The 139426-nt window shown below is 34.4% G+C and overlaps 17 protein-coding genes, 1 non-coding gene and 2 pseudogenes across 26 annotated transcripts; 13 read left to right on the top strand and 7 right to left on the bottom strand.

Annotated features, from left to right (window-relative positions):
* Positions 1 to 313: 313 nt before the first annotated feature.
* TRNAV-AAC lies at positions 314 to 387 on the bottom strand. The gene has a single exon. It is a non-coding gene; the product is annotated as a tRNA-Val (tRNA).
* Positions 388 to 2737: 2350 nt separating this feature from the next.
* On the top strand, positions 2738 to 19411 carry LOC116136752 (annotated as a pseudogene).
* A 7750-nt stretch (positions 19412 to 27161) lies between these two features.
* On the top strand, positions 27162 to 29981 carry LOC116136767 (glutaredoxin-C5, chloroplastic-like). Its single transcript, XM_031422435.1, has 5 exons — positions 27162 to 27519; positions 27634 to 27707; positions 28146 to 28220; positions 29296 to 29322; positions 29709 to 29981. Exons 1-5 carry the CDS (start codon positions 27239 to 27241, stop codon positions 29780 to 29782), a joined length of 531 nt encoding a protein of 176 aa, XP_031278295.1. The 5' UTR covers positions 27162 to 27238; the 3' UTR covers positions 29783 to 29981.
* A 253-nt stretch (positions 29982 to 30234) lies between these two features.
* Positions 30235 to 31295, bottom strand: LOC116136766 (probable glutathione S-transferase). Its single transcript, XM_031422434.1, has 2 exons — positions 30890 to 31295; positions 30235 to 30746 (listed from the first exon to the last, which is right to left on the bottom strand). Exons 1-2 carry the CDS (start codon positions 31196 to 31198, stop codon positions 30387 to 30389), a joined length of 669 nt encoding a protein of 222 aa, XP_031278294.1. The 5' UTR covers positions 31199 to 31295; the 3' UTR covers positions 30235 to 30386.
* Positions 31296 to 31630: 335 nt separating this feature from the next.
* LOC116136743 (glutathione transferase GST 23-like) lies at positions 31631 to 32755 on the bottom strand. The gene is made up of 2 exons (XM_031422404.1): positions 32192 to 32755; positions 31631 to 32081 (listed from the first exon to the last, which is right to left on the bottom strand). The coding sequence occupies exons 1-2, from the start codon at positions 32498 to 32500 to the stop codon at positions 31722 to 31724; spliced, it is 669 nt and encodes a 222-aa protein (XP_031278264.1). The 5' UTR covers positions 32501 to 32755; the 3' UTR covers positions 31631 to 31721.
* Positions 32756 to 32911: 156 nt separating this feature from the next.
* Positions 32912 to 35854, top strand: LOC116136774 (protein LOW PSII ACCUMULATION 1, chloroplastic). 2 transcript variants are annotated; one of them, XM_031422447.1, is made up of 5 exons: positions 32912 to 33216; positions 33365 to 33517; positions 34482 to 35054; positions 35127 to 35177; positions 35497 to 35854. In XM_031422447.1, exons 1-5 carry the CDS (start codon positions 33179 to 33181, stop codon positions 35636 to 35638), a joined length of 957 nt encoding a protein of 318 aa, XP_031278307.1. In that variant the 5' UTR covers positions 32912 to 33178; the 3' UTR covers positions 35639 to 35854. The 2 variants fall into 2 exon arrangements, with proteins under 2 accessions (XP_031278307.1, XP_031278306.1); XM_031422446.1 differs by lacking the exon at positions 32912 to 33216 and having other exon boundaries at positions 33223 to 33517.
* A 1889-nt stretch (positions 35855 to 37743) lies between these two features.
* Positions 37744 to 38914, bottom strand: LOC116136778 (photosystem I reaction center subunit IV B, chloroplastic). Its single transcript, XM_031422452.1, has 3 exons — positions 38528 to 38914; positions 38061 to 38126; positions 37744 to 37973 (listed from the first exon to the last, which is right to left on the bottom strand). The coding sequence occupies exons 1-3, from the start codon at positions 38783 to 38785 to the stop codon at positions 37869 to 37871; spliced, it is 429 nt and encodes a 142-aa protein (XP_031278312.1). The 5' UTR covers positions 38786 to 38914; the 3' UTR covers positions 37744 to 37868.
* Positions 38915 to 42083: 3169 nt separating this feature from the next.
* On the top strand, positions 42084 to 45478 carry LOC116136782. Its single transcript, XM_031422456.1, has 6 exons — positions 42084 to 42199; positions 42336 to 42569; positions 43342 to 43437; positions 43659 to 43764; positions 44159 to 44216; positions 44316 to 45478. The coding sequence occupies exons 1-6, from the start codon at positions 42094 to 42096 to the stop codon at positions 45456 to 45458; spliced, it is 1743 nt and encodes a 580-aa protein (XP_031278316.1). The 5' UTR covers positions 42084 to 42093; the 3' UTR covers positions 45459 to 45478.
* Positions 45479 to 49736: 4258 nt separating this feature from the next.
* LOC116136759 lies at positions 49737 to 55439 on the top strand. Of its 2 annotated transcripts, none has more exons than XM_031422425.1 (6): positions 49737 to 49927; positions 50718 to 50876; positions 51534 to 51607; positions 51758 to 53635; positions 54344 to 54494; positions 54585 to 55439. In XM_031422425.1, exons 1-6 carry the CDS (start codon positions 49900 to 49902, stop codon positions 55277 to 55279), a joined length of 2985 nt encoding a protein of 994 aa, XP_031278285.1. In that variant the 5' UTR covers positions 49737 to 49899; the 3' UTR covers positions 55280 to 55439. The 2 variants fall into 2 exon arrangements, with proteins under 2 accessions (XP_031278285.1, XP_031278286.1); XM_031422426.1 differs by having other exon boundaries at positions 49738 to 49880.
* Positions 55440 to 58176: 2737 nt separating this feature from the next.
* Positions 58177 to 61884, bottom strand: LOC116136821 (tetraspanin-18-like). The gene is made up of 6 exons (XM_031422494.1): positions 61465 to 61884; positions 60930 to 61029; positions 60266 to 60346; positions 60065 to 60169; positions 59246 to 59431; positions 58177 to 58620 (listed from the first exon to the last, which is right to left on the bottom strand). Exons 1-6 carry the CDS (start codon positions 61758 to 61760, stop codon positions 58552 to 58554), a joined length of 837 nt encoding a protein of 278 aa, XP_031278354.1. The 5' UTR covers positions 61761 to 61884; the 3' UTR covers positions 58177 to 58551.
* Positions 61885 to 64856: 2972 nt separating this feature from the next.
* On the top strand, positions 64857 to 66425 carry LOC116136822 (GDSL esterase/lipase At4g28780-like). Its single transcript, XM_031422495.1, has 5 exons — positions 64857 to 65079; positions 65159 to 65286; positions 65482 to 65724; positions 65820 to 66078; positions 66196 to 66425. Exons 1-5 carry the CDS (start codon positions 64857 to 64859, stop codon positions 66423 to 66425), a joined length of 1083 nt encoding a protein of 360 aa, XP_031278355.1.
* Positions 66426 to 68508: 2083 nt separating this feature from the next.
* LOC116136783 lies at positions 68509 to 69994 on the top strand (annotated as a pseudogene).
* A 4062-nt stretch (positions 69995 to 74056) lies between these two features.
* LOC116136823 (GDSL esterase/lipase At4g28780-like) lies at positions 74057 to 75625 on the top strand. The gene is made up of 5 exons (XM_031422496.1): positions 74057 to 74279; positions 74359 to 74486; positions 74682 to 74924; positions 75020 to 75278; positions 75396 to 75625. The coding sequence occupies exons 1-5, from the start codon at positions 74057 to 74059 to the stop codon at positions 75623 to 75625; spliced, it is 1083 nt and encodes a 360-aa protein (XP_031278356.1).
* A 4131-nt stretch (positions 75626 to 79756) lies between these two features.
* On the top strand, positions 79757 to 85955 carry LOC116136779 (NACHT, LRR and PYD domains-containing protein 14). Of its 2 annotated transcripts, XM_031422453.1 has the most exons (17): positions 79757 to 79775; positions 79948 to 80024; positions 80112 to 80214; positions 80376 to 80444; positions 80577 to 80693; positions 80783 to 80856; positions 81308 to 81410; positions 81739 to 81781; positions 82131 to 82193; positions 82503 to 82732; positions 83673 to 83793; positions 83872 to 83972; positions 84210 to 84323; positions 84400 to 84570; positions 84664 to 84807; positions 84891 to 85036; positions 85390 to 85955. In XM_031422453.1, the coding sequence occupies exons 2-17, from the start codon at positions 79958 to 79960 to the stop codon at positions 85539 to 85541; spliced, it is 1818 nt and encodes a 605-aa protein (XP_031278313.1). In that variant the 5' UTR covers positions 79757 to 79775; positions 79948 to 79957; the 3' UTR covers positions 85542 to 85955. The 2 variants fall into 2 exon arrangements, with proteins under 2 accessions (XP_031278313.1, XP_031278314.1); XM_031422454.1 differs by lacking the exon at positions 79757 to 79775 and having other exon boundaries at positions 79986 to 80024; positions 80577 to 80697.
* A 2233-nt stretch (positions 85956 to 88188) lies between these two features.
* Positions 88189 to 100754, top strand: LOC116136751 (CLIP-associated protein). Of its 2 annotated transcripts, XM_031422415.1 has the most exons (22): positions 88189 to 88438; positions 90334 to 90698; positions 92797 to 92952; positions 93048 to 93110; positions 93648 to 93716; positions 93955 to 94120; positions 94811 to 94969; positions 95186 to 95283; positions 95488 to 95562; positions 95644 to 95712; positions 95810 to 95895; positions 95970 to 96087; positions 96300 to 96398; positions 96484 to 96841; positions 97014 to 98752; positions 98872 to 98973; positions 99074 to 99178; positions 99263 to 99337; positions 99414 to 99482; positions 99669 to 99737; positions 99966 to 100067; positions 100317 to 100754. In XM_031422415.1, exons 2-22 carry the CDS (start codon positions 90366 to 90368, stop codon positions 100473 to 100475), a joined length of 4269 nt encoding a protein of 1422 aa, XP_031278275.1. In that variant the 5' UTR covers positions 88189 to 88438; positions 90334 to 90365; the 3' UTR covers positions 100476 to 100754. The 2 variants fall into 2 exon arrangements, with proteins under 2 accessions (XP_031278275.1, XP_031278274.1); XM_031422414.1 differs by lacking the exons at positions 88189 to 88438; positions 90334 to 90698; positions 92797 to 92952; ... (1 more) ...; positions 93648 to 93716; positions 93955 to 94120 and adding an exon at positions 94529 to 94548.
* Positions 100755 to 102544: 1790 nt separating this feature from the next.
* On the top strand, positions 102545 to 103455 carry LOC116136784 (two-component response regulator 24-like). The gene is made up of 2 exons (XM_031422457.1): positions 102545 to 102568; positions 103003 to 103455. The coding sequence occupies exons 1-2, from the start codon at positions 102545 to 102547 to the stop codon at positions 103453 to 103455; spliced, it is 477 nt and encodes a 158-aa protein (XP_031278317.1).
* A 667-nt stretch (positions 103456 to 104122) lies between these two features.
* Positions 104123 to 108599, top strand: LOC116136753 (chaperonin CPN60-2, mitochondrial-like). The gene is made up of 18 exons (XM_031422416.1): positions 104123 to 104248; positions 104381 to 104405; positions 104498 to 104629; positions 104830 to 104989; positions 105212 to 105387; positions 105496 to 105591; positions 105960 to 106064; positions 106201 to 106287; positions 106365 to 106454; positions 106546 to 106626; positions 106715 to 106783; positions 106910 to 106987; positions 107085 to 107180; positions 107297 to 107396; positions 107480 to 107583; positions 107940 to 108045; positions 108154 to 108232; positions 108305 to 108599. The coding sequence occupies exons 1-18, from the start codon at positions 104211 to 104213 to the stop codon at positions 108420 to 108422; spliced, it is 1740 nt and encodes a 579-aa protein (XP_031278276.1). The 5' UTR covers positions 104123 to 104210; the 3' UTR covers positions 108423 to 108599.
* A 3475-nt stretch (positions 108600 to 112074) lies between these two features.
* LOC116136756 (transcription factor PIF1) lies at positions 112075 to 121182 on the top strand. Of its 5 annotated transcripts, none has more exons than XM_031422421.1 (9): positions 114458 to 114736; positions 114834 to 114925; positions 115036 to 115840; positions 117533 to 117631; positions 117730 to 117798; positions 117921 to 117986; positions 119559 to 119957; positions 120321 to 120399; positions 120857 to 121182. In XM_031422421.1, the coding sequence occupies exons 2-9, from the start codon at positions 114834 to 114836 to the stop codon at positions 120862 to 120864; spliced, it is 1617 nt and encodes a 538-aa protein (XP_031278281.1). In that variant the 5' UTR covers positions 114458 to 114736; the 3' UTR covers positions 120865 to 121182. The 5 variants fall into 5 exon arrangements, with proteins under 5 accessions (XP_031278279.1, XP_031278280.1, XP_031278281.1 ...); XM_031422422.1 differs by having other exon boundaries at positions 117730 to 117795; XM_031422423.1 differs by having other exon boundaries at positions 114898 to 114925.
* Positions 121183 to 121905: 723 nt separating this feature from the next.
* On the bottom strand, positions 121906 to 124392 carry LOC116136817 (zinc finger HIT domain-containing protein 3). The gene is made up of 7 exons (XM_031422490.1): positions 124307 to 124392; positions 124086 to 124191; positions 123951 to 123982; positions 123682 to 123723; positions 122887 to 122973; positions 122494 to 122791; positions 121906 to 122349 (listed from the first exon to the last, which is right to left on the bottom strand). The coding sequence occupies exons 2-6, from the start codon at positions 124163 to 124165 to the stop codon at positions 122628 to 122630; spliced, it is 405 nt and encodes a 134-aa protein (XP_031278350.1). The 5' UTR covers positions 124166 to 124191; positions 124307 to 124392; the 3' UTR covers positions 121906 to 122349; positions 122494 to 122627.
* A 471-nt stretch (positions 124393 to 124863) lies between these two features.
* On the bottom strand, positions 124864 to 128142 carry LOC116136775 (26S proteasome regulatory subunit 4 homolog A). Its single transcript, XM_031422448.1, has 6 exons — positions 127582 to 128142; positions 127245 to 127490; positions 125918 to 126087; positions 125618 to 125834; positions 125350 to 125490; positions 124864 to 125085 (listed from the first exon to the last, which is right to left on the bottom strand). Exons 1-6 carry the CDS (start codon positions 128062 to 128064, stop codon positions 125002 to 125004), a joined length of 1341 nt encoding a protein of 446 aa, XP_031278308.1. The 5' UTR covers positions 128065 to 128142; the 3' UTR covers positions 124864 to 125001.
* Between the last annotated feature and the right edge of the window lie 11284 nt (positions 128143 to 139426).

Genomic DNA, 139426 nt, shown 5'->3' on the forward strand with positions numbered 1-139426 from the left:
ATGAGCTGCACATCACTATTCTCTTAAATATTATCCTTTTGTTTGACCAACTTACTGAATAATAGGGCTTGGAATCTCTGATGCCTTGCACATGGTTAGACTTGGAGCCATAAATAAAACACTCAAGCAAAATTACAGTTAAAATCTTTTCTGTAAAGCATAATTGCAAACTTTAAAACAGTTTAGCAGACCTTGCTTGAAAACCAATAAAGATTTATGTGAGAATGAGCTCTTCAAAGAGTTTAATTAGGTAAAACAACTAACTAAACCTGTGGCTCTGATCTGAAGACTAGCATTGCCAAAAAGCTAAAATTGGCGTCGCCCGGACTCGAACCGGAGACCTTCAGTGTGTTAGACTGACGTGATAACCAACTACACCACGACACCTGACATAACTTTCAAACGAAGTAGTTTAGTTGAAGAGCTCAGCCAGAGAGTGACCTACCGAGGAAAATTTATCTTACTAAAGGTTCACAGAACTAATATTAATGGATTTGTCCGTGTGTAAATGTGCACCACATGCACCTCCTATCACTATCTAAAGCAATTAGGTACTGGCAGTTCGGTATCTTTATTAAAGATGCAACTTGCAATGGATAAAAGTACGGATGAGCTACTTCTTTTACAAAGCTTATGACAGAACTTCTAAACTCCTTTCATCCACGAATATTGTTTTATAAGCCCAACTGTCCAACATCAGAATTTTGTTTTTAGTGAAAGTCTTATTCCAAGTTCCCTATCTCCATACTCATCTCAGAGATTATACTATTACAGGTGGCTAGAGCAGCAACAAAATGCTTTTAGAAATATGAAATGACAATCAGATGAAATTTTTGTGGAGAAACTTTAAAAATGCGATAAAATTTGGTAGTGTGGTTCATCTTGTCAATGATGTGACAAAATATGGAATAGCAAATTCAGAACCATTATAGAAACAGAGAAAGAAGAGGAATATAGAAAATATTTATAAGATGAGATTTAATAAAGGGTTATATGAAAGTAGATAAATTAAATATAGTGTATAAAAATTGGAATAAATACTAATTGGTTTCATAGACATGACATGGTTCAACTCGAATACAATTTCCCAAAAGATAGTGCAAATGGCATAGTGGATATCGTAGACTCCCAACTCCCAAGAACTTTGTTCAACTTTCTTAAAGCTTTTTTAAGGCTTCCAAATTAAACCTCAGCTTACTAATAGGAGAATTTTGAAAAGCCGGTCTAAGAAAGACGGTCCACAAAGGAGTTGCAGTCAGTTTAACCAAGTGCCCTATGGCCTATGGGGCCTTGTTTTACTCTCGGAGCCTAGAAAATAGCTTGCATTAGTGCCCATGCTACTGACTCATAACATACAAGAAGACTTTGAAATTCAAGGGCTCATCTATATAATATATATCTATATATTCGCTAAGCAAATGGCCCTTCTTTATCTGTCATAGTTTTCCGCAAAACTTGACTTCATCTGACCATCGCGATATATATATCCTCTTCTCGTTGTGCTTATATATATGTTTCATTGTCTTCTCACTGAAAAGGGGTATAATAACACACGGAATGGCCACCATTTTCTCTAGCCACAACACTATAACAAGGGCCCATTTTTCTTCAGCTTACTCAAGGCATAATCTAGTATTTGATATTCTTCACATGCCTATGTCAACTAGATATTGCGAGGGTGGACCTGAATAAAATATTTTTGCTTAGAATGTTCAATCCTTGATTGATTGATCAACTTCCAGATAATTCAGCATTGAAGTGCTGGGGACTCAAATGAACAGGCAGCAGTTATTTTGAAACTACTGAACTCATAGAACCACATAAGCAATAAAAAGTCCGTTTGGTTTGTTATTTTGAATAGGATTTTAGAAATAATATTGGATAGTTGAGTAAGATTATTATTACGAAAATATGATTTGAATAAAATGTGTTTGGTTGCGTAGTTTAACCTTGTTATTTGTGTTGAATATTTGATTAATATATTTTTTTATAAATGATTTATTAATATAATATTTTGGCTCCAGTAACAACATAAGTGAACATCATATTAAAGTCGGTTAATATGACTAAAATTCAATTTTAATGATAGGACTGTATTGGAGCCATTGATGACACACATGTATACGCTTTGGTTCCATAAGAATTTGGCGATAGATATCGGAATCACAAAGGAACGTTGTCACAAAATGTAATGGTTGTATGCAACTTTAGGGTGATTGTTCACTTATGTCGTTATTGGATGGGAAGGATTTGCGCATGATTCAAGAGTTTTAAATTCAATTCTTGATGATCCTAATTCTGGATTCCCACATCCTCCACCAGGTGTAAATATTTTCTTGATGTATTATAGCGTATTTGCTCCACTGTTGAGGCCCTAAATTTTCAAATAACATGTGTGATTTTATTATAGGGAAATACTATTTGGTTGACGCGGGTTATCCAAATAGAGAGGGGTTCCTCGCCCCTCATAGGCGAGTGACTTACCATATTTTGGATCACTACCGTAACCGAAGGGGGCCACAAGAGTTGTTTAATTACAGACATGCTTCACTCTGCAATATTGTCAAGAGAACCTTTGGTGTTTTAAAAAGACAGTCCCGTATTCTGAATGGAATGAACAATTACTCGTTGGACAAACAAGGGAAGATTGTTATGGCATGTTGTGTACTTCATAATTTTATCAGAATGTACAATAAGGAAGACCCTATCTTCGAACGATATACTAAAAATACGAGTAATGAGCAAGTATATTGTGATCGCCAAAACGGGGCAGAAGATGGCAGAAATGGAGAAGGACCGAGTCAACTGCAGCAAGGTATTATAAACAACATGACGACTGTACATGATAACATAACGACTGAACTGTGGGCAACACATATGATCATGTCGTAGTTGTTAATGGAGTATACATGTAACAACGATTCTAAGGGTTGATAATTAATACCTTTGTTATATATGTATTAATATGGTGTTTTTAAATAGTTGGATTAGTACTTGAAATTAATATAGGGTTTTTTTTTTAATATTTATTGGTTACAAAATTACTAATAAAATGTTTAATATTATTAAAATATTATATTAATAAATCATTTATAAAAAAATATATCAATCAAATATTAAATACAAATAACAAGGTCAAAATATTCAACCAAACATATTTTATTCAAATCTTATTCTCGTAATAATAACCCTACTCAACTACCAAATATTATTTCAAAAATTCTATTCAAAATAACAAATCAAACGGACCTAGTTGTCATTAAGACACTATGATCTTTCCCAGTTAAAACCAGCCCATTATTTATCTTCTGCATTCAATCCCACTGTTGTTTGCAGAAAGTTTCCAATGACTCCTGGCATAAGAACACATTGTTTCTTCATATCCACTAATCCTGATTCCACAAAATGTCTCCAAATTATCACTGTAGTTAGTATTCAAGGTGAGTCATTTTCTTATCATTCCAGAACCTTTATAAGGTCACTGTGATTCTTATTCCTGACCCTGACTTGAATATCAAATATCCATTACGCGGAAACATAATACAGATGGACATACCATAAAACAACAATCACAACTGAACTCCCTCAACCCAGCCATGATCTCTAACTGACATGCCAAGTTGTCAGAGCCCACCCAAAGTCCTTTCATATCAGGGTAGGAAACTACTGGCAATATAAGAGATATAACAGTTCACATGTTAGATTTGACAGGGCAGGAACTGACTTTATGGTGTGGGACGTGATCAGGGATGCATGAGAAAAAGGAAAAAGAAGAATAAAGGAAGCCCCTTGGGCCCTAGCGCAGTGTTGAGGGACGGAGCACAAAGTGCGAACTAGGCACACTTAAAGATACATCCTATTCTCTATCAGTATGAGTTTATTTTATGGAATCCATACATATATTTGATACTTGCCTTTTCATCCTGTATCAATTATTGATATTATGTAGTAGATTTCAAAATCACAAGAAACTAAAAAAAGTTTTCCTTGTTATCCAAGGAAAAAAAAAATCTATAGCATTGAAATTATTTGAAGTGATTTTGTAAAACATTTAATTTTCTTTTTCCAAAAAAATAAAAAGTTACTATTCAAATGTTTCTTTTTGTTAAAAAAAATTATCTGAAAGTGGTTCTAAAGTTTCTTTAGCAATTTTTGGTTATTTCAACCAAATATAGAACTACAAATAACTATGAAATATACTTTATGCTGTTTAAATGAGTTTTCAGATGGTGTTCAAATATTCTCAAACAAAGCTTCAAATATTCTCAAACACAGCATCAATTCAAAAAGAATTTGTAAAACTACGAAAACAATTGGAAATAAAAGTAGGTTGAAGATAAAATTTCAGCGTAAATAACACCAAATAATTGAATTGAAGAAAGTAAACAATAATGTTGAATTAAGCAGTGACGGAGCCAAGATTTACTTCGAGTGGGGGCAACTTAAAATAATAAAAAATTAAAATATAAATAACTTATTAAAAAAAGGTGAAAATTAATTCATAGAATATTAAAACTAATGCATATATACAGTATATGGTAAGTTATATTTTGCTGGTGTAGTCATATAATAAATGAATATGGAGAGAAAAAGATTGAAGTTAGAAATTTATTTGGAACTTGAGAAAGAAACAAAAAAAAAAAAAAAAAACTGAAATAATGTAGATACAAAAAATCTACCGTCATGAAAATATGGTCTGATCCCGTGAGGTTAAGGTCACTGATAAAAAAAAAAAAAAAAAAAAAAAAAAAAAAAGAAGTTAAACAATGAAATGAAATGTTTATTCGAAGGGGGTTAAAGAAATATATAAAAGAATAACAAATGGGTCTTAATGTCAACGCACAAAACATAGGGGAATTTGAGAATTTTTCTCTATCCAGTTGCCCCCGCTGGACTCTATGTCGCTCCGTCCCTGGATTTAAGAATCACAAATTACATGTATAAATTGATCATTCTATGAACGCGAAAGAGTGTATCAACCCGTCTACTAAGAATCCTTGAGGATGATTATCCGATAATTATGTATACTCATCCAAAGATTCAAAACACGTTACTAATACAAACCAATAAATAGAATCAGAATCTAACAATTCAATCAATCGAATTATCATATATAATCACCATAACATCAAATTAAATAATAGCGAAGATTGAATAACGTAAACTGGCGCACCTCAATTCGCAAAGGCGGATCACAACTGTGCGATCAAATCAATTGTATGTTTGGCCTCTTTTCATGCTTTATTTCTCTGCTTCGCGATTAAACTGCAATGGTTGTTGCCTTGATTGCTCACCTGGAATAATTACTGTTTGTAAAACCTGTATGAATAAAAAAGAAATTTTGTAAAAAAAAAAAAAATTAAAATAAAGATTAAGTTTGAAAAGTAATTAGAATAGAGAGAAATGGACAATTACCAGTAAATCAAATGTTCATCGGCAACGAAATAAACATGATTAACTAAACGGATTCTTCTTCATCCATAGCTAGATTTTGCTAATGATATTGTAAACTTCCATTATCTATGTAAAAAAAGAGCTAAGACTTAACGTTTTGATCAGCGGAGATATTTTAAATTTTGAAGCTGCTTCAGCGTACGCCAAAACCTATGCTTTTAACTTTGGCGGGAAACTTGCTCCACAAGTCAAATCAAAAATCGAAAAGAGGGTCGGGTTAATCTGGATCGGATAACTATTTGGGCTATTTCAGTAAACCGCTTTATCTAGGGAGAACCAGGCCCAATACCAGAAGGTTGGTAAGGTATTCACATGTAACTAAGGTATTGATATTCGAACATCCTTTAATTTTATTTATTTTTAAGAAGAAAAATAAAATAAAACAATTATGAGTCAAAAAATGATAACCAGTTATTATTATTAAAATTTCAAGCTTAAAGAACAAAACTTTAAATTCATTATAATTATAAACACAATAAATGGGTTCATAAAAACATCAATATAAACACGAAAGCATGATCCTACATGCTGATTCATAAAACAAATACTCCCTCCGTTTCTTTATAATTGTTGTTTTGAGGGGCTGTTTGGATCGAGAGTAAATAAGATATCGGAGGTAATATTCATTTATTTTACAAGATTATTGCGTTTGATTTGCAAGTAATAAAATATTACAATAATCTTTTATTGTAAATAGTGTTTACTGTTGATAATATGGAGGATAATCTTATTACCTTGTTAGGGAGTGTTATTAAAACATTACCGGGGTAATATGATTTTTCTTCTTATTTTACCCTTAATTAAAAATCATTTCTGACACAATTGTCCTCAAATGTCTACCAAATAACAATTAGTCTATCCCCATACATTTGAAAAATTAGCTAAAATAACCCAACCATAAAAAAGTTTAAAAGTTAACAAAATACCCCTAGTATCCCAAAACCACCATCGACCGTGACTCACCACCGCCGGCGTCAGTTGTTGTAATGGTGCACGACCGATGAGATCTGATCGGTCGTGCACCGGTAAGGCCTTTTCCGGTCATGGATCACAAATCCATAGTCGGAAACGGCCAGATCTGTGGCATGGCCATATCTTTGGTCATGAAATACGATAGATCTAGCCGTTTTTCTGCCATGGATTTGTGATCCATGGCCATTTCCAGCTTTGCCAGCGCACAACTGGTCATATACAGCCCAGTCATGTGCCATTCCGTCGACTGCTGGCAGTGGTGATTGGTTGCCGGCAATGGCTTAGGGTGGGTGGGGGTGATTTTGCTATAAATTAAAGTTTTAAATGTAGGGGGTTAAAAAAATGATTCAAAAAATAATAATAAAAAATACTATTATATTAATATTTTAAAAGGAGGGCAATTTAGTAATCTATATAACATACTCACTCATTTATCCTCCTAACCAAACATATTATTCACCAATTTATTCGAACCAACCATACACATTTTCTAAACATTCTCAGTAATCTTCAAGGTGATTTTTCTTTCCGTTAATATAATATACCCCTATAACAAAACATTAGATGATCCAAACACCTCTTGAGAGTATTAACTTTTTCCAAAATAAATGAAGCTGTCTTTTCTCTTTTAATGTTTCTCTGACCCACATCTCCTTTCTCTAGTCTTCCCCTCATCTCCTCTCTCCACTTTTTTCTATGGCCCACATCTCGTCTCTCCCTCTTTCTTGATCTCTTCCCCTCGTCTCCTCTCTTCCACATTTTCTATCGCCCATATCTCTTTTCTCTACTCTGCCCCTCATCTCCTCTCTCCACTTTTTCCTATGGCTCACATCTCCTCTCTCTCTTTCTCTATCTCTTCTCATATCTCCTCTCTTCCACAATTTCTAAAACCAACGTCTCCTTTCTCTCGTTCTCTATTCCGCCCCTCATTTTCTTTTCCTTGTTGCCTAATGCGTTGGACTGTACGCATACGAATTGAAAAAAATTAAGCCACCTCAGATGTAGTGTTTTTCTTCAATTGTCCATTGACAATTCACTTCAACAGAGATTCAAAAATAGCTTGTCTTTGTTCATTTATGAGGTTTTTTCGGCTCACATGCATATTAACTTCCTCAGTTATGTCATCAACTTCATTTGTAGCTTCTAATGTTGGAAGAACATTCAAATCAATTTCCCCAAGCACACCTTTACTATTACATTGTTTGTCTATGGTGAGTGACGAGCATAAAATGAGAGATGGAAGTCAGTAAAAAGAGATGGTCATGGTGAGTGACGAACAAAATAAAAGAAATGGAAGTGAGTGACGAACAAAATAAAAGAAATGGAAGTGAGTCAATAGGAGAGAGAAAATGACAATATGTACATATTAAATTACTTCAATATTTTACACATGTGTGCAGTGGGAAAAACAAAAATTTCCCACCTACAATATCAAAGGGAAAAGTCATTTTGATTAATTATTTAAATATTCATACATTTTGTTTATTTTAGGGTACATTTTGTTTATTTTAGGATAATTATTCATTTATTCCCCATGATTTTTTTTTTTAATTTACAAGAATATATAAAATCTTTACATTATATATATATATCCTAACATTTACATATTTTCAAACAAATTGAAATTGAATAATTATTGCGATTGGACAATAGAGTAAGACTAGATGAGTTCATAGAATCATATTCTATTACCATAAAATATAAACTATAGAATCTACTTAAATAAAAGTTAATTATGTTTGAAAAACATGTCAATTTGAGAGATTAATTGTTTAATTGTAACAAATCAATTTTATATTTATATTCTATTTTAGATTCTTTAATTGTTTTCTTTAACCCGATTTTTTATTAATATTTTCTTCCAATTAATTGAGAGGGTTATATAATATTATTAGTTAATTATAAATGTTTTAATATTAATCAATCTCTTCCAAAAAATAAATAAATTTTGACTTGTAATTTCATACATTTAAGAATTAAGAGTTCTAATTTCTATGTAACACCAAAGTTAGTCTTATAATAGACTCGTTCATTTATTTGATTATGTTCATAGTTGAACATTTAATTTATAGATAATTAAATTAAAATGTATAGTGACATAATATATTTTATTTATGTTTGAGAATAAATTAATATGATTTTTTAAAGGATATAATTCATTAATTCATTATAATAGAGATCATCAACATAATGAATTGCAATTGCAAATTCAAAAATATATTTTAGTATTGGAACTTATTAATGCTCAATAATGCTTAATGTTTCACAATTGTTAATAATAAATAATAACAATACTTCACATAATGAAAATATTATTCTATTATTGAAGGTTTCATTAGTGACTGATTTTATAGTATTCAAAAAATATATCAAAAATTAATTATTTTACGATTTTTTTTTTAAATTACACAATTATGGTGATTCTATTTGACAATAATAATAAGGAAATTCAATCACATAACATAACTTATACAAACACGAACACATCTTATAGCAAGTAAATAAGTTACTTAATCTGTCAATAAGAGAGAGGGGGAGATATTACTGAGAATATTTTGAATATTAATCTTTACTCAAATGTATTAAGTATCCTTATAAAACATAATAAATTTAATCTTTATTCAAAAGTCAAAATTTATTCGCTTTATGCCTTAAAGTTACTTTTATTCCATAAATTAAAATATACGATAATAAATTTAAGATAACAATTACAAAATTTGATTGGTGGCTTAAATCATGGGATAATCATTTTAGACAAAATTTATTGTCTTATACAAATTTTATAAAACTTATAATTAATTTATTTATTTATAGGGCAAGGCAAGGTCGAGGTGAGCTACGCCTAACCCCATCCTCGCCCCGTCCCCAGGTTTGGGGAATATCTTACTCCCTATCCTCGAAACATTTGGATAATCCCCGACCCGTTTGAAGCACGGTGGGATGGGGCCTCAGCGAGTCGAGTAAAAGCCCATCTCTAATAGAAATAAACAAAAAATACAGTATAAGAGCATCTCCAAATGACTCTTTATATAATCCAAACTCTTTATTATAAAGAGTTAATCCATAAAAACAAGAGTCCAACTGACTCTTTATCTTTAAAATATAAATTAGAAAGTGAGTTTGACTCTCCACATTTAGAGAGTCAAATTTCACTCTCTATCCTAATTTTAATTAATAAACTACAAGTTCCTATGCATTTTATTTATTAATTCTTTCTCCCATTAAGTCTCTTTCTTAAAAATAAAGAACATCTTCATTAAATTTAAAGAGTATTGGATTTGAATAAAAATTGTGTTCTTTATATTTTAAAATTAATGAAGATGCTCTTTATTTACATGAAAGATGCTCTATTATAAAGAGTTAATCCATAAAAATAGGAGTCCAACATACTACTTATTCTTTAAATATAAATTAAAGAGTGAGTTTGACTTTCCACATCTAAAGAGTCAAATTTCACTTTCTATCCTAATTTTAATTAATAAATTATAAATTTCTATGCATTTTATTTATTAATTATCTCTCCTATTAAATCTCTTTCTTGAAAATAAAGGGCATTTTCATTAAATTTAAAGATTGCATTGGATTTGAATAAAATTTTTTTTTTTATATTTAAAAATTAATGAACATACTCTTTATTTATATAAAAAATGCTCTTTAAAATATAGAGCACCATTGGAGATACTCTAAGAAGGAGACTCCCCTTCCTCTACTTCTTTTCCACACATCCATTCTACTTTACCTCTTGATTCATGTAATTTAGATACCTTTATGACATGCAAGTAATAATATATCAAAATTAACTTTAGAATGGTGACTTCGAAACCTACATGTTAAACTAACAAAAAAGAAAAGGGAAAACATTAAGTTGGACTCTACAGATGTACAATAATAAATTTAAGTTAACAATTACAAAATTTGATTGGTGACTTAAATCATGGGATAATCATTTTACACAAAATCTATTATCTCATACAAATTTTATAAAACTTATAATTAATTAATTAATTTACGGGGTGGGGCAGGTTCGAGGCGAGGCTATGCCTAACCTCATCCCCACCCTGTCCTTGGGTTCGGGGAATATCTTACTCTCCATCCCCGACCTGTTCGGGGGAGGGCGAGGTGGGGCCTCAACGAGTCGGGTAAAAGGCTCATCTCTAATAGAAAGAAAAAAAATACAGCCTAAGAGAGGGAACTCCCCTTCCTCTACTTCTTTTCCATGCATATATTCTACTTCACCTCTTCGTTCACGTAATCTAGATACCTCTATGAAATGCAAGTAATAATATATCATAATTAAGTTTAGAGTGATGACTTTCAAACCTACATGAAGGAAAACATTAAGTCGAACTCTACAAATATCCCTAATTGAAAGTTCAAGGCAAGTTGAAACTAAAGTTTTTTAGAATTTTGTAATGACTTGATTTATGAAATTACATATTATAAAAGTTCTCTTGGTTGTTGGCTCAAACTGTATTAAACTATAAATCGTGAGTTGTCAAATCTTTGATCCTAACAAAGAAAATGTTAATCGGTCATTTTTTTTGGAACTTATAATACTTTCTATTGCAAAGTATTATCTATAATAAAACCAACATTTTATAGGAAGGATAAGAAAGAAGTCACCTGCAATATCCTTACAGTAGCAAGCATGTCCAACAATGTATTTCTCTTAAAGTAAGGCAAACTAAAAGGCTTTAAGATCACTACTGCCTCCTGCGAACAATGTGAATACAAGATTCAGTCATGTTAATTATTAAAGTCGAACAATTACAAACTTTGATTTGTGACTTAAATCATGGGATGATCATTTTACACAAAATCTATTATTTTATAAAACTTATAATTAATTAATTAATTTATGGAGTGGGACAGGTGCGATGCGGGGCCCCAGGTTCGAGGAATATCCTACTCCTCATCCCTGAGACCTTCGAGGAATCCCCGACCTGTTTGAGGCGGGTCGGGCAAAAGGCTCATCTATAATAGAAAGAAAAAAAAAATACAGCCTAAGAGAGGGGACTCCTCTTCCTCTACTTCTTTTCCATGCAATCCATTCTACTTCACCTCTTCGTTCACGTAATCTAGATACCTCTGTGAAATGCAAGTAATAATAGATCAGAATTAAGTTTAGATTGGTGACTTCCAAACTAACAAAAAGGGAAAGGGAAAACATTAATTTGGACTCTACAAATATCCCTAATCGAAAGTTCAAGGCAAGTTGAAACTAATTTTTTTTAGAATTTTGTAATGGCTTGATATATGAAATTACATATTATAAAAGTTCTATTGGCTATTGGCTCAACTGCATTAAACTATGAATCATAAGTTGTCAAATCTTTGATCCTAACAGAGAAAATGTTAATCGGTCATTTTGTTTAGAACTTGAAAAGAACTTATAATATTTTCTATTACAAAGTATTATCTATAATGAAACCAACACTCTATAGGAGGAATAAGAAAAAAGTCACCTATAATATCCCAACAACAGCAAGTATGTCCAGCATTGTCTTTCTCTAAAAGTAAGGCAAACTAAAAAGTTTTAAGATCACTGTCGCCTCCTGCGAACAATGTGAATACAAGATTCAGTTATGTTAATTATTAAAGGCAAAAAATTTCAAAATTTGATTTGTGACTTAAATCATAGGATTATCATTTTATACAAAAACTATTATCTTAGACAAATTTTATAAAACCTATAATTAATTAATTTTGGGGCAGATGCGGTGCGGGTGCAAGGCTGGGTTGGGGCGGGTGCAAGGCTGGGTCCGGACAGGTGTAGTGCGAGTTTAAGGCAAGGTCAAGGCAAGGCTACACCTAACCCCCATCCGCAGGTGCGGGGAATATCATACTTCCCATCCCCGAGACCTTCGGGGAATCCTTGACCCATTCGGGGTGAGGTGGGGCATTGGTGGGTCAGGTAAAGGCCTAAAAGGCTCATCTCTAATAGAAAGAAAAAAAATACAACCTAAGAGAGGATACTCCTTTTCCTCTACTTCTTTTCCATGCATCCATTCTACTTCACCTCTTGGTTCACGTAATCTAGATACCTCTTTGAAATGCAAGTAATAATATATCAGAATTAAGTTTAGAGCAGTGACTTCTAAACCTACATGCTAAACTAACAAAAAGGAAAAGGGAAAACATTAAGTTGGACTCTACAAATATCCCTAATTGAAAGTTCAAGGCAAGTTGAAACTAAATTTTTTTAGAATATTGTAATGAGTTGATATATGAAATTACATATGATATAATTTTTCTTGGATGTTGGCTCAACTGTATTAAACTATAAATTATAAGTTGTCAAATCTTTGATCCTAACAGAGAAAATGTTAATCGATCATTTTGTTTAGAAATTAAAAAGAACTTATAATACTTTCTATTGCAAAGTATTATCTATAATAAAACCAACACTCTATAGGAGAGATAAGAAAGAAGTCACCTGCAATATCCCAACAGCAGCAAGCATGTCCTACAATGTCTTTCTCTTAAAGTAAGACAAACTAAAAGGCTTTAAGATCACTGTCGTCTCTTGTGAACAATGTGAATACAAGATTCAGTCATGTTAATTATTAAAGCTAAAGACAATATCATAAATAGGCACTTAGAAAATGCAAAATGAACGGCTAAGCTTAGACTTTAACAGTTTCATGTAACTTAATTCTTTTGGCGGCTGTCACATCTAAAAAAAAAATAATCTTATTTAATAATAATTAATTTCTACTTATCATTAACATTTTCCAATTGGGATACCATCTAACAATTAATGTCATAGCCTGTTAGGGAGCTATGTTGATATGAAAAAAGTTGTATTATAGTGCAATAACCTTTGTTCTAAAGCTCTCATCCCAATATGTGTACTTTAAACCTTCAAGTTTTCCTGTTTTAAAGAGCTTGTCAATAAAATGCTTCACTTTTATTTGCATAACCTCATCAAATAAAAATAATTTAATGAGATATGGACTAAATGACTAACCAAATAAAAATAATTTAATGAGATTAGGGACTAAAGAAAAGATTATAGTAACAGCTCATGTGATAAAAACTCATATCAAAAGCATTCTGATGGTCTATAGAAAGGATATCCAATAACAAAACCTTTCAAATCAAATTATGAGATCTACATAAATAAAGATTATAAGTTGACTTGATAAGTTATCTACCATAATCAAATTTACAACCTAATCGATATAAACACCATAAACACAAGATCCACCTCAACCAAAGGCCTAACATAATAATTCAATACACAATCATTAACCCCTACAAATTCGATTCCAAGGGTATCATTCAAAAAATTAGAGACAAAACCCAATCAACGATCTTCACTAAATACCACACTAAACTAATTGGTTAAAATAAAAGAAGTAAGAATATAAAGTAATGGGAAAACTTTACCAGACATTGAAATTCACCAGCAATCAAATCAATTCATTTCTTCCTTAAAACATTGAACGTTGACAAATAACCCAAATCATAAAGTCACAAACACAAACGCAATATCAACAAGAACATAAAATAAAAGTAACAAATTTCTACATATTAATACTCACATAAACAAAAATTAAATTACACCACTAAATTATGTAGACTTACACCATAAAGGTGACACAAACTTATTATTTGAATATGAAATAGTCAACCCAACGTATTTTGTACCCACATCCAAACCAAGCAATCGACCTCGTTCTGAAACGTTTCTCTTGAGGATATCATGGAACAAGTTCAAGGGTCTCACATAATATTAGAATAGGTGCACTAGAGCCAACATTTTAGCTCTTATAAACTCATTTTATAAATGAATAAAAGACATCGCTTATTCATGAGCATATATACTAGAGCATCTATTTACTGCATGTAAAGAAAATAGTATATGTCCTTAGAAAGATTAAAACCAGTGATGAGGAAATTAAGTATTATAAATCTTAATCGTGAGAACCCTATGAGTACAAATGGTGGCCCTTCTAAATCCATCTGTAGTCATAGTATAAATTTGACCAATGACACTGATTATACGGAGAGACTATCATCGCGTTGAACAACCATATCGAAAGGTAGTGACAGATCTCACATGTCAAGGTTGTGGGCATCAACCTGGTGCAACGCATGGGTGCTTGCTTATGCAAGTACATTGGATTGATCCATCAAAGGATTCCATACAAGATGGTGAACCCAATGTCTATGGAATATATCCTTTTACGGATGGTGGTGCATGTGGTCCTTCGACTTGAGATCGCTAGAGCGTCGTGTGTAAATATCAATGTGATTTGACACCAACCTAATGTCGTCTCTCTTAGGGATTACTAGAATGCTGGTGTTTGATTACATTGAAAAGTACACTATAGTTATGGTGGATTAACAAAGGATTCATCACTCCTAGTTACATGAGATCTTATCTTGGCGAGATATTTGGTTAAGAACTACGACTTCAAATCCATGGCCATGGTGGAATCGAGTTGCTGTTCGAATCCAATTTTATAGTCCTAAACCAAATATAGAACATATCAAGGTAGATGCTTTGAAGTAGACACTATTTTTGTACCTCAAACCTAGTGGTGGATTTAATTAATGATGAGTGGGGACCACAAACCCCACTCAAACTTTAAAAAATTTCAGATTTTATAGATATTTATATTTATTTGCATTTTGCCCCTATATAACTTTGACATTTTGCCCCCTATAGAAGTTTGACATTTTGGGAAAAGAACAAATTTTGTTTTTGATTTTTGAACTCTTATCAGTTACTAGAACAACAACGCAAGCCAAGAACCTCTCTTCCCTCTTTCTCTTATGGTGCAGGTGCTCTAAAGACTAAACTCTCAAGTCTCTCTCACCGAACTCTCCTTCCAAGTCTCAACCAACACTACTTTTCATCAATTTATCAAAAGGTAATGTCCCTAGTCCTAAATCCCTAATTTTCTCTATTCAATTGATGTTTTACAATTTTAGAACTTTTGTTATTGCATTCTTCCAAAAAAATTAAGTATTATATATTTAGAATTTGATATTTGAAGTATAACTAAACATGAATCCTGCTCCTAATGGCCAACCAGAGTCGTTGAAGGGGCCCTTACTATTTAGCCAATGCGGCAATGCCCAGACGTCCCCATGCCTACTCGTGAATTTTGAGAGACAAGGGCGTTCTTGTAAACCTATTAGCAACCCACACTAGGTGACACCAGCCATCAGAAGTCTCTCTGTAAACTGCAGTACCTTTCCCCTGTTGGTTCTCCCTTATAGTAATAATCGTAAGAAGCAATTGTCCCAGTAAGAGACTAAGAGTAGTGTCAAAGAATCCAAGCCTGAATTTCCCATATGTAATATTCTAATTGAATGATTTTAAGAGATAATGTTATCCATAAATCAAATTGAATGATTTAGTGATAATATCTTATGTTCACGAGATGACAAGAATTATGTGGTTGTTTATAATTAGGTTGTTTTGTTTTAATTATTGTTTAGGTTTAGTAAAAAAATTGCACAATATATATATATATATATATATATATATAGATATTATATAAGATATAACCTATCTTTTTGCTGTATCAAATAAATTATAAGTTTTATGGTTTGTGGTCCCTTGATGTTTGTTTGTGGTTTGTGGTGCCTTGATGTTTTCTTTATTGCTTCTCTAATGTTTGTAAGGCCATCACATGTTTATTGTTAAACAAAGTACAAACCAGTTTCAAATATTTTTTTCTTGTTGCAAGGAGATCTTTGTCTATTCTTGAAAAGAAAATGAGCATTGAAACAATCCACATCTGTAAGAATACTTGATACATATATCAGAATATTGGCACAAATAAATACAAACATGATCCAGGGACCACAAAGCACAAAAATGGCAAAACAAAGGACAAAAATGGCAAAAGGCTATTGACTTGTATTAAATAAAGTACATAAGACTTTTTCAAAACCTCAATTCTCTCTCTTGCCTTCTCCTTGAACTCAATGCAGTGCAATTGAAAGTTATACCAAAAGATGCAACAATGGTAACAGGTTTATGTTACAAAAACTTATTATCAACATAAACAACAAAACCTTATTACAAAAGCTTACTAAAACTTATTTTTAACATAAACAACTAATTGTTCCTAGAACTTATTATAAAAACTTATTATTAACATAAACACACACACACACACAAAAAAAACCCTTATTACAAAAACTTAAAAGATGCATATTTAAGATTTCTAATCAAGCACAATGAAAAAAAGGACAAAAAAATATTAGTTCTTTGTTGACAATATCAAAAACTTTTTAAACTTTATAAACATAAACAACTAATTATTTATTGTTTGTAAAGATTAGCTTGAGAAATCATTGTTTATGTATCTTTTCTTTCATCCTCATTAAATTACTTGACTAAATCAAATTTTATAAAAAGAGTTGACTTCTTTTTTTCTATAAATATGCATGATTCATGTTAAATGAGTCTAAAATGAATTCAAACCCACAAAATATCATATTCTTATTGTCTTTCCATTACTATGTATGTAAATCACTATGGGTTACCATGTATGTCTTATTGTCTTTCCATTCCTATGTATGTAAATACTATAGGTTATTATTCTTGTACAATTTCTTATTGTTTTATTTGTTTAAAACTTCTTATTAGGTATGCAATATGGATAAATTTCTCAAAAGAAAATCAGCAATAGACCAGTAAAGCCAATGATAAAGAAAATGATCCATTAAAAGAAAGTCATGTAGAACTAGAAGCCATCTTGAAAGATCTTCTATCTGATCCAGTTCTAAGACCTAAAATCAATCATTATCATCCTAATTATAGGGATGCAATTCGAAAATTTTACTTGCAAAAGAGTTGTGGCCAGCCTCGAAATCATGCATTTCCACTGACAAAATTTGGAAAAGGATTTTGTCAATTTAATCCTGCTTTGTTTGATGTGTATGGCGATTGGCTTGAGTATAGTGTAACCAAAGATGCTGCATTCTGTTTGTATTATTATCTTTTTAGCCTTGCCATTATAAGTCAAGCTGGTAGTGACGCTTTCGTTAGTGAGGGGTTTTGTAATTGGAAGAAACCATAACGCTTTCAAATTCATGTTGACCAGCCAAATAGTGCTCATAACCAAGCATAACAAAGTTGTGTGAATTTAATGGATCAGAAGCAACATATCGAACTGGCTCTATCTAAGCAATCAGATCAAGTTAGGAATGAATATCGAACTCGCTTGACGGCATCCATTGTTTACATTAGATTTCTTTTGCATCAAGGGTTGACATTTCGTGGTCATGATGAAACTGAAGACTCGAAGAACCAAGGTAATTTTCTTGGACTTCTTTATTTTCTAGCTCAACATAATGAACATTTTAAGAGTTTTGTTTTGAAGAATGCACCTAAGAATCTTAAATTGATAGCACCAGTGATTCAGAAAGATATTGTGAATGCTGCAGAAAATGAAGCCATAGAAGCTATCATTAGTGATCTTGGAGATGACATATTTTCAGTTTTGATTGATGAGTCTCGAGATGTGTCAATTAAAGAACAAATGGCTATTGCCATACGTTATGTAGATAAAAAGGGTCATGTACTTGAGCGATTTCTTGGCATTGTACAAGCTAGTGACACAACTGCAGTATCACTTAAGATGGCTCTTGAGTCAGTATTTTGTAAGCATGGATTGAGTTCGTCAAGATTACGTGGACAAGCTTATGACGGGGCAAGCAATATGCAAGGAGAATTTAATGGTTTGAAAAGTTTGATTTTGAGGGAGAATGAATATGCTTATTATGTTCACTTTTTGCTCACTAACTTCAGTTGATACTAGTAGCTGTTGCAAAAAATCACATTTCTGTTGCTTCGTTTTTCAGCTTGGTTACTAATTTGATAAATGTTGTTGGAGGTTCATGCAAGCGTCGAGACATGCTTCGGGAGAGCCAAGTTAATAAACTTGTTGAAGCACTAGAAATTGGTGAAGTTAGCAAGGGACGAGGTTTGAATCAAGAGACAAGTCTAAAACGAGCTGGTGATACACGTTGGGGCTCGTATTATTATATATTGATCAACTTAATCCTTTTGTTATCCTCTGTGGGCAATGTGCTTGAGGTTATTGAAGGAGGTGGTTTAAATCTTGAACAAAGGGGTGAGGCATGTAATCTATTAGATTTAATATATTCCTTTGATTTTGCATTTAACTTAAATATGATGAAAATTATATTGGCAATTACTAATGAGTTGTCACAAGCATTGCAGAGAAGAGATCAAGACATTGTAAATGCTATGGCCCTAGTCAAAGTTTCCAAACAACGGTTACAATTGTTGAGAGATGAAGGATGAGAATCTTTGTTGAGTGAAGTTTCTTCATTTTGCCAAAAATATGATATTGTCATTTTGAATATGGATGATATGTTTGCAATTCGAGGGTAGTCACGACGGAGAGTTGAGCACATGACAAATTTGCATCACTATCGAGTTGAATTGTTTTATACTGTGATAGATATGCAACTTCAAGAACTTAACACTAGTTTCACTGATGTTAGTACTGAGCTACTTCTTTGTATGGCATGTTTAGATCCAAGTAATTCATTCTCTGCTTTTGACAAGCATAAGTTGATCCGTTTTGCCCAGTTTTATCCATCTGATTTTTCTGCATTTGAGTTAATGATACTTGAGAACTAGATTGAGACTTATGTTATTGACATGCGTTCTTCTGATGAATTTGCTAAGTTACAAGGAATTGGCGATTTGGCTAAGAATTTAGTTTAGTTTAAAAAAGACATTTTGTATCCATTGGTGTATAAGTTTGTGAAACTTGCATTGGTTTTACCAGTTGCGACTGCGATCGTTGAAAGGGCTTTTTCTGTAATAAATCTTGTGAAAAGTCTGTTACGCAATCGAATGAGAGATCAATGGATGAATGATTGTTTGGTCACCTATATTGAGAAAGATGTATTTGATACAATTGACGATGAGATGATTATCCAACGTTTTCAGAATATGAAAACTCGTCGAGGGCAATTGTAGAAAAATTGTGTTTTTCGAAGATATGTATTTGTATTTTGCAACTTTTTGTTGAAGCTCATCCTAATGAAAAAAAAAGTATGGTTATGATTGGTTTAAATTTTATATTTTTTGTTTATTTTTTGCCCCCATTGAGTGAAATTCTTGGATCCGCCACTGCTCAAACCTTGATGAAATATAAGATGATGAAATGGATTGGAAGAATTTTAGCAAAATTGGAATTATATTAATTTTAATTAATGTGGAGGATATATATTTAATTTAATTTAATATGTATTAAAACCCATATATTAAATATGATAAATATATATGGATTTAAATAAATAGTAATATTTATTTAATTAGAATATGTATTTATATAGGAATTAAATAAACAAGGATATTTTTTAATTAAGATTTATATTTAATGAGAATATCTTTAAGAGATATTCTAATCCCTTATATTAAGGATTGTAATCCAATTCAAATATATATATATATGGATAATGGATTAAATAAATAGTAATATTTATTTAATTAAGATTTATATTTAATGAGAATATCTTTAAGAGATATTCTAATCCCTTATATTAAGGATTGCAATCCAATTCAAATAGAAATTAAAGGATTGTAATCCCATCCAAATAACAATTATGGATTTACAATCGGATTCTTATTTGGGACTGCGGGTCATTGGGTTTTGATTTGAAGAGGCATTCTCATAAGTTGTTTTTGCAAAATTGAATAGCAAAAATAATTCTCCCAAAACCCTAGCTGCCGTCAACCCTAGAGAGAAATTCTCTCTCCAAATTCGGCCACCTCCCTTAAGCCCTTTGATTGGTCTAGCAATCAATCTTAGGGTGATCCCGAGCCTACTTTCATGTGGATACCATCGAGCTCGATCCTACGTTGGGTCGACAGTGATAACTTGGAGAGATCCAGAGAATGAGCTGCCAATAAAGGTATAAAAATACTAATCTTGTATGGTTTAATCAATGCATATATTGTGGATTGATTTATCAAGTCATGATCTTGGGTAAGGGGATCGTGCCATGGCAAGAAAAAATTTTGTTATTCCGCGCTTGCCACAACATGATTCCTAGTTCCTAGTTACTACACATACTTCATCTAAGATTTAACTCATCAAGTCAGTATTCAATTAAGCATTTTAAGCAAATAAACATAAACGATGTTATATACTTTAATTTTTTTTTGGGCAAATCGTAATTTTATAAAGAATGAAATGAATTCACCTAAGGGGGTAAACCACCCAACACCCCGACCTTTGAGACACAGCCAAGGATCAAGGGAAAGCAAAAGAACCAAGTAAGCAAGTTGGCTCGAACACCCTGTCACCAAAAAAAGAAAAAAAAAACGAATAAAGCAAAACAAGGATGTAGAATCCTTTACAAATCAGCCCAAATTAGGAGCAAAAATGCCCAGCAAAAAGAACCCAAAAGCCTAATCCCAAAATTCACCAACAACCCAATAACAGAACGTGCAATAGCTACAGACCCCAGCAGGACACTAGGGCCCAAACCAAAGGAAAAAACACAAACAAGCAGTTGCCAAATCAACAGTAGCAGGATAACACGCCAACTGCATAAACAAAACCCAAGCAAAACACCCACAACAACAACTGCCCATCTCCTAGTCCGCCAACTAAGGTCCCAAACCAAGCCAAGACCGATTAAACTAATAACATTTACACGATGAAAAGGACTAGTACAAACAAAAGAACACAAAGGGTATAACTAGAATCACTCAATCAAACAAGTAACACAATTCCAACCTTGAAAATATGTTGAAAGTAATACAAGAATGAGACTTTAGAAATTCATAGCAAAAAACACAAAAGGGTAATATGCTTCACTCGAATATAGGGCTTTATAAAAGCTACAATCAAAGACAAATAAAATTCACCTTAATTCTGAGATGAGAACCAAAACTTCAAGATTGTCCCCTTCAAAAACTCCAGATTTCTTGATAATACATAATATAAACATAAACATATGTTTGATTGCTGGGAAAATATGGAAAGAAAATATATGATCAAATCACATAAACAACAATCTCAATATAAAAATGGTGTCATTCCATCAGTCTCTATGAATTATACTTCCAAGCTTTATCATCAAGAAGGCAAAAATAAAAAATAAAAAATATACCAATATATAAAAAAAAAAAAAACACATGATAGAATTTATAATTAATGGATCGAAAGTATAAAGTAAAAGGATTGTGTCTGGAGCAAATTATTTTATCAAATTCTATCCATAGCAATCTTGTTTAAAAATTAAGAAATCATACTGTGCATGATAAGATTTCCAGATGATTTTTTTCCATTGTTACAAATTTCATTTTCTTTCTTTAAAATGTTTTCTCAACAACCAAACACAAATTAATGTAATTGTCTTGACTAGATGAAATTCCATACAACTCCAAAGAAAAGAGAAATAGCCAGAAGACTTCCTAGTGTTGAGCCCTCATGTGTTTTGATATGCCAAAATAATCAAAAGTTTGGTTGGAATCTAACAAAATGCAAAGGTATGACTTAAATCATATAACCCAAACAAATATGCATATTTCCTCTTCATGGACTGCCCATTCAATCCAATCGAACGCCCGTTCCTCCTTTGATAAAATTCCTAGAAAGTCATTAAAAATGGAGCGACATCATTCCTCATGCCTGTTCACGGCTCTGCCAAGTCTTTGCTACAAGTGATTAAGTCGTTCCACACTGAACGACCAAATTAAAGGCCCGTTTCAAGCATATCTGAAGACTTAAGTAAAAAGGTTGAAACACGCGTTTGGAGAAAGAACAACTAGAAAGAACGACCCCGTCCATTAAGCCCGTTCCACATGGAACGACATCGTTCATGCTTCTAGAATCTTGACTCAAGTTTTTTATCAGAGAATGAATGTCCGTTCCACGTGGTAGAGTGCCTGTTCAGTCAAAATCAAGATTTAGAGTTAGAAGTTGTGAGCTCAAATCAAGTTTTAGAATTCAAGTGTCAGTCTTGAACAACCTCGACGAACACCCTTCAAGAAATATTGAAGATCGTTCCATGAAGGAATGACATTGTTTCAGGAAGTCATTCATGGTTCTGGACATTTTTGGACCTTGAAGAACCAAAGTTGAACGACCGTTCCAGATAAGGGACACTCGTTTGCATTAGGGGAGCGTCACATTCAATAAAGGAAACGACCATTCCAAGATCTTGAAGTCAACGAAAAAAGTGTCTTTTGGTATTAAGAACGATCGTTCTCAATGATAGGTAGGGTCGGGGCTACGCCTGACCCCATTCCTACCCTGTACCCAAGTTCGAGGAATATCCTATTCTCCATCCCCGACTCATTCGGGGTAAGACCTTGACAGGTCAAGTAAAATACCCATCTCTAGAATTAGAAAAATAACCATCTTACTTTCAAATTTATTTCAATAACATCATATTTTTCAACCTTCATATCATCTATATCTCTAACCACCTAGCCATTGACACTACCACCCAGTCTTTGTTGCTAGTTTTCTCACCCAAACTTATGGAAATCATCACCGTAAGCCCAATTCTTTTGCCCCCTAGCCTGATCGACCAATATCTTGGTTGGATTTGGCCAGTTTTTCCACGAATTTCCACGATCGCGCAATCCACAACTCAAGCCCGATTTGGGTTGTTCCCATCGCTGTGGCCTTCCCTGACCCCACCATCGACATCCCCACCCTCCATCGACCAAAATCCCTAAGGTTCCCACTTGTCCCCTCCCATCGGTCGCCAGCTGCCATTACATTAGGGTTTTAGATTTGTTAGCCAAATTCCAGTTGATTCCATCAGCCAAAACTCCCCCCAACACCACCCTTGGCACCACTGACGCCTCTTCTTCAAAACTCCCATAACCCCACGTCCTGGCACCTCGTCGATCTGTGTCCGCAACAGCACTGCTTGTCGTTGCATTTGGTTGTTTTTCTTAGTTGTGTTGGCTTCGATTTGACTGAATTTTGGTTTGATTTGGATTTTTGAATGATTGGCTTCGATCGCACCTCGTGTTGTCGCGGCTAATCACGCAATTGAGGAGTTACGGGAGCCAACCAGGCCGCGGTGGCCAACGACTGTGAAAGAGTTTTTGTGTTTTGAATGTGGGTTTGTTTGGGTTTAGAAATGACCATTTTATCCTTTGACCATTACGTAAAATAACTTTCTGTTATTTAAGCGTGGGAACCTAGAATATATGAAACCAGGGATGAAAACTAGCCATTTCGCTAATCTTTGGGTAGGAATATATCATTTGCTCTTCTTAAAACATGTAATTTATAATTACATTTAGAATATGCTATTAATTAAGTACACTGCTTACCGTTTATGAGGTATGTTACATGACTGATGACTCTTTGTCTTACAATCGAAGATTCTTAATTTTACTTTTATTTTTTAAAACCATCTAACAAACTAGTGTAGACTATTACTGACATTATGGTCATCACATTCAAAATTAACTTTAACGAAGGTGTACATTGATGTTGATACAAAACTAACTTATATAATATACACCATCTAAAATCACTCCTCCATTTGAAAGAGAAGTGAAAACAGGGGGTTTTTGTTTTAAGAGCTTCCACCTTCCAGTTTGCCGTCAGAGTTTAATGAATACAATTACCAGAGTGAGCTTATAAGGTTACGTTTCTGTAAAGTATATAGTCTAGGGGTGAGCGGTTCCGGGTATCCTGTATTTTCCGAGGGAACCAGAACCGGAGCCGCACAGTGCAAGTTCCCCAAAAAAAGGAACCAGAACTGGAACCGCACAGTGCAGGTTCTTAAATTCAAGGAACCGGAACCTAAAATGCAGGTTCCGGTTCCTTTCCCCGGTACCCTGTAAAAAATCAATCACCCCCCTATTAGTTTCAAAAATGACAAAAATACCTTACAAGTTTACAAATACACCCCTAACAAATTTTGATTACTCATTCATTTGTGTCCAATGTAACTCATAACCTGTAATCTCTAGGCAACACTTGGATTCAATCAATTCATCACAATTCACATAAAATTCGTTAATCAAAACCAAAACACAAACAATTATTCATCTGTAATTAATTAAATTTCTAATCATTTAATTAATATACTAATGTTTATAATAGAATGTTATAATTGATTAAGTAATCATACTATAAATATATAAGGTAATGTTATAATTAATTAATTTTTTAATCAGTTAATTAAGTAATGTAATAATGTAGTAAATTACTAATGTTTATAATGTAATGTTATAAATTTATAACTAATTATGTAATCATTTAACTATGTAATGCTATAATTAATTAAGTGATCATAATATAATATAATTTAATAATGTTATAATTTAATTAAGTAATTATTTAACTATAATGTAATGCTTAATTAATTAAATTTCTGATCATTTAATTAAGTAATAATTATTTATAATGTAATATTACAATTAATGTTTATAATATAATATCATAATCAATTAAATAATCATCTAATTATGTAATGTTATAACTAATTATGTAATCATACTATAAATCTTTAATATAATATTATAAATTTATAATTAATTTATTTATAATAGTATGTTATAATTAATTAAATGATCATTTAATTATAATGTAATGTTACAATGAATTAAGTAATCGTACTATAAATTTATAATGTAATGTTATAATTAATTAAATTTCTAATCATTTAATTAAGTATTGTGCTAATGTTTATGTAGTAAATTAGTAATTACTAATGTTTATAATATAATGTTATAATCAATTAAGTAATTATTTAATTATGTAATGTTATAATTAATTATGTGATTATAATGTAATGTTATAGTGAATTAAATAATCAGACTATAGATCTTTAATGTAATATTATAATTAATTAAATTTTTAATCATTTAATTAAGTAATGTAATAATGTAGTAAATTATTAATGTTTATAATGTAATGTTATAAATTTATAACTAATTAAGTAATCATTTAACTATGTAATACTATAATTAATTAAGTGATCATAATATAATGTAATGTAATAATTTAATAATTTAATTAAGTAATTATTTAACTATAATGTAATGTTTAATTAATTAAATTTCTAATCATTTGTTTGTAATGTAATGTTATAATTAATGTTTATAATATAATGTCATAATCAATTAAATAATCATCTAATTATGTAAAGTTATAATTAATTATGTAATCATACTATAATGAATTAAGTAATCATACTATAAATCTTTAATATAATATTATAATTAATTTGTTTATAATAGAATGTTATAATTAATTAAGTATTCATTTAATTATAATGTAATGTTACAATTAATTACGTAATCATACTATAAATTTATAATACAATGTTGTAATTAATTAAATTTCTAATCATTTAATTAAGTATTGTACTAATGTCTTAATGTTTATGTAGTAAATTAGTAATTACTAATATTTATAATATAATGTCATAATCAATTAAGTAATCATTTAATTATATAATATTATAATTAATTATGTAATCATACTATAATGTAATGTTATAGTGAATTAAGTAATCATACTATAAATTTTTAATGTAATATTATAATTAATTAATTTTTTAATCATTCAATTAAGTTTGTACTAATATTTATAATGAAATGTTATAATTGATTAAGTAATTATAATATAAATCTATGATGTAATGCTATAATTAATTAAATTTTTAATTATTTAATTAAGTAATATATTAAATGTTATAACTTATAAGTCAATTAATTAAGAAGTAGTCAATTAGTATAATGCTATAATTAATTATACTATAAATCAATTAAGTAATGTTATAAAATTATAATTAATTAAGTAATCATTTAATTATAATGTAATATTATAATTGATTAAGTATGATATTTAACTAGTAATTAAATTTATTAATGTTTATCAATTTATCATATATAATTAATTAATTGCTAATTTACTATAGATATACTTAGAACTTGATAATTGATAATTGAAGTAAATAATTAAATATATTATTATTCAATCAAATATACTATTTTATTCGAAAATAATTCTTTTAATAACATTAAAACACTTTTAATTGGATCATAATTCTAATTATTCACTTAATTAATCAAAACTTTAATATTAATATATTATAATATATTAAAGTTTTTAATATGGTGTAATTTATATATAATAAGTATAACTGTATATTTATTTAATTAGGTTATTCTAAAAATTTAACTTTTTTCTATTTTAAATTTTTTTATATGTAAAATAATAGAAACCCTTCATTATTCATATTTTCACTGCAGTTCAGGTTCAAAACAGGTTCCAAAAATCAGTTCTTTTTTCAGGTTCCGGTTCTGGTTCCTCCACACATAAGAATCGGAACCGAAACTGCACAGTGTCGATTCCAATAAAATGGAATCGGAACCTACCCGCACAGTGCCGGTTTCGGGTAAGTTTCAGTTCCGGTTCTGGTTCTACCCTCAGGTTCTGATTCTATCCGCTACCCGTGCTCACCCCTAGACTATATACTATATACCTTTCGGTTGCTGCATCCGAGGACAATCTCCATAACTTCCTTTTCTTTTTCTTTTTTTTTTTCTTTTTTTTGGGGGGAATAATTCAAATTATCAAACGCCTGGAGCTTGTCTAGAAAATGAGTTTGGTTCAGATAGCAGTTAAGATGAGGCCCAACATTTAATTTGCAATCTTGTATGTTCATAGAAATGACAACAAACGGTCAAAACCCAAGCAAATAAAATAGAAGTCCATAAACATAAAAGCCAATAAAAATGCTCCAAGAAAGTTGTAGAAAATAAACTATCATACCACAATAGTCTCAACCAAAGCAAAAAGAAAAGAAAGGCATGGCAATCACATCTAATCTCGCCAAATTCAATTCTCTGCATCTAAATCGTTCGCGCACTTTCTCTTCTACTTCTCTATCTTATATCTCCACGCACAATCCTGCTCTTGTGAACGCCAACAAGCAGTGTTCAATAACAAACCTGAGCATCAATGGCAGAAGAAACAACAGGTCCGTCTCGATTCAAGCCATGGCTTCTTCGTTCGGCTCTAGGCTTGAGGAGACTGTGAAAAAGACTGTCAATGAGAACCCAGTTGTTGTTTACTCTAAATCTTGGTGCTCGTGAGTTTCGATTTTCATCCATCTCAATTCCTACTTTTTTTTTTTTTTAATATTTTGTATGTGATTTGATAAAGATGTATTTGAAATGGGTTATTGGTAATTCTTGTTTTAAAGGTACTCAACTGAGGTGAAAACTTTGTTCAAGAGACTTGGCGTGGATCCATTGGTCATTGAATTGGACGAAATGGGTATGACTAAAGAATAATTATCAATTTGTTTTCAGTGCATTCTTTTTTGTTTATATTTTTTAAGCTGAATCAATAGTTACATGTCTCGAATTACCCACCTTTATGTTTCCAAATCCGGTAGTTGGTGCTGGTCTCACGGCAACGGCTCGTCCTTGATGTTAATTCATGTCATCTGATGCGCACCCAGTTGTTTTAGAGTGACAATCGTGATTTGCACTCAATTTCACATAGATTATCAAATTCTGAAACTATAACAAGAAAAACCATATTGCAGCTTATGAAAACCCTTTTTCCATTTGGCTGGATGGTGGAATCTTAATTAATTTCAATATTTTTTGTGTGTGTGTGTGTGTATATATATACTTCATTAGGTGGAAAATTAGCAGTTGCTCATCAGAATGTATCGCACGGTGTTCTTAAGACCTTTCTCTGTTTCAGGTCCCCAAGGCCCTCAAGTGCAGAAGGTACTGGAAAGGCTAACTGGACAGCATACTGTCCCAAATGTTTTCATTGGTACGTACTGCTTTTGGAATGTTCAACATTTTCGAGATGTATTTGAAACATAACTGCTTGAAACATGGGATACTATTATCATAACAAAGTTTTATATTCATTTGTTCTTTGATATGTATATATGTGACTAATTTAGTGCATAATTTCTTATAAGACATTTTGATGTTCATGATCATCAAATAGGCATGCATATATTAGAGAAAAAATTGAACAAACCACAATTGAATCTGTTGTTATAGATCAGTGATGCCTAATTTTCTTTACTATTCCATTGCCAATGTTCTAAACTGGATTTTTGGTTAGAGATTAGAAGCTTTCTGCTGTCTTTCTCTAAGCCTAAAAGTGGACTAGCAATGATTCTGAAAGTTTTTGAATGAGGGCGAGGTTCCTTTATACCTCTATCCTTATAAATCTAATCCCTAAAGTATATGCAAAACTTTGGCATACATGTAACTTAAAGCCAATAATGCTTTCTACTTTTGAAAAAGTCTTATATTATCAAGTCTCGAGTAATCATTGATTGGAACATGCTTGTTGGCTGGATTTAAGCTAGACGGTTGTTCTTGGCAACAGTGTAGACAAAAGGACATGGAAGTTCATAGAAATTTACAAATCATTGTTTTTGGTTAAGTATTGACTTCAAAATGAAAATGAAGCAGAAGATAGTGACTCTGCCTTAGAGTTGGTAGTGAGGTTGATACAAGTCAAGTGGATCGGTATGTTTCTCCAATTGTGTATGCAGTTTTGTGATTGTACTAGAGTTTAAGTAATGATCTATAAAGCAGTAAACATGATAGTTGAGCCTCTACTAATAATTGAAATGAACATCCAAACGGTGTAAGCTTTGGTTCAGAAGATTGTACTTTTGTGTTGTTCAATTAGAGGATCATTTTAGAAGCTGACTACTTTAAGTCGCAGCAACTACTTGAAGCAAACATATAATCATTATTATATTGGAAGCACACTGAAATTATGCTATATTTTTTATTTTATTTTATTTATTTATATTTCTATGTACTGATCTCCAGTTTTTTATCTGAGTATTGCTCAAACTCTTTGTTCTATTCCATTGCAGGGGGCAAACACATTGGTGGTTGTACAGGTACCTTTTACATGCAATTTTCTCCTTTTGTATTACTATCCTTCAGAAGAAAATTTTCCACATTTTGAGTTTGTTTTCTGTGCACAACTTTGTTTACCCAATCGATGCTCTGATACTATCAGATGCATTAGTTATTTATTGAGGTGGTTTCTATATGACCACATAAAGACTTACCTCCTATAGTCATTACTGTTCTCTTATTAGGAAAACTTATGATCTTTAGTTGAATTTATTGAATTTTATTGAAGCCCCAATCATTTAAATCTAACACCAAATATAAAAATTTTGTTCCACTAATCGCTTAATCTCTTTAATGTAGGCAATGGTAGTTATAAATGTTTAAGACTCCGATTTGATTATTAGTATTTCCTCTTGTTCTGGTGCAGATACTGTAAAGTTGTATCGAAAAGGAGAACTTGAACCTTTGCTGTCAGGCGCTACTAAGAATACAGAGAGCTAGCTGTCTTGGCAGTTGATTACTTGGAGAATTTCACTCTCTCCGGCAAACTTGTATTTCTTGAGAAGATCTGCTATCTTTCTGTCTGTAGGAGTCTTTTTTCACCTCATTAACATAAATACTACTTTAGCAATTGTCTTAATGTATTTTCTTCAATTGAACTGTATATGAATGTATATGAACTTATGAAAGTTTGTTGTCAGCTCATTGCATTTACCTAATTTACTCGATAAAAAACCCTACAATCTAGCAGTAGATGAAGGGTTTGCAATGTTGAAGAGATGCAACCCAATTCATTATTTACTTTTCCACTTTATAATGCTTCATCATCGGGAATATGTCATAGAAGACTAATATGAATATAAATCATGTAAGTGCTCGTGAAAACGCCGAAGGATGGGCTTTGTACTGGAAACTTATTACTGAAACTATCCTCACGCCATTGTTAAATAATATAATGCGTCGGAAAGTTAGGAAGGAATTAGTTATCTACATTAAGCAATCCCAATTTAAGTAAATCAGATATTTCAATTAGAAAAACTCCTAGAAGGAGAGCATAGTTGACTTCTAAGACGAAGAAGAAACACAACCTCCAGGCAGTAAAAATCTATGATGTTGCTGATGCAATAAACATATTCCTTAGACGTTTGGAGTAGGTCAGCAATTCATTATGATCTGGAAGGTTCTCTTTAATCTCCGGAACTTGCTTGAAATTCTCAATCCATGCCTGTAACTGAGGGAAGCAATCTGGTTCCAGAAGTTTAACTCCAACCACCTCTTCCATGGCTTCCAGCCACCCAGCGAACCATCCAAATGCTATATCAGTCAATCCAATTTTCTCACCTCCAAAAAACTTCTTGTCTCCAAGGCCTTGCTCTTCCAAGATTTTCAACAATTCCTTGGCTTCTTTTGTTGCCTTCTCTTGCTCCTCACCAACAGCGTGAAAGTATGCGAAAAAAGCCGGAGTCTAGCCATTCAATACAATTAAAGACGAGAAAAAAAATTCTGAGATGTTAAACCCAAGGATCTTAACATTTGTGCCATCAGGTTTCTTACTTAACACTAGAAAAGAAAAGTGTTTTAATAAATTAAAGATTGAGATATGATTACCTTGTCTTCGCCAAACTTAGTCCAGAACCGAGCCTGAGCCTTCTCATAAGGATCATTTGGAAGCAAGGGATTCTGTGGCCAGGTGTCTTCTATGTACTCAAGAATAACCATGGACTCTGCTATTGGTCTTCCATTATGAACAAGCACAGGGATCTGTTTATGAACTGGGTTGTATTGGAGAAGCAAATCACTTTTGTTATGAAGATTTTCTTCCACATATTCATATCTCACTCCCTTGAGCTTTAGAGCCCATATGACCCTGTAACAATATGAACTACTCCATGCTCCAAGTAGCTTCACCTCGTCCATGCTGCGAGAATTTTGATCCTTGTCCTTCTCATCCCTGATAATTCATTTATACAATGATTGAATGCGTTGGTCTTGCTTGAAATTGGTTTTTTTTTAAAGTCCATTTTGATTAAGATTATATTTATCAGTATTAAATTAATTTGTCTTCAAGAATTGCTTTGACTTTAATCTGATAATTCAAAAATGGATGGCTAATTCCACGGTTGGTGAGGAACAAATAATATTTTTAAAATGGACTGGACTTTCAACTTCACTGATTGATGCTTTATATTTATTCTGCATATTTTTTTAATTTTTGATAGTCACAACACTTGGCTTGAATATCAGCAAATTCTCTCAAACACTGAAACATCTTGTGAATTTAATTCCGTTATCGTTCTATTAAGTGGATTATTCGTTGGTCCAAAGAAACCAACTGATGATTTAAAAGAATACATAAAATAAATAATTAAATTATCAAGAAAAAGAGATTACAAAATATGAAAAATCATAAAATTGAATACACACAGATTAGTGATTTTTCTTATGCTAATTTTGATGCAACAATCATCTCCCTCTTCTGCTTGTAATATGCAAACATCTCGTCACAGTCAGGAAGGTTCTGTTTGATGACTGGGTGACCCCTGAAGTTCCCTACCCATGAATGTAAGCCAGGGAAGCTATCAGCATCTAATACTTTTACACCAACTACTTCTTCAATCACTCCAAATGATTTAGCAATCCATCCTAACACCAGGTCTGCCATTCCAATTTCATTGCCCCCAAAAAACTTCTTGTCACCAACGCCTTCTTCTAATACTTTCAGCTGTTCTCTTGCTTCTTTTATTGCCTTCTCTTGTTGCTCCTCTCCAACAGCTATAAAGAATCCTGCAAATATAGGACTCTGCATTGCAAGGAACATCTTAGGTTCTGAAAACATCAAATTATGACCAGTTTATTTCCTTAAAAAACAAATTCAACATAAAAATTGATGCATAATAATTAATTAATCACCTTTTCCTCAGAAAACTTCATCCAGAACCGTGCCATGGCCCTGTCATAAGGGTCTCTTGGGAGCAAAGGATTATGAGGCCATGTATCCTCAATGTACTCAAGAATTACGGTGGACTCGGCGATTGGTTTACCATCATGAATGAGCACCGGGACCTTCTTATGAACTGGGTTATACTTCAAAAGCATGTCACTCTTGTTGAGTAAATCTTGTTCTATATATTCATACTTGATGCACTTCAGTTCCAGAGCCCAAATTACCATGTAAACATATGGACTTGGCCAAGCTCCTAGTAGCTTCACTCGTTCCATGCTTCTTTTGTTTGAATTCAAGTTTTAGTCTCTCAACCCTGCATGTTCATTTATAAATATATATGATCGTTGATCGACCTCACGGATTATCTTAAATGGGATTCAAAATTTATATTTTTTGGCAAAGAGGAAGCATAGTTTGATTTTTTCTGACTTTTCAAAAAGTTTACTTTGATGGGCCAAGAACGCGCCTGCAAGATGCGAATATACATAGTATGAAGATTTCCTTTGATTTTGATGATGGCTATTGGATAGTGATGGTGATGGCTGCTTTTGCTAGCTGAACTTAGAAACTTTTGCAGCATACCACTTTTGACTATATCTATCAGCAGAAGATGGAACTTCATGTATATGATGACCCAAGTTCAAGCAGTTTCGTATAATTTGAAATTTTCAAATTTAAAAAAAAAAAAAAAAAAAAAGGGGGGGAACTCTGAAGATTACAGAGCTGCAACGCAGCAACCTGAACCTGTCTGTATTTTAATTCAGAAGAGCTCACGCATCTGCCTTAAATCTTGTTCATTGGATTAGTATTGCAGCGTTATGGATATGAGCGTGGGCCAGGATTTTAATCAACTTTCTTAGTCTGGGCTTTTTATATTTGCAAGGGACAGGCCCGATAACCCTTGGGTTTGGACTTTGGAGGTTTCAAGCAACCATCACCAGCGTGGCAATTTCATGATCACAACACCTGTAACTGCTGTCTCCACCACCAGGTAAGAAGCCTAACGGAAAGCCATGCAAATTTAACATTCTCTACTGACGAAACTCTTCAAAGTCTCCTATGGCTTCTGTGGCACAATTTTCCTACATTCTTGGACTCCCTAACCTTACTCATAACTACTTCAACAACAATAATTGCAGGTTTTGCTGCCAAATTCTGAGCAATTATGGAAGAAGTTCAAACCCCTCTACCAGTTTATCATTTCGCTCTGTGAAGGCCTCAAAGAAATTGCCATTCTCTTCTACAATCACCTGCTCAGCTACTAATGGGTCCTCCCAAGACTCTGAAATTAGGTACTTTCTCTCTCAGTACTTTTTTAACTTCAGCCTTTGGCTGATTGTCTTGTGTTGATTTGTTACATTCTGAAAAGAAAAATTGTAGATTTGATAAAAAGAAGAATACTAGTTCCAATTAGTTTTTTTTAGTGGTAGTAGTAAAAGTGAGCGTTTAAGTGAAGTACCAGTTTGCGATCTTAGTTTGATCATCAAGACGAATGCAAGATTGAATAATATGTTGTTTTTAGATAGAATTGATGCATCTGATTGAAGATTTTAAAACCCTGATTTTTGGAGTGTGAAATGTGATTTCAGGTAGTTATTGAGAAATAGCAATTTTTTTGGGGAAGTCGAAAGGAGTGTTAAAATTGCATTTTACTTTTCTGTTGTCAATGTTTGAATTCAAATAATAATCTAAAACCTGCTAGCAATGCTTTATATCTGTAAGGTGAGCTTCAGTATGATTCCTTGATATTTGAATTTATTATTCTGTCTGCTGCTAACTGGAATATGAACTGACAAGAAGTAAAATCAGCCTCTGCTTCTTTTAGAAAAAAAGGGATTCTATAGCTGTCTTTTTTAGACTACAAGAGATAAGATCATGTAGACCATGTATAAAGTTATCATGGCAATCTAGTGTTTGTAGCTATAGCAATAAGAACAAGTTGGTTGTGACATAATGTTAACAGATATTTGTGACAAGAAAAGTTATCTGGCAATCTTGTGTTAGTCGCAATAGCCCGTTTATGTCATGAAACGATGGATCATATATTCAATAACATCATGCAGTGTAACACTTACATGCAACTTGTGTTGCGATTCACACTATTTCTTTTAACAAAATGCTTCTAAAATACAAAATTAGGTTGATTTTATTTCCAGCTGCTTCTCTGACATGTTTTCTTTCTATCAATTTCTTGTGCTGTCAGGGTCTGTTTAACAAGTGAGGCTTCCTTGTTTCATAACTTTATTTGTTCTTCAGTTCTGCAGCCAAGATAAGGAGTGAAGTTCTCTCTCCCTTTCGGTCTGTTCGGATGTTCTTTTATCTTGCTTTTATTGCAAGTGGTGCTCTGGGAGGATTAATAGCCACCACACAGTTAATTGCTGCATTAACAAATTCAGCAAGAGCAGCTGAAGTCCCTGAGATTGCGAAAGGTCTTGGAATAGATGTCGGAGCAGTTTCCCTATTTGCATTTCTTTATTCCAGGGAGAACAATGCTAGGAATTTACAACTGGCTAAGCTTACAAGAGAAGAAAGTCTGTCAAAACTGAAGCTCCGTGTGGACGAAAACAGGATTATCTCTGTGAACACTTTACGAGGGATTGCTCGTCTGGTAATCTGTGCAGGCCCTGCATCCTTCATTACAGAGGCTTTCAAACTTAGCGAACCTTTCACACAGAGCCTTTTGGACCGTGGGGTGCTTGTGGTCTCTTTTGCCACGGATGGGAACCTTCCAAATTTTGAGTTTGAAGAAAGTGAGGAGATGAAAAATATTACCAGCAAAAGGAAGAAACTCTGGCAATTGACTCCTGTTTATGTTTCTGAATGGTCCAAGTAAGAGACTACATTCAGAACGTTGATCTAGTCTGTTTCAAGTTCTCTCTCTAACATGTTATGCTTAAACAGGTGGTTAGATGCACAAAAGAAATTGGCTGGTGTCTCCCCTGAGTCTCCTGTGTAAGTGGTCTTCCATGTTAAATACCATAATCTGATCTGTGGATTATCCTTTTAATATACATCCAAAGACAAACATATCTTGCATTAGCATGTACCATGCATATGGGGGCTTTTAAAAATTTGGTTTCTATCTAGGTATTAGTAATCAGACTTCATATCTTAAATCTGTACATCAGTGGACAACTTAGCACATTGTACATCATACAGTTGGCTTCAAAATCTGGTGTAAATTTTGAGCATTGTGCATTTCTTCAAGGAAGTTATCATAAAATTGCTGCTTGTAAAGAACCTTATCATCTAATGTGTGTTAATTCTGCAGGTATTTATCTCTACGCTTGGATGGCCGTGTCCGTGGTAGTGGAGTTGGCTACCCTCCTTGGAATGCTTTTGTAGCACAATTACCCCCAATAAAAGGAATGTGGACAGGCCTTCTTGATGGCATGGACGGAAGAGTTCTTTAAATCAAATGTGTTCAGTTATTACAGCTCTCCCCCTTATTCAATGGAGATTCATGTTGTGTTAGTCATTGGTAAGTTTTGTATAATCTTACTTTATTTATCTTTTTTCTTTTAACTTGCTGCCAATGACACTTTGTATCAACATTGAGGTCCCATGTGCTAAGAAATAGCACAATTCAGTTACTAATATAAAAGTTATTGTGATATTTGTCATTTTGATCTTGGAGATACCTACATTTTGGTGTTAGAAAGAGATGGTGTAAATTTTATCTTCCAAAGTTTTCAGACAGTCTCACCAAAAAAATAGAAACTTTGGCACAGAAAATTGAATCATTAGGATCTATGCCATTTTATTTCATAAAAACAAATAGTTTTGCACATTTTATTCGCAATTTTGGGAGCTTGGTTTTGGTAATAGATTTGGTTCCTCCTCTCAGCAGTTATGTACAGAACTAGCAAGGCTCAAACTTTGGTTAGAATATTTAAAGCACTGATTAGTGTGCTAAGTGTAGTATTGGTTCAAAGGAAGTTTCACTCTTATATAATGTAACGACAGTATCTTGATTTCAATGAAATTAATATCCTGGAAGGAGGTATGGAATGTGATTAATTGCTTAAAATATGCAAGAGAGGGAGTGTGTTACTTGGGATAATTTGTACCTAAAGCTCTGTCGCTGTTTCAATGTATTACCATATATTTCTTTATAGACAGTGCTTCAGTGTAATTTCTACCTGAAGTTCTGAAGATGTTTAAATGTACTACCATACAATATCGCTTTATAGACTTAGTAGAAGCTCCTATATCTATTCATGAATTTTCTTTAGATAGACTGTCCAACTGTTTTCTCAGATGTTATTTCTCATTTCTTGATTCATCAAAGAAAGATGGAAGTGAGTTACTTAGGATCAAAACCACTTTCAGATAGTCTTAAATGCAATCTTGCTTGTTTATAGTCTTTGATAAANGATATTTGTCATTTTGATCTTGGAGATACCTACATTTTGGTGTTAGAAAGAGATGGTGTAAATTTTGTCTTCCAAAGTTTTCAGACAGTCTCACCAAAAAAATAGAAACTTTGGCACAGAAAATTGAATCATTAGGATCTATGCCATTTTATTTCATAAAAACAAATAGTTTTGCACATTTTATTCGCAATTTTGGGAGCTTGGTTTTGGTAATAGATTTGGTTCCTCCTCTCAGCAGTTCTGTACAGAACTAGCAAGGCTCAAACTTTGGTTAGAATATTTAAAGCACTGATTAGTGTGCTAAGTGTAGTATTGGTTCGAAGGAAATTTCACTCTTATATAATGTAACGACAGTATCTTGATTTCAATGAAATTAATATCCTGGAAGGAGGTATGGAATGTGATTAATTGCTTAAAATATGCAAGAGAGGGAGTGTGTTACTTGGGATAATTTGTACCTAAAGCTCTGTCGCTGTTTCAATGTATTACCATATATTTCTTTATAGACAGTGCTTCAGTGTAATTTCTACCTGAAGTTCTGAAGATGTTTAAATGTACTACCATACAATATCACTTTATAGACTTGGTAGAAGCTCCTATATCCATTCATGAATTTTCTTTAGATATACTGTCCAACTGTTTTCTCAGATGTTATTTCTCATTTCTTGATTCATCAAAGATAGATGGAAGTGAGTTACTTAGGATCAAAACCACTTTCAGATAGTCTTAAATGCAATCTTGCTTGTTTATAGTCTTTGATTCAGATAAAAGCAGAAACACTTTTCAAAAACAGAAAACCACTTCACGTTGATTCTTAAGAAAATAATTGATATTAACAAAAAAGGAAAAAAAAACAAAATGTATTGCAGACACTTTTGGCAAAAAGTATTTTTGCTTGACAAATTCCCTAGAAACACTCTTTTAACTTGCTTCAGGTGTTATGGCTGAAAATCGTTTTACTTTAAGGCACTTCGCCCAAAACACTTGTAAATGCCTTCTCAGTATGGCGTGATCAAAAGAAATTGAAAACTTCTTGCTGATCTCGCTTGATGATGGATATGATAGTGATGTATTGATGTAACGATGGATTTAGAATGATTGTCATAATGGTGTATGTTGTGGACATGTTTTTGTTCAGATACTAGCATAAACATGATTAGATGAAGAAGACAAGAAGAATTCACTGGGAGAATATAATATACACACACAAAAGCTTAAGCTAGGAGGGGAATAATGTGAAAATCAAAATTACACAGCTATTATTAACTCATTTAACTTCTTCGATCTCATCCAATGCGTAGTTGTTTGTGGATACATTTGCATAATTGACCTTGTTGAATCGAACCACAACTGGGTAACGACTCTTGGGATCCTGCACAAAATACAGGCAGGCTTTAGAAACCCATACAATGAATGGAATGCTTGAGTTGAGAAAGAGAAACATAAAGAGAAATCTGACCTGGTCAACAGCCACAACAGACCCAATTCCATTGTACCAGTAAGACTCCCTCCTCAGAATCTTCACCTGTTGATTGAAATGTTTAATAACAATTAGATTGCTGTACCAGGTCCATATATGAACAGAAACTGTAACATTTTCAAACCTATTCTTCGTTAATTGTATGGCTTGAAAGCTGAAACTGAAGTACTATCAATTATACTTCTATAATCACCTATACATAAAAGCTAGTTTCTACGTGCTATTGTTGTGCTTACAATCAACTTCTCAAGATTGTTGTACGTCATCTCTAGCATTATTAATCTACACTGTAATTTTTAACTTATTATCATGATCTGTACACTTCTACTATCAAAAGAGTAACACAAAAATCATAAAGCCAAATCATTCATATAGGAATCCTTGTAAAGCCAAGAGGGTGTAGACTAGTTTCCAGGCATGTGTAGTTTGCGATAGTTGTGACTCACCTTAGTGCCTCTCTTGGGTCCAATTGGAGGTGGCTTGGGCTTCGGAGCTTCACCCTGAGCGGGGGCAGCGGTGGTGGTTGGCGGGGCAGCTCCCTCTTCAGCCGCTCTTACGACAAGCCTTGAACTGTTGTTGTTGGTGGTGGTGTTCTTTGAAGGGAAAAACACCATACTACTCCTAGAAGCTGAGTTTGCATTGGTGGAAACACTGTGTGTCAGCAAAAACCCAGAAGCAGCTGAAGCCATGTTGCAGCTAGCCATAGTATTACTATGCCTCTGTGTCTCTGAGTATGTGCGTTTAATTGATGAAGAATTGCAGAAAGTAGAAGAATAAGGTATGGACAATAACAAAGTTTGAGAGGCTTGAAATTAACTAAAATTTTGTGTGTTTTGGAGGGGAGAATTATCTGATCTTTGAAAGTGGAATAAATCGTTTCCTCCACTAGGGTGTTGCCACCTCTGCACCATATCCTTTTTGTTTGGGTAATGTGATTACAAGTCACTCTACTCTAGATTTGCGAAGTGGGCTCACTTAGTATATTGTACACGATCCACATTCAGAATCTATTAGCAGTTAACCCTCCTCTTTTATGGGCAAATGAAAATCTCTGTCAACTCCGGGTAAAAATAATTTCCCAATTATATATGTGATCATCCATTTTAAAAAAATTAATGTCATTTTTCAAGGATGCGTTGAACTTTGGAGTATCAATTGTATCAGTAATCAAATGATCATGAATAACCGTCCATAAACTATCTTCACTCAATTTATTATCATTGTTGTCTTGTCCATACAACATCTATTTAGTGTTTTTTTTTTTTTTTTTTGGGTAGGGTTATGTAAAATGAAATTGCTTCTTTGTCTAATATAAATTTAATAGAGCAAAGTAAGAGACATATTTTCACCCGAGGTTAAGCGAAATCCCAAGTTGACTCCCTGATTATATTTATTCTAATTTTCACCCTTAAAGTAAGGTTGTTTTCTTTATTTTAACAGATTAACAATTTTTCATTGTAGTGCAGCACACATTAGCATGCCAAAATGTGTCGACGCTTCTTTGGCAGAAGAATAGAAGATGAGTTCATGTTAGCAAAAAGCAGCTCATGTTAGCAGTGCTCAAGCCGGTTGTTTTTTGCTTTTTTCCACCGACTCCGAAGTCTAAAATCACTTCTGAGATAACCGTTGAACTCCTCACAACCTCTTCTATAAATTTCATACATTCACTTGCCGACCTCACTTACTGTTTCTGACCACCTCCAACAGTCAGTCAATCACTAATGATGTTAATTTAGGGTGAAAATCTGGAATAAATACAACTAAGGGTATTAACTAGGGATTTCACAAAACCTTGGGTGGGAATATGTTGTTCACTCAATTTAATATAAACAAAGATGAAGAATGAAAAGCAATATAAATATGAAAACGGAAGTAAATTAAGAAAAAAATCAAATATGGGCTTCAGTTAGGGCACCACTTTTTTTGTTGGCCCGGTAGGGTTAGAGGCCTTAGGGCTTTGAGAGTAGCCACAGGAAATCCAGACTACGCTTTTATAAGCCCAGATTTGAGTAATATGCCCACTCAGGCACTCACCCCGGACCCTCTGTCACGCGTGGCATTTTGGCGCCTAAATATCACCCACTCGATAGCGTCTCTTAGACTCTTACTGTTTCTCAACTCCAGAAAACCAAAATCCAACTGCATAAAATTCAAACAATGAAAAGAAAAAATTCCCGAACTAACCCTAAAGATTCACCACCGATTCGAACCTCATTTACCGCCGAAATCCGGAGCTCCGAGAAACAATTCAGTTCTGCAAAAGGTTTCACTTATACTTCTCTCGCATCTTTTTGAATTCTTTATATTGAAATTCATTCGCCAGATTCTTTTTTTGCACTCTGAGAAGTGAATTTGATTGATCATCTTGGTTATGGCTTTAAATTTGGTGTTTTATGCAGCTGGTGAGCCTAAAACTTCGGAGTACGCATTTTTTAAAAAATTAAAGACAAATGCAGGCCACAGATCGCATTCTCGTGCATTGGATAAGGAGGAAATGGGATCGAAATTGTTGAGTTTAAGTGACCACTCTAATGCGGAGTGGGGTGGCGCGATCAAGAATAACTTCAATGACTTCAGATTGCCAGTTGAAGACGTACCATGTCTTAATCCAGGCTTATTCCTCTCACCTGTTGGTACACATTCAGCGCTTGGAATTAAAATTTCAAATTTTGTGTTTAATTTTCTTTAAGTTACTCGATTTTCTCATGTATTGCACATATTGCTCTACGATAGCATATGAAAGATTGCCAAACCCGTGCTTCCCCTTATTTTACTTTTCTTTTCATATTTATTTCATAGGAGTCTCTTGACACCAAGTGTCCTAAAAGAAACAGAAACGGAATCTACCTGCATGTTATGTATAATGAGATATAAGATTTTGGCACCCATTCTTGTTTCTAATAAACAAGTTAAATGTGCTATTTTGCCGGTCTGCATGATGCATTCTCTTGTTCATAGGATTGGCTACTCTATTATAATGTTGCGGCACATAGAAGATATATGTATAAATGGANTCAGTAATCAAATGATCATGAATAACCGTCGACAAACTATCTTCACTCAATTTATTATCATTGTTCTCTTGTCCATACAACATCTATTTAGTGTTTTTTTTTTTTTTTTTTGGGTAGGGTTATGTAAAATGAAATTGCTTCTTTGTCTAATATAAATTTAATAGAGCAAAGTAATCGACATATTTTCACCCGAGGTTAAGCGAAATCCTAAGTTGACCCCTTGATTATATTTATTCTAAATTCACACCCTTAAAATAACATTGTTTTCTTTATTTTAACAGATTAACAATTTTTCATTGTAGTGCAGCACACATTAGCATGCCAAAATGTGTCGACGCTTCTTTGGCAGAAGAATAGAAGATGAGTTCATGTTAGCAAAAAGCAGCTCATGTTAGCAGTGCTCAAGCCGGTTGTTTTTTGCTTTTTTCCACCGACTCCGAAGTCTAAAATCACTTCTGAGATAACCGTTGAACTCCTCACAACCTCTTCTATAAATTTCATACATTCACTTGCCGACCTCACTTACTGTTTCTGACCACCTCCAACAGTCAGTCAATCACTAATGATGTTAATTTAGGGTGAAAATCTGGAATAAATACAACTAAGGGTATTAACTTGGGATTTCACAAAACCTTGGGTGGGAATATGTTGTTCACTCAATTTAATATAAACAAAGATGAAGAATGAAAAGCAATATAAGCATGAAAACGGAAGTAAATTAAGAAAAAAATCAAATATGGGCTTCAGTTAGGGCACCACTTTTTTTGTTGGCCCGGTAGGGTTAGAGGCCTTAGGGCTTTGAGAGTAGCCACAGGAAATCCAGACTACGCTTTTATAAGCCCAGATTTGAGTAATATGCCCACTCAGGCACTCACCCCGGACCCTCTGTCACGCGTGGCATTTTGGCGCCTAAATATCACCCACTCGATAGCGTCTCTTAGACTCTTACTGTTTCTCAACTCCAGAAAACCAAAATCCAACTGCATAAAATTCAAACAATGAAAAGAAAAAATTCCCGAACTAACCCTAAAGATTCACCACCGATTCGAACCTCATTTACCGCCGAAATCCGGAGCTCCGAGAAACAATTCAGTTCTGCAAAAGGTTTCACTTATACTTCTCTCGCATCTTTTTGAATTCTTTATATTGAAATTCATTCGCCAGATTCTTTTTTTGCACTCTGAGAAGTGAATTTGATTGATCATCTTGGTTATGGCTTTAAATTTGGTGTTTTATGCAGCTGGTGAGCCTAAAACTTCGGAGTACGCATTTTTTAAAAAATTAAAGACAAATGCAGGCCACAGATCGCATTCTCGTGCATTGGATAAGGAGGAAATGGGATCGAAATTGTTGAGTTTAAGTGACCACTCTAATGCGGAGTGGGGTGGCGCGATCAAGAATAACTTCAATGACTTCAGATTGCCAGTTGAAGACGTACCATGTCTTAATCCAGGCTTATTCCTCTCACCTGTTGGTACACATTCAGCGCTTGGAATTAAAATTTCAAATTTTGTGTTTAATTTTCTTTAAGTTACTCGATTTTCTCATGTATTGCACATATTGCTCTACGATAGCATATGAAAGATTGCCAAACCCGTGCTTCCCCTTATTTTACTTTTCTTTTCATATTTATTTCATAGGAGTCTCTTGATACCAAGGGTCCTAAAAGAAACAGAAACGGAATCTACCTGCATTTTATGTATAATGAGATATAAGATTTTGGCAACCATTCTTGTTTTTAATAAACAAGTTAAATGTGCTATTTTGCCAGTCTGAATGATGCATTCTCTTGTTCATAGCATTGGCTACTCTATTATAATGTTGCGGCACATAGAAGATATATGTATAAATGGAATATTCCGAGAACTTATTTACTGATGAACTAATTGGTGTTCTCAAGCCCTTCCCAGAATTCTGCTAAATATTAATAATCAGTCCACTTTTGCCATGTTGTTAATTCAGTTAATAAGCTCCGTTTATAGATTACATTTACATTACATATTACATATTACCCTATATCCTCATCAGTATAATGATTGTTTGCTTCATGAAGTTGAATATTTGGTTGTTTATGTTGTGTTGTAAAATGATGAAAACATTAATTATTTGCATTTCACTATTTAAATTATTTTAAATCCATTTAGGTAATGTTTCCAATTTAAGCTGAAACTCTGTCATCCAGATATGAAGGCTAAACTTCAAATTTTTGTTCCTGCAAGTAATTCTCCATTTGTCTTTTTTGTTAGTTAAGGTTCATGTGAAGAGAGCTGCTACAGATTTTGGGGATATATGCAGTACAAGGAAAAGCATGGAGGAATATAGCATAGCTGGGAGACCTCAGGGTACTTTTCGGTTTATGGAATATCAGCCATTCTTTTTTTCTCTCATTCTGGAAGCCAATTAGCCAAGTAGACGGAAGAAAATAAAAATAAAAAATCTGAATGCTACTTATAAGACACTGTAGTAACAGGAAAAACCGTTTCTGAATTTCTTTTGATGCCCCATTTTCCTATTCATCAAACTGAGAATGTTAAAGCATTGTATTGTGATATCAACTTTCCAGGAATTCGGAATCAGCAAGAAGATCTCTTTTCCAGAAAGAGACAGAAGCTACATCAGTGGGTTACAGATACTTCGTTTCCTGAAATCAGAGAACTCTGTTCAAAAGGGTTAGGCACACTATTGTTGATAAGTTTTCTTGTAGTNAGCCAAGTAGACGGAAGAAAATAAAAATAAAAAATCTGAATGCTACTTATAAGACACTGTAGTAACAGGAAAAACCGTTTCTGAATTTCTTTTGATGCCCCATTTTCCTATTCATCAAACTGAGAATGTTAAAGCATTGTATTGTGATACATGGTCATGTGATATCAACTTTCCAGGAATTCGGAATCAGCAAGAAGATCTCTTTTCCAGAAAGAGACAGAAGCTACATCAGTGGGTTACAGATACTTCGTTTCCTGAAATCAGAGAACTCTGTTCAAAAGGGTTAGGCACACTATTGTTGATAAGTTTTCTTGTGGTTTTTGCATTATATCGTGGACTTCATGAAATTTTTCTCAGGTATGATTTTGTTTCTGTGCTCCTCAGTCGGCTGTTCCCACAGATCAATGAAGAATATGTATATGCTCCCTTTAATATCCTTTTCTGTTTTTAAATAGAATTCTTTTTTTTTTTGTTTTAACCTTGAATTACATAGCAAATTTAATTTCTCCTCCAGAGTTTCAAGATTCCAGAGTCTGTGCAAGGGGAGAGCAATACTTTACTTTCTTGGCCTCATTCAAATATTCACTTAGAGAAGCCTCATTACATGTCCACAAGAAACATTACAGACATTGAATGTGACCCATGCTTGCAAGATGGAATGTTAACTTGTTGGATGGACAGATCGAGAGACACAGCTCTTACAAATTCTGATTCTAGAACCTGTCATGGTCACAACACGCTTCTTGATTACAATCTAAGGGAAACTAGCCATGAATTGGGAGGAATAAGAAATACAATTCCGTGGATCGATGGCAGTTCTGCTTTTAGTTCTCCTTCCAAAAATGATGGATATCTTCCTCCTATTTGTGTCAAAGAGCTGGATGATTTCCAGTATTTAGATGGTTCGTTGTTTGGAAGAGAGAAACACCCTCTGCTGCTTGGATGGGATTTCCCAAACGTGACAAAAGAAAGATGTTCTGCGGTTAATTCCAAAAATACAGAGTTGGTCACTTATTCAACAGCTTCAACTCCATGGGGTAAAAATCATGACCGGAATCTGGATGAAGGATATGAGTTACTTGATGCTAGTGAGCTTTGTGTGTCCTCCGTAATTTGCAAGTATCCTCCAAACTTTTATGCATTACCACATTCCTCTTCAACCAGCTATGGCAAACATGAGTTTGGAAGTAAATTTTTAGAGGATCACGAGGAAGATACAGCGGAAGATTTGAACCGTTATTCTTTGGCATTATCACACGCGCCAAACAACCTTTGTGTAGCTGAAGATTTCAATCATTACACCACATACAAAGGTAGCAGGACCCCCCTTTCTCCTCGAAATCATCACTGGTTTCCAAGGGAGGTTTCCATTGAGAGGCATCGGGATCCTGGTACAGAAGCTCACCTGTCCTCTGAAGTTGATTTTTGTTTAGGAAGGAATTGCTTATCGATCAAAGGTTCCTCAAATATGCATTATTCGTCCATTGATGCTGCTGTTCAGGGTCACCAAAAGGAAAGCATATTTTCACACTTCCTCGATGAGGACAAGTACGAGAATTTCCTGGAATTTAATAGTTTGAGTCACATGGGAGTGCTTAATCATATTAGGAAAAATATAGTTGACATATGTGACTGGTCATCTTTCTTTTTCAGATGACCCTGGACAAACAAAAAGCATCCCATTTGCCCCTTGATAAATCAAGCTGGGATGAAACCTAAGGAGATATATGTCTTGAAGATATTGAGGTTAAATACATGTGATGCTTCCATTTGCTTCATTTAAAAGTTGAAATGCCGTGTTTTGCAAATAAAACAATGCCCTTCCACTCTTGTTATAAGCTGTCATGAGTAGCTAGAATTTTCAATGCGATAATAAAAATGGGGAATTCTTTGGTGAACAGAATGTTATTTCTTGCCATTGTTATATAGCCCTTCATCTAATGCCTCATTTATGGTTGTTTCATAATCTTCAACTACCTATAGGATCGTACTCAGACTTCCACTGGGCTACTCCTTGTCCTTGCAACGTTGTGGTCCACTTCGCCAATCATGGTCGTGCATCAAAACTAAAGTTGAAAACCTTGTTCACTTTTCTTAACGAATCTTATTCCCCATTATCCGTTTCACTATTAATACCCTTTTTTAAAGGGTATGATGACATAATATTGGTTTGGTTGTTGCTGTAATTGCACTTAGGCGACAGAGCATGTGCATGTTGACGTTCGGAGTCCGGTATTTTTAATTTCTCCATGGTACAACAAAATGTTCGCTTTCCCTTGAGTCCAATCGCTACTTGACACCCCATCAATTGTTACAATGTTTTCGTTACTACCAAAACGCCATAAATTAGTCTTTACTAATAAAATTGGTTGGTTTTCTTGGTTTACGCATAAGCTTCATTTTAGTAAATTTTAACTTGTATATTAAATAATTAAACTCAAATTCATTTGCTACATAAATAAATTATTTTATGCATTGTTTACTCGCTTAAGATTTGACATTTTCGTGTTCAGTTAACTTCATTTATAATTTTTTCCAACTCTAAACATAAATATACATATTTAAATTCAAAGAATACAAGAACTATTTTTAAATTATCTTTAATTGAAATCAATGATAAAACAAAACTATCAATCACGTCTAGCAGTCAAATCTAATATATTTAAATTTTGTCATTTTGGTAGAACATAAAGTAAGAAATTGAATTATGTTGTGGGGATTATTAGTGCGCAGCAACAAGTTCATCCCGTGACCATGAAAATAAAATTACTTTCACTTTTACTTGTGATGATAAGATGCATTCTGTCCCTTTTAATTTTTTTTGAAATAATATTAAAATTTTGTTACTTTCTTACGAATATGATGTAACCCAATATTCTATATGATAAATTAATATTTAGAGCATAAAAAAGGTGACACCATTAAAGTCGTTTTCATGTGCATGTGCTCTCTAGATGGTCCTTTTGACAAAAGATGAAAGATTTGTTGGATGGTTGAGCTGCCCCATCAAGATTTTTTGCTTCAATTAAACTTAACAAGTCATAGGGTATTACCATTTACCACTATCTTAACGTCAATTCATTTGATAGGGACTTTTAGCTATCTCAACATGAACACTTCCATCCTGTTTTTTAGTATATTGAATACGATTCATATAAAATATACTTTTACACTATACAATTACACATACCAAACATGACCTAAAATTATTAAATGATATAAAATAATAGGAAATCAAAGTTGGCCCTCGCTTTCTTCTCTCCACTTCAATTCCTAACTTTGACTTTCTGGCAAGTTCAAAGATATAATTTCTATAATTAGAAGGGAATATGTAAATAAAGAGTAATGTTATAGTTATTGAAAAACATATATTGAATTCATACACCGACATATATGATATTATCTTTATTTTTTATAAAATAAAAATCATAATTAATCGATGATCATAATGGTGTTACGTTTGTTGGTGAGTGAATTTGGTATATAGTTTTGGTAACTATATCATTTTTCGTAAATAAAGGAGAGGACTATTTGGTTGGGATTTTGGGAAAAACTGAACAAAGATTGGCGTCACTTGCCCATATTCTGCTACGATAATGGGCTACAACATCTGTTGTTTATGGTCAAAGTGGTTCGTTGTAGGCCCTTTCTATCTTTCATTAGTGCCAAAATATCGTAGCTTGAGTTATATGGTCACTATCACTAACTTAACAATATCATTAGGGTCAGCTTAATAGACCACCATTGTACGTGTTTGATTCTCCTGATCTTCTAAATTAATTTGGAACATACCTTATATTTATTTTCTTCTGATTTTAAGGGCCAAATATGGTTTGTTTTGCGCCATTATGATACTAGTAATACTTCACCGTCAAAGCCGCGTTGGTTGAGTGAGAGTCCAGCCAGCCACAGAAAGGGACGAAACTTCTAGTTATAATTATATTACTTAATTAGTGAACCAAACCCTCACTTTCTGACTAAACCAATTGCCTAATCACGACCTAATCTCTCAATTTATTAATACTAATTAATTGACAGTACCATCACGCTTTGTCGTTTTATTAAACCCCTTTTTATAGTATTATTTTCTTGTCAATAATCATTTACTTTTTTCTTTTCTGTTAGAGACGTGAACCGGAGCCCTTTTGTCTTAAGCCTAAAACATCTAAACAAAACGATAGAAAGAAGAGAATCTGCTCATATTGATAAAAGAAAAATCGCAAGTACAAGAGCTATCGTGTATTTAATAATTGTTTGGTCTATCCACAGCCACAAGGCAAGGTGTTATTAATAAAAATATAAATTAAAAAAAATTATAAATTGTTGCATGATGGGTAGTTGTGGTTGTGGACGTTTGATCGGCGCCTGAAAAATAAATTACAAGTTTCGCTTATTTATTATTAGTATTTGGGTTGGTGGTATAATTTAAAGAAAATTAATAAAGTTAGAGAAATTTTTGATTTCGTGCATAAATGTGATGTTATTTTATAATGGAATAAAAGAATGAATGACTTTTTCTCTTGTCACCATTAAACAATTGACTTTGGTTTTACTTTCTATAATCAATTTCAATGATGTTCTCAATAATGTTAAGGTATATGTTCAAAATTCAAATTAAGTCTTTGATTTAATAATTCATCTCGTATACACTTTTTGCCAGTAATAAGTATTTTACATTATTTGAACACTTATTTTGACCTATAAAATAAAGTAAGAAGAATGTGTGCAACGTTTACTCGGGTAATTAAATTTGAATTCTAATGAAAAGTTGGGGAGATTTTTATTTTTTCTGTATCCTCAAAGTTGGAGACCTTTTAATTATTAAGTTTCAACAATGAATCAAGTAACATATGTAGCGTTACATATTCATATACTCAATATGTTCACTTTTTTGGAGATTTTTCCTTTATATAAAACATTAATTAATCATTGCACAAACTGTTTTGGTGATTAAACGTGTGACCTACCAAACGAGCCACTGGACTTAAAAATTATATTATTAAAAATAAAAAGCGGTTTATGATTGTGTAGTTATTGTAGTATAACTATTTTGTCAAGGGTAAAAAATGATTAATATTCATTAAAGCTTCTTTAATTTAAATTAGAGCAAACGACATATTCCCCACCCGAGGTTTAGCGTTATCATATGTTGATACATCTAGTTCCATTTATTTTAGATTCTCACCTTTAAAGTATGATCGTTTCTTTTATTAACAGATTCTCAACTTTTTACTGCAGCAAGACATGCATTAGCATTTTAAAGTATGTCAACGCTTTCTTTGGCCAAGAAGGGTTCATGTTAGCAAAAAAAAAGCTCATATTAGTAGTCTCAAAGCCGATAGTTTTGGCCTTTTTTCGGTCAATTCTAAAATCCAAAATCACTTTTCGAAATCATCGTTGTACTCCCCACAACCTCCTCTATGAAACCCATAAATTTACTTGCTGACTTCATTCACCGTTTTTTATCACTTTCAATAGTCACTAACGGTGTTAGTTTAAGCTTTTAAAAGTGAGAATTTAGAATAAATGCAACTAGAAGGTATTAATTTAGGATTTCGTTAAACCTCGTGTGGGAATAAGTTGTTTACTCTTTAAATTATTTAATTGAAATACTTTGACCAAACAAAGCATAGTCTGGCAATTGGTGTGTTACCGTTTTGGTAAAATTAAATTTAAGAAAACTTATAACTACTCTTACTGACTAAAACCATGCTTACTTAATACAACACATAATACCTAAATACAGGGATGAAATTGATATTTCTTTAAATGATTACTATAGATATTATTTTCCCTTTTTTATGTTATTATTAAATTATCCGATCCTTCTCTCTCCGTAATCCAAACTCATAAATGAAACACAATTAAACAAAATATTTTCAAGTCCGCACAGAGTCGGTGGGTGCAGAGCGGAAAGCTAAAGCCAAAACTCAACGTACACGCTCTCTCTCGCTCTCTCTTGTTGACACTTTACACGCAGATACGCTCTTCACATAGAGGCACCGATCTTCTCAACTGACGTCAGGTTCCGGCGAATATCCGGTCACATTTCACCGGAATGTCAGTTTACTGTCACTAGGTTGGCATCTCCCTCTGAAATGTTCCCTGCAACGGTGCCGTTTCAAAGTGTGCCATTTTTTAATAGTTCACTTCCACCTTTCTGCTGGTCTTTGTCGCTCTTCTGTGAACTGCAAATCGAATCTAATTCTCTTCTCTCTGTGGATTTGCTTTTTGTTCTAATGGCAGCTTTTTGGAAGCTGTTTCCTTTTCACAATTTCTTTTCAAGCATATTGTTTTTTTTTTTTTTTTTTTTTTTGGTGTTTTTTAATCTACAGCCATTTGATTTGCAATCTTGAAAAATGCGGCCGTTGATTAGTATCTGATACTGATTTACAAGCGGTTTTGTGAAATGTTGGTGATTTATTACTTTGATCAGAGTATAATTGATGTAATAAAGTAGAAGTGAGAGCTAGTTAAGAGTTTGTTCAGGCCAATAGTGACCACTTGATGTGATTTATCATCTGAGAATGTCACTAAATTTTCGTTCTCAGAAGTGTGAAGACGATATCTGTATAATATACTTTCATTCCTTTTTTCACTTGAATCAAGGCTTTTGTTGTCAATTGATTGGCTTCTTCTCTTCTTTGAACTACCAGCTCTTTCTTCTCTCTATAAATTGCTGCACCTTTTGTCACTTAGGATTTCACTTATTGTTTTAATTTTTTTTTTTTTGGTTTTAACACCTTTTGGTAAACTTGAAGCTTAGAGTTTTGGTAATTAAAGCGGTTTTTTTTTTTTTAATATTTATTTTTAACTGAAGCGGCCTGTTTTGGTCCCTTTCATTAGTTACTTCTGTTAAGATTATTTTCGTATGTTTGTTGCATTTGGTTTGATTTCTTGAGATTGTGTCTCGCAGGTGTCAAAATGAATGGGATTCAGAGTAGAAAAGCTCAGAATATAAATATAGATAAACAGTTCGCAGGTGCAGGATGCCTGGGACGAATGGTCAACCTTTTTGATTTGGGCACTGGCGTCCCTGGAAACAGGCTGCTCACTGATAAACCACATCACGATGGTGATTTCGTTTTCTATCTACTATATTTTCGTTTTTTCCCATAGTTGATTAGACTTTTATTGCCTTGAGAAAATGTCTGCCTCTGATGTTTTTTAAGCATTTGTTGCTTGATCCTACTTCATTTATCTGATGCTTTCTGGATCATGCATGAGAGTGATGGTTATTGTTTGGCTGTTTTTATGAATCGTTTTGTTTAACCCTTTTAGATTATGTATTATTTTCAGAATATGTTATATGCCATTTTCCAAATACAACTACTGAACTTTTAATTTTTTTATTTCTTTCTTTTTCACTTCTCTTGCACATGTCAGAGAACTTTTTAAATTACTTGAATTACATTAGAGAATTCAGCTTTCTTCTGATTGTTTTTCCTTCTTGCTTATAATTTTGGATCAAGCTTATATTACTTACGTTTTACGCACTGCCTCCTGATGCAGATAGTTAATTTGCTCTCTTTTTCTTTACCCACCTCTTTATAGCTTCTCCACCAGAGAGATTACAAAATTATATTTCCCATAAAAAATCTTGTCTTTTCGACAATTTTTATCCCGTTTGGTCATCATGGTTGTTATTTATCTCATGGTATAATTTGTTGTACATTCTTAAATTATTATATTGATCCAAGATGTTATTGACATGGAGGTGGTTGATTGGCAGGTGCTTCACTCTCAAGAAGTCGGTCGGATGTGGCTAGGATGTCACCTTTTGCAGATCAGATAGAGGATAAGCTGGTAAGTTTGAGGATTACTTCTTGGTAATTGTAATTATATGACTGTGAGAAAGCAGATTCCAAGCACAGCTTGTCTGTTTTGCTCACACTTGCATTATTATATAATATACTAAACTGTCCTGATCTGTGTTGCATTTCATTCGGTGTGCAGGTTGTCTCTGAGTTTAGGAGAACTTCATCAAACAAGAAAGCTAATGGTACACCCATGAAAACACTTATAGCCCAAGAAATGTCAAAAGAAGTAGTGTCTAAGCATAACCCGCCCAATGTGGTTGCCAAGTTGATGGGTCTCGATCCCCTTCCACAACATCAGCCTAGTTCAGCTGCTCAAAGAAGTCATTCAAAAGGTTATTCGCGACATTCTCCAAGTCATTCGGTGATACCATTGGAATGTTGGGAGCAAGATCATGGATTTCTAGACAATAGAGTGCCTAGTGAAGTTCATCGGTTTCAAGAACAGAATGATTGCAAGGATGTGTATGAAATCTGGCAGCAGTCTCAACAGGCAAGTTATTCGAGAGATAATTCAATGCAGAAGGGAAGGTATAATGAAACTATAAGTGAGAAAAAGATGGCTCTTGTTCGTCAAAAGTTCATGGAAGCGAAACGTCTAGCCACAGACGAAAAACTTCGCCAGTCCAAGGAGTTCCAGGACGCATTGGAAGTTTTAAGTTCCAATAAAGATTTATTCCTTAGGTTTCTTCAAGAACCAAATTCCTTATTCTCTCAGCATCTGTATGATTTGCAGTCAATTGCACCACCTCCTGAGACTAAAAGAATCACTGTTCTTAGACCGTCAAAGATGGTTGATAATGAAAAATTTACAGGATCAGGAAACTTGATTGATAAACAATCCAATAAGCCAGCCCAAGTGGTTCAAGCGACTGGATGGGAAAGCAATAGTCCTGGATACTCTCCACTTTATGCTAATCATAAAGTTAATGAACATCCTGCTCAATCTACAAGAATAGTGGTATTGAAGCCTAGCCCTGGGAAGACTCATGAAGTCAAGGCTGTAGTTTCCTTGCCTTCCTCACCCTCAAGAATATCACATGGTGAAGACTTGTATGAGGAACCTGAAGATGACGAGGTGCAAGAATCAAGAGAAGTGGCAGAGGAGATCACAAGGAAGATGCGTGAAACTCTGATGGGTCACCGAAGGGATGAGACTTTACTTTCTTCTGTGTTTTCCAATGGCTATGTCGGTGATGAGAGTTCATTTAACAAATCAGAAAATGAGTATGCAGCAGGACATATAAGTGATTCAGAAGCCATGTCACCAACTTCTAGGCATTCATGGGATTACATCAATAGGTTTGGTAGCCCATATTCTTCTTCCTCCTTCAGCCGTGCATCATGTTCTCCAGAGTCATCAGTATGCAGAGAGGCAAAGAAACGACTTTCTGAAAGATGGGCCATGATGGCGTTGAATGGGAACTCTCAGGAGCAGAGACATGTCCGGAGAAGCTCAAGTACATTGGGGGAGATGCTTGCTCTTTCTGATACAAAGAAGTCAGTGAGATCCGAGGAGGAGGTTATTAAGAATCAACAAGAACCGAGGGGCTCAACTTCATGCTTAACTAGTAATTTGAATAAAGAAGAAGGTATGTGTGAGTCTCCTAAAAATCTTATGAGATCAAAATCTGTTCCTGTATCTTCCGCAGTGTATGGTGCCAGGCTCAATGTTGAAGTGGCTGATCCTGAGGCTGGCCAAAAGCAAGTTCCTAAGGAACTGACAAAGACAAAGAGCGGAAAATCATTTCTAAAAGGGAGAGTTTCGAGCTTATTTTTCTCAAGGAATAAAAAATCTACTAAAGAAAAATCCGGTGCATCACAATCTGGAGAAGAATTTCAGTCTGTCACTGCTGAAGCACCAGGGTCAATTGGACATATTCCTGGAATGGTTAGCAATGATACATCTCAATGTGTTAACACTAATGGCCTTGGAGAGTGTTCTCCTGGTCTGCATCCATCAAGCAAAACTTCTTCTCCAGATTTAACTGACATGAGCAGCATAGCTTCTCGGGAGGTAGGCTTATTATCTTTCATTGTTTGTTCATAATTTCGTCTTATATGCTTGTAGTTGGTGATTACTTGTAACTTTCAGTTGTTAAGCATAGTAAGACAAGTTGGCTCCAATTGTTTTATTTTTATTGTTTGGTCAGCTTTTTATTTTAGCGGTATTGGCAGACATAGAAGTTGTGTGGTATTTTGACCATATAATACCATTGGTTCTTGTGAACAGCAACTTCTGTGCTTCCATCTGTTGCCTCCAACCATATGTTTATGATTTCATTCATACCGGATTGGGACACGCCTATGCATGTCTTTACCTTTTCCTCTTAAGCTGAAGATATGTGAAAGGGTGTGCTTTTCAAAGAAAAAGTAAACACAGAAATTTGGAATATGCTTTTCAATGGTGCAATACGTCTGTTATTGTTAAACTAACAATGTCAGATGTCATTGTTATATATGGAATAAGTTGCGTCAAATTTTATTTGTTGCGATAGTTGGCCTTTACAAGATGAAGCATTTTCATGATGAACCTATTAGGTCATGCTGCTTTGTGTTCAGCACAAAGTTCTTCAAATTGAATCAGCTATGGTTAAAATGAATGCATGCTTTTGGGTTGGCTGTGCACAATGACTTCATAAATGATTTTATCTGTAGTTGAATTTTGAACCCTTGGAATCTTGTGATTTGATTACTTATCAAGAAATGTCTTGTCATTTTGCAGGCGGTGTTGTCTGTATCCAAACCTTTGATGCGTGGGAACGTTAGTGAGAATCAGGACCAGCCAAGTCCAATCTCAGTTTTGGAGCCACCATTTGAAGAGGATGACAATACATTTCCTGAGTCTTCTGGTAATAGCAAGCCAGACCACCGAGGTATATTCCCAAAAAGTTTTACTGAAAGTTTCGTTTGTATCATTCTTGTATATCTTATCCCACTAACTTTTCTTTTGTTATTGGTAACAGGAACAGTGGTGCCTCTTAAGCCTAATTTAATTGACAAATCACCACCTATAGAATCAATTGCCCGGACCTTGTCATGGGATGATTCTTGTGCAGAGACGGCCACTCCCTATCCACTGAATCCGTCATCAGGCTCAGGGGCTGAGGAAGAGCAGGACTGGCTGTTCTTTGTACAAACCCTCTTATCAGCAGCTGGTCTGGATGGTGAGATGCAATCTGAAACATTTTTTGCCAGATGGCATTCGCCTGAAAGCCCATTGGACCCATCATTGAGAGACAAATATGCAAGCCTGAATGAGAAGGAGCCAGTGCACGAGGCAAAGCGAAGACAACGGAGATCAAACCGTAAGCTTGTATTTGACTGTGTGAATACAGCATTGGTTGAAATAACAGGTTATGGATCAGAGTCAGACAGGAGCAGTAGGGCTGTGTCGTGTAGTGGGGCTCAAAACACCCTGGTAGAGAGTGGATCACCCATGCTGGTGGACCATGTGTGGGGTTGGATGAAGGAGTGGTTTAGTGGTGAAGGTGGGGACGGCAACAGCCTGGTGGTAGAGAAGGTGGTGAGAAAGGAGGTTGTAGGGAAAGGGTGGGGTGAGCAAATGAGAATAGAAATAGATAATTTGGGAAAGGAGATTGAGTTGAATTTGTGGGAAGAGCTTGTGGATGAGGCTGTGGTAGATCTGACAGACAGGTAGTGTGTTATGAGGCTTTTCTTTTTGTCTATTTTTTTTGTAACTCTTTGTCTAAATGATGGGTGAATTCATGTATTTTATTTTCAACAATGATGGTCCTACTTCGCCTACTACTCCTACCTGCCATATTTGTTTAAATCAATCAGTATTTATTTAACATTATCATCAAACAGCATTTATCTAACATTATCATAAATTATCACGTTACATATAAATAGTTTAGTCATTGTTATTTTAGCATTGGTTGTAACTGCCCCCTTGATCAGAAATTGAGTGATTATGATTAATTGGTGCTTATGGTCCGTGTTTGTTCCAGTGGAAATGTCAGTTCTTAGTTGTTTATGTATTCCTACTGAAATGGGAGATGATGATGGGCTAATTATGTGTCAAACAATATCTTTTAAAACACAAAGTTCTGGGTTTTACATACTATTGATGAGAATTTTGGCTGTAAAGGGATGAGATGTTCTTATCTTTCTATATTCCTCGGTTCTATTTGATGCATGAATCGTGACTTGACCCCTTACACAACATTTGATAGAAGAGATTGGTTCGGCTTCACTTCAGTAAAAAAAAGAAGCTGCACTAACTTAATTAGGTGAATATACTTTTGTTTAATCTTTTTTTATTGAACCTATTATTTGTTTTCAGATGAAGCACTTTAATAGATATGGGGTCGAGGACAGCACGATTTCAATTTTTTTCAGATTTTTTTTAATTCAATAGGAAAAGAGGCTCCCTTATCTTCTTCCACTGGCTCCCCTCTTTCATAGCTTTCACGAGTTTTGAGGCACAGCTTTTATTATTCTCGTAATGTTATTGCCACTTTGCCAGGCCTCTATACTTAGTTACTGCGCAAGAATCTCACCCAAAATTATCAACACTTTAGCATCAAGGCGATTCAGATTGTAATCTCATTCTTTCTTTTCCCTAATAAAATAGAGTGGGCAGCTCTTTTGAGTAATGGAGTAACCATAATTGTTGATGGGGATAGTAAGACATGGATGGAAACAAAATATCTCACTTTTCGGATATGTGTGCCAATAGATTCCCTCAATTGACCGGCACCGGTCCCGTCCATATTCAGAATATTAGTTGTGATGTTATTGAACCCTAGCGACCGTGACACAACACATTATTTACATTGTAATTTATTATATATTTAGTGGCTTATATAGTGGTATAGTATGACTATCCATATAATCGGAGTGACGTATCTTGAAAATTGTCATGATGTTAAACAATTCCCTCTCTTCACACATGGCCTGCCATTGCTATAAGTAGAACATTTATGTCGTGGACAAGCTCTAAATTTAATAAATAATTCCATTTTGCAGTATTTCCTTAATTCTTTAGTTGTTTGACCCATACCACCTAATAAAAAGCATGATGGAGAGAGGACGTGGGAAATAAATTTAAAGAGCTAGGAGGAGCGTGTTGATAAAAGAAATCATTTTTCTAATCATCTTAACTAGATATGGATTCTCAAGACTTGAAAGAAAAAAAAAAAAACTCATGCCTTAAATGCTCATCAAATTTGCACAAGCTGATTGAATTTAAGTTTTGGATGGAGATGATTAATCCTACTTTATAGTTTATTCTTCTTTGGAAACTGTTTCGCCTTGTTTCCTCGTACAGAAATAATATAATTGTATTTATTAGGCAACTCTCTTCTAATTACAGAGCTCATTACATTACCCGTCTTGTATATATTATCCTTACTACGATTATAATTATATGATATATGTTAAAAATTTTTTATTTTCTCTTAGTTGAACTTCATAAACATAAATCAGATAAAAGTGAAATGAATGAGATCTCGTAACTTGTTCTAAAACGGTAATTTATACATATAATATTTTATACAACATGATATGATAAAATAATTAGGTGAAAATTATTTAATTTAAAAAAATCATCATTCATTTTTTTTATAATATTATATGAAAAATATTATACTTATAATATAGCTCTAAAAGCTTCAAACGAAACAGAATTAAGGCCCATTTTTAAGCGGGTGGTAAGGGTAAAGCAACTACCGCCACAAAAATTGCTATTGTAACTCTTACTCAAGGAGGTCAGGGATCTCGTGACTCATTTTATATATACAATTTTCTCCATAAGCTTATTAAATAATGTGAGTCTGGACTGGAATGCTCAGGTCCTAAAAATGAATGGACACATCCTTTCTTTCATAAATTAAGAAACAGATTCTTATTTTTTTGGTCCTCACTACTTTTGGAAATTTTATGAATTTCACCTTATGCAAATATTGATCTTTCAAAAATGAATATCATTAAATTATGCCCAAGTAAGAAATGTCATAAAACCTGACACAAGATCAATTTATGAAGAATAAATATTTAATTGATAGAACTTGTCTGTAAGTAATAATTTTATGCCCCAATGGCCTAATCGTGAGAAACCATAATTTGGTTCTATTTGTTGGAACAATGGCATACCCAATTTTCGATTCGATAACCCAATGCATAGAAGGAATTCCCTCGAGTTTTAACATCAATTATGGAAATGTTAGTTCCAAGAAGCAGAAAAGATACATTATATCTCACTCCATGGACATCTCAAGTGGATAAAAAAAAGATGGTACTGGTAGTAGGTGTCAGAAACTGAATCAACTCAAAAGGAGCTAGTTAACCTGAAAGCTCATGTGGAATTTATGGCTCTCCACTACAGTTAAGGACAACAATACATCTCGTGCTTGGCGATCTATATTGGTTCTATAAACTATTACTCACTGGATCCGTGAATTACTGAAAGATTAAATCTATATACCACACGTGATGGAGAATGGAGATCTCACTCCACTTAATCACTCATATAAGAACAATATTCGTTTTTGCAATATTGAATTTAACCGACAAAATCTACATAAATAAATATTACACAGAAGATTAAGATTTTACTTGAAGATTTGTTCGCAGAGATTACAGAAAAGTTGCAAATCAATTACCAAGGCATGCACTTCAGAGAAAAAAAAAAAATCCCTAATAACTCGTTTGGAAACACATCAGAACACCGATATTATACAATGGTAGTAGCTTTGCTTGTTTACAGAGTAACTTCACATTTGATCAGGATTTGCTCACTCAGTCAACACATTGAAAGCCTATATACATAACAACTTCTCAAGAAATAGAATACAGAAAAAACAAAAAATTAGGAGCAGGTTTATACTCCAGAACCATTACATGGCTTGCAAGGCATACTGCTCGGCTTTTCTACGCTCTGTGAGATGGAGAACTTTATATGATTCATTACTTGGATTTCATGCTTCCTGATGCGTTATTTACTAAAGAATATTTATCTCCACTGTTCAATCCATACTGCAGAAAAAATATATGGGAATTTTAGTATTTGTACGCAAGGATAAACATATAAAATCATACAAGCAAGAAAGAAAAAAAAAAAAAAAAAAAAGGAGGTCAAACCTAAGTTATGGAATGAAGATTAATTAAACAAAACATAAAGGCAAAACAATCCTCTCCTACAATAAAAATGAAATGAGAGAAGAGTGAAACAATAGTTGCAATAATTGATCACCAATCAGTTGTTTCATGGTCAGAACTGCACACATTGTTCTATTCAGAAGGTACTCATTGACAATTCCAACTAAGATTGTACTGCTGCCACAAAAAAATATCCTGATATATAGCAGATACCAACCATGTCACATAACCAAATGAACCGTGAGTGAGTCTTACTTTAGGAAGTCTCTTCACATGCTAAACTTATTTGTCAAGCTGAATTAGATAGTGCATGCTCCATTTGAAAGTTATACACATGCCAAAGAGAAAAAGGAAAGGGAAAAGAAGAGTTCCTATAACTAATCTATTAGCCTTTTTTTACCTTTTTGTCAGGACCTACTACTTTCACTTTTTACCTCAAAATGTTTAGAGCATATATTTTTTCAGTCAACCTATGAGAGACCAATAATTTTAAACAAGATACCTTTTCTCTTATCCGTGAGCTCCAGATGTCAGAGTGAGTTGAACCAGATGTTTGGTTTGATTGAGAATTCAGGAGCGGTTCCCAAGTTCTACCCCTTGCATTTTCATAATCATCCTCTTCATCAAAATTGGTTCTTTGAGTGGAAACCATGGCTCTAAGAACCATTGCTAGTAGTAGAGCAAGTGCCTAAAATACGACAAGGTATAAAAGGATATATTAGAGAGAACAATTTGTATATTGATGAACAAATATAGGCAGATATAGCAGTTAAATGATACATGATAGCACTGGTTGATGGTTATTCCTTTCATTAGAGAGTAAAAATGTGATCTTGTAATGGAAAATCTTCAAGGATAGACCTCTTCGTCAGAGTTTATAGGAATAACAAAAAAGAAGAACAGCAACAATTAAATTATATGACAAAAATAACAAGTTTTGGGATGATAAAAACCCTGCTAGTCCATATTACTTCAGTTTTTTTCTTAGTCTTGTTACTTCTTATAGGTCCATATAACTATAAACAGATCTTCAAGAGACATGAAGGATATCTTTTGTGTCCTACTGATAATAAGTGGCCAAAATGAACAAGCACTTCCTTGCAAGAGAGGATTTCTTGTTCTAGTGCCAGTTCTCAATACAGGCAATAAATGTTTCTCTATAAACGAAAATGACATTACTCACTTGAAAAGAAAAAAAAAAAAATAGAACCATCATAACCATAATCCAAAAATGAACAGATAAGATATTAATGAGCAACAATCCGCAAAATTGTTTTAGTATTCAAGTCCTTTTTTTCAAAGATCATAAACTACACAATACCTGAATTATGACCACTGTTATGCCAATCCATTTACATATACCAATATTATCTTCAATGAAAGAACGGATGCTATCAAGTTCTCCAGTTGGGTCAGATGGAAGATCCTGTCAAGGAATCATCAAACAATTAAACAGATGAGAAAACAGGATGAAAAATCAGTGAGCCAGGCATATGTTAACCACAATAGTAAAGAGAATCACCTTTTCCCAATGATGATCAATTGCAATAAATGCCACCAGAGCTGCTTCTAGTAGAATGAACATGGTTTTGAGTACAGCATACTGAGATTTCAAGAGGTTAAGGGAAATTCCAAACAGACCAGGATCAAATGGAGATGATAGATTCTAACCTTAGTTTGCTTTTTAGCAAGACAGATTATAATTTTTAATTTCAATTTGCCTGATCAAGTACAAAGCTACTAGTAAGAAAACTCGTAACTGTCAGATATCCCAAATCTCTAAACTATTCCACATGAACTCCAGAAGGAAAAGAAAATAAGGTTTTAAATCTTTATTTTTATTGTTTGGTTCTCATTAACGTAACTTGCTCACCAAAGCAATGGCTTGTGTTTGTCAACAAACTGCTAGTGTCTATTATTATTACGGGATTCTCATACATAAAGTTTCAATTCTCTATCTCATCTTCTTTACTACCACAGTAAAATATATAAACTTACATTTCCATTTTTTTTTTAAAATAAAAAAAAATAAAAAAATAAAAACACTCACAACATTTCCAAATTTTAAACAAAACCCAACCCGTTCTATAAGTTCACATCAAAGTTAATCTGAACAATCGCAGACTGATTTGTAAACCAGCTTAAGCTGAAATTAATATAGACAGCGCTACATTCAGGAAGGATACAAAACAAAGGCAACAGCCACTTATTGCTTCAGCTGCAATGCAACCAATCAAAGTAATGCAACACAACAAAATGCCCACTCCCATAAAAGAGTATATGAACCTGCCAAAAGAAACAAGCACCATGTCACAAAGACTCTAAATTCCAATAAGAAAGTTGAAATGCAACAGATGTATTCGAGCAAAGCTGCAGCATAATCTACAAGTCATAAGGTCCCTTGATCCTGCAACTCTAATGTTTTATTATTATTATAATAATAAAAACAAGGCAAAAAACTCCATCATCCACAAAATTATAATTAAATTGTTTGCTTAAAACCATTAGTGTTTGCTTAAACAATTTATGGGCCTGAATAGAACAAATTACAGAACTCCTTTAAAAAAAATTAAAGACAATATTCCACAATAATTAGTACTACAGCATCCGATCAGATTGTGACATAAAGTTACCATAAAAGTCATGATCACAGCATTAAATACAACAGAATTAAACCCAATTTAATTAAAACAAACCCACACTCAAAACTTAAAAGAGTACCAGGGAGCGGGCAGCTTGATTGCATTCAAACCAAACCCTAACTCGTCATCAAACCCGGAAACCATGAGATTGAAAGGAGTGGTGACCTGATGATGATCATCTAGAAAAATATAAAGAGAAGAAGAAATATCTGGAGAAGGAGCTGAAGGAGCAGGAGGATAAATGGGGACATGATGATTCCATTGATCAAGCATCCATAAAGAGTATATTATTATCGATACTCCTATGAATGCTTGAAGGTAATTTAGCAATTTCAGAATGAAAGCAAATGAAATATGACAACAATTTCGTTGCATTTCTGCGTTATTTTTTCAATCGAAACCCTAACCCTAAGCTTTCTCGATTTCTTTGTGAAAGTGGATCGAAAATTAAAATGATGTCGCTCTTTTCAGGATTTGGCTTTATCTGTTGGGTGATTCCATTTTTTTTTTTTTTTTTACTAAATCTTTTTTTATTTATACCTTTTGCGTGCGAGGAAAAAACTGTTTTTTTGAAAACGGATAATTTTTGTTGGAAGTTTATCCTATCGGTAATGCCACACTAACACTATTTTTTTACACCATTTTATAAACATCATGATGTAGCATATGCTACAACCATACAAATTCTATTATAATATTAAAAATTTAAAATAATTAAAAATTTGTGTGGTTGTGACATATGTCACATCATAATGTAATGAAAATTATGTAAAAGAGTGATGTAAGTGTAGCATTACTCTTATCCTATTCGTTTTGGATAATGTTATGGGTACTAATGGATTGTGCAAACTGATATACTAACTTAATGTATAATATGGATGTTATATACATAATATAAATATTATATATGATTTTAATAAAAATTAGTATATTGATTAGTAAAATCCGTTAGTACGTACAATATTATTCTTCGTTTTTATTGTTTACTGCCGGACCACTCGGATACTCTTTTGGATGGAGGAGGCCGATTCTCATATACCCACCTTAACTATCGTAAAACAACAATGCATACCCCAAATTCCTAAAACCATCAACGGTCCCCCAGTTTTCAATTTCGAATGTTAAATTTAAAAGTCAAAGGGCATTTTGGTCTTTTAACCCTCACAAATAAATTAAACCTTAAAAAATCTTTTTATCCCGTATATATAAGCTTTAATAAGTAACCAAACCCTAATCCTATATTCGTTTTTGGTAAGAAAAAACAACCAAAAAAATTTCCAAACCACACTAATCAACAGTCAACGAGCCTAAGCCATGTGGCTTCGCTACTGCAAAGCTAAGCCTAGATTTGGCCAGAGCTTCGCATCTGCGACAATGCAAGCAAGATCGGATTTTGGCTGTAACCACTTGGTTTTGCCAATGCAAGTTCAAGCCTAAGCCGTGCAACTTCTCTCTTCACACCGTTGGCCTTTGCCAACACTCTTATGTTCGATTTTGTTGAAATTTTTGTTATTTTTGTACTTGTTTTTGTTGTTTTTATCGTGAATTCTAAGATTATTTGTGAACATCTTATTACCCTTCTTAGTATGATAAAAGCATTTCTGTTGAATAGAAAGACATAACTGAATTTTTGTAAGATGCTGAGTTGATGAAGTTGTAAAGAAGGTTTTGTTCAATTTTTAGTCGGTTTATGGTTTAATAGGGTTGTATCAGTCATTTAACATATTTTCACAATATTTTATCTCAGAAACAAAATAATTTAGGGGCAATTTCATCTTTCCATTGTCTTTAGTTATGTCTGGCACCAAATTCATTAACAAAACACCAACGGTGGGTGGAAGGACGTTGGTGGCTTTTAGAACTTGAGGTATGAATTTAGTATCACGATGGTTAAGAGTGGGTATATGTAAATCGGCCTTGGTTTGTTGAAGTCAAGAGCGTGTGTGGGAGCCAGACAAAATTTACGTAGCAACAACAATTCTTGACTTTTCAAACAAGTATTTATTAGCTAGAATGACAAAATTTGAATGAGATATGAATGAATAAAAAGATTTTGTCCTCTTTATTAACTTGGCTTTCAATCTAGATAATCATCTTATTAACAAAACAAGAGCCCATTGAATTGATACAACTTTTAAAAAAAGAATATACAAAATGGATATCCCCTGTGCGTTTCATGATTTCATGGATCCTAAACAGTTTTAGTTGTAGTGGGTTAAGCTATCGAATAAAAACAAATGAAACTATTTGTGTAATATCTTTTTGAACTTTCAAGAAACGTACCTCCTTTCTGCTTTGAATCATTGAAGATGCAATTCATAATATAGTTTTTAAAATTTGTGACATTGATACAACTGCTTCACTGAACAAGAAATATATGAGAATTGCTAGTATTGAACTCGGCTCAACTGTGCCAGACTTGTGTTTTCGCTGTTGGCCCAGAACGAGCATGCGAGCTTAGGTCTGGCCCAACAATCTTCAAACAGCCCACTAACATTCTTGTTGAATAGCAGGGGAGTTTTGAATGAGAGAAGTAGTCTGCTATGAATTGCTTTTCAGCCACATGCGATGTTTAGTTTTAAGCAATTCATAGTTAGGTATGGCCTCTATTATGAACCCATATGCCAATATTGATTTTTTACCAACTCCATAGAACTGGTGTAATGCTCTATTGATTATAGTAATAAACTCATTATCAGTGAATCCTGGTGATTATATCAATGTTGACCTCATTACTAGTGTAATTAAGTGTGCTAATTAATACATATCTTAATCTGTCATTAAGCAAACAGCCCACCGGCCCCAGCCTAATATCAAAAGAGTAAAGGCCATAAATTGGCAGCATTGAAGGTCAAAGTGAATTAAAAAAAGATTTTTCCCAATGTGAATTAACCTCGTATCAACAAATTAACTTGAATATCTTGTCGCTGGTTAAAGCTTGCACCTCAAATCATGAAAGAGTTTTTATCAAGATTGCAAGCTTAATTACTTGGGTAAACTGGCCAGACAAAGAGAAATTAAAAGCTATTTCGGAAAATGTATGCGCAAAACTGATTGTGCATAAATCCTTTTAGTGCGCATAAACTCTGAGACAAAATTTTCTCTCGAAAAGGAAAACGTGAGCTGTAATCTATATTTGATATTTAATTGACTTCACAATAAATCCTTGAAATGATACTTCTTCACACCAAATATTAATCTTTCTTTGAATCATACGTCTCATCATGCATGCAAAGTTTCGACTGTAGGAACATTGTGTTTGTGTATATGCCAACAACTTCCAGTAACACTTCTCCAGGTAATTTATTATAATTAAATGTTTACATTAGAATTAGGTAAGCTACCCTTATAAAACCATATCAACTCTGACATTCAGAGTTACAATCTCAAGTTTTGTGATAAAAGAGAGATAGAAAGTGAGTGATTACTGCCCTTTCTTACACCATTTCAAGGGTTTTCCTCATTAACCTAATGATCACTGTTTTCGTCCTAGTAATTGTCATGGTGATAGTTGCCCCTCAAGCTGAGGCAGCTCGTGCTTTCTTTGTGTTTGGTGACTCGCTCGTTGACAGTGGCAATAATAACAACTTAGCCACCACTGCTCGTGCTGATTATCCACCTTATGGCATTGATTTTCCAACCCACACACCAACTGGCCGTTTCTCTAATGGCCTAAACCTCCCTGATGTTATCAGTGAGTTCATGTTTACCTCTATTTTTTTCTGTTACGATTAATGCGTTCCTACATTAACACATACAGTGTGCATACTAAGGTGAGTCGATCGGAATTGCAGCACCACTGCCATACTTGAGCCCTGAGCTCACTGGCCAAAAACTACTAACAGGTGCCAACTTTGCTTCAGCTGGAGTTGGAATTCTCAACGACACTGGACTTCAGTTTGTAAGCCACCCAACTTAAATTCAATTTGCCAAGATATATATCTCTGATTAACAATACGATTTTGAATCCATTTTCACTTTAAGGCTATAGGCTAGAAATGAACAAAATATTGTTCTTTGAATGACAATAATTAATGCAAACGAAAGTTTCTCTGTGTGGTACTGATGAGTGAAATATTAAAAATTCATTTTGCAGCTCAACATATTAAGAATCCATAGACAGTTAGAATTGTTTGGAGAGTACCAAGAAAGGCTAAGTGGGATAATTGGACAAGGACCGGCACAGGAGCTAGTGAGCGAAGCACTGGTTCTCACGACGCTGGGTGGCAATGACTTTGTTAATAACTATTTTTTGACACCTTTCGCTCCTAGAAGACGCCAATACACTCTCCCACAGTACTGCAGTTATCTCATCTACGAGTACAGGAAGTTCCTTTTGGTATATATAATTATATATATTCATCGTGAAATTTTTACATATGTAACATTGATGTGTAATGTATTTTTTAATTTTTTTTATATTTGATATTGCAGAGGCTGTATGGTTTAGGAGCACGCAGGGTGATCGTGACAGGGATTGGACAATTGGGTTGCGTTCCTGCTGAGCTGGCCTTGGCGGGTAGCGTGAAAGGAGAATGTGCGGGGGAGCCCCAACAAGCAAAGGCAATTTACAATCCTCTGCTTGTCCAAATGCTTCAAGAACTCAACACAAACGTCCTGGGCTCCAATATTTTCATTGCTTCTAATGCATTTGATATGAACATGGACATCATCAACGACCCAAAAAGATTTGGTTTGTTCCATCTAAGATCACTATTCACTAACATTATATATATATATATCAAATGAATATATATACTTTTAGCTATGAAAATGATGTGTGTGCATTTGTCTGTGATTGGTGATGCAGGTTTTAAGACTTCAAAGGTAGCATGCTGTGGGCAAGGACCTTACAATGGACTTGGAACGTGCAATTCTTTCTCTTTTCTTTGCGCAAACAGGAATACCCATGTATTTTGGGACGCTTTTCATCCAAGTGAACGTGCAGTCAGGCTCATTGTTAAACAGATGAAGACTGGCTCTACCAAATACATGATCCCAATGAACCTAAGCACCATTATGGCCCTGGATTCCACCTAATTGATAAATAATTAATGTTTACGCCTTTCAAACTACACGTACCCTCTATTTTCTTAAATATATATAATTAGTGTTTTGTCTTGTTGGTGCAATTTTGAAGTGTTAGAGAAGTATCCTGGGTATGAAATTGTGAGATTCTATACTGATTGGTATGTTGCTGTACTGAACTTTAGTTCTGTATTTAGTTTATCTCATTTCATCTTCCTATGTATTTTCGGTACTGAGTGACAATTCTATGGTGAATCATCCTACTTTCAAATATCCTTCAAAATTTTCCTCTGCTGTTCAATATTGCAATTTAAGTGAAAAGGAGAAAAGATGTAATATTATTATTATTATTATTGGGGTTATAATAATCAGTATAACATTTCAAATACTATTTCAATTTTAATACAATTAAATTGTAATATAAGAAAAATTAGATTTATTTATNTTCTTTTCATACAACTTCGTACAATTAAATTAATAACGCAACATGCACAATGTTGATGAAAAAACTTCAAATTATCATAAAAAGAAAATTTAGTTTAAAAAAATCTACGACTCTACTGTTAGCATTTGCATTATCTAAAGTTATACTTATTACTTTGTTAACCAAATCATATTCTTCTAAAACTTCAACAATTTTAAAATAAATTTGTTGACCACTATAATCTACATCCATTAATTTAAATCCTAATAAAGATTTATTTAATTTACATTCGTTTTTAAAATAATGACTAGTCACACAAATATAATATTGTTTAGTTTTACCACTCAAAATATCGGTTGTTAGAGCCACACAAACATAACAACTATATGTTTTATTTCTTAATTCTAATTTCATTTTGTTAAATAACTTTATTAAATTATTCCTAGTTGCAGTTTTGGAATAAGTTTTAAATTTTGGTAAAAATGAATTTTTAATAAACCTTTCAAAATATTTATCTTCAGCCATATTAATAGGTTGATCGGTTGCAACAATATATAAAGCTAATTGTTCCCTATATACATCAAAATTATAACGTCAAGTCTTACTAGTATTAGTTATTTGAGTTTGATTGCTTTGTCTATTTCCATGATGATTTATATGTTTATCTGGATGTCTTTTTAAAGTATTAGTACCATTATCTACATCAATTTTATAAATATTTTTACAATACTTACATCTTGCTTTCTTCACTTAAACTCAATTTTTTGTCTCGTAAAACTTTACGAAATGCATCCAAATGTTTGATGTGTGCCTATCGTTGGTTCCGATAACTGTAGTTGATGAATCCGTTTCCACTTCAGATGGAGTTGGACGAGGACGATGATTATGAGAACGACCTCTTGAACCATTGGGAGTTGTAGCAGCACAGGGAGGAAGGGGAGAAATATTATGAGGTGTACCAAATTATGAGAATGGGAAAACAAGACTGTTTGAATCAACTGCGTTTATGTTAGTAAATTCAGGGGGACTAGGATAATTTTCTTCATCATCGAAATTGATGATGGGATGGAAATATGTATCCATTCTAGTTGGAAGAAATTGATATAAAAGAATTAAAGAAAGAGAATTGAAATTTGGAAATATGAATTGAAAATTGTAAAAAGTAATAAAAATTAAAATAGAGCAAATTGACAACTAAGATTTGAGAGATTTACAAAGCAAGAATAGATAAAGCAATTGAAGAAAATGAGAGAATTTTGGATGTAAGAGAATATGAGAAATTTAGGCCCTATTTGTAGAGAAAAATGAGAAAATAACGATAACAATAAAGACCACTTCAATTACTATAAAACGGTTATATTTGAAAGGTAAAATGAGTTTTGGCAATTTTATTTTTTATTTTTTTGTCGCTAACCCGCTGGGTGGCGGGTTGGCCAACTCGATGGGCCAGACGATTTTTTATTTTTTAAATAACAATATGTCGGGCCGTTGGGTTGTCCGGGCCAGGCCTAGCCCGCCCTTAAGCCGGGTCAGGCCCTGGTCACGTCTAACCCGCCCATATTTTCCACCTCTACAGTCCATAACAAGTGTTTTCATTTTCTGGACTGTACTGAAAAGTCGAGCACGTTGTAGGGTGGGCATGCAGGGAGTGAATGCGTCATAGTTATTGTCATGGTGATAGTTGCCCCTCAAGCTGAGGCAGCTCGTGCTTTCTTTGTGTTTGGTGACTCGCTCGTTGACAGTGGCAATAATAACACTTAGCCAACTGCTCGTGCTGATTATCCACCTTATGGGATTGATTTTCCAACCCACAAACCAGGCCGTTTCTCTAATGGCCTAAACCCCTGATGTTATCAGTGAGTTCATGTTTACCTCTATTTTTTCTGTTACGATTAATGCGTTCACATTAACACATACAGTGTGATACTAGGTGAGTCGATCGGAATTGCAGCCACTGCCTACTTGAGCCTGAGCTCACTGGCCAAAAACTACTAACAGGGCAACTTTGCTTCAGTGGAGTGGAATTCTCAACGACACTGGACTTCAGTTTGTAAGCCACCCAACTTAAATTCAATTTGCAAGATATATATCTCTGATTAACAATACGATTTGAATCCATTTTCACTTTAAGGCTATAGGCTAGAATGAAACAAATATTGTTCTTTGAATGAAAATATAAGCAGAAGTTTCTCTGTGTGGTACTGATGAGTGAAATATTAAAAATTCATTTGCAGCTCAATATTAAGAATCCATAGACAGTTAGATTGTTTGGAGAGTACCAGAAAGGCTAAGTGGGATAATTGGACAAGGACCGGCACAGGAGCTAGTGAGCGAAGCATGGTTCTCAGACGCTGGGTGGCAATGACTTTGTTAATAACTATTTTTGACACACTTTCGCTCCTAGAAGACGCCAATACACTCTCCCACAGTACTGCAGTTATCTCATCTACGAGTACAGGAAGTTCCTTTGGTATATATAATTATATATATCATCGTGAAATTTTACATATGTAACATTGATGTGTAATGTATTTTTAATTTTTTATATTTGATATTGCAGAGGCTGTATGGTTTAGGAGCACGCAGGGTGATCGTGACAGGGTTGGACAATTGGGTTGCGTTCCTGCTGAGCTGGCCTTGGCGGGTAGCGTGAAAGGAGAATGTGCGGGGGAGCCCCAAAAAGCAAAGGCAATTTACAATCCTCGCTGTCCAAATGCTTCAAGAACTCAACACAAACGTCCTGGGCTCAATATTTTCATTGCTTCTAATGCATTTGATATGAACATGGACATCATCAACGACCCAAAAGATTTGGTTGTTCCATCTAAGATCACTATTCACTAACATATATATATATATCAAATGAATATATATACTTTTAGCTATGAAAATGATGTGTGGCATTTGTCTGTGATTGGTGATGCAGGTTTTAAGACTTCAAAGGTAGCATGCTGTGGGCAAGGACCTTACAATGGACTTGGAACGTGCAATTCTTTCTCTTTTCTTTGCGCAAACAGGAATACCCATGTTTTGGGACGCTTTTCATCCAAGTGAGCGTGCAGTCAGGCTCATTGTTAAACAGATGATGACTGGCTCTACCAAATACATGAACCCAATGAACCTAAGCACCATGTGGCCCTGGATTCCACCTAATTGATAAATAATTAATGTTTACGCCTTTCAAATACACGTACCTCTATTTTCTTAAATATATATAATATAGTGTTTTGTCTTGTTGGTGCAATTTTGAAGTGTTAGAGAAGTATCCTGGGTATGAAATTGTGAGATTCTATACTGATTGGTATGTTGCTGTACTGAACTTTAGTTCTTATTAGTTTATCTCATTTCATCTTCTATGTATTTTCGGTACTGAGTGACAATTCTATGGTGAATCATCCTACTTTCAAATATCCTCAAAATTTTCCCTGCTGTTCAATATTGCAATTTAAGTGAAAAGGAGAAAGATGTAATATTGTATTATTATTATGGGGTTATAATAATCAGTATAACATTTCAAATACTATTTCAATTTTATACAATTAAATTGTAATAAGAAAAATTAGATTATTATTTATCAAAAAAAAAAAAAAATAGAATACACAATATTGTTAAAAAACCAGAAAACCCATTGGGAAAAAACTTGGTAAGGAAAAAATAGCATAATTGACAGTTATTTATAAATTACAAAATTAAATTTACAAAACAACTAATTGAGGGTTGGTAGGACTCTCTCATTGTATTATCTAAATTACAAAATTGAAATGATTCTATTAAAGTATCGTCGACAACCTCATATTGATATGATGCGCGATCATTCCTATTCTCGAAGACATGTGAGACTTCAATCAATTTTGGTGAAAGTTTAGTCCTCTTTCATTTAAAATTCTTTCACTTGCAGTAAATATTTGTTCGGATGGGACGGTAAAGACAGGAACAGAAAAAACATCCAGGGCAAGTCTTAAAGTGCCGAAAAAATTTTTCTGGTTTTTAATAATTAAGACATCAAAGTTGGCTCTTTCTTGTAGATCTGCTGGTAGCAAGTCAGGGGTTCCAAATATTATGTGAAGTTTATACTTTGCAGCTGCATGGAGGAGATTATATTCTTGTTGATGCTTCTGAAGAGGAGGTTGTGCTTCGGGTTCAGGTTTTCTTCCACTTATCAATTGCACTCAAAAGTCGAAGTCTACATTGTGTCTTTTTGTGTGGTTCTTCCTGGGTATTGCGCATCTTTGTAGTTCTCACCTACTTTCATATTCAAATATACCTCTCCAAGACACTCTCTTATCTGTCTAGTTGATTAGTATATGTCTTCTTGTAAATTTCACTTAACATGTCTAAACTTGTTCTAAACCGCTAATAATTGATTACAGTTAAACAATAAGAAAATGAATGTTTCCAATATTTTTTAAATTTAAATTCCATTCTTCTATTGGTCCGTAAAATTTCATTGTTTCTGTTTCGAGAAAATAAATTTGAAATTTCAAAATTGTATATTTTTATGGGCTAGTAGGATAGACACACCAAAAGTTTTAAATGGTAACATAAAAAGTTTTAAGAAAATAATAATTTTTTTAGCTAATGCAATCATCTCTACCAAAAAATGAAGACCCCTCTATTTGTTATAAATAAAAATTAAATTTGATAAGGTAAACATGATCAAGAATTAAATAATACTATTATACTAACTAGCATGTCTAATGCAAAAGTTATGAAGAAAATTTAAGTTTTACAAGCATCTTTAAGTATAATTTTTTTACAAGACTAGGAGGAGGCCGATTCTCATATACCCACCTTAACTATCGTAAAACAACAATGCATACCCCAAATTCCTAAAACCATCAACGGTCCCCCAGTTTTCAATTTCGAACGTTAAATTTAAAAGTCAAAGGGCGTTTTGGTCTTTTAACCCTCACAACTAAATTAAACCTTAAAAAATCTTTTTATCCCATATATATAAGCTTTAATAAGTAACCAAACCCTAATCTTATATTCGTTTTTAGTAAGAAAAAACAACAAAAAAAATTTCCAAGCCACACTAATCAACAATCAACGAGCCTAACCCATGTGGCTTCGCTACTGCAAAGCTAAGCCTAGATCTGGCCAGAGCTTCGCATCTGCGACAATGCAAGCAAGATCGGATTTTGGCTGTAACCACTTGGTTTTGCCAATGCAAGTTCAAGCCTAAGCCGTGCAACTTCTCTCTTCACACCGTTGGCCTTTGCCAACACTCTTATGTTCGATTTTGTTGAAATTTTTGTTATTTTTGTACTTGTTTTTGTTGTTTTTATCGTGAATTCTAAGAGTATTTGTGAACATCTTATTACCCTTCTTAGTATGGTAAAAGCATTTCTGTTGAATAGAAAGACATAACTGAATTTTTGTAAGATGCTGAGTTGATGAAGTTGTAAAGAAGGTTTTGTTCAATTTTTAGTCGGTTTATGGTTTAATAGGGTTGTATCAGTCATTTAACATATTTTCACAATATTTTATCTCAGAAACAAAATAATTTAGGGGCAATTTCATCTTTCCATTGTCTTTAGTTATGTCTGGCACCAAATTCATTAACAAAACACCAACGGTGGGTGGAAGGACGTTGGTGGCTTTTAGAACTTGAGGTATGAATTTAGTATCACGATGGTTAAGAGTGGGTATATGTAAATCGGCCTTGGTTTGTTGAAGTCAAGAGCGTGTGTGGGAGCCAGACAAAATTTACGTAGCAACAACAATTCTTGACTTTTCAAACAAGTATTTATTAGCTAGAATGACAAAATTTGAATGAGATATGAATGAATAAAAAGATTTTGTCCTCTTTATTAACTTGGCTTTCAATCTAGATAATCATCTTATTAACAAAACAAGAGCCCATTGAATTGATACAACTTTTAAAAAAAGAATATACAAAATGGATATCCCCTGTGCGTTTCATGATTTCATGGATCCTAAACAGTTTTAGTTGTAGTGGGTTAAGCTATCGAATAAAAACAAATGAAACTATTTGTGTAATATCTTTTTGAACTTTCAAGAAACGTACCTCCTTTCTGCTTTGAATCACTGAAGATGCAATTCATAATATAGTTTTTAAAATTTGTGACATTGATACAACTGCTTCACTGAACAAGAAATATATGAGAATTGCTAGTATTGAACTCGGCTCAACTGTGCCAGACTTGTGTTTTCGCTGTTGGCCCAGAACGAGCATGCGAGCTTAGGTCTGGCCCAACAATCTTCAAACAGCCCACTAACATTCTTGTTGAATAGCAGGGGAGTTTTGAATGAGAGAAGTAGTCTGCTATGAATTGCTTTTCAGCCACATGCGATGTTTAGTTTTAAGCAATTCATAATTAGGTATGGCCCCTATAATGAACACATATGCCAATATTAATTATGTACCAACTCCATAGAACTGGTGTAATGCTCTATTGATTATAGTAATAAACTCATTATCAGTGAATCCTGGTGATTATATCAATGTTGACCTCATTACTAGTGTAATTAAGTGTGCTAATTAATACATATCTTAATCTGTCATTAAGCAAACAGCCCACCGGCCCCAGCCTAATATCAAAAGAGTAAAGGCCATAAATTGGCAGCATTGAAGGTCAAAGTGAATTAAAAAAAGATTTTTCCCAATGTGAATTAACCTCGTATCAACAAATTAACTTGAATATCTTGTCGCTGGTTAAAGCTTGCACCTCAAATCATGAAAGAGTTTTTATCAAGATTGCAAGCTTAATTACTTGGGTAAACTGGCCAGAAAAAGAGAAATTAAAAGCTATTTTGGAAAATGTATGCGCAAAACTGATTGTGCATAAATCCTTTTAGTGCGCATAAACTCTGAGACAAAATTTTCTCTCGAAAAGGAAAACGTGAGCTGTAATCTATATTTGATATTTAATTGACTTCACAATAAATCCTTCAAATGACACTTCTTCACACCAAATATTAATCTTTCTTTGAATCATACGTCTCATCATGCATGCAAAGTTTCGACTGTAGGAACATTGTGTTTGTGTATATGCCAACAACTTCCAGTAACACTTCTCCAGGTAATTTATTATAATTAAATGTTTACATTAGAATTAGGTAAGCTACCCTTATAAAACCATATCAACTCTGACATTCAGAGTTACAATCTCAAGTTTTGTGATAAAAGAGAGATAGAAAGTGAGTGATTACTGCCCTTTCTTACACCATTTCAAGGGTTTTCCTCATTAACCTAATGATCACTGTTTTCGTCCTAGTAATTGTCATGGTGATAGTTGCCCCTCAAGCTGAGGCAGCTCGTGCTTTCTTTGTGTTTGGTGACTCGCTCGTTGACAGTGGCAATAATAACCACTTAGCCACCACTGCTCGTGCTGATTATCCACCTTATGGCATTGATTTTCCAACCCACACACCAACTGGCCGTTTCTCTAATGGCCTAAACCTCCCTGATGTTATCAGTGAGTTCATGTTTACCTCTATTTTTTTCTGTTACGATTAATGCGTTCCTACATTAACACATACAGTGTGCATACTCAGGTGAGTCGATCGGAATTGCAGCGCCACTGCCATACTTGAGCCCTGAGCTCACTGGCCAAAAACTACTAACAGGTGCCAACTTTGCTTCAGCTGGAGTTGGAATTCTCAACGACACTGGACTTCAGTTTGTAAGCCACCCAACTTAAATTCAATTTGCCAAGATATATATCTCTGATTAACAATACGATTTTGAATCCATTTTCACTTTAAGGCTATAGGCTAGAAATGAACAAAATATTGTTCTTTGAATGACAATAATTAATGCAAACGAAAGTTTCTCTGTGTGGTACTGATGAGTGAAATATTAAAAATTCATTTTGCAGCTCAACATATTAAGAATCCATAGACAGTTAGAATTGTTTGGAGAGTACCAAGAAAGGCTAAGTGGGATAATTGGACAAGGACCGGCACAGGAGCTAGTGAGCGAAGCACTGGTTCTCACGACGCTGGGTGGCAATGACTTTGTTAATAACTATTTTTTGACACCTTTCGCTCCTAGAAGACGCCAATACACTCTCCCACAGTACTGCAGTTATCTCATCTACGAGTACAGGAAGTTCCTTTTGGTATATATAATTATATATATTCATCGTGAAATTTTTACATATGTAACATTGATGTGTAATGTATTTTTTAATTTTTTTTATATTTGATATTGCAGAGGCTGTATGGTTTAGGAGCACGCAGGGTGATCGTGACAGGGATTGGACAATTGGGTTGCGTTCCTGCTGAGCTGGCCTTGGCGGGTAGCGTGAAAGGAGAATGTGCGGGGGAGCCCCAACAAGCAAAGGCAATTTACAATCCTCTGCTTGTCCAAATGCTTCAAGAACTCAACACAAACGTCCTGGGCTCCAATATTTTCATTGCTTCTAATGCATTTGATATGAACATGGACATCATCAACGACCCAAAAAGATTTGGTTTGTTCCATCTAAGATCACTATTCACTAACATTATATATATATATATCAAATGAATATATATACTTTTAGCTATGAAAATGATGTGTGTGCATTTGTCTGTGATTGGTGATGCAGGTTTTAAGACTTCAAAGGTAGCATGCTGTGGGCAAGGACCTTACAATGGACTTGGAACGTGCAATTCTTTCTCTTTTCTTTGCGCAAACAGGAATACCCATGTGTTTTGGGACGCTTTTCATCCAAGTGAGCGTGCAGTCAGGCTCATTGTTAAACAGATGATGACTGGCTCTACCAAATACATGAACCCAATGAACCTAAGCACCATTGTGGCCCTGGATTCCACCTAATTGATAAATAATTAATGTTTACGCCTTTCAATCTACACGTACCATCTATTTTCTTAAATATATATAATTAGTGTTTTGTCTTGTTGGTGCAATTTTGAAGTGTTAGAGAAGTATCCTGGGTATGAAATTGTGAGATTCTATACTGATTGGTATGTTGCTGTACTGAACTTTAGTTCTATATTTAGTTTATCTCATTTCATCTTCCTATGTATTTTCGGTACTGAGTGACAATTCTATGGTGAATCATCCTACTTTCAAATATCCTTCAAAATTTTCCCCTGCTGTTCAATATTGCAATTTAAGTGAAAAGGAGAAAAGATGTAATATTAGTATTATTATTATTGGGGTTATAATAATCAGTATAACATTTCAAATACTATTTCAATTTTAATACAATTAAATTGTAATATAAGAAAAATTAGATTTATTTATTTATCAAAAAATAAAATAAGAGAAAAACCCAATTGAGACAAAAACTTGGTAAGGAAAAAATAGTGCAATAATTGACAGTTAATTTATAAATTACAAAATTACAATTTACAAAACAACTAATATAAGGGTTGGTTAGGACTCTCTCATCTGTATTATCTAAATTACAAAATTGAAATGATTCTATTAAAGTATCGTCGACAACTTCATATTGATCCTAATGACGCGATCATTCTTATTCTCGAAGACATGTGAGGACTTCAATCAATTTTGGTGAAAGTTTAGTCCTCGTTTCATTTAAAATTCTTTCACTTGCAGTAAATATTTGTTCGGATGGGACGGTAGAGACAGGAACAGAAAAAACATCCAGGGCAAGTCTTGATAGTGCCGAAAAAATACATTTTCTGGTTTTCTAATAATTTAAGACATCAAAGTTGGCTCTTTCTTGTAGATCTGCTGGTAGCAAGTCAGGGGTTCACAAATATTAGTGAAGTTTATTACTTTGCAGCTACATGGAGGAGATTATATTCGTTGTTGATGCTTCTGAAGAGGAGGTTGTGCTTCGGGTTCAGGTTTTCTTCCACTTATCAATTGCACTTCAAAAGTCGAAGTCTACATTTGTGTCTTCTGCTGGTTCTTCCTTGGGTATTGCGCATCTTCGTTAGTTCTCATACCTACTTTCATATTACAAATATACCTCTCAAAGACACTCTCTTATATGTCCTAGTTGATTAGTATAGTCTTCTTCTTGTAAATTTTCACTTAACATGTCTAAAACTTGTTCTACACCCGCTAATTTGACAGTTAAACAATAAAGAAAATGAATGGGTTTCCAATATTTTTTAAATTTAAATTCCATTGCTTCTATTGGTTCGCTAAAATTTCATTGTTTCTGTTTCGAGAAAATAAATTTGAAATTTCTAAAATTGTATGTATTATTAATGGACTAGTAGGATAGCACACACCAGAAAGTTTTAACATGGTAACATAAAAAGTTTTAAGAAAATAATAAATTTTTTTAGCTATATGCCAATCACTCTCTACCAAAAAATGAAGACCCCTCTTATTTGCTATAAAATAACTAATTAAATTTGATAAGGTAAACATGATCAAGAATTAAATAAATACTATTATACCTAACTAGCATGTCTAATGCAAAAGTTATTGAAGATAAATTTAAAGTTTTACAAGCATCTTTAAGTTTATAATTTTTTTTACTACTACTAGTAATCTAAGTTAAACAATCTCTAATTATATTAATATTATTTTTAATTCTTTTCATACCACTTCTTACAATTAAATTAATAATGCGACATGCACAACGTTAGTGAAAAAACTTCAAATTGTCATAAAAGGAAAATTTAGTTTAAAAAAATCTACAACTCTATTGTTAGCACTTGCATTATCTAAAGTTAGACTTATTACTTTGTTAACCAAATCATATTCTTCTAAAACTTCAACAATTTTAAAATAAATTCTTTGACCACTATAATCTACATTCATTAATTTAAATCCTAATAAAGATTTATTTAATTTACATTCGTTTTCAAAATAATGACTAATCACACAAATATAATATTGTTTAACTCTACCACTCAAAATATCGATTGTTAGAGCCACACAAACATGACTACTATATGTTTTATTTCTTAATTCTAATTTCATTTTGTTAAATAACTTTATTAAATCATTCCTAGTTATAGTTTTGGAATAAGTTTTAAATTTTGGTAAAAATGAATTTTTAATAAACCTTTCAAAATATTTGTCTTCAGCCATATTAATAGGTTGATCGGTTGCAGTAATACATAAAGCTAATTGTCCTTATATACATCAGAATTATAACATCAAGTCTTACTAGTACTAGTTATTTGAGTTTGATTGGTTTGTCTATTTCCATGATGATTTATATGTTTATCTGGATGCCTTTTTAAAGTACTAGTACCATTATCTGCATAAATTTTATAAATATTTTTACAATACTTACATCTTGCTTTCTTCCCCTAAACTCAATTTTTTGTCTCGTAAAACTTTACGAAATGCATCCAAATGTCTAACGTGTGCCTGTCGTTGGTTCTGATTAGAGGTGGAACAAATGGGCCGGGTTAGACGGGTCAACCCCAACCCGGCCCACATTAGAGAATAAGGCGGGCTAGGTTGAACCCAACCCGCATGCAACCCTCGGGCAAACCGGGTTGCTATTTGTTTACAATATCCAACCCGACGGGTTGGGTTGGTCCAAAAAAAAAAAATTTAATTATTTTTTTCAAGTTTCCCCAATTTTTTTTATTTCTTTTGATTAAACAATTATGATTGAACTCTTACAAATAATTTTACACAATAATATTAAACTATACTTCTAAATCATAAATATTAAAATGTATAAAACTTCGTAATATTTGACACATTGTTATTATTATTTTTTATGGTACGTAAAATATAAAAAAATTAAATTCTGAAGTCTTATTCTTAAATTTCCATGTTTTGTATAAAATATAATTAATTCTTATGCTAAAGTTTCATCAATTGAATGAATAAATCTAATTTTTCTTATATTACAATTTTATTGTATTAAAATTGAATTAATATTTAAAATGTTAATAAAAAATTAAATTAAATTATTGATATTTGAAAAGTTAACTAAAAGCAATTACATTTATTTATTTATAAATCGTTAATTATTTATTTGAAAAGTTAACTAAATAAAAAAAAATAAAAAATAAAGGGTTAACCCGGCCCGACCCGCAGCCTAACCTGGCGGGTTAGGGTTGGCGGGGTTGGGCCAACCATTACCCCAAAAATGGCGGGCCTAACCCGACCTGCCTTTGTTGGTGGGCGGGTTAGGACCAACCCGTCAAAAGAAGTAACCCATCGTGGGCCGGGCTGGGCAGGTTACTTTTTCACCTATAGTTCCGATAACTGTAGTTGATGAATCCGTTTCCACTTCAGATGGAGTTGGACGAGGATGACGATTACGATAACGACCTCTTGAATCATTGGGAGTTGTAGCAGCACATGGAGGAAGGGGAGAAATATTATGAGGTGTATCAAATTCTGAGAATGGGAAAACAAGATTGTTTGAATCAACTACGTTTATCCTAGTAAATTCAGGGGGACTAGAATAATTTTCTTCATCATTGAAATTGATAATGTGATAGAAATATGTATCCATTCTAGTTAAAAAAAATGGATATAAAAGAATTAAAGAAAGAGAATTGAAATTTGGAAATATGAATTGAAAATTGTAAAAAGTAATAAAAATTAAAATGAGAGCAAATTGACAACTAAGATTTGAGAGATTTATAAAGCAATCGAAGAAAATAAGAGAATTTTAAATGTGAGGAAATATGAGAAATTTAGGCCCTATTTATAGAGAAAAATGAGAAAATAAAATAACAAAAAAACCACTTCAATTACTATAAAACGGTTATATTTGAAAGGTAAAATGTGTTTTGGAAATTTTATTTTTTATTTTTTTGTCGCTAACCCGCTGGGTGGCGGGTTGGCGAGCGGGCTGCCAACCGCCAACTCGATGGGCCAGACGATTTTTTATTTTTTAAATAACAATATGTCGGGCCGTTGGGTTGGCCGGACCAGGCCCAGCCCGCCCTTAAGCCGGGGCAGGCCCTGGTCACGCCTAACCCGCCCATATTTTCCACCTCTACAGTCCATAACAAGTGTTTTCGTTTTCTGGACTGTACTGAAAAGTCGAGCACGTTGTAGGGTGGGCATGCAGGGAGTGAATAATTAGCGATTCAAAAATTTAATTTTGAAACTGCTTCTGTTTTCTTTCCAATAACCCAATTACAACTTATGATACATATTTTTTACATTTTTTTTTCTTCAATTGCGCGCTTAAATTAGGTTACCATAATCTTATTTTGTTCTTAAATTAGGGTCTTGAAAATGGTGCAAAAAGCTCCTTCTTTGGTGTCTCTAGCCATGGAGGTACTGAAAACAGAGCTTCTTCGAGGTAATTGTTTCTATTTTACTTCTATTTATGTTTTTTTTTTTTCCATAAAGGCTTCCATGACTGATTTGGTTACTTTGGTGCTTGCAGAGGATGATCTAGTACCGATTATTTACGAGATGCCGGTAGAATTATTTGATATTTTATTGACTCACTTGCCTCCCTTGGGCTTGCAGAAGTTACAAAGAGAAATGTTAGTCTAATCATATTATTTTTCAGGTTTATTGATGTTGGTAATGGTTTAGCTGGGTTTTGTGTTTACATATTAAGTTCAAATCTATGTTGTGTTTTCAGTTAGTAGCTTAAAAAATATTAATTTGGATGAAGTTAAGTGATGGGTTTTCTCTCGGACAGGCCATTTAAGGACTGGAATGACTACGGATCTACCTATGATTGTTCAGGAAATGAGAGAAAACGTGGAAGGTTAGAGAGAATTGTGTCTTATTTGTTTGGGTTAAAAAATAGTAATACATTTTACTGTGGTGTCCATGAATTTGGGTAACGCAAGTTCCGAGCAACACTACTATTGAAATTATAAAACTAATGATTTTACAGAACGTGGAAGTTGGATGCAGCTTGGAAAATGTTATTCAAGAAACGTTGGCCACAGATTGTCCATCAAACTGAACCAAATGGCTGGGAGCAAACATATTGGGAAGCACATTTGCAAAGGCTTGTTCGTTTTATAATAAATAAACATTCTATTAATTAGTGTTATTTGTTTCTTTTTTAGTGATCCTGTTTGTTTAAATGAATGACAGTTGCCTAGATGAAGCAGCAGAGGTAGCTGTACTCCCATCTTTTGACGGGTTTATTGGTGACATAAAGATTTCAGGTTAATTGATGCAATTATTGTTACTTTGAAATGTTGGATGAAGTTTCTTGCTGGCTTAGTTGGTTGTAAAGGCCCTTGAAATCTATTGGGTGCCAGATTCTTTGTCATTTTGGTTGGCACTCTAATGTGCTTGCTTCTATTTGCATACAAATGGGTAAACTCTGGCACATGATTCCCTGTGGACTGGGCACTAACATTACAAAGTCTCAAAGCGACAGCTTGCCATCATTTAGATGCATAATAACATCAATATGTGTTTGGCATATTTCTTTTTATTAGCAGCATGAATTACCTGGATATGGAGTAAGGGCTAATAGTTACTTTTACCTTTAACATGATTATTAGAAGTCATCTTTGTCTCTCCGTAGTGTGCATGGGTGTAATTTACTTTGCTGATAGCCTCGCAAAATTTGTAAACTATTTGTTTTTCTTGTTTTTCTCTTCTGCACAGGCACTCTACTGAAACATATTGGTTATGAGGAGCAAATGAATCATTCAGCCTGTGAATTTTCAATGTTATATTACCATTGCCAGCAATTTGGGTGCTATGCTAGGTAAACCTGTCAGGTCTTCTTTTTTGTGAGAGCGTAGGCCGGTTTGCGCTTCAATGACTGGGAACTTAATTTAACACTATGATGTCTATTAAACAATTGGTCTCTGCATATTTTATAATCCCTTTCTGGAGCCTATTATGATTGACCTGACACTTGTCTTTCACGTTGGATTAATTTGATCATTAATATTTTCTTTCAAGTAATCATTGATATGCAACGATCCCAAAATGTTCTTTTTGTTATAACTTTTCTGGGAAATCTATAATTCTTACTATTTCTCAGGCATGGGATGCTTTAGGTTCTCACACATGCTTTTTCCTTTGTGCAGATCTCTGAGACTTCAAAATGTGCTTTGTGTTGACGAAACTTGTGTAAGTCATTCTCATAAGCTTAAGGAAACTGTTATTAAAACAGTGAGTTGGACTTTAGTATTAACGTTTGTTGAATGATCTCTCTTTTAATGACCTGGATAGACTATGGCATCTTTTTATTGGCTTCCTTTCTTGGGGGAATGTTTTTTATTAATTTCTTCGAATCAACTTCCTTAACATGCAGTTTTATTGTGGCCATCTCTTCAAAATCAAGTACTTCTGTTTCAATCTAAAGTTTCCAAATCTATCCATTTATGTATATGTACATGCAAATTATCAAGTATAAATGGGCTTTTCTGTGCTGTGCATGCACTATGTGTATTTAATCTCGGGTTCTTTTTTAATGTAGCAATTATTGAAGAACAGTATGTTGCAAAGCTTGATAATATTGTGGGTCAGATCCCAAGAACATGTAAGTCCTGTTTATTTTTTTAAGCATGCATTAAATACTGATTAATGCACAACTTTACATTTTTGTGTGAATAGAAATTTTGTGAATAGAAGAAATTACATCAGTTTTAATGCATGCTTTTGAATAGAAGAAATTTTGAATGTACAAACAACCAAAAAGCACCAAGTGGCTGCTAAAAAGTTTTATATTTGTATTTTGCTCAAGCATTGCCTAGGAATATTTTGAATTTTATTGAGTGAATATAGTAAGTGTGCTAAACTCTTCCTTTCCAACGTGGAATCTGATTGTTCATAATTGACTTATTAACAGGTGCATAGCTTATCCAAACTTATATTTCAAAACCTTGAAACATTAACATCACTCGAATTTCGTCACTGCAAGCTATGTGCATTTTTTGTCGCATCAATTTGTAGTGCTCTTTTCGACAAGAGTTTGCGAACACACAGGATTCGGCATTTCTCAATCATTACATCAAGCTTTTATGAAAACAGCCCAAGCTCTGTGACTCTGGAACTTATTTCGTTTCTCTCTGCTGGAAGGTACATCTTGTAATTTCAGGGTTCATTCTTGTTCAACCTATAATTTTTTCATATCTGTGATATCTCTTTTGGTGCTGATTCACTTGACAACTACTGAACTTTTTGGGCATTAGTTGGTAGCTCTTAAATGGGGAAGATAATATATCAGCCTCCAAGAAGCCTTGAACCATGATCTGAGGCATGAACTCTACCTGATTTTTTTTGTGCGCCTTGCTGTTAGCTATCTTTGAGAGGACATGTAGCTCTTGATCTGTTTTCCCGATCAAGGATAGTCTTTGACTAGAAAGCAGCTTGTCATAGGAGCCTAGTTTTCATTATTGGAAGTTTATTCCTCATTGGTGCTATATTTTAAGAAGAATGGGGAATCTGTGGACCAGCTTTTAATGCATTCTTCAGTTGCTTGGGAGTTGTGTGATGTCTTCACTTTTTTTGTTTTGAGTGGGTTCCCTGAAACTGTTTTGTGCTTGTTCAAAGAATATTATGGACATTTAAAAGGTGTGAAAAGAGGATTGCTTGAAAAACTGCACCTCTTTGCTTGATATGTTGCATTTGGAATGAGCAAAATAGGTGAGTCTTGACAAGTGTCCCCTCATTAGATGAACTCAGAACTTTTTTGGGCTCTTTTTCTATAGCAAAAGGGTTCTCTTGTTCGGATTCTCTTGTTCTTCCTATTCTCTTTTGGATTTTTCAAATTTTTTTATTTCCTTCCTAATCTACTTTTAAGGGTGTGGTACACTTTTTGTTCTATCCTTGTACTTAGGGCTTGGCTGCTTATCATTTACCCAATAAAGTAGAAAAAAATGGTAATGTTTGGGGGAATATGAATAAATAGCTCTATTTAAGGATATCTATACATTTTTGTTATCAGGTTGCATCTGACTTCATCAGGTAAATCACTGCAATAGCATCTACCCTTACTTATACTGCCTTTTGCTGTCAGGTCACTGCGTTCATTGAAGTTCAGTGACAGCCATCTGGACAAAATTTTTGGAAGATTGCTTTTCAGTGTCCTGCTTGAGGCTTCATGTGGTTTATCCATCCTTGATCTTTCAGGAAACAATGTGTGTAATGTCTTCCGATTAGATTATATACATTTTGTTACCATTAATTGCCATAAAACTTCATATGCAATCTTGTAGATAACAGGATGGCTTTCTAAGATCAACCAGGGATCCCCAAGTGATTCCCTGTTATCTTTACCAGTGAAGACTTTGCAATCGTTACGTTTTCTCAATCTAAGGTATCACCCAATTGATGTGCTTTCTTTGTTTTCATGCAAATTAAGTAATGTACCAGCAACTCATGGAAGTTGTAGTACATAGACTACTTCCTGTTATATTAATCTTCTGTGTCCTATGAAGTTAGGGTTAGAGGATATCAGTTACTAAACAAACCCATAATTGATGAGGTTTTATGCATTGTATTTCATTACAAACTGTGTTTCATGCATGGTACATAAACCTATACGTTATTTTAGGGGAAATAATCTTCGGAGAGTTGATGCAGAGGATCTTAGATACGCACTGGTTAATATGCCTAACTTGGAGAGCTTGGATATAAGTGAAAATCCCATTGAGGATGATGGAATCAGGTCAGTTGATTTGTGCTCCCGTCATATTTCAAGCATTATAGTTATGAAGTCTCACAAGCAACAACTGAACTTTCAGAAGTTTAATTCCCTATTTCATTCAAGTAACTGAAAGATCCCATCCCTTGGCTAAACTGAATTTGGAAAATTGCGAGCTTTCCTGCGATGGAGTGATTGCACTTCTTGATATGCTTTCAATGTTGAGAAAACCCCTGAATTCTCTCTCTATTGCCGATAATGTCCTTGGAAGGTTTGTTTGGATATTTCGAGTGTTGAAGTTTACTTATTTTTTTCCTTTTTCTTTTTACTTGAGTATGACTTGGTTGTAAATGCTATCCTCCAGTCGAGTAGCAGCTGCTTTGGCAAAGTTTTTGGGCACATCCATTCAAGTACTAAATATTGGAGGAATTGGACTGGGTTCATCTGGCTTTCAGGCACTTCAAGTTGGAATGCAGGGGGCGTTGAAGCTTGTCAATATGGACATAAGGTTTAGATTGATAACTCATGTTTTTCTTAACTTCTTTTATAGTGCATCTCTGCAAAATTAACGTATTAGTAAATTTGTTATAGTAAAAATCGAGGTGGGTACGAAACTGCTAAGTTCTTGTCAAAGCTTCTGTCATGTGCACCGGAACTTGTTGAAGTTAATGCAGGATATAATCTTATGCCTTCAGAATCCTTGTCCATCATATGCTCCGCCCTAAAAGTCGCAAAAGGTATTCATTGCAATAATAAAGTGATCTGTTGAATTTGTATTGGTGTATGAGTCTTGGTTTTTCGTTTTTTATTTTTGATGATATATGACTTACTAAATATTCATTCACAAGTTTGGAACAACATCATTCTTGTAATATGACTTATAGCACACGTGTGCACTCACACCTGCAGGGACACACTTAAGTCTTATAATTAAGTAGGGTGAATTTGAGAGTTGGAGGACAAATATTTATAGGCAATAAAAAAGCTGAATCGTATGAAATTGAATGATGTGTTTCATTTGGTGAACATTCTGATCTATATAATTTAATTATAAGTTACTGATCTTATTATTCTGTGTGTTATTATTAAGGTCATCTTCAGCGTGTGGACTTGACGGGGAACAACTGGAAATATCAACCATCTCATGTTTCCATGGTTGCTGAATTCCAGCATAAAGGACGGCCTATTGTGATATTCCCATCGCTGGTAGCCTCAGATGTGCCTTATGATGATGATCCCTAGATATACTGGAGCTGTGTTACGAGACAGTTCCCCTTGAGTCACTAGGGCTGTTTTACCAATGGTACAAAATTATGCTGGTATAACAAGCATATTTCAATGTAATTATATGTAAGATGCATGTCTGCAGTAGGCTTTAATTGGCTGGTTGGAGATTTCTGTTATGAAGTTCTTACCATTTTGTACCTATTTAATTAGATAACTTCGAATTTAGTTGATTCTTCAGTACCCTTGGTCACCTTGAAACAGACAATTACCTGCTAGGAGGTTCACACCTAAAGCATCTTGAAATTTGATTCAGAAATGGATTTACAAACACAAACATATAGAAAGGAATAGCTTGTTTAAGATCTTGTGCAAGTACAGGGCATTGGACAAAATATATTGAACTAGTCATGTTGGTCGTTTGTCATTTCACCTGATTCCGATTTGTACAGTGGCTTCTTGCCTTATGGATAGGGCTCTCATATAATGTTACAAAATACTGTACACTGGTGGATTGACAGTAGTCACATTATACTTTTTTTAAAGGTGAATTCTATAATTTTTCATGGTTTGTCAGGATCTACGTGTATCACCAAACCATTCAGGAAAAGCAGTGTCTAGTTGAAGTGTTAAACTAATAATCCCCTCACTTCAGAAGCTGAACAAAAAAAAAAAAAAGAAAAATTATTACCAATAATTTGGTGGTACGGGGGGTGAAATATATGGGACTCCTATTAGTAAAGGCTCACTTTCAAGACTTTTTATATATTACACTACAAGAGCATCCGATGCAAACTCATTTTTGTCCTTGATTGACTTGACCACACACCATGAGTAGAGCATATTATAGCTAGAATAGAAGGAACCCTTCACATCCTGGTTATCTTATGATATCCTATCCTTGAAGGTTTTGATTGGAAATGTTGAAATTGTAAATGCTGGCTTGTCCATGAAGAATAATACTATTAAAGAAAAAAAGATGTACCTCTCTCATGAATCATGATTATGGTTGATAGAATATTTGTTTTTGCATGTAGTTTATTTGATATTGAATACACACAAAAGCAACAAAACCCTATTAGTTGAGGAGTAGTAGGACTTTTTTTTTTTTAATTGATTTGTCAATTATATACAGAGAGGTTTTTGTATTCTAGGCTTCACCCTTGTGCCAAGTGGTTTACGCCGCTTTACCTAACCACCCAAATGAGCCAACCTGTAAAGGATTATACTATTCATAAGACATTGCAATGGGCGCTTGATTTATTCATTAAGAATTGGTTTCAGTATTTTGTAATGCAAATGCAATCGTATCACGATGAAGCAAAAAAAGTAACAGTGGACAACACTTATTCTATCTTTTCCTTGAGTTATGTCCAACAGAGGTGGTTGGGTTGGCTTTGTCATGAAGTTAGGCTTTTATTGTTTATGCTTAATCAATCATCCACCTTTTGAAACTTATCCCTTCATAAAACTCAATTAACTACTAATTGAATGACCCATGAACGAACATTTTGTCACTCCATTTATTGGTACAACTTCTAATCGATGTTTAATTTTGGAGGCTAATAATCCATCATTAGGTACCTTGAATTCAGCTCCATTTTTCGAGGTCCACTTAGAAACAAAAGAAAATTCAAAACGCATTCATTAATTATAATTATCGTGAGATAAATCAGGACCAACCTGCGCTTGAGCTGGGCCATTTTCTGAATTCAACATATAGGTTGGTTTATTGAAACTTGCTTCATAGGTGACATGTTGCCTCAATACTAAGCAAATGGACATTCTTCTCCAGAGCCAAAAATGATTGGATTAATTATTATTTTTTATTTTAAGTTTATTCAGTTACAAATATTATTAGGTGTCTTCATCATATAATTTTTGTTGTTTTCTTGTATTGGAGATCAAATGAAAGTAAGAAAGAATGGTTGAATTTCTCATTTGATAGGATTAAGAGAAAGACATATGCAATGTTATAAAGCCAAAGTCAAGGTGATTTCAAGTCTCCAAGATGCTTACATTACATGCTATACTTAATTTAGAAATGACGTGTTCAGATTATTGTTAATTCCAAGTAATTTCTTGATTTTCAACCAACACAATTATTTCCAATTCACACTTCAAAATAACAAATATTCTATTTTGACCCTTCTATCTTATTTAATTTAACTATCTCAAAATTCATTAAAATTTGTGTTTATAATGAGAAGAAGATTGTCCAATTAGAATTCGGACACATCTCACAGTCACAAGGAGATTATTAAAATATAAATTGAATATTTGGCAGCTTTTACTGTTTTTAAATATAATTAATTATTCCTCGCTTAATTGAATTGATGTCACAATTATTGAACCATTTCTGTATCTATCAAAACCAACCGGGCCGAGCAAAACAAGCCCACCCGACAATCCTCTTTCAACCATTGAACTTTACTTACTGTAATATAAGATAATAAAATAAACAACACGCACACAATTCACAATAAAAACTAAAAGTCACACATTACCCAATACCCATCACATTCACTCAGTTATACACTTATACTCACTTCAACACAGTGGCAAAAACCCGTAAATTAAATTTAATCCCGTGGGTAAATTTCCCACCCACCCCAACCACATAGTTTCTTCATCTTCTCCGTCAATTCTAGTCTCGACTACCTTTACTCTCTCTCTCTCTCTCCTCTAAACCAACTCTTCAACTAAATTAAGCGACACTTCTCCGCTAAATCTCTCTCAAGCATTTCACTCTCACTCACTTCACCACCAACACCACCATTTTTAAAAAAAAAAAAAAAATTAAAACAACTGAACTGCTTTCGACGATAAATCGAAACAATCGTCACTCGCATTTCTCACTCTCTCTTTCTCTCTCTGTTCCTTTCGTTTCTTCTCGATCGAGAAGAATCTTGTAGATCTGAGACGTGTGGCGCCAGATCGAACCTAGATGGAGGAGGCGCTGGAACTCGCACGTGCCAAGGACACTAAGGAGCGGATGGCCGGAGTGGAGCGTCTCTATCAATATCTCGAAGCTTCTAGAAAGAGTCTTAGTAGTGCTGAAGTGACTTCGCTTGTGGATACTTGCTTGGATCTCTTGAAGGATAACAATTTTAAGGTTTCTCAAGGCGCGCTTCAGGCTCTTGCCTCCGCTGCTGTGCTATCTGGTGAGCATTTCAAACTGCATTTCAACGCTCTAGTGCCTGCTGTCGTTGAGCGATTAGGGGACGGCAAACAACCTGTTCGTGACGCCGCTAGGCGCCTCTTGCTCACTCTTATGGAGGTATTTTCGTAATTACTGCTCACCTTAATGTTAATCTTGTTTTTAGTCTTTAAATGCTGAAGTTAGATATTATTATTTTTCAAATATTATGCCAAAAGATTTTGTATTCACTTACACGACTTTGCCGTTTCTTTTTTTTATTTCAAGATTTTCAAATATATTTGCGGTTAGAGATATGCTAACGACAGCAGCTAGTTCACTCTCTAGATAATTTTTTTTTAGCAATGGCTTCTGTATGATATTGTGATACAATGTGCCCGATGTTTTCATTTCTTGTTTTCCAATCTAGATAAGTATTGGACTCGTGGCAGAGAGTGAAATAGTAATTAAATTCATTTCTCTTTTTGTGTTATAGATATTATCTCATATTCTGGTGTTTGTCTTTCATCAATTTGTGGTTGTTTTATTGAATGTGAAGTTATTAGCGGGTGTACTTTTATATAATCTGAACTTCTATATACTTGTTTAGATTATGAGAAAACTAATACTTCGTTTTGTCCATGAGAGCTGCCTTCTTGTTTCATTATTCTAATGCAATGTTGCAATTCCTTAGTTTGCATTCCAATTTTTCATTTTTTATCCCAAGTGATGTTCTATTGATTCAGGGATATCATGATTATCATCTCATCATCTACATGAAAATCTTTAATCATTGCCATATCATATGGATACAAATGTTGGGTTACAGACCTGGGAAGTGTAGAATTATTCTATCATAGTGGTTCCTTTTTTTGGTGCTTAACTCCACCATTTACTCTATGGTTGATGAACATCTTCTTTCCAATGTGTTTGCAGTTATTTGGTCCTAGTTCATCTATGTTAGAAACTTCAGCAATTTCATTATGATTAAATATTTTTTATTTAGTGATATGAGATATTGCTAGGTGGTAAAAACTTACAATTTTAATGTTGGGCCCACACCTTTGAGCACCATCAAATATTTCATGAAAAGCAATTGTTTTGAAAGGATTTGTTGTAGTAGCGAGGAATTAGTATTATTAACTAGTTGTCTTGAAACCATTTGTCATGTTATGGAGGTGATAAAGCGATTTTACAACCAAAGATGAAGAAATATCTTCAGTTTATTCTCTTATTTTATATTACATTGCGATCATATCTATCGCTTGGAACAATTTGAAACTCCGTAAAGTTCAAGACATGTTCATAACTTGGTAGCTATTCTGCTGAAGTCTTTTTTTTCTGAGAAAAGGCTCAATCATGACACTTTTGTAACTTGCTGATGCACTACTTATGTTATTGAGTGGACTCTATGTATGAGATCAATTTAATGTTTTATTTTAGTCTGAGTTTTTTATATATTTTTTTTAATAGCTTTAGTATTTTACCATATTAGTAAGATTTGGTATCTAAAGTGATCTTTTTACCAATTTTTAAAGCATATTGAAGGGCTTAAATAAAGTAACAGAAAAATGGAGAATAATAAAAACTGAAAACTTGTATTCCCTTGTATTTCCTTTTCCTAACATAGGAAGAAAANTCGTTTCTTCTCGATCGAGAAGAATCTTGTAGATCTGAGACGTGTGGCGCCAGATCGAACCTAGATGGAGGAGGCGCTGGAACTCGCACGTGCCAAGGACACTAAGGAGCGGATGGCCGGAGTGGAACGTCTCTATCAATATCTCGAAGCTTCTAGAAAGAGTCTTAGTAGTGCTGAAGTGACTTCGCTTGTGGATACTTGCTTGGATCTCTTGAAGGATAACAATTTTAAGGTTTCTCAAGGCGCGCTTCAGGCTCTTGCCTCCGCTGCTGTGCTGTCTGGTGAGCATTTCAAACTGCATTTCAACGCTCTAGTGCCTGCTGTCGTTGAGCGATTAGGGGACGGCAAACAACCTGTTCGTGACGCCGCTAGGCGCCTCTTGCTCACTCTTATGGAGGTATTTTCGTAATTACTGCTCACCTTAATGTTAATCTTGTTTTTAGTCTTTAAATGCTGAAGTTAGATATTATTATTTTTCAAATATTATGCCAAAAGATTTTGTATTCACTTACACGACTTTGCCGTTTCTTTTTTTTATTTCAAGATTTTCAAATATATTTGCGGTTAGAGATATGCTAACGACAGCAGCTAGTTCACTCTCTAGATAATTTTTTTTTAGCAATGGCTTCTGTATGATATTGTGATACAATGTGCCCGATGTTTTCATTTCTTGTTTTCCAATCTAGATAAGTATTGGACTCGTGGCAGAGAGTGAAATAGTAATTAAATTCATTTCTCTTTTTGTGTTATAGATATTATCTCATATTCTGGTGTTTGTCTTTCATCAATTTGTGGTTGTTTTATTGAATGTGCAGTTATTAGCGGGTGTACTTTTATATAATCTGAACTTCTATATACTTGTTTAGATTATGAGAAAACTAATACTTCGTTTTGTCCATGAGAGCTGCCTTCTTGTTTCATTATTCTAATGCAATGTTGCAATTCCTTAGTTTGCATTCCAATTTTTCATTTTTTATCCCAAGTGATGTTCTATTGATTCAGGGATATCATGATTATCATCTCATCATCTACATGAAAATCTTTAATCATTGCCATATCATATGGATACAAATGTTGGGTTACAGACCTGGGAAGTGTAGAATTATTCTATCATAGTGGTTCCTTTTTTTGGTGCTTAACTCCACCATTTACTCTATGGTTGATGAACATCTTCTTTCCAATGTGTTTGCAGTTATTTGGTCCTAGTTCATCTATGTTAGAAACTTCAGCAATTTCATTATGATTAAATATTTTTTATTTAGTGATATGAGATATTGCTAGGTGGTAAAAACTTACAATTTTAATGTTGGGCCCACACCTTTGAGCACCATCAAATATTTCATGAAAAGCAATTGTTTTGAAAGGATTTGTTGTAGTAGCGAGGAATTAGTATTATTAACTAGTTGTCTTGAAACCATTTGTCATGTTATGGAGGTGATAAAGCGATTTTACAACCAAAGATGAAGAAATATCTTCAGTTTATTCTCTTATTTTATATTACATTGCGATCATATCTATCGCTTGGAACAATTTGAAACTTCGTAAAGTTCAAGACATGTTCATAACTTGGTAGCTATTCTGCTGAAGTCTTTTTTTTCTGAGAAAAGGCTCAATCATGACACTTTTGTAACTTGCTGATGCACTACTTATGTTATTGAGTGGACTCTATGTATGAGATCAATTTAATGTTTTATTTTAGTCTGAGTTTTTTATATATTTTTTTTAATAGCTTTAGTATTTTACCATATTAGTAAGATTTGGTATCTAAAGTGATCTTTTTACCAATTTTTAAAGCATATTGAAGGGCTTAAATAAAGTAACAGAAAAATGGAGAATAATAAAAACTGAAAACTTGTATTCCCTTGTATTTCCTTTTCCTAACATAGGAAGAAAACTTGTATTGATAAAAAAAAGGTATATGAGAGAATGAACAAACTATCCACAAAAACAAGGACAGGCTGCCTTCAAAGCCCAAAAGGGATTAATCATCTCAAGAACTAGACAAATTGAGAACCGAAAACCTTGACATGTCAAAGATAGCTATTGTTCCATGTGAAACTATTGTGTCCTTATTGGGTACCATTTTTGTACTCTCGCTCCCCATTCTCTCTCTTGTCTCTTTCCTTTCTTGTGGAGTTCTGTTTTATCTTTATTTTGTCATCCTTTCTCTGACTTGACTCTCTGAGAACTTTCTATTGAGAAAAGTGAACAGACAAATGTACAAATATCTTTTTTCAACACTTACATATGCTTAGGTGTATTATCTGACGGTATTTAAACTTTGCGATGTGCCTAATTCGTTCTTCAGTTTACAAAATGTAAATGCATTGGAAATTTTTAGAATACTTTCTGTTTTGGGCTAGTACCTCATAGAATTTTATGTTTGAGCTTTAGGAAAATGACATTATGATTATGGTGATGTATTATATGTTATTGCATTGGAGGAGATCCGTTAAGTGAAAAAGTGGCTTAGAATAATATATTGAGTGTTGCAGGTTTCTTCTCCAACAATTATTGTTGAAAGAGCAGGTTCTTATGCCTGGACACATAAAAGCTGGAGAGTTCGAGAAGAGTTTGCCCGAACTGTCACATCAGCGATTGGCCTTTTTGCATCTACAGAGCTTCCTCTTCAGCGAGCTATTCTTCCTCCAGTATGACTATATCATTTCTAAATTAGAGCACAGATTTGTTGATTTTTAATTACTTTTAGGGAGTTGAACTGACTAAAATCCTCTTCAATTATCAGATTTTGCAGATGTTGAATGATTCAAATCCTGGTGTTAGGGAAGCAGCTATATTGTGCATTGAGGTTAGTGGAAATTGTGCTATGCTGAACTACTTTCTCCATTTAACTTATTTGTAATATGATCATAGCTTATATTATTAGCAGTAAATTGGAACTCAAAACACTTTTATCTCATTTTTGATATTTGAATATCTAAACCTATTATATATATATAAAAAATCCTATTATCTAAAGCAATTCTTATCTTTGTGAATTGTTTTCTTAATGATTTTTCTTTAAAATTTAATAGTAAGTGAGTATAATCTGTTATCTGCTATTTTATTAATACAACAATCATTATTATCTGGTTTTTGGATCAATGCAATAGCTTAGTTAATGTGATCCTTACAGGTAAAATGGTTTACTATTGGGTTGAATTAGTGGTATCTGTTTTAGATAGTGTAATGAATGCTGTAGTACTCATGCTTTGCTTACTAGAAGTTCCAGCGAGTGATATCCTCCTCCCTGGCATAATTACTTTTAGAATTTCTGGTTGACGTCCAGGATTTCTGGTCTGGAATGGCTCTCTAACCATATTAGTTTGGTTGGTTCTTTTTTCAGGAGATGTATACTCAGGCTGGGCCTCAGTTCCGTGATGAACTTCACCGCCATCATCTTCCTACATCTATGGTTAATATCTAATTGAGAATAAGACATTCCAATTTTTGCAATTTTATTTTCCATAATTTCTAGGAGCTGCAAGTTTCTTGCCTAGTTCTGCCTTTTAGTTCGGAGTGCAGATGTATGATATACAGATGTAAACTCTGGACTTTTTAATGTTGCATCGCCTACTGATAGGAAGAAAAAAACATTTAATTATTTTTTCTTTTTAAGAAAAAAAGAAACATGACACGACCTATAACTGCAGATGAAAGACATTAATGCAAGGCTGGAGAAGATTCAACCACAAGTTCGCTCTTCAGATGGACTTACAAGTACCTTTGCTCCGGTTGAGATGAAGCCTGCAAGCTTTAATCCCAAGAAAAGTAGTCCAAAGGCTAAGAGTTCATCTAGGGAGATGTCTCTTTTTGGAGGTTAGCATCGATTTTTAGTCTAGTTTGTGGTTGTTAAATATTGGAAATGCATGCATCAATTAATTCCCTTACAAAATTCCTGGGTTTTCCAAGTATTTTTTGTTCGCAAATTATGTTTCATATGGTCAGATATTGTCAAGTTTTGCATTGCTGTTAAAGCCATGGTTCAACTACTTGAAAATCTTTGCTTCCCTGTGGATTAATAAAATCTTTGAAAGTCTGCTTGGTGATGTTCTATTGCTTATTGTTCCATCCTTTGCAGGAGAAGACATCACGGAAAAACCGTTAGAACCAATCAAAGTATACTCTGAGAAGGAGCTTATTAGGGAATTTGAAAAAGTTTCTTCTACCCTCGTACCTGAAAAGGATTGGTCTATACGCATTGCTGCAATGCAGAGAGTNATCTAGGGAGATGTCTCTTTTCGGAGGTTAGCATCGATTTTTAGTCTAGTTTGTGGTTGTTAAATATTGGAAATGCATGCATCAATTAATTCCCTTACAAAATTCATGGGTTTTCCAAGTATTTTTTGTTTGCAAATTATGTTTCATATGGTCAGATATTGTCAAGTTTTGCATTGCTGTTAAAGCCATGGTTCAACTACTTGAAAATCTTTGCTTCTCTGTGGATTAATAAAATCTTTGAAAGTCTGCTTGGTGATGTTCTATTGCTTATTGTTCCATCCTTTGCAGGAGAAGACATCACGGAAAAACCGTTAGAACCAATCAAAGTATACTCTGAGAAGGAGCTTATTAGGGAATTTGAAAAAGTTTCTTCTACCCTCGTACCTGAAAAGGATTGGTCTATACGCATTGCTGCAATGCAGAGAGTTGAAGCCCTTGTTTTGGGAGGTTTGTATCCCCGTCTCGCTCATTCTCCCTGTGTTTTAAAGTATTATTTGCTGTTGAAGTAATCATTGCTAAATTAATCTGTGAAATGTTTTAAAATGTACTTGTTTTATTTCCTGTAACCATCTTACAAGGAGTTTCGTGGCTTAAAACATACAGTATTTGCAACTTTTTTTGTGCAATAAATGTTGATATATCTGCTCTGAATAATCTTATCAGGTGCTACTGACTACGCATGTTTTCGGGGACTATTAAAACAAATGGTTGGCCCTTTAAGCACACAATTGTCTGATCGAAGGTCTAGCATTGTAAAGCAGGTGTGTTTATGTTTTCTTCTGTCTACAAGTTTTGGTTGACATGGCCCATATGTGCCTCCTTTCCCCTGTAGGATATTATGATTGCTTGTTTGATCTGTCTCTTTTGATTCTTAGTAGTGCCGAAACCTTTTTTTTTTTTCAGCTCCTGTTAAGCTGTTGTGGCTGTAGGTGTAACTCTGCTTAATTGTGTTTTCTTTTTTCTAGGCTTGCCATCTTTTATGCTTTTTGTCAAAGGAGCTCTTGGGGGACTTTGAAGCGTGTGCTGAAATGTTCATTCCAGTCAGTTCTAATTTCTTCCTTGCTGTCTATTGCAATTTTAGTCTGCTGAAAACATCCTAATTTTTATGGTATGATAATCAGGTCCTTTTCAAGTTGGTTGTGATTACTGTACTTGTAATTGCAGAGTCTGCAGATAACTGCATAAAGACGGTAATTTTTTTTCTTAAGTACTCGGACAGTTTGTCCCTTTTATACAAGTCTTTAGAATTTTCCTGTTTGAAATGTTTTGAAACTCTCTCTCTTCCAGATGTTACGTAATTGCAAAGTTGCTCGTGTGCTTCCTCGCATAGCTGATTGTGCAAAGAATGATCGTAATGCAGTGCTCCGTGCAAGGTATGACCACTCTTCTTTGAATTGATGATGCAGTTTTATGCTGTTGTTCAAATCATCTTTCTTTTGGATTGCAGGTGTTGTGAATATGCCCTGTTGATATTAGAAAATTGGCCTGATGCTCCAGAAATACAGCGATCTGCTGATCTATACGAAGATTTTATTAGGTGTTGTGTTGGTGATGCAATGAGTGAGGTATTTTGGTTGGAAATTTCATTTTCCTTTTTTTTTTTTCCAAAATGTTTGGAGACCTGCATCTGGTCTCTGTGTGCTTTCTTATACTGTCTATTTAATTGACTAAAATACTTCATATCATGTTCTTTTTCCTTTTTCTCTACGTTGCCAGCAATATCGGTTGAAGCCTCGTTATTTGCTTTGTTAGCAATTTTATTCTTGAATCTTAACAGGTACGATCAATTGCAAGAATGTGCTACAGACTTTTTGCAAAGACTTGGCCAGAGCGATCCCGTCGCTTATTTTCATCCTTTGATCCGGTCATTCAAAGGGTATATAGTTTGTCCTTTTCCAAAGAATGTTTTTACATACTACCATTGGTAAGGCCATAGTTTAAAGGGATTATGGTTTTGACAGATAATAAATGAAGAGGATGGTGGGATGCATAGGCGACATGCTTCTCCTTCTCTTCGTGATAGAGGTGGACAAATGTCATTTACCCCTCATGTATCAGCTTCTTCCAACCTTCCTGGATACGGAACTTCTGCCATAGTTGCAATGGACAGAAGTTCAAGTTTATCTTCTGGGACCTCTCTCTCGTCTGGACTTCTTTTGTCACAAACGAAGTCCCTAAATAAAGGTTCTGAACGTAGTCTGGAAAGTGTTCTGCATGCAAGCAAACAAAAAGTCACCGCAATTGAAAGCATGCTCAGAGGTTTGGAAATATCTGAGAAACAAAATCCTTCAGCTCTTCGATCATCTAGTTTGGATCTAGGTATTAAATGTTTTTACCAATTTATGTTTTACTTAGTAGATGAAACCAGCTTTTAGTAATGTTAAGTCATTCCATGATGCAATGGTGACTGATTGCCTGAATGATTAATGAGTTAAAGTGTAAATCATTTATGAGCGGCTAAATATTTTTTTCTTATTGCCCCCTAGTGCAGGAGTTGACCCTCCATCATCTCGTGATCCACCCTTCCCTGCTTCTGTTCCAGCTTCTAATGATCACACAAACACTTCATTGGAATCAACAGCCTCTGGAATCAATAAAAGCAGTAACCGCAATGGTGGCATGATATTGTCTGATATCATTACTCAAATTCAAGCTTCCAAAGATTCTGGTAAATTATCACATCGCGGAAATTTGGCAAATGAGTCTTTGTCATCACTTTCATCTTACTCAGCTAGAAGGGCTTCTGAAAGGCTACAAGAAAGAGGTATTGAAGAGAATAATGACATTAGGGAGGCTAGGCGCTTTGCGAACTCACACGCTGACAGGCAGTATTTGGATTCTCCTCATAAAGATGGAAACTTTAGGGATTCCCAACACAATTATGTTCCCAATTTCCAGAGACCACTTTTGAGAAAGCATGTATCTGGGCGGATGTCTGCTGGAAGGAGAAGGAGTTTTGATGAGAGCCAGCTGTCACTTGGGGAAATGTCAAATTACACCGATGGTCCAGCCTCTCTCAATGATGCTCTTAGTGAAGGACTGAGTTCAAGTTCTGACTGGTCTGCTAGGGTTGCTGCTTTTAATTATCTGCGGTCGTTGCTGCAACAAGGCCCAAAAGGTGTTCAAGATGTAATTCAAAGTTTTGAGAAAGTAATGAAGTTGTTCTTCCAGCACCTGGATGATCCCCACCATAAAGTTGCACAGGCAGCTCTTTCAACACTAGCAGATATTATTCCTTCTTGCCGGAAGCCCTTTGAGAGTTACATGGAAAGGATCTTGCCCCATGTTTTCTCACGGCTGATTGATCCAAAGGAGTTAGTTAGGCAACCTTGTTCTACAACCTTGGACATTGTAAGCAAAACTTATAGTGTAGATTCTCTCTTGCCCGCATTGCTCCGTTCACTGGATGAGCAGCGGTCACCAAAGGCCAAGTTGGCTGTTATTGAGTATGCTATAAGTTCCTTTAACAAGCATGCAACAAACTCTGAAGGCGCTGGTAATATTGGCATCCTAAAGTTATGGCTTGCTAAGTTGACACCATTGGTCCATGACAAAAATACTAAGCTTAAGGAAGCAGCTATTACATGCATTATATCTGTTTACTCCCATTATGATTCGATCGCTGTGCTTAATTTCATTCTTAGTTTATCAGTTGAAGAACAAAATTCCTTGAGACGGGCCCTGAAACAGTACACACCTCGTATTGAGGTGGATCTAATGAACTATTTGCAGAGCAAGAAAGAGCGGCAGCGTCTCAAGTCCTCTTATGACCCATCTGATGTTGTTGGAACCTCTTCAGAAGAAGGATACGTTATTGCATCCAAAAAGAGTCATTACTATGGAAGGTATTCTTCTGGTTCTGTTGACAGTGATGGTGGCAGGAAATGGAGTTCCGTTCAAGACTCAACCCTTATCACAGGCAGTATGGGTCATGCAACTTCTGATGAACCCAAGGAGAACTTGTATCAGAACCTTGAGACTGGTTCTAATGCTGATTTTAATTCAAAAGCTAAGGATCTGACAAGTTCAAACACGTACCTGGAGGGTTTGTCTTCACCACGTGTGGACATTAATGGTTTGATGAGCTCTGACCCCTTAGGGGTCTCTGAAGGTGTTGGACATAAGAATGAAATTTCATCTGAAATGGACCTTAATTTTCATAAACCAGCGGCCATAAAGATCAACTCTATTGTGGATGCTGGACCTAGCATTCCCCAAATTCTTCACCTGGTGAGCTTTGTGTCAGCATATCTTTCTCCATAATAGTTTACTTGTCAGAGTAATTGTAGTTTTGACATATAATAAAAATCTTCTCATTTGATGGGGGCTTTCTTTTGTATTGTTTTTAGATTTGTAACGGGAACGATGGAAGCCCTACTACAAGTAAGCATGGTGCACTTCAGCAACTAATTGAAGCTTCTATGGCTAGTGATCAATCAATTTGGAACAAGGCATGATAAGTTTCTGCCATATACTTTCTCTTACTCTGTGTTTGCAGTATTTCAATTTACATTTATTAAATATTGATGTCCATTTTTCAAATATTTGCAGTACTTTAATCAGATTTTGACAGCTGTACTTGAGGTGTTGGATGATGCTGATTCTACAATTAGGGAGGTTGCTCTTTCATTGATAAATGAAATGCTCAAGAATCAGGTCTGTTACATGGCTCATTACGTTTATTTCCTTTTTGTCTAATGAGTTTGTAACTTATGTGTTCCCACTCTTTCATCCTTACAGAAAGATGCCATGGAAGATTCTGTCGAGTTAGTCATTGAGAAGCTGCTTCATGTTACAAAAGATGTTGTTCCCAAAGTAATTATATTCAACAGGTTCTTTGACCATATTCTTTACATGTAGTTGGTGTCTAAATGTTTTCATCCATATGCAGGTTTCAAGTGAAGCCGAGCACTGCTTGACAATTTTGTTATCTCAGTATGATCCATTCAGATGTTTGAGTGTATGTGTTTCTGAATTCCCTCTCTCTTTCTCTCAGTCACTCACATGCCTCATAAATGGCTGTAATTAGCTTTATTGTCTCTTCTCAATGAAATAATACCATGGAAAAAGAATATTTCTTTTGGCTCTGTTTCGATGTAGTTTGCTTGATAATAATGAATGTTGCTGTTAATGTTTTATATTACAGGTTATTGTCCCGTTGTTGGTCACTGAAGATGAGAAAACTCTTGTTATTTGCATAAACTGTTTAACAAAGGTACTATTCCGACTATTATATTTTTTTCATGCCATGTTCCAAAAATACACTATGTTTCTTTTGGGCAACAATACTTCTTGTAGGGTTGTTGGTCTATGTGTTTTATTAGTTAAATTTTTGAAATAGATGAAGAATAATTTATTTTCATACAAAAATTTGTCAAACTTGTAACTTTTTGGTTTTTACTGTCAATAACTATTGTGCTAATCTGCTTTTCAAAATTTTCAGCTTGTGGGTCGGCTCTCACAGGAGGAACTGATGGCTCAGTTGCCATCGTTTTTACCTGCTCTTTTTGAAGCTTTTGGAAACCAGAGCGCAGATGTTCGCAAGGTATTTATTTCTTTTGTATATAGTTGTAATTATTTTTTCATGTCTGCAATTTTGTTATCTATCAGCTGAAGTAAATGCTCGCTAGAACTATAATACTATTATGAGAAATCTCTGCCATATGTACCCAACCTGCTTTTGTTTTTGGCATTCTATTTTGCCTTTTATTTTATTTATTTATTTAATTTTGGCTAATTTGATAACTTTTTTTATTTATTATTTATTTATTTGGTGGTATGTTGGATGGTACAGACTGTTGTTTTCTGTTTAGTGGATATTTATATCATGCTGGGTAAAGCATTCTTGCCATACTTGGAGGGACTTAACAGTACACAACTGCGGTTGGTGACCATTTATGCTAATAGGATCTCACAGGCTCGGACGGGTACCACCAATAATGCAAACCAATGATTAGGTGTTTCTTTTGGGATGAAATTGTGGGTCTGGGTTGTTGCTTATTCATTGTTGTGTATTTGTATATTGTGTGAATGTATTTTGAGGGTTTTTTCTTGTAGTTCTATTTTATGGTTTAGATATATATTACTTTTGTCCCATGTTTGAGTTTGTGTTGTTTTGAGGGAGAGTGATTTTGGGGAAGGAAACAAATTTCGGTAACTATTATGCCCGTGTTGTAATGAACGATTGAACAGTATCTGTTATATTACTATATTCAAGAAAGAAAATTGGTTTTGGAGAAAATCCTACTCTCTTAGTCTCTTTTGCAAAATTTTACCAACAAATAACCGCAAAAATCCATCAATTGATTTTTAGCATTTTGTCTGGTAATCAGAAATCCATTTTATATAACTCTGGAGAATAGACATAGCAAGCAGGATCTTAACTCATGAATCATGATAGATAACATGCTGGACAAGACTACCAAAAAATCTTAAAATAATTAAAATATGATCTCTATTTTCAATATTTTTACAAGGATCTAGTATCCAAATACAGGGGGAAGATTATTCTGTTTTCATTCAGGGGAAATTATCTCAACCCTAGAATATATTCGATCTCTATTATTTTCTTATCTTTTAAATTCTTTATTTCTAGAGTATTAGTTTGTAATTACAACTAAATTAAACATTTATAGGTGCGTTTGGTTTAGGGAATGTTATACTACTGAAAATATTATATTAACAGAAAGATAAATTAAGATTATTAGAAATGTTTAGAGAAATGTGTATGACTAGGTTGTAATAAATTGGTGGGTATGTTATCTAAATTACCATCTTTTTTAAATATTAATATATTATTACTTTTTGAATAATTTTTTTAACTCTCTACATTTGATATTTTTCTAAAACACCCCAACCACATAGAAGTTTAATTTCTAATAAAATCACCTCAAACCACAACCAGCCACCACCACCATTGCGGGGGCAACAGTGGCCAGAACGATGCACGATTAACCAGATCTAACTGTTTCTAGTCGGATCCGTGGATGGATGTGGTCGAAAATGGCTATAGAACTGGCTGTTGATGGCCAGACCTATGGTCGTTGTCAACGAACAACAACCAAAGATCTGGCTGTCATTAACGGCCAGATAGGTGCATGTCTGGCCAGATCTGACCGGTTGTGTGCTGTTCTGACACCTGCGGCCAACGATGGTGGCCAAATCCGACCACTAGTCTTAAGTAATTTTTTTCAAGTTCAAGGGTATTTATGTCCTAAAATGTTTGTATATAATGATAAAATAGTTTATGAATATTTTTGTAAATTGTTTTTAAAATAAGGGCATTATTGTCTAAAAATTTTAATAATCAATGGTAGAAATTGTAACAAAAATAAGATTACTAAGTAATCTTAAAATACTTAATAAAATAGTGATATTCAGATTATCTTCTATATAACCAACAGTAATTATTATTGGTTTAAAGATTACAACTAAATGTGATAATATAAGTAACATAAAAGTAAGAGGGGATAATCTAAACCCTATGTGTTATTAGCCGTTTATTTCTCTCTTTGAGAGGTTACAAGGGATGATAGTATTCTCCCCCTATATGTTATTAGCTGTTTATTTCTCTCTTTGAGAGCTTACAAGGGATGATAGTATTCTTCTATCAGTCAAATCTTTATTATAGCCAAGACTAAGCAGACGTGAAATTACGTATAAAACAAGCATATAATTACAGTAGGCACTTTAGTCGTATTAAAATACAACCTCATTAATGGGGTTGCTGGTCTTAATAAAACCTTGCATTATTTACTTTGTTGAATATGTCTTGGATTCCCCCATAAATAGACTGCAAATGCTTGATGAATAAGTTTACAGCCACTCACCCTCCTCTAGTTACTGTGGATTACGCAGTAGATTTGCCAGTTAAGAAGCTGATACACTTCTTTCTAATTAAAGTAAAAATAACAGATATTTTCTTTTTTTATAAAGAAAGTTTGAAAGGTTTTTTTCATTTTTCATTTAAATACCATTGTAAACTCTGATTTTAAAGTTATAGTTACTAGGGTAGCCGGAAAGATGGAAAAAAGAGAACTAAAGCAGGTGAGAAATATAAATCAATCATAAAATTGTTTACCATAATTTGCAAAAAGTTTGAAGATGCTCTGAAGATTTCTTTAGTGTTGTTATCCACATATATGGAAAAAAATCACGTTGATAGATTTTGTGGATTTTGAACAAAATCCAACTGGTACACTCGATATCTCAGAGCATCCACAGTTTCCATTTTTCTCTCACTGCAAACCTTTTTTAACCAGAAATACTACTCTCAGCATGTCATCATCATTCGCTTTTCTAGCAATTTGAAGTGACTTTTTTTTTTTGTTTTTCTCTCTATCAGAGAGGTAAGTGGTGATTCCGTTGACAGCAGCAACCCTTCTTATTTTCTCTTCTTCTTAATTGTTTTTCTCATCATTCGTAAGGTTTTCCATGCACCATGAAATTAACTGATGAACTTTGTATATGTGTTGTGTTAGGGAATATTAAAGAAGCTGATGTCTCGTTTCATGAGAGGTGGTGAAGACAAAGCAGTAAATAAAGATGGGAGAAGCAAGATAAGAGCTTTGGTTGTAGATGATAGCATGGTGAACCGAACCATTCATCACAAACTATTGCAGAATCTTGGCATTGAAAATCAAGTAGTTGGTAATGGCAAAGAAGCTGTTGATGCCCACTCTTCTGGCAATTATTTTGACCTCATTTTGATGGATATGGACATGCCTGTCATGAATGGAATTGAGGCAACAAGGAGGCTTCGCGCAATGGGCGTTCGTAGCTTGATTGCAGGCGTCACAACGCGGTCTCTAGAGCAAGAAAAGCAAGAGTTCATGGAAGCTGGTTTAGATGATTATCAAGAGAAGCCATTGACAGCAGCTAAGCTTGTTTCTATAATACATAAGATCAACCAATCCAGTTCAACTCCTCGATAGTTAATCTCCCATGTAAACTCTCTATGGTTTCTTCATGGATCTGTTGTTGTATGATCAGTCAAGATAAGCCGTGTATCTCATCATCCAATTTTATAGTCGAGCCTGTTTTTCCGGCGTTGATTTCTTTGTCTTCAATTAATAATATAGCCAAATTGTAACGAGGTGAAACTTATTTTTCTATAAATCAAATGATACAATAAGAGTTCTGATTCTTCTGAACAAAACCCATTTACAAGGATTTAGCCGTATCTTCAATTATTTGAACCGAGACATATAAGTTTACTTGCGCAAACAATTTGAATGATCAAATCTTAAAGTTAAAAGATAGGGTAGAGTATTTTCTAAGCAAGAATTTAGGATGTCAAAATTTACACCAATTATGGAAAGGTGGAATGAATATTATTTGTATATTCATCCAATAATATGATGACACATATACCTTTTTAATTATCATTATTATTTTAATTAACTACAATTATTATTATTTATTCTTGGTTTTAAAAATAATTACTTAAAATAAAAATTATATACAAATGTAATAAATGGGAATGGGGCTGTTTAGCAATCAAGAGAAACCTTTAGTACTGAGTCACTCCTAGGCCCAAGTAAGATACGAAATAGATATTCCTCATAGTCCGCGGCCCACACAAAAACCCTAAACCCCAAGACACGCGCTCTGTCTCTCCCTCCCTCTCCCACTTAGCTTTCTTTCTCAAAACTTCTCTGCAGAGCGTAGACGGTAGAACCTCACAACCATGTATCGTTTTGCCTCTAGTCTTGCATCCAAAGCCAGGTTTTTTATGTTTTCCTTATTTTATCATTATTGAATTTCCAACAATGATTTTTTATTTTATTTGTTTTCAATTGTGTGTGTGTGTGTGTTTTTTTTTCTCATCTTATTTTTGTGTTGTTTATTGTATTGTAGGTTGGCGAAGAATAGTACACAGCTGGTGAGATTGCATTATAATCCATGTTGCTTTTCTTGTTGTGTTGGTTATTAAGTGCGTTATTTGATGTGAATTTTATTTATTTATTTGTTCAGGTTGGTAATAGATTGAGTTGGAGCAGAAACTATGCGGCCAAGGACATTAAATTTGGTGTTGAAGCTCGTGCTTTAATGCTTAAGGGCGTTGAAGAACTCGCTGATGCTGTCAGAGTTACCATGGGGCCTAAAGTGAGTGATTCTATCACTCTTCATTCGTAACAATTTATACTTGTTTTTGGTGTTGTGATGGACAGTTGGCAATCTTGAGACAGTCAGAGTTTGGTTTTTATCTTTTTAAAATTTTTGGTACTTGTGGATTTTTTAATTTTTTTTAATATCTGGCTTTTTTTTTTAATATTTATGTAATATTATTGGCAATCATTCTGTAGGGTCGTAATGTTGTTTTGGAACAAAGTTTTGGGGCTCCGAAGGTGACAAAAGATGGTGTTACAGTAGCAAAGAGCATTGAATTCCAAGATAGGGTCAAGAACATCGGTGCTAGCCTTGTAAAGCAGGTTGCAAATGCTACAAATGATGTGGCTGGTGATGGTGAGTGGTGCATTCTTATCAGTAAACACTTGATTTATTTTTGTTGACCACAAGGCTGTCTTGTTTGCAACATTCTTGTTTTGTTTGAGTGCAAAGGTAGTTGTCTCTGTATGGAGGAATAGTTCCTAGTTATAAAACGGTTTTCAATGTGCTCAAGTATTTTCATAAACTCTTCTGCAATGGGCCTGGTTACTCATGACGTTTCAATGTGTTTGCTTGCAGGAACTACATGTGCAACTGTCCTAACCCGAGCTATATTTACTGAAGGATGCAAGTCAGTGGCTGCAGGTATGAATGCAATGGACCTGAGACGAGGGATTACAATGGCAGTTGATGCTGTTGTGACAAATTTAAAGGGCAGAACACGTATGATCAGCACATCTGAAGAAATTGCCCAGGTTTGCTTTCTGACTTTTGCTTAGCTTGGAAATGGGGAGGATTATATGGGACTTTGGAGAAGCAATTTCATTGAACATGTTAGTGAGGTATGATATTTGTCTATAAAGGTTGGAACAATATCAGCAAATGGAGACAGAGAAATCGGAGAGCTCATAGCCAAGGCTATGGAGAAAGTTGGAAAAGAAGGTGTTATTACCATTTCTGTAAGTTGTTAATTCATCCATTTTTGTTACTCTAGGGTTTTAGATTGAATTTTGTGTAGTGCAGTTTGTATTTTATTGTCCTAAGTTCCCTTTCCTCTTTTCTTTTTCCTGCACTTCACCAGTGTTGTTGTTTACTATCTCTATAGTTAGTGGATGTGTATATTGGCTGCTTTGCAGTTTTTTCATGTATTCTTTCAATTGCATTGTACCTTTGATCTCCGTTTCTTACCTTAAAGTGAAGTTCATGTCAGTTTCTCTTCCTTCAAGTTATTTTCTTTCTATAGAGTTAAACATTTACCTGTCAATTATATTTTTGACTCTCAATTATCTGGCAAATGATTTTTTTTTCTCCCTCAAAATTTTTACAGGATGGGAAAACACTGTATAATGAATTAGAGGTTGTTGAGGGAATGAAGCTAGACAGGGGCTATATATCACCTTACTTCATCACCAATCAGAAGAACCAAAAATGTGTAAGCAGTTGATATATCCATGAATTAATTGGTACATTGGTTGTAAATTAGATTAAATGGGATGGTATGGATTTCTCCTGAATATTATGTTGCTTCATCCTTAGTGTTAACAAATTGCTGGTGTCATTTTTTTCAGGAATTAGAAAATCCGCTCATTCTAATCCATGAGAAGAAAATTTCGAACTTAAATGCTATTGTGAAAGTACTGGAGTTGGCTTTAAGGGTAAGTAAATTCAAAAACAGAAAATGGAATTGTGAGTTTATTTATAATAAATTTACCAAGTTGTTTTGTTTTCTCAGAGTCAAAGGCCTTTATTGATTGTTGCTGAAGATGTTGAAAGTGAAGCCTTAGCAACTCTTATCATAAACAAGCTTCGTGCTGGAATCAAGGTAATCTTATACATGTCCATATTAGTTTTGTTTTTGCAAGGTTCTGTTTCTATGTTGTTTAATTGTGGTGGCTTTATGAAATCGGTTGAAGGTTTGTGCCATCAAAGCCCCTGGATTTGGAGAAAATAGGAAGGCCAGCATGCAAGACCTTGCTGTTCTCACAGGAGGCCAGGTAGGTTCATTTGGTAAAATCTCTTCACCCGGCTTTCCATTATGAGATGATTCACAAATCAATATGTTCCTATCTTTTTCAATTTTAGGTTATAACTGAAGAGCTTGGGATGAACCTTGAAAAGGTGGTGCCAGAAATGTTTGGTTCATGCAAAAAGGTTAGATATATCAATAATATGATGCATATTTTCACAATTTTTGGCATTAAAATCCAGTCTTTGCTGTAGAGTACATTAAGAGCAAGTTTTGTTCGAAATATATCTTAGTCCTCTTGATCATTGTAGGTTACAGTATCAAAGGATGACACTGTTGTTCTTGATGGGTCTGGTGACAAGAAAGCCATTGAAGAAAGATGTGAAGAGGTTTGTGTTTTGGCTGTTTTACTTGTTTCTTCAATAATTTCTTAGGCTTTCTGAGCTTATTTATTACTTGATTTGTGCCTTGTGATCACTATTGCAGTTGAGAGCCACAATTGAATTGAGCACTTCAGACTATGACAAGGAGAAGTTACAAGAGCGCCTTGCTAAGCTTTCTGGTGGTGTTGCAGTTTTAAAGGTTTGGTTATCTGAATTACATATTGATTCCTGCAAGCATTTGTTCTAACTTTTTTACTATATGGTGCCTGCCCTCTTATTAGAACACAAACTGATAGAAGTCTCTAATATTGTTAGGTTGGCGGAGCTAGTGAAACAGAAGTGGGTGAAAAGAAGGATAGAGTTACTGATGCCCTAAATGCTACTAAGGCTGCAGTGGAGGAAGGGATTGTACCTGGTAAGCCTTTTCTTTTAGAGTTTTTATTAGCCCATCTTGTTGTACATGTGTATCACATTTTTCATATTCCTATGTATTTGTAGGTGGTGGTGTTGCACTTCTCTATGCCTCAAAGGAGCTGGACAAATTGCAAACTGCAAATTTTGATCAGAAGATTGGTGTTCAGATTATCCAGAACGCTCTCAAGGTTTTATGCTTCTTCTAATTGTTTCTTTCTCAAGCTGTGAGCTAAGATTTATTTGATGTCCTAAGCTTGAGCCTGAGCTCTGTTAAAACGTGAAAATTTTACAAAGACTCATTTAACAAAGCCACAAGAAGTCCTCAATCATTTTTGGGGGAAAATTACACAACTTTAGTCATATTTGTCAAAAGTGGAAAACCTTGGTATATTATATTGAAAGTCAAAATCATGCTACGTCCAACTTAGTCGCAGACCCAGGTTATGAGACATGATTCATGAGAAGCAGTCAGTTGGTAGGAGGTTGCTTCTGGAGCTTACTTTACAATACACTTGTAATCTTACTGATTGAGTCTCTACCTCAGATGCCCGTGTACACAATTGCTTCAAATGCTGGAGTTGAGGGGTCAGTGGTTGTTGGCAAGCTATTGGAACAGGAAAATCCTGACCTTGGATATGATGCAGCTAAAGGTTCCTTTTTCCTTTTTCCTAACAAAGAAAAAAAAAAATCTTTGATTTCCAGTATTCAGTTTAGTAGATTGAGTTAGATGAAAACTCTCTGTGTTTAATCTGTACCAGGTGAATATGTAGATATGATTAAGTCAGGGATTATTGATCCATTGAAAGTCATAAGAACAGCCTTGGTGGATGCCGCAAGGTAACTTGTTGAACCTCTCAACTTCTCATTTTTGCTTAATCCAGCAACTTGTAATTATTGGATGTTGTGTAGTGTATCCTCATTGATGACTACAACTGAGGCAATCGTCGTTGAGCTACCAAAGGATGAGAAGGAAGCTCCAGCAATGGGAGGAGGCGGAGGCATGGGCGGCATGGGAGGCATGTACTAAGTTTTCCATTGGGGGCGATCATGGTACTGTATTTGAAAAAAAAAATATCTTTTATCATTTTTTACTTATCAACTATTAAAACATGAGCAGAATATTAGGTTAGAGAAGGGCACATTCTTCCTCTTAAGTTATTTATCTCTCCCCTCCATAAATGAGTTATCCATTTTTTTTTCTCTCTATAGTCTCAATCAGTCTCTATCTTTGAAGTTATTTGTGGGGCCTACATGGCTTTATCGTAGCTATAGCCAATGCTTGGTAAGGTTGATCATCAATAGGATATAAATTTTTAAGATTTAAACACGTTATTGACTTGTCAGTCTGTAAAAAGGTTCAAGTTGGTGCTTCTGTCCCTAATCGGATGTCCTAATAGTATGACACCAGGGCCCTTGAAATGATGAGTAGTTATTGTTTGAAGGCATAGTTATTGTTTGAAGGCAATTATTTGATAGTCAAATTTAGAGGCCTTGGATTGATGTAATAATTTGAGTACAATTTTCAATATTTTTGGTAACATGTCATTCTCAAATCTCAATTCAATAAGTAGCATCGGTTTTAGAAGTAGATTACGATGTAGTGTCTTTATATTTCCGAGTATTTTGTATTAAATTGCTTGATAATGTGTCAATCATGCGGGGATGTTGTATATTCATGCTTCTGCTAAAAGGTTATTACTATACTATACAACCCACACAAATGGACTTTATTTTCATCATTTAATAAAAGGAAAATATGGAGTTTGAATTTTGAAATAATTTTAGGGGTTGGACGTGGGGGATGAAGGGCATTTCCCACTCGGGAGCCACTTAACAAAGGAGTAGTGGGTGAGGGTGAGATGGAAGATAAGTGCGTCCGTTCCGCATGGAACACCAGCTGTCGGTTAACAGGCCAACATGGCACGCTTTCCACTTGACACGTCGGCACACCTTACGATGCATTCTTTAATGACTCCTGTTATTATACTTATTCATAATTGATTGTTTTTATTTAATCATCCCAACTCAAGTGTGAAACTGAAACAAATCCTTGTTTTGACCAATTGCTTCATTTTATAGTTGAATTTGTATGAGTATGTTTTGTCTTCATTTAAATGTGTTGTATGAAGGTTACAGATACTGATCAAATAACTATTACAGTAAAATATTAATGATTGTTTGATGTAATTCAAACTTTGTAATTATTGTTTTGTATGATTTTCTTCTCAACGTATCTTTACAGAATCACATAATTTAACCTAATTTTATCATTGAATATTTGATTAAAAGTATCATAACCTTCACATCTGACTTTTAATTAGTTGGTGTGTTTACCCATATAATACAAAAAAATATATCTATATTTAATGGACTCACTATAGTCTTAACTCTTCCTACAAATATACAATATCAAACCTGTATTATATATATATATATATAGTCTTAGGACTAATTAATTCAAACAAATTTGCTGTATAATTAGTATGATGTAAATAGATAAATATAAATTAAATAATTGATAAGGATTAAATATTATCAATTATTTATCGGGAGAACGACTTTTCCCACCCAAGGTTTGGCGAAACAACACTTTCCCACCCATCAAGTTTCAAAATGACACTTTCCCACCCTTCGTCAGATTCTGTTAGTGATTTCTGAAATTATTTTTCTAAAAGACAGAAATACCTTTAAATAGTTTATTATAAATAAAAATTTAGTTAAGTGAAAGTCTTTACTCAAGTGTAAAGATACATTTTTTCCTTTGTCTATTTAATTAATTAGGAATATTAACTATTAAGATTTTCTATGTTAATTAGTCAAAATGAAAAACATTATATTAGTAGATTATTGAATAATAGTGATGAGATATTTATGACATTATAACTAAATAAATATTAAGGTTATTTAACTTTAAACAATTTCATAGTATTACTCTTAACTTTTTAGTTAGGGCTAACTATTTTTTTTTTTTTTTTTGACTTTTTAATATCTTACTTTTTGGCTAATTCAAAAATTAAAAAAAAAAATTATAAAGTCAAATATTTAATGGTATTTTCGTCTTTTCAATCAAATATTAACAGAAAACATAACAGATTTTGACGAAGAGTGGAAAATTGTCATTTTGAAACTTGATGGGTGAGAAAGTGTCATATTGCTGAACCTTGGGTGGGAAAATGTCGTTCTCCCATTATTTATCATAGAAGTCCATCATTGTCTTTTTCACTATTAACATGAAAGAGAGAGAGAGAGAGTTGTTACACCAAGGTAGGAGAAATGGTTATCTAACTATATATTAATTTTAATGTTGAATAAATAAAAAAATAGTAATTAAAATTATTATTTGACAATGTTAAAGGTACAGTTGGGTAGCCGAAATGGGAGATTCAAGTGTCCACATTTTTAACAAAAGAAGAAATTTACAAGTCAGGAGTTGAAATAAAAAGTCATAAATAAGCAGAAGCAGTGCCTCAATCTCAAGGTCAAGGAACAAATTACAATCCATGTAGACAAGAAGAGAATAAATATGTTTCTCAGGCTCATCGAACTGCCTTGTCTTGTCCCACCAAATACTAAATGACATATGGACCCATCCTCATCTCTACATTTCTTTTTAATCCACGCGCCACCAAACCAGTAATTTCAAATTTACTCAAAAATAGACTTGGGAATGCATCTCAGACTCATCTCACATGGACGCAGCCACAAAAAAGAAGAAGCCTCTTGAGGTAGTTGGTAGTTTAGTTGGCGCGTGAGTTGGCTAATCTCCTTTAGAAATTATTAGTAAAGTAGACGGTTTACCGTTAATTGTCATTTTCTATTAATTAAAAGCAATCCACTCGCGTGCAATCAATTAAATAATTGTATAAGCAGATTGTAATCATTATTTTAAACAAAGTTATTAGAGTTTATTACTATTCTTATCCATAAGGCTACCTTTTTTAATTTAATCACCATAATCATGTGCCAAAAAGTGTATTAAGAAGCACCATTATTTACTAATATGTACTGTATTTCTAAATATAATATATATTATTTATTTTCCAAATCTATTGTACACCTAACGCATTAATTTACAAGAAATTAGGAAGTATCTTTTTAAAAGAAAAACAAAAAATAATATGAAGAAGAAGAGGCCCACAAAAAGCAGTACCTTCCATTTGTAATTGTAAGTACGAAATGAACTCAAGTATCAACGGTAATGCGGACTAATTAGATTAGTAATAGTATATGTATAACTAGTTAAGAAAGGAAAAAGAGAAGAATGGGATGAAGAAGATGAGTTGGGGTACAATAACGATTAACAAAGCGTCAAAATCAAATTCGTCTTTTAGCTTCATATTATTCCCACAGAGAGAGAAAAGCAGGAGGACCAGGACCTTATCTTTGGGCAATTGGGCTTGCCTGCCTGCCTGCCTCATAATAACACAAAAGCCAACACAACACTAACATCCAACATAAAATCTGCTGAGATTATTTCTCCATTTCTCTTCTTCTTCTTCATCTTCTTCCCTTTCTTTCTCAGTAATATTAACTGTTTGTCTAGAGTTTCACTTACTTGTCGATTTACTTTTATTTCTATGTTGCGGTAAGTTTTCAATGATTCTTTGATTCATTGAGAGTTCAATTTTGAATTCTGATCTAATTATATACGATTTTTTTTTCTTTTTATTAATCAGATGATGTATCACTGTGTTCCGGATTTTGACATGGACGAGGATTGCTCGATCCCTACATCTTCAGTTCTAACACGCCCTAAAAAATCAGCTATGTAAGTAGTTAATTATCTCTACTTTTCAAGCTTCGTCTCGCTTCCAGAATCGTGTTTCCTGGTTTTAGTTTTTTTGGTTGATGAATCAATTAATGAACAACAAACGACAGGCCTGATCAGGACGATGTTATGGAGTTGCTGTGGCAAAACGGGCAAGTCGTTTTGCAAAGTCAGACACAGAGAACTCATAAGAGATCAACACCGGCTAAATTCGATGACGCCGTCATTCCAGCTCACCAATCAGGTTCCAGAGAGATCCCCTCACACCAGCACCAGCACCAGCACCAACACCAAGACCGCCTCTTCATGCAAGAAGACGAAATGACTTCTTGGCTTCACTATCCTCTAAACGACACCAATTTCGACTCCGATTTTTGCGCCGATCTTCTCTATCCAGTTCCTTGCGTTACTACTAACACCACCGCCACTCCTCCCGTTCGTACAAATCGCGTATCCGATTCACGCCCACCGAAGACTACAACTGCTACGGCTTCAAGGCCTCCGATTCCTCCACCGAGAATGACGGAGAGTTTCGTGCAGTTCTCGAGACCAAGGCCAGTGACTGAAACGTCAGGTCCGTCAAATTCAAAAAGTCTGATGGTGAGAGAATCGACGGTTGTGGACTCAAGTGATACACCAGCTGTGGGGCCTGAATCTAGAGTTTCAGAGGCGGTGAGGAGTACGGAGGGTGCATCGGGAATGAACAACGTGTGCAGGACCTTGAGCGGTGCTGGATTGGCAGGTACGTCATCAGCTGGTGGAGGGGGAGCTGGAGGGGGAGCTGGAACAAGAGATTTAACCACGTTTGAAATGACAGTGACGTCATCACCAGGCGGCTCTAGCGCTAGCGCCGAGCCGGCTCAGAAGCCGCCAGCTGAAGATCGTAAACGCAAGGGAAGAGAAGCCGACGACGAGTGTCACAGCGAGGTAAGTGTTTTTGTTTTATTTTGAAAAAGTTGAGTTACCATTGGAAGGGGGGAGGATTTGAATTTGAAAATGGTTATGATAAGATTATTTTTAGTTTTTTATATTTATTAATTTAGTTAAATATTTTTTATAAAAAAAATTTTAAAATTAACCAAATATCTCGTCTTAGGCCATTGGCTTTCGGGAATATGTGATTGGGTGAGATATTTTTATTAATTTATAAATTTTTTTTGTTATAATGTTTAATTAAATTAATAAATTTATAAAATTTAAAATAGTTAAATAGAATAAAATTAAATTTTCGAAATAGAGCCAAAAAAAATATACCTTATATGGGATAGAATAAAAATATTAAATCAATCTACCATTGCTGTCGCTGTTTTAATTTTTAATATATTGTTCTTGGCTGTGCGCGCGGGTTGGGTGACGTTATTTAGCCTCGGATTCTTAACGGTTAACTCGTGTTTGGTGCACGTTAGCAGTTGGCGCTTTGTGGGACAGTGATGGTTGAATCATCACTTTGTTCAGGCTCCTTTTTCATCGCCCTACATCTTACGTGTATCTGCCACGTGTATGGTGGGAAATGGCAATGGCAGGGTGGCTTTTAACACGTATTGGTGGAGCATGTAGGCTTGCAGTGACAGTGAGGCCCCAAAATATAGACCACTAAAGTTATGGTTTTGGTTGATTATTTTGTAGGCTAATATTTTATAGGATCGTTAGAGGATCCACTTGGGAATGCATCTCAGACTCATCTCACATGGACGCAGCCAGAAAAAAGAAAAAGCCTCTTGAGGTAGTTGGTAGTTTCGTTGGCGCGTGAGTTGGCTAATCTCCTTTAGAAATTATTAGTAAAGTAGACGGTTTACCGTTAATTGTCATTTTCTATTAATTAAAAGCAATCCACTCGCGTGCAATCAATTAAATAATTGTATAAGCAGATTGTAATCATTATTTTAAACAAAGTTATTAGAGTTTATTACTATTCTTATCCATAAGGCTACCTTTTTTAATTTAATCACCATAATCATGTGCCAAAAAGTGTATTAAGAAGCACCATTATTTACTAATATGTACTGTATTTCTAAATATAATATATATTATTTATTTTCCAAATCTATTGTACACCTAACGCATTAATTTACAAGAAATTAGGAAGTATCTTTTTAAAAGAAAAACAAAAAATAATATGAAGAAGAAGAGGCCCACAAAAAGCAGTACCTTCCACTTGTAATTGTAAGTACGAAATGAACTCAAATATCAACGGTAATACGGACTAATTACATTAGTATAACTAGTTAAGAAAGGAAAAAGAGAAGAGTCGGATGAAGAAGACGAGTTGGGGTACAATAACAATTAACAAAGCGTCAAAATCAAATTCGTCTTTTAGCTTCATATTATTCCCACACAGAGAGAAAAGCAGGAGGACCAGGACCTTATCTTTGGGCAATTGGGCTTGCCTGCCTGCCTGCCTCATAATAACACAAAAGCCAACACAACACTAACATCCAACAGAAAATCTGCTGAAATTATTTCTCCATTTCTCTGCTTCTTCTTCTTTATCTTCTTCCCTTCTTTCTCAGTAATATTAACTGTTTGTCTAGAGTTTCAGTTACTTGTCGATTTACTTTTATTTCTATGTTGCGGTAAGTTTTCAATGATTCTTTGATTCATTGCTTTAGAGTTCAATTTTGAATTCTGATATAGTTATATACGATTTTTTTTTTTCTTTTTATTAATAAGATGATGTATCACTGTGTTCCGGATTTTGACATGGACGAGGATTGCTCGATCCCTACGTCTTCAGTTCTAACACGCCCTAAAAAATCAGCTATGTAAGTAGTTAATTATCTCTACTTTCCAAGCTTCGTCTCGCTTCCAGAATCGTGTTTCCTGGTTTTAGTATTTTTGGTTGATGAATCAATTAATGAACAACAAACGACAGGCCTGATCAGGACGATGTTATGGAGTTGCTGTGGCAAAACGGGCAAGTCGTTTTGCAAAGTCAGACACAGAGAACTCCTAAGAGATCAACACCGGCTAAATTCGATGACGCCGTCATTCCAGCTCACCAATCAGGTTCCAGAGAGATCCCCTCACACCAGCAGCAACACCAAGACCACCTCTTCATGCAAGAAGACGAAATGACTTCTTGGCTTCACTATCCTCTAAACGACACCAATTTCGACTCCGATTTTTGCGCCGATCTTCTCTATCCAGCTCCTTGCGTTACTACTAACACCACCGCCACTCCTCCCGTTCGTACAAATCGCGTATCCGATTCACGCCCACCGAAGACTACAACTGCTACGGCTTCAAGGCCTCCGATTCCTCCGCCGAGAATGACGGAGAGTTTCGTGCAGTTCTCGAGACCAAGGCCAGTGACTGAAACATCAGGGCCGTCAAATTCAAAAAGTCTGATGGTGAGAGAATCGACGGTTGTGGACTCAAGTGATACACCAGCTGTGAGGCCTGAATCTAGAGTTTCGGAGGCGGTGAGGAGTACGGACGGTGCATCGGGAATGAACAACGTGTGCAGGACCTTGAGCGGTGCTGGATTGGCAGGTACATCATCAGCTGGTGGAGGGGGAGCTGGAGGTGGTGCTGGAACAAGAGATTTAACCACGTTTGAAATGACAGTGACGTCATCACCAGGCGGCTCTAGCTCTAGCGCCGAGCCGGCTCAGAAGCCGCCAGCTGAAGATCGTAAACGCAAGGGAAGAGAAGCCGACGACGAGTGTCACAGCGAGGTAAGTGTTTTGTTTTATTTTGAAAAAGTTGAGTTATCATTGGAAGGGGGGAGGATTTGAATTTGAAAATGGGTTTGATAAAATTATTTTTAGTTTTTTATATTTGTTAATTTAGTTAAATATTTTTTATAATAAAAATTTTAAAATTAATAAAATATCTCGTCTTAGGCCATTGGCTTTTGGGAATATGTGATTGGGTGATATATTTTTGTTAATTTATAATTTTTTTAAGAATGTTTTATTAAATTAATAAATTTGTAAGGTTTAAAATAATTGAATAGAATAAAATTAAATTTTCGAAATAGAGCCAAAAAAAATATACCTTATATGGGATAGGATAAAAATATTAAATCAATCTACTATTGCTGTCGCCGTTTTAATTTTTAATATATTGTTCTTGGCTGTGCGCGCGGGTTGGGTGACGTTATTTAGCCTCGGGATTCTTAACGGTTAACTCGTGTTTGGTGCACGTTAGCAGTTGGCTCTTTGTGGGACAGTGATGGTTGAATCATCACTTTGTTCAGGTACCTTTTTCGTCGCCCTATATCTTACGTGTATCTGCCACGTGTATGGTGGGAAATGGCAATGGCAGGGTGGCTTTTAACACGTATTGGTGGAGCATGTAGGCTTGCAGTGACAGTGAGGCCCCAAAACATAGAGCACTAAAATTATGGTTTTGGTTGATTATTTTGTAGGCTAATATTTTATAGGATCGTTAGATTTCGGCGCTGATCACGGGACTGGTTCCTTGTCCCATTACCCATTTGTCATTGGCCTTTGGCTTTGCCTCACGGAAAACTCTTTTTCCTACCCTTTTTTAAGGATTAGATTACCTCCTATTCTAATTGAAATTTTATAATGTATTAGTTATAAGTATCATTTTCAGTAGACCAAACGTAGGAATACTATATGTCTCCGTAATCCCCTTATTATTATTTATTATTTTTGGGTTGTATTTTTTATGGAAGCCCAAGCAGAAGGTGCGTGTTAATTTAGAATCCATCATTATAACCTATGGCGACTACCAGTAGTATGCATTTAGAGTTTTGAAGTAAGAAATACTGGATTACTGATACAACCTTTACGCGGAAAGTTAGTTTGAAAGGGGAACTTTTCAAATGTGCTGTCCACTTGGAGGTAGAATGTCAAGTTATTGAATCATTGCTTAAGGGAATTTCGTGGTTGATGCAATCTTTTAAAAAGTAGTTTCTAGGTTAGATGTATATTGTTAGTGTAGAGGTATTAGTTGGATCAACTGATCAATGTAGTCATCGAAATTACTATTTAATTTTCAATTTCTATGTAGAAATTTTATCATGAAAGTTAGCTGAGACAGATTTTAGAACGTTGATATTATTCATATAGGTGGCTCTTACGTTGCTGTTGTGGCAGACGTTTCCAAAGTTATGGCAGATGTTTCCAAAGATATGGCAGCTGTTTAAGTAGTAGTCAGGCAGAAAGATTAATTATTGCAAGTGCTTAGCTTAGTGCGAGAATGATGAAGTGCAGTAGTACCCCGACAGTTATATTAGAATTTAAAAGAGATGTCAAAACAAAGTGTTCCTTTATTTAACAGACAGGTGCCATGTATGTTGTTTGGTGCTCTTTATGCTTTGGTGTAAAAGTTACTAATTCTTATCTCATCATTAGTACTTTTCATCATCCTAATAAATATGGAATTTCTTGCTAAAGGACTTTGAGTTGGAATCTGCTGATGCGAAGAAACAAATTCGTGGATCAACATCAACAAAGAGATCTCGTGCTGCAGAGGTCCACAATCTCTCAGAGAGGGTTCGTACTTTGCTGATGTTAAAAGTTTGTTGAGAAATTTGGTTTCCTTTTTTTGTGTTTTCCATCCGTAGATGAGTGATATTTTCATTCATGTGCAGAGACGGCGAGATAGGATAAATGAAAAGATGAAGGCTTTGCAAGAACTCATACCTCGTTGCAACAAGGTAGTTGTGCATATAATTGATCCTTGTATCTTTGGCCAGCGTCAATTATTCATTTTCTTGGGACATTTTACTTTTTGTTTTCGTTTCTCTTGCTGACAATTGCTATATTCTTTTTTGAGTTTCAGTCAGACAAAGCTTCAATGCTAGATGAGGCAATTGAGTACCTGAAATCTCTTCAGTTGCAAGTGCAGGTATACTTGTGTTATTACATGGATCACAGCTGTATGACTATATATATATATATATATGTCACTTTCTACTGCTATATTAGAGAAGCTAGATTCAAGCAACCTCATTTAAAAGTTTTGAAGAGCAAGCCTACAACCCAAAATCACTTGTTATTTTAGAAATTGATGTTGATGGGTTCTAGATGAGTTAGATATACCTTGACATATATATATGTNTAATTGATCCTTGTATCTTTGGCCAGCGTCAATTATTCATTTTCTTGGGACATTTTACTTTTTGTTTTCGTTTTTCTTGCTGACAATTGCTATATTCTTTTTTGAGTTTCAGTCAGACAAAGCTTCAATGCTAGATGAGGCAATTGAGTACCTGAAATCTCTTCAGTTGCAAGTGCAGGTATACTTGTGTTATTACATGGATCACAGCTGTATGGCTATATATATATATATATATATGTCACTTTCTACTGCTATATTAGAGAAGCTAGATTCAAGCAACCTCATTTAAAAGTTTTGAAGAGCAAGCCTACAACCCAAAATCACTTGTTATTTTAGAAATTGATGTTGATGGGTTCTAGATGAGTTAGATATACCTTGACATATATATATGTATATTTTTTTTTTTTTTTAAACAGCAAAAAGGTGCCTGTTGGATTTCGGCATTTTATGTTGTGCTGGTGGCATGGAAATACTAAAACAAGTGTAGACTGTTTAAATTATGTTTTGTTTAGAACGTTGGAGTTAGCTGGGGTATTTTCTTCTAAGGGATACTTCCTAGCAACATTTTTGAGTTTTTCCTCGGGGCTCCAGTTAAAAACAAGATTAGTGAAGTAAACATGTAGGGAAAATTCTTTTCAGCATCCTGTAAGATTGGGTCCTCAGCTAAGCAGCCAGATGACCTTACAAATATTAAGAGATTTTCCATCCAGCCAAACACCGAGGGTATTTGATCATCTATGAAGAACAATATGATCAAATTCACATTAAAATTTTAGAAAGAAGAATTTTATCTTCTATATCTGTTTAAGGAACTCAGTTATATTCTTATTTAACCAGCCTAAAGTGGTGGCACTATCCTTGATATACTTTATTTGAGGTGTTATTTTCTGGATGGCAAGCGTAGAACAGCGTTTAATCTGTTTTCTTACTTCAATAATGGCCCTAGATCATTGCAATAGAGCTTTCTTTTACCTCAATGAAGCATTTGATCTATGCACCCATTCAGCAGGGAGAATGTACCACAACATTGAAATGACTGGATAGACCTATGGAGTGACCTTCCAGATGACATTTTCTTTCAGTTGTGAATGCTGGGAGTTTTTCATCTCCAGCTATTAACGCAGCTCCCTATTCTTATGATGAAGCTTTATGCCTTTTTCTGATTCTGACATGCATATGTGTAAACTTTGTGAACATACAAATGGTTAATTTCAATCTGTATATCCTGTAATTTTACAAGGCAATTGCATACTATAAATGCCTAGAGTTATTCAATGTGGTATGTATATTCACCACAAGAAGAAAGTTGAGCTTGTGCAATATTTATGACGAGAATTAGACTATAACTAATTTTTGCAGATGATGTCAATGGGGTGTGGCATGGTCCCAATGATGTTCCCCGGCATGCAACAGTACATGCCAAACATGGGAATGGGAATTGGGATGGGCATGGGCATGGGCATGGGCATGGATATGGGAATGAATCGGCCTATGATGCCATTTCCCAATGTTTTGGCTGGTTCACCGTTGCCAACACCAGCTGCTGCAGCTCATTTGGGTCCGAGGTTTCCTATGCCAGCCTTCCATATGCCAGCTGTTCCTGGGCCTGATCCATCCAGAATTCAAGCAACAAACCAGTCAGATCCCATGTTAAACTCTTTCAGTATGCAAAATCCTAACCAGCCACGGGTTGCAAATTTTGTTGACCCTTATCAGCAGTATCTTGCTCTCCACCAGATGCAGTTTCCCCTACAACAGGTAAACGGTTAATCTTTCACTCTCTGAAGAAGATCTTGGTGTATGGTCATTCTTATCAATACTTTGCCTCAGTTGTTGAGAAGTATTAGTAGTTATGCAGGTGCAGATCAGATATTTGTCTCTGCAACAGACATTATAAACTGCATTCCTCTGTTCTTCTGTTCTTGTTCAAGTATCAGGACGTCATAAAAGTTTTCTAGTGCAAAAATTTTTAAGTTAAATATTTCTTTGCTCATCTCTCTCTCCCATAGATATTGGAGTTTAGGCTATGCATATGTTCAAGTTTATGGGCTTAGACCTGTGCTGTTATTTCCACTGTCTTTGGAATTTTTTTTTTTTAAGTTACAACTCATCTTTTTCCAGAATCAGTCAATGACCCTGCCAAGTGCAAGCAAGCCAAGTAGCAGCAAGGGAGCTGAGAATCCAGAAAATCAGCCATCAGGTAGGCGCTTTCTTTTATATTTCTATTTAGTGATGTAAAAAGCACTTTATAATTTATAAAAGGAAACTACAGAAGAGTACAGGTTTTGTTGGCAGTTAAAGAGTGCTGAAGCATGTGCTGCTTTAAGCATGTGACTGCTTCAGCGTGTCATAATTATGTATAACAGTATACATAAGCTTGCATAGCGAGCATTTAAGCTCCTAGATTTACCTTTGAAAGATAAACATGCTATTTTTCAAAAACGAGTAGTCTCCACTTCCATTGTGATATACAGTTGAAAATGATAGAACTTGAATGAAAGGATAACAAGTTGATACATGTCAGTTTCAAAGATTAGTGGGGAGAATAGCATCATTCTGTATAAGAGAAGTAACCATTAATTGATCCCACTTGATTATCACAGTTCAATCTTACATAATATTCTGAATGTTTTCAACTTTTCTGATGGACAATACAGGAACGTGATACAATAGCTAAATTCTCTTGGTGGATAAAGATTTTAAGTTGACATACACTGTGGTATGGTGGGTTCGATGGGTTGCACAAGGCACGGAATGAGAAGATGCACATAGATGATGAATATTCCGAGAATTGCTGGATGATATTTGCAGCAGATCACATTTGTAAGGGCCATTGCCTCCCAAGCTTTGTAGTGTAACTGTAAGAGAACACCACCCACACCCACTTGAGAGCAGCTTTTGCTACTGCTAATGTGATATAACACAGCTAACATGTAATTATTACACCCCCCAAATGTAAAATTTATTTCTTGGCCTCTTAAAACTCTCTATTCTTATTCTGACCTTTCTTTTTTTTCCCCTTTGCTTTCTTGAATGTTTTATTTATTCCAATTGTGAAAAGTGCGTAAAGGATGACAAACTGGAGTTCAGATACTGTAAAAAGCATGTGGATAGATGTTTATGATATTGATATTCATTATTAAATTCTTATTCACCATCGTTATCAACTTGAGCCCAGAAAAGTACTACCACTTTCAATTGACCTCCTTCGTTGCTCCAGATTTTGTTATTAATTTATGCCATCACTTTCAATTTTCACTTTGAACAGCATCATAGTAATACTCTTTATTGGGTACCATGTGAAAGTTACTGATCGGGTCAGTGGTCACCTCATTTGAAGAATCGTGTTTCTTTACCTTTTCAACTTTGTAAAAGTTAATAATAAGAAGCATCGTACGGCCTCTGAACATAATTTAAAAGCCATACAAACGTATCGAATGTTCCCTGGTATTTTCTTATCCGCTCAAATTTACAAATTTTGATGTGTTTCAATCAATCTTCCACGCTGGTGGTGCGCATTCAGGCTTATTAACATTCTGCTGTCAGACACAGCACAGCTAGAATCCACAAGTCAGGATTCTGTTGCTACCATCAATTCTTTGAGGTATACCGAGTGGGTTAGTGAATCTAGGAAATTACTGTATCACATGTTCACGTATTAATAGAAATTCCAATTAACTGGACTATCATAGAGAAGAGTAGCAATAATTGTTCATTGAAGAGAGGCGCCAACAACACAACAACTAGAACAAATATATTGTTATGTGAAAGAACTTCTTTCATAAATGGAAACACTAAACCGTAGATCATCAGTCTCATTAGATTCTATTAAGATACTAAGTAACAACTGAAGCAGTCTATGTAGACTCAAGACAGAAAACCAATTTTGATCTGCTTCCATAAGCTAAGAAACGTTTAATTTGCCTTGCTCTAGTTACAAAAATGAAGAAGCCTTCACCAGTTTCAAGATAGCAGCACATTTTCACATCTCTGTGATTATACCATGAAACGGACTATCTAAATAGAAGTCACTGAACCAAGCAGGCCTCAAATACTTCTACTCGTATAGAACATCCAACTTTCTTCCACACATATCGCTCTTACCTCTAGCAAAAATTGCTTGTATTCATGGTCCAATAGCTGATCGAATCTAAAAACAGAAAAAAAACCAACTTACAGCTTAGTAGCTCAACATCCAAGTTCCTTAGAAATAATTCCATGGCAATTCAATCAAACATTCATAATTGCTTTCGAATATGAGTGTACACTCAACAGAAACTAAAAGGACGAATACCTTATCAGTGAATATTCGGAATACCTCTGTCCCCATAGCCTTGTTGAGTTCCTAACCAAAGTTAACGACCAAATTAGCAGGTAATTTTGCCATCAAGACTTAAATGAGAACTTTAAATAAGCAAAATGAGAAAATCATTTTTCAAACAGAAAAGTGAGAGGTAAAGAAAATCCTTGGGTATTCATTCTAGTAGGAAATGCAGTACTCACAGTCTCTGCATCTGGGGAGCCATCAATACCCAAGATGAGTTTCTGAAGGTTTTCATCCTTCAATGCATCACGAATTTCACTGGAAGAAGCTGCAACAAGAGAACATGACATACTTTCATCTTGCAGAATACTAATTATGGCCTCAGGATTTAATTTTAAAGATTACAAAGTTACATAACCATACCTATAGATTCTAATTGCACCTTTTGCAGCACCTCACTTGGTTCATCAACATTCAATGGCCTTTCTGCAGATAATTCTGGAATAGCAACTGAAAAATATGAAAACAAGAAATTAGAATTATGGGATTAAAGAACACATGCTTGTGTATAGACTATCATTTGTGTGCATGAATACATAAATTTCATGAAAATTGTGTTTCTTAAGCTATTATGATAGCCACAAGATAGCTCAAATAAGATATTGTAATGATTCTTCAATGCCTTGAAAAGCAAACTTGTCTAAGTTAACTCCACCTAAAGAAGGTTTTCCATTGCCTATACCCAAAAAGAAGAAAAAATGTGTTTAGTCACCTATAACCCCCCCAAAAAAATCATGTTAATGTCAAAATTGATGCTCCTCAATACCAGTCTTTTACAGAAGTGGTCAATCTGCTCAGTTCCTTTAGAAAATTAAAAAAACATGTCAAAGATTTAAGCAAAAATATATAAACGGACACAAGCTATCTAAAGCTATTAGTATGAGAATGCTAGAATGAGAAACAAAAGTTCTTCAATATAACTAATAACCAGGAAACAATGAGCAAGTTATTTGTTAACGGGATGAGCAAGCGAAGAGAAAGGTGAGTGTGACCTCACCATGACTTAAATGTCAACAGCATCATATCTAATAGTCCATTGAGATATAAAACAACGAATTCATGAAAGGTCAAATGGGTATTGAAAATACACATACCTCAGCTCTGAAAACTACGAGTTAGGAAAATGATTTACATGAAGTTGAGGGACAAACTTCTTACCTGATTTTTCCTGAGTAGATTCTGGCTTAACACAAGGAATTTCTGCATAAGTCATATAAGGTTGCATTAGTTTCCATAACTGGTAGCATAATTAACAGGCCGCTTCCAACTATTATGATGGAACAATAGTAAATATCCAGATTGGTTTTCCCTTGAATGTATAATTGGTGAATATTTGTCTGTACAAACTCGGACAAATACCATAACAATCCATTCACTTATGTTTAGTTTTGATTCAATCAAATCTCATCAAGTAAAAGCTGAGATACCTTTGTGTTTCTTGAAACAGGCTAGAGAACAACTGAAAGCACGAAGAGAAATATATATAAGAAAAAAAAAAAGGTTAAAGTCAACAATAATAAAAATACGAGTGAAAAACAAATACGTAAAGAGGTTGAGCTTACTAAGGAGCAAGACAGGTTGGGCACTTGTACTTAGACTGAGCTTCAATGCAGACTTGACACTTTCGAGAAGGAGGACCCATTTCAACTAATTTAATCTTCTTGAAGCCTGTAGAAGAGAACCATTATATTTAAAGAAATTATTGTAATTGAAAGTCGTGGAATAAGAGTATAATCTTCAATTGATAGAAAGAATTGAGAGACGAAGCTGAAAGCTCGCTTACGCTGCGGAGGGTGGCAGGCCACAGCGATTCGCCAGTGGGCGTCACTTCAAGCAACACCGTCTGTGCCCTCTTTTTTAACTTTGCCGTTCAGTTTGGGAAAAACGGTTGGAAAGGCGGAGAAAATAGTAATTAAGATACTTTTCTATGGAATGGTCGGGAATTCACGAGAATTGAAATATTTTTTTATAGAGAGATTGTGAAATATTAATTAAGTTCCATAAAATATCTTTAATCCCAAAATTTGATTTAGATGTTCAAAAATTACCAGTTATATGCACTGAAGATTTTCATAATAGTCACCTCTTACAAGTTGGGACTTTCGGATATAGATGTATATAAAATTACCAATATATGGTTTACACTCATTTCGTATCGTAAATTCGCCCATTAATATTAACGATTCTATTCGTGTTTTCAGGAATATAATACGAAATATGAAGAAGATAAATCATATGACTTTGACTTGAAGCAGTTGAGCTAAAAAGTAAAAATGCAACCATGTATGAAGCTGCTAAAGAAATAAATGGAAAGTTTAATTAGTTAATAAGTATCATTACTTAAATAAAAAATGCCGCTGAGTATTATAATCATTTGAAGCTGAACGACAAATGTCATTAAAAAGTAAAAACAGATGAATTTGGAAATCCAGTGCAAGACATAAACAAACTAAAGAGTACATGTAGAATAATAATCTTTCACATATAAAGCCCTTCTGGTACCCCTTCTTTCTTCTTGTACATCACCTTCTCCTTTGCCTTCTTAACATCTGCATGCGTCACCTGAAGAAAGGGATTTGAAATATCAACACCTTAATCAAAATCACTTTCATCAGTAATAATCCTACTGAACGACAATCTAATAACGTCGCCACCAGATCACAAGGGCAATGTCAATCGTCTCATGGGGAAGTCCTACCTAGGGCACAAGGAAAAGTTGACAACTAACACACATTCTCCACAGACTAAAGCCTGAGGAATTAGAACTTCCCATACCATGTGCCAAGAAACCTTAATCATAGTAAACTTATGATGTGGTAAACTCACCTTCATGCGTCGCTCTCTTAAAGCAAGCAATCCAGCTTCTGTACATATAGCCTTTATATCAGCTCCAGATAACTCATCTTTGGTCATAACAAATTCTTCCAAGTTGACATCATCAGCCAAAGTCATCCTTGATGTGTGAATCTGCAATCCACAGACATGAAGATTACCAAATTAAGTAATGCATGCTTAACGATCATCCAGCACAAATACCTAGGGGAAAACATTTTCTATGTCCTGCTTTCACATAACAATGAAATGTTACTGGTACCTGGAAAATACGTCTCCTTGTTTTGATATCAGGAAGAGGAAATTCAATCTTTCTGTCTATTCTACCAGGCCGCAGCAAAGCTGGATCAAGACTTTCAATTCGGTTTGTTGCAAGTATCACTTTGACATCTCCTCTTGAATCAAAGCCATCTAATTGGTTCAGCAATTCCAACATTGTCCTCTGAATTTCACGTTCACCACCTGAGTGGGCATCATACCTGTAGAACATACACCAATTATTTAACAAAAGCACTCTAAGCCTGAGAACAATGGCATCCATGGGTAATGTCAATTAACTCACCTCTTTGTACCAACTGCATCAATTTCATCTATGAAGACAATTGAAGGTGACAGATCATCAGCAACCCTGAAAAGTTCCCTCACTAATTTTGGTCCATCTCCTAAGTACTTTTGAATTAATTCACTACCAACAACGCGCAAAAAGGTTGCCGATGTAGAATTAGCCACTGCCTGAAAGAATATGAATGAATCTTATGAACACAGAATTATTTACAATTGAGAGTGACAATTCAAATAGAACAACCATTTCAGCTCTCTATATTCTATCTAAATTAACACCAAGAGATAGAAAAAAGCGAAAACCCATCATGATCATGATAGGCCTGCTGTGCATAAGGTGTACACACTTAAGGGACGTAATAGGCATTGAGAATAGTTTGTTAAGGGGTTATGGTCCACGTGGCTGTGTGTGTGATGTGGGTGTGAGAATTGTGTGATTGAGGGGTAGTTGCGGGAAAACTTAGTATATATTGTTGAGATATAGCAAGAGAGGGCTAATCATTCTTTTAAGAGTAAACAATGGAGGTCCCTAGCTCCTCGAAATGCTAGGATTATCCAGCTACTGTTCTTATTTCATTTTCCGCCAATAGTGATTTCCAGTCTACTTGATTAATATACAAAGTGAGGATTATTCAGAATTGTTAGTTTCAGCTTCTGTTCTTGTATTTTTGGCTATATGTTGAATTGATTTGCAGGTAGTTCTATCAGTTCATTTCTTATTCCCCAAAGCAGGCATAAAACCAACATGTTTATTTTCTTTTAAGGGGTGAATGGTAAACAGCTAAAGGTTCACTTCACGAAAGCACCAATAAGCATACTAAAGATTAAAGAAGATTGTTCATAATGCATAATATACATGGAACACATAAACTTAAACACAACATAACCATGGAAAACATAAGCTTAAACACAACACAACCGCAAATTTCAGTTGAGTTTATACTTCAGGACACACTAATACAGCCAATATTATCATATCAAAATGGAATTGCAGAAAATCCCATTTGCTATCGCAATACAGTTGTATACCAAAATAGCAAACATAAGAAAAGTTGAAATTCAAAGCCTCTGGGAGGTGGTGTGTATCCGTGTCAAAGCAGAACAAGTATAATTGATGCTCATCAAATAGAGTAACTTAAGAAGTTGCAAATATAAGACTAAAGAAAACCTAGTTATGCAAAGCTGACTACATTAATCCCAAGAAGTCAATCATTTATGACACTCATAACACTATATGTTGTACTACTGAATAGCAGGAATGCATACAAGTTAAGGCAAAAGAAATTCAAATAAAGAGGTAAATACAAGTCAAGAAGGCAACAGTTAACCTTTGCAAGCAGTGTCTTGCCAGTTCCAGGCTCTCCATACAAAATGACTCCCTTAGGAGGCTTAATACCAATGTCTTCATACAACTCAGGATGAGTGAGAGGAAGCTCAACAGCTTCTTTAATCTCCTGTATTTGAGCATCTAAACCTCCTATATCAGCATATGACTCCAATGGAGCCTTCTCTACCTTCATTACTGACACCATTGGATCAACATCATCTTGCAGGAGCCCAACAACCGAAAGAACCTTAAAATATAAATAAACAAATAACACATTAAAACCCTAATTTCATTTCACAATTTCAAATTTATAAGTAAAAAGAAGAAAAAAAATATACCTTATTGTGCATCAAGATAGCACAACCAGGCTCCAGCTGATCTTTATCCACAAAAGATAAAATCCCCACGTAATACTCGGGTCCCACAGACGACGAAACAATGGCGTGATTTTCATCAATTAACTCTTCTAAATTTCCAACACTCATCGGCGACCCTCTCAAGTCGTCAACTTTTGAGCGATCTTCCTCCGCCTTCTCTTCTTGAGGCTTCAATCTCTCCTGATTGGCTACAAACTCTTCTTCCATTAATAGATAATCCTTGATTCTCTCCAGCTTTAACAACCTAAGCTTACATTTACTCAACGGCGTAACAGTCGGGAGACGGGCTGCCGCTTCGGACCCCTTCTGTTTGCGCTGTTTGCGTCCCACGCGAGCAGGGGGTGCTGCAGGTTCGAATTTTTTATCTTTCTTGTCGGCCCCATCGCCCTTCCGATCTCCTCCTGGACCTTGCCTGTTTAAACCGCCGGGCGTGCCCTGACCCATAACTTTCTAATGCCGCGATCTCAAACTGAGGAGAGTTGGCTTTGGGGTCAAGTCACTTTGCTTGCTTTTGTGTTTGGGCACTGAGAGAGCTTTTCTATTTATTTAGGTAGAGCCGTGGAGGGATATGTGCCATAAGTGGGCTGGATTAGTATTGAGCCTTAAGTGGGCTGGACTAATATTGGGCCTGTGTAAATAAGGAAGGGAAAAGGGCTGGATGCAGCAGATAACAGCTTTGACAATTTTTGAAATGTGTCAAATGGCTCAGTCAGTCCTATTAGTGTTTAGGTGTCGGCTAGGTAAGTGTTATAATAATCATCTCTATTTAAGTAGATTTGCCATTTACTCTTTAAAAATAAAAATACTGATTTTGCAATATATATTTAGCATAGTAAAGACTAGAGAGTATGTACTTCTGCAATAATTATTATATATCTCTATCATATTCTACTATTATATCATAAAAACTCTTATAATTTTTATTTTCCAATTATTATTACCAAATCACTTACTCCCTCAGTGATCCCAATGATACATCAAACGGTACTGTTTATGCTTGTCGCTATAAACATAAATCCCATCTTCCTGGGCCTTCCACCTGCAGTAAGTAAGAGTACAGAAGTCTAACAAAAACTTGTCATCCACTTTGAAGACGCTAAATGATTTTTGGCCACCAACCCACCACATGGTGCAGTAGAAGAGTATGGTGGACGTGAAGTTTATGCGAAATTTAAATTTAAACTCTCCCCGTACAGGAATGTGTTGGAGTTCCAAATCGTTGTATTTGGATTTGCAGTGAGCCTCCAGCGTATGGTTCTTGAAATCATTCACTATCTGGACTGAGAATTTGTTGAAAAGAGATTCTGTTACTGGTGTTTTACTCATGCAAAGAGCCATCACCATAAACACCACCAAACCTAGTCTCAAAGAGACCTGCATTGTTAATATTTGCTTTTGTTCTATAAAGCACACTGGATGCTAATTTATGCAGTGAAAAGTTATTCATGTTTTATTTTCCGAGATGAATCTAGATAATTATTATGAGATGAACCTATATTTTAATATATTTTTTATTTCCTTTATCACCGATTGATAATTTTAATTAAATGGGCAGGACATTAAGGCTATTGTACGTAATTGCCACACCATAGTTAAAATGTATTAATTGACCTCCTTTGAATAGCTGAGCTAGCCAACGAATATCATATTATTCATAACAATTTTGGTAATTAATTAACTTGATTGGCCTAACCTAATCAAGATATAGGTTGTTTCAGACTTTCAGTATACATTTTTAAAAGTAATTAATGCTACAAATCCAAGATTTTATTTCAAATATTTCATACCAGTAATTAGGGGTGTTCGGTTTTGGGTACCCTACACTTTTAGAAGGAACCGGAACCAAAACCAACGGTTCTGGTTCCGAGATATCCAGAACCAGAACCTGTAACAACGGTTCTGGTTCTGGTTCTGGGTACCCTGTAAAATTTATTATCCCCCCCAAAGTTTTTAAAATGACAAAAAACTCTTAAAAACTTACAAATACCCCCCACTTGACACTTGTTATTAACAAAATTAATTATAAATTTCAAACTCCAAAATTAAAATAATCCATTGAAAATCACAAATTCAAAATTAAAATATTACAATACTCCGTTGAAAATCACAAATTCAAAATTATAAACTCCAAAACTAAAACAATGAAATTACATAACATATAAAATAAGTAACATAACAATTAACAATATCCAAATATGAAAAACTAAAAATATCTCATGCTCTATGCTCTAAATTGCTTGCCTCATGTGCATTAATTTCTACGAAACAAATACAAGAAAATCAATTAATAAGTTCAAAATATTGAATACAATAATTTGGGAATAAATTAACTAAATATGAATATAAAAGAATGATATCTTATGTACAAACTAATGCCTCCAAAATATTTAATAAACATAGTGTTTATATGATATTATATCATCAATAAATAAAAATATTATTACTGCTAGAATTCTACATAAGAGGCCAAAAAAGAGAACAAAAGATAGTAAGAACAAGCCCACGTATACTTAAATGTTTTATTCAAGTTCCAGTTCAGTATTAAAGGCAAATCTGTTGATGAAATCCTACATTCTAGTTAACATGACGAATACAGGTAAACATCATCGTAGTAATTAAAAAAGGGAGTCTTAGGATCTTCAAATAAGACGTAAATAACAAGCAAATCCAAGCTGTATAAGAACAAAAGATCAAGAAGCAATTCAGTCACTATTTAGTACCATGCCAGTGAAGTTAGAGGCAAGTAACAAAAGTGAAAACATCAAGCAGGTCAACATCCTCTTTGGTAAACAAATAATGGATTTCACGGGATGTTGTGAATACTCAGGACTCCATATCACCTAACAAAGACATTTAAGAAATCCATATAACACACTTCCATAAACATCAAGTATTGCATTCCAAAGGATTCTCTAGCAGCTGCAGTTCGGTTTGTCATTCTTTATGATGAAAACTTTTTGAAATTATTGAAGTTGGAAGGATTGAGAACAGATGCTACAGATTGAAGTGCTAAATTAATAGTGCAGAGCAACAGAAATAAAGGAATGTATGTTAGATAATCTAACTTAGATGGCGTAGTTAATATTTGCAGCTTCAGTCAACTTTTTGTAAGATAAATTAATGATATGTAGAGTTTATTTATTGGTTCTTTTGTGGGAAAGTGTGGAAGAGTTGTTCTAAAGCACACCAAACTTTTGGTTAGCAAATTTTGATGAACTGAGTAGATGCAAAAGTAAGAATCTAATGCAACCTTAGTCCACATATTTATGGACTGACGCTGGAGAAATATGATGATGAACATGTATATTCAACTAAGGTTAGATTCAACAATCGTGAATTATACTTTTTGTAGTTCATTATACCTTTTTGTTTAAATAAAAATTATAATTTAAGTTTACTTTGTGGTATTTTTGTTTGAAATCTAAAAGCTACAGATGTTGTATTTTGTGCTTCTAAGGGGACTTGGAACGTGTAACACAACACAAGAACAATCAACAGGCAATATCCTTTTGTGAATCATGAGTTGTTTTGCTGTAATTTGAAATTGAAATTAAAGTCGAAATGAAGTTACTCTAGATCAAGTTAAAACACTACATACACCAGCACAAATGCAGGCACCACAACATCAAGTCATCAACTATGCATGTGTCGACACACAGAGCAAAAGAAGGCAAGGGTTTCAACTTTATCTATGATATCACCAGAAGTAACAGCAATGTCAAATCAGAGACATTCACAAACCGAAACAATGCTAAGGATTTTCAAACATCACTATGATAAGAAAAATGAAAAGATATATAAAATCAAATCCATTACAAATAAACCTAGAGCTAACTTGATAACGACTTTTTACATAATAATTAATCAGTAAACACATCACAGGTTGGGTATTGTGTGATATAGAGTTCATTTATGGTCAAATAAAATTAAAAGAAAGAAATGGAAATTACCTTAAGAAATTGGAGTGCTTTAGCGTCTTCTTCTAGATTCCAATGATCACGCTTCACCAAACAAATTAAAAGAAAAAAAAGTTGAAGTTTTTGCCTTAATCTGAAGTGAGTGGACAGAGACCAAGAGCAGATGAAGATCGTGAGAAGGGAAGAAAGAAAATGATTTTTTTTGCCCTAATCTGAAGTTTTTATATGTGGCAGGTAAATTACAAACCCCCCCACTCTTTAATAATATTTTATTTCAGTCCCAATTCTCGGTTCCGGTTCTTGACTGTAGAAACCGAAACCGAAACCGGAATCATACAGTAATGGTTCCAGATTTTTGGAACCAGAACTTACCCGTTTAAGATCGGTTCTGGGTAGGAACCAGAACCAAACCCCTGGTACCCAACAGTTTCGGTTCCGAACGGTTCTTTTAAACACCCCTACCAGTGATAGATGATATGTTTCCTATGTGGTAATCTCATATCAATTTCAAATCTGTCAATTATTAGATACATTTTAACAATGATATAGTAATGCTAATACACTAATGTATAAATCATTGCCTGGTTTTTTTTTTTTTTGGTATCCCAGAGTGTCTGAGTCAGTTTGCACGTACTTCAACTAATCCTTTAGGGTCTTGAAATTAACGGCCAAATAAGTCTCAAATGGCTATCCTTTATTAGTAGTCATAAGGATTCGAACTCAGAAGACCTAAGAGGTCCAAGTGAATCTTGTTCTTTCAACTGCTCTATGGCTTAATGATTATCTTACCAGAAGAAAAGAAAATCCTAAACTCCATTGAAAGCATTATCATATCAAAGGGTTCGATATAGTATAGTACAACACATTTAAATTTAGATTCATAACATGACCATAGACTTAGAGCATGGCTCGGCCATTGGAGATTCCCTTATCAAAAAGACCATTGACGAGCACAACCCTAAAGCAATGATAGTTCAAATTAGAGGGCATGGAAATTCCCTTTATTTAGAAGCTTATATATCTAAGAACATAGCCATACATGGAGCAATCAAAGCACATTACACTCTAATTAATTTGTAATCATCATAATCGCTCAGTCTTTCCAACTAAGCCAAAAAATATCATAGCTTTCAGGGACATTTTTCAAGTAAATTCCATCATCTTTGGCAACCCAAATGCAATGTTTATAATTGCATTTGTAAGAAAGGGATTCATCCACCCAAAACACTTTAAACTTAGCATGAAGTCTTTCATCTAGCAAGCTTGAGTAACATTAGAAAAGTGTACTACTAAAAAAGTTGACCTTAAATTTCCAAGTAAATTCAGAGCTTGCCGTAAGGTTGTGTGCACCAAGATCATCATCAACAGATTTGCATTGTAGATACATAATCTTGTTGTGGTTCAACCCATTTATAACATGAACGTGCCAGGCTTCCAATGCTAGTGAGGCATATGAGGGCTTTATGGCTAAGGTTGTGATACCCTGCAATTTTTGTTAATTTCTTTAAGAAGTTTTCTTTGTAAATTAGAGGGCAAGTGTAAGGAATTGAAACCTTGAGGGGGAAGAGTTAGAGCCGAAAAGATGGAGGACTAAATTGAAAATTTTTAATTAGTATGTAACGCCCAGCATGGGGGTACATGATTTAATTTATGTTTTTATAGCCCTTAGTTAATTTTTGTTAAAGTGATTTTAAGAGAATATGAAGAAAATGCCTTAAACTTGTATTAAGGGTAAAATGGTCTTTTCACTTAAAATTAGTTGAAAAAGTGGGGAGTGAAAAGAGATAGAATTTCATAGAGAATGCATTAAAATTTGTGCTATAGCGATTGAGAGAAAAGAAACTGTATGCCAAGTTTTCTAAATGGAGTTTTGGTTTGATCGTGTGATATTTCTGGGTCATACTGTTTCTAGTGAGAGAGTTTTAGTGGATCCTAATAAAGTAAAGGCAATCCTAGAATGGCAAAGGTCGAAGACAGTAAAAAAAGTGAGGAGTTTCTTGGGACTAGCAGGTTACTACCGCCAGATTGTGGCAGGGTTTGCCTAGTTGGCTAAGCCATTGACAGTTCTTACCAAACAGAGAGTTTTTTTTACATGGTCAATTGCCTGTGAGGAGAGTTTTCTAGAGTTGAAGAAAAGATTAACGACAGCTCCAGTGTTAGTGTTACCGCAGGAGGGTGTAGATTATGACATTTATACAGATGCCTCTCTGTAGAGACTTGGTGCCATATTGACGCAATTAGGTAGGGTTATAGCTTATGCTTCTCATCAATTGAAAGAGTACGAGACAAGATACCCTACACATGATTTAGAATTGGTAGCAGTAGTCTTTGCCTTAAAGATTTGGAGGCATTACCTTTATAGTGCCAAGAGTAATATCTACACCGACCATAAGAGTTTAAAGTACTTCTTTATTTAGAAGGAGTTGAATATGAGACAGAGAAGATGATTAGAGCTGGTTAAAGATTATGAGTGTAAGATTAAGTATTAGCCGGGGAAAGCTAATGTAGTAGCCGATGCTTTGAGCAGGAAAGCTTATTTGTCCGAACTCACAAGACAAAAAGAGTTAATAGAAGAGTTGTGTAAAGAGCAGATCGAGGTCATACCAGGAAGGATTGCTAGGTTAGAGGTTCAGTCTACCTTACTGAAAAAAATTAAAGAAAAGCAAGTAACCGATGGGTGGTGTTAGAAAATAGTTCAGTAGGTGCATGAGGGCAAGACATCAGAGTTTCAGTTGTTGGATGATGTCCTCCGTTTTAGGAGTCGGTTGTGTATTACTCAGGATGATGAGTTGAGAAAGAGAATCTTTACAGAGGCTCACGACACACCGTACACTGCTCATCCTGGAGCAACCAAGATGTATCAAGATTTAAAGAAAGACTATTGGTGGTCAGGTATGAAGAAAGATATTGCAGAGTTTGTAGCTAAATGCTTGACTTGTCAGCAAGTGAAAGCAGAACACCAAAGGCCATCAGGGTTGCTTTAGCCACTTAGTATTCCTAAATGGAAATAGAAGAGTATTTCGATGGATTTCATTATAGGTCTCCCTAGAGTGCAAAAAGGATATAATGCTATATGGGTGATAGTAGACAGATTAACTAAACCAACCCATTTTCTTCCAATAAAGGAAAGTACCAGTTTGGATCAATTGGCTTAGATGTATATTAAGGAGATAGTGAGACTTCATGGTGTACCCGAGACAATAGTATCAGACAAAGATTCCAGATTTGTCTCAGCTTTCTGGATGAGTTTGCAGAGGAACTTGGGTACCCGGTTGGCCTTTAGTACTACCTATCATCCTCAGATAGATGGCCAGATAGAGAGAACAAATCAATTGCTTGAGGACATTTTGAGAGCATGCTATATTGATTATAAAGTATCCTAGCATGAGATGTTACCTTTGGTGGAGTTTGCTTATAATAATAGCTACCAGTCTACGATTAAGATGGCTCTTTATGAGACTTTATATGGTAGACAGTATAGATCTCCACTGCATTAGGATGAGATGGGTGAGAGAGATGAGTTAAATATAGCTCTTGGGCCAAAAATGACTCAAAAAATGATAGAAGATGTAAAGTTGATCAGAAGCAGAATGAAACAAGCCCAAGACAGGCATAAAAGTTATGTTGATCTGAAAAGAAAAGAAGTTGAGTTTGAAGCGGGTGACAAAGTTTTTCTGAAAGTTTCCCCCTACAAACGGGTGATGCGGTTCAGTAATAAAGAAAAGTTAGCTCCAAGATTCATTGGTCCATTTGAGGTGTTACAACGAGTAGGAAAAGTAGCCTACAGATTAGCACTACCACCCAGTATGGATAAAGTTCACAATGTATTTCATGTCTTGATACTTCAGAAGTATGTAAGTGATTCGTCCCATATTCTGAACATAGAGGACATAGACTTGGAAGAGAATATTGTGTATGAGGAGCATCTAGTGCAGATTTTGGACAGAAAAATTAAAGAGCTCTGGAACAAGAGCATCCCTTTAGTGAAAGTCCTCTGGAGAAATCATAAAGTTGAAGAAGCTACATGGGAGACAGAGCAAGACATGCAGAATCGTTACCCAGAGTTGTTCGCTTGAATTTCAGGGACGAAATTCTTTTAAGGGGAGGAGAATTGTAACGCCCAACATGGAGGTACATGATTTAATTTATGTTTTTATAGCCCTTAGTTAATTTTTGTTAAAATGATTTTAAGAGAATATGAAGAAAATGCCTTAAACTTGCATTAAGGGTAAAATGGTCTTTTCACTCAAAATTAGTTGAAAAAGTGGCGAGTGAAAAGAGATAGAATTTCATAGAGAATGCATTAAAAATAAGGGCATTATGGTAATTAATTAAGGGACATAGATGAAATTTTCAAGAAAGAGTAAGGGCAAAATGGGAAAGTGTGTTTATAAACTAAAGTGTTAAGGGTTTGAAACCCTTATTTTCTTCATTCCACCGCCACACTCCTCCCCCATTTTCTCTCAAATTTTCATTCAATCCTCCAAGGATTTTGAGTGGTTTTTCATAGGGTTTTGATTTTAGGCTTCAAGAGGTAAGGATTCTTGCTCTTTATCTATATTTTATTTGTGTAAAAATTGAGTTCTTATGGAGTTTATGCTTAGGGTGAAGAGAAGATTTGAATCCAATAAAAGTAGAGAGCTTAGTAGAGACTACTCAAGCATAAGGTAAGTAAATTTTACTCAAAATCCAACTCAAGTTAAAGTTTAAGAAAATCAAGTAAGTAGAGATTTCTTTTAAATATGCATATGTTATGATTATTGAGAAATTGAGATGAGATGGATGATTAGTTATGCTTGTTGTTAGATATATTTGAATATGAGGAGTGTATATGATGGTTTGATGATGAGTTGAAATTGGAAGAATTGGAGAAACTTTTGGGAGTGTTTTTGCCGTGTAGGTATGGTGATGTTACAAGAGAGTTTTTCTCTCAATTTAGATGGTTTAACAAACAAATAGAGTGATAACTATATTAGGGTTTGTTTATGTACAAGTATTGTTTGATGAAATGCCTAAGAGAAGTATAAGTTGAGTAGAAACCTTAATTTTATGCAACATTGCATATGTGCATTTCATAAGTGCATTTTAAGTAAGAAATTTTAAGCATGAGCCATCCATATGCATATAATTGTGTATGTGTAGAAACTTAAGAAAGAATAAAGAATAAAGAATAAAGAATAAAGAATAAGGAAATAAAGAAAGAATAAGCATTAAAGAATTAAAAAAAGAAAAAGTGTTAAAGAAGAGAAACGAATAGGTTGGTGTGATGGGAACCATGAGTATTAAGAAGAAATTCTCACATACACGTCACCTTAATTGAGTGGCATAAGAAGAAGAAGAATTGTACGACCCGTAAGAGTGTATGTGGATGAAGGTTGTATAAAGAAGAATTCCTACATACACGTCACCTAAATTGAGTGGCCTAAGAAGAAAGAAGAATTTGTACGATCCGCAAGAGTGCATGTAGATGAGAACTGTACTTACTTACATGGCCAAGGTTCCGAATCCATATATCAACTGAGTCCGATCGACAAAGAATAAGAAAAGAAGGAATAAGAAAAGAAAAGAATAAGAAAAGAAAGAATAAGAAAGAATGAGAAAGCTTGAACAAGCAAAGAAAACAAAACAAAAGAAACAAGAAAGAAAAGAGAAGCTTGGGCAAGCAAGACAAGAAGAGAAAAGAAAAGCATAGAAAGAAAAAGAAAAGAATAGAAAAGAAAAGAAAAGAAATAGAAAGAAGAAATAAAATGCATTATTGCATATGCATTTCATTTATGCATATTCCCATGAATTTTATTATGGTTAAAAAGAATAGAAGAGTAGCAAGAACAGAAAAAATAGAAAGAGTAAGAAAGAAAGAAATAGAGATAATTAGAAAGAAAGAAAAGAACAGTGAGAATTAGAAACAGAGAAATAAAAGAACAGTGAGAATTAAAAACAGAGAAAGAAAGAAGAAGAGAATTAAGTAAGGAAAGAATCAAAGAAGAAAAAAAGTTAAGGGATTTACTTACTGAACATTTTTATGCTCACCCCGTTGTTTTTCCATGTTTTTGCATGAAATAGGTGAGTAGCGGTCGGAAGGACGTCTACAAGCGGAGAGAATTTGCATTACTGTCCACCGTTGCTAAGTTTTTATACTTGTTATTTTGATATATATAAAGAATTATATTTTGTATGTAAAGAAAAATTTGGGCCCAACTATTTTCATATGCTAATTATGTATGTTTTCATATATATGTTATAAAATATACTATTAGAAAAAAGTCATTACATAGTATAAAAAAGCTAGGGTTCTCTCATTTTGGGTAAAATCGGCAGAAGAGGAAGAAGAAGAAAAGATGAAGAAGAGAGGAAGAGAAAGGAGAGAAAATAGGGAAAATCCAAAAATTGTCCAAGGTAAGTGTAGTTCATGCATGCATTTCATCCTAAACTTCAACATTTTCTATTTTTCTACCTCTAATATTAAGAAGTAACTAATGGTGGGTTGATTTGGGGACAATAGGTGAAGAGGAGCAAGGATCTGAGTACCTAAGCTAAGGAGGAACAATTGGTGAGTGGAATATTATAAATATTGCATTAAAATCATATTTTGGAAAAATCATTTTGTGTGTAGATCATGGATGCATTATATGTGTGAGACTGGTGTAGTTGAATGGAAAATCCAACCATTTTTGGAAGGGTTGGTTTGTTTGTGTGGGTTGTGTAGGAGTTGAGAGTTGTAGAGAAAGAGTTGGATTTATGGGTTGCATAATGGGATCATGGAGATCCCGAAATTGGGTATTTTGTGTGTATTGTATGTTTAGGATGATTCATTGCATGCATATGGGTGTGTTGTAGTGTAATTAATGTGTGGAAAAATTGAGGAGAAGGGAAATGGTTGAGAGAAAACACAACAGAGTGAAGAAGAAACCCAGATTTGTAAAAATCTGGTTGTCGTCGCAGCAAAGAGAATCCTCGCTTACCACTGCTTTTTCCATTGTATATTCAATATAAATCTGTTCATAATCAATCAAGTTGAATCTAACTAAAAAATTCAAAAGGAAATTGCATAACTTTATAATGAATAATAATACTAAGATAAGTATATATTTTCTCTATAAGATAACAAAATCCAAATCGTCTCTCTCTTGTCTGTTAGAACCAACCTCTTGATCAATTAGATAATCGAATACTCCATATACTGTCATACATACACATGCAAATTTTGTTATGATTATGTGTACTTAAATGAAGTAATATAGCTTCGCGTTTATTAAAGCCTTAGTTCCCATTGATACATGTTATATACTTTATACTTCACGCTATAAACATAATTCCATCTTCTTGGGTTTCCACCTGCAGGTACAATAACTCTTATGGAACAATACTCAAGCAAGAACTTACCATCGACTTTGAAAGCGTCGAAGATTTTTTGGCCACCATTCCCGTCAAATGCATTCTAACAGTATAATCAATAACCATTTTGCATACTTACTGTAATAGCAAGAGCAAAAGCAATGAAGGCCTCTCTCAGTGTCAGGTACGCAGTGTTTTGGTCTTAGCTCTTTGCATGTGTGACCACCGTCACAGAATCTCTTTTCAACATATTCGAAGAGCACATACTCAGCATTTCAGAAGCATCCACTTCAGGCTCAGCCATCCAAGATGACGATTTGGGTCTCCGCCAAGTCCTGCACACGTAGACTTTAATCGGAAATTTCATGATGAACTTGAAGTACTCTCAACGCTACTTCTGCCAACTGTGCTATTTTCTGTTATATTGTGTGGACACTTTAGAGTCGGAGTGATCACATGTATTTGACAGATATTTATATAACGTGTATTACATTTTGATATTCCATGAATTGTTTTTTATTCGAGATATTGTTGTGGTTCATGACACAATCATT

The sequence above is a fragment of the Pistacia vera genome, unplaced genomic scaffold, assembly GCF_008641045.1.
Source record: "Pistacia vera cultivar Batoury unplaced genomic scaffold, PisVer_v2 Contig32, whole genome shotgun sequence".
Lineage (NCBI taxonomy): Eukaryota > Viridiplantae > Streptophyta > Magnoliopsida > Sapindales > Anacardiaceae > Pistacia > Pistacia vera.

Excerpts from the sequence above, each read along its gene's own strand:
- LOC116136767 (XM_031422435.1), top strand. The coding sequence starts at position 27,239 with ATGGCAATCACATCTAATCTCGCCAAATTCAATTCTCTGCATCTAAAT. Across the intron at positions 27,520-27,633 it reads TACTCTAAATCTTGGTGCTC|GTACTCAACTGAGGTGAAAA; the intron begins GTGAGTTTCGAT and ends CTTGTTTTAAAG. Across the intron at positions 27,708-28,145 it reads CATTGAATTGGACGAAATGG|GTCCCCAAGGCCCTCAAGTG; the intron begins GTATGACTAAAG and ends TCTCTGTTTCAG.
- LOC116136766 (XM_031422434.1), bottom strand. The coding sequence starts at position 31,198 with ATGGACGAGGTGAAGCTACTTGGAGCATGGAGTAGTTCATATTGTTAC. Across the intron at positions 30,747-30,889 it reads CTAAGTTTGGCGAAGACAAG|ACTCCGGCTTTTTTCGCATA; the intron begins GTAATCATATCT and ends TTGAATGGCTAG.
- LOC116136743 (XM_031422404.1), bottom strand. The coding sequence starts at position 32,500 with ATGGAACGAGTGAAGCTACTAGGAGCTTGGCCAAGTCCATATGTTTAC. Across the intron at positions 32,082-32,191 it reads TGAAGTTTTCTGAGGAAAAG|AGTCCTATATTTGCAGGATT; the intron begins GTGATTAATTAA and ends CTTGCAATGCAG.
- LOC116136774 (XM_031422446.1), top strand. The coding sequence starts at position 33,285 with ATGGCTTCTGTGGCACAATTTTCCTACATTCTTGGACTCCCTAACCTT. Across the intron at positions 33,518-34,481 it reads TCCCAAGACTCTGAAATTAG|TTCTGCAGCCAAGATAAGGA; the intron begins GTACTTTCTCTC and ends TTTGTTCTTCAG. Across the intron at positions 35,055-35,126 it reads TATGTTTCTGAATGGTCCAA|GTGGTTAGATGCACAAAAGA; the intron begins GTAAGAGACTAC and ends ATGCTTAAACAG.
- LOC116136778 (XM_031422452.1), bottom strand. The coding sequence starts at position 38,785 with ATGGCTAGCTGCAACATGGCTTCAGCTGCTTCTGGGTTTTTGCTGACA. Across the intron at positions 38,127-38,527 it reads GACCCAAGAGAGGCACTAAG|GTGAAGATTCTGAGGAGGGA; the intron begins GTGAGTCACAAC and ends TTCAATCAACAG. Across the intron at positions 37,974-38,060 it reads CTGTTGTGGCTGTTGACCAG|GATCCCAAGAGTCGTTACCC; the intron begins GTCAGATTTCTC and ends TATTTTGTGCAG.
- LOC116136782 (XM_031422456.1), top strand. The coding sequence starts at position 42,094 with ATGAAAAGAAAAAATTCCCGAACTAACCCTAAAGATTCACCACCGATT. Across the intron at positions 43,438-43,658 it reads CATAGCTGGGAGACCTCAGG|GAATTCGGAATCAGCAAGAA; the intron begins GTACTTTTCGGT and ends TCAACTTTCCAG. Across the intron at positions 43,765-44,158 it reads AGAGAACTCTGTTCAAAAGG|GTATGATTTTGTTTCTGTGC; the intron begins GTTAGGCACACT and ends AATTTTTCTCAG.
- LOC116136759 (XM_031422425.1), top strand. The coding sequence starts at position 49,900 with ATGTTCCCTGCAACGGTGCCGTTTCAAA. Across the intron at positions 50,877-51,533 it reads TGATAAACCACATCACGATG|GTGCTTCACTCTCAAGAAGT; the intron begins GTGATTTCGTTT and ends GTTGATTGGCAG. Across the intron at positions 53,636-54,343 it reads GCAGCATAGCTTCTCGGGAG|GCGGTGTTGTCTGTATCCAA; the intron begins GTAGGCTTATTA and ends GTCATTTTGCAG.
- LOC116136821 (XM_031422494.1), bottom strand. The coding sequence starts at position 61,760 with ATGCAACGAAATTGTTGTCATATTTCATTTGCTTTCATTCTGAAATTG. Across the intron at positions 61,030-61,464 it reads ATCAAGCTGCCCGCTCCCTG|GTTCATATACTCTTTTATGG; the intron begins GTACTCTTTTAA and ends TTCTTTTGGCAG. Across the intron at positions 59,432-60,064 it reads TAACAGTGGTCATAATTCAG|GCACTTGCTCTACTACTAGC; the intron begins GTATTGTGTAGT and ends GTCGTATTTTAG.
- LOC116136822 (XM_031422495.1), top strand. The coding sequence starts at position 64,857 with ATGATCACTGTTTTCGTCCTAGTAATTGTCATGGTGATAGTTGCCCCT. Across the intron at positions 65,080-65,158 it reads AAACCTCCCTGATGTTATCA|GTGAGTCGATCGGAATTGCA; the intron begins GTGAGTTCATGT and ends GTGCATACTAAG. Across the intron at positions 65,725-65,819 it reads AGTACAGGAAGTTCCTTTTG|AGGCTGTATGGTTTAGGAGC; the intron begins GTATATATAATT and ends TTGATATTGCAG.
- LOC116136823 (XM_031422496.1), top strand. The coding sequence starts at position 74,057 with ATGATCACTGTTTTCGTCCTAGTAATTGTCATGGTGATAGTTGCCCCT. Across the intron at positions 74,487-74,681 it reads ACGACACTGGACTTCAGTTT|CTCAACATATTAAGAATCCA; the intron begins GTAAGCCACCCA and ends TTCATTTTGCAG. Across the intron at positions 74,925-75,019 it reads AGTACAGGAAGTTCCTTTTG|AGGCTGTATGGTTTAGGAGC; the intron begins GTATATATAATT and ends TTGATATTGCAG.
- LOC116136779 (XM_031422453.1), top strand. The coding sequence starts at position 79,958 with ATGGTGCAAAAAGCTCCTTCTTTGGTGTCTCTAGCCATGGAGGTACTG. Across the intron at positions 80,025-80,111 it reads GAAAACAGAGCTTCTTCGAG|AGGATGATCTAGTACCGATT; the intron begins GTAATTGTTTCT and ends TGGTGCTTGCAG. Across the intron at positions 84,808-84,890 it reads CTTGTCAATATGGACATAAG|TAAAAATCGAGGTGGGTACG; the intron begins GTTTAGATTGAT and ends AATTTGTTATAG.
- LOC116136751 (XM_031422415.1), top strand. The coding sequence starts at position 90,366 with ATGGAGGAGGCGCTGGAACTCGCACGTGCCAAGGACACTAAGGAGCGG. Across the intron at positions 93,717-93,954 it reads ATCATCTTCCTACATCTATG|ATGAAAGACATTAATGCAAG; the intron begins GTTAATATCTAA and ends CTATAACTGCAG. Across the intron at positions 95,713-95,809 it reads CAGATAACTGCATAAAGACG|ATGTTACGTAATTGCAAAGT; the intron begins GTAATTTTTTTT and ends TCTCTCTTCCAG.
- LOC116136784 (XM_031422457.1), top strand. The coding sequence starts at position 102,545 with ATGGAAAAAAGAGAACTAAAGCAG. Across the intron at positions 102,569-103,002 it reads AAAAAAGAGAACTAAAGCAG|GGAATATTAAAGAAGCTGAT; the intron begins GTGAGAAATATA and ends GTGTTGTGTTAG.
- LOC116136753 (XM_031422416.1), top strand. The coding sequence starts at position 104,211 with ATGTATCGTTTTGCCTCTAGTCTTGCATCCAAAGCCAG. Across the intron at positions 105,592-105,959 it reads AAGGTGTTATTACCATTTCT|GATGGGAAAACACTGTATAA; the intron begins GTAAGTTGTTAA and ends AAATTTTTACAG. Across the intron at positions 106,288-106,364 it reads TACTGGAGTTGGCTTTAAGG|AGTCAAAGGCCTTTATTGAT; the intron begins GTAAGTAAATTC and ends TTGTTTTCTCAG.
- LOC116136756 (XM_031422419.1), top strand. The coding sequence starts at position 112,075 with ATGTATCACTGTGTTCCGGATTTTGACATGGACGAGGATTGCTCGATC. Across the intron at positions 112,164-112,273 it reads CGCCCTAAAAAATCAGCTAT|GCCTGATCAGGACGATGTTA; the intron begins GTAAGTAGTTAA and ends AACAAACGACAG. Across the intron at positions 113,091-117,532 it reads ACGACGAGTGTCACAGCGAG|GACTTTGAGTTGGAATCTGC; the intron begins GTAAGTGTTTTT and ends TTCTTGCTAAAG.
- LOC116136817 (XM_031422490.1), bottom strand. The coding sequence starts at position 124,165 with ATGGGTCCTCCTTCTCGAAAGTGTCAAGTCTGCATTGAAGCTCAGTCT. Across the intron at positions 123,724-123,950 it reads CTGTTTCAAGAAACACAAAG|AAATTCCTTGTGTTAAGCCA; the intron begins GTATCTCAGCTT and ends TGACTTATGCAG. Across the intron at positions 122,974-123,681 it reads ATCTACTCAGGAAAAATCAG|TTGCTATTCCAGAATTATCT; the intron begins GTAAGAAGTTTG and ends CATATTTTTCAG.
- LOC116136775 (XM_031422448.1), bottom strand. The coding sequence starts at position 128,064 with ATGGGTCAGGGCACGCCCGGCGGTTTAAACAGGCAAGGTCCAGGAGGA. Across the intron at positions 126,088-127,244 it reads GCAAGACACTGCTTGCAAAG|GCAGTGGCTAATTCTACATC; the intron begins GTTAACTGTTGC and ends ATATTCTTTCAG. Across the intron at positions 125,491-125,617 it reads CAAGGAGACGTATTTTCCAG|ATTCACACATCAAGGATGAC; the intron begins GTACCAGTAACA and ends TGTGGATTGCAG.